The following is a 121,896-nucleotide window of genomic DNA, read 5'->3' as shown; positions in this document are numbered from 1 at the left end:
ATCCTCTATTCAGTTTTTAAAAAGTTTGTTTTGTTCTTGTTGGACTTTTGACATCCATATTCCCTTTAAGAGTTCAGTGGGGTTGGTCATTGTGAGTAGATTTGATACAGTTTCTTTTACTTTTTTTTTCTTCCTTTTGTTCAAGTAAAAGTTTTTTGTGGTCCAGAAAAGGTAGCTGTCATTCAAGCAGGGCTTTTGTGGGGAAAGAGGTGTGTATATGTGTGCAGAAGAAAAAAGGTCCTGGGGCTAACCAGGCTGGTACAAATTCTCTCTGAGTTCCAAAGTTTTAGTAGTACATCCAAAAGGAGGTGTCCTTGACTTGGTCATCGCTCTCTCTCTCTCTCCTCTGTTTCTGAAGCAGCCTCAGTGGTCCAGATGTTGAGTGTGCACTCAAGTTGGCGCGTAGCAAGTAGTCAACGTATGATTCATCTCAAGAAAACCTGGAAAGCACACAATTAAGAAGAATTAGGAATCGTTGGAGTTGTTGAGGGATCAATGAAAACAAAATGAGGTTCAATGATTTTATGCACATTAAAGTACAGGATGCAACTTCAGGGGGATAAACACTTGTATTGTACAAACATTCATGGTCACCAGAAGATGTTCCCTTAAGACCATACAGCCTGTGCCTTTAATACTTAATCAAATGTCTCACCCACATATTTGTGGTACCCAGAAGGTAATGGTAAAGCCCTGATTATTAATTTACCATTGAATCCTATTGAAACCGATCAATTTAGTTTATTTATTTAGTGGCATTCAAAACAATTGCTTTTGCAGTAAAATCCTGCAAAAGCAATTGTATCAATTGTTATTCTATACTTCCATGTCCTCCTCCTTTTTAATCTAGCACCATCATTTGTCCAATTCTCACCTTGATATTAGTAGTTATTTGTTTAAAGGTGTTTTAATTATTTACTTGAATTGTGCATCTAGGTTTTTTGGATCTCTGTTGGCTGTTTTCAAAGAGACAGCTGGTTCTCTTCTGCACTCAAATAAACATTTAGTACGGAGAGACTGAATTCCTACATTACATTAGAAGGCACAAGACTTATTATTGATTGGGGGAAATAGCTGTTTGGATGCAGACGTTTTTGTATTTGCTCCTCTTTGTTAAAAGTTGCCATATTATCATTCCTTATGTGTCCTCCTGATACTCACTGTATTTGCATGCAGATGGAGCCGTGTGGCGTGCAGCGTGCTTACAGCACACCTGCCTTTCTAGTAAGTTCTGATCTGGATAAACAAAGACGATTTTGCTGAGGCAAAACAGTGTTGATCCTGTGGTGGATTATTGTGGCCTCATTTAAAAAAAGGTCGAATTTCCTGTGTGATAAAACTATTACGTTTTTCTTTTATTAAATATATATATATATATATTAACAGTTAAATCCTATTTTTGAATCAATTAAGGGATTTTAATCATTGTACAATTTAAACCTTCTTCCCCACATAAGGCTGCAGGCTGAATACGCTCCCATCAGCCTGATAACACCTTTATGCTAACAGTGTGTTATTGTTATATCTGGATAAAGTTATAGTAAAACTTTGAATGCCAGCAGGAAATTTGCTGTATTTTTTTTATCAGTTGCAATTTCAAACACTGTTATAACTGTCAGTCTGCGGCAAGAAGAGGGGGGAAATCATGAAGATGTTTTCTCTGACATTCTGTTGAAAATGTTTTGATATATCAAAAGCAATGGAGCCACATATTTTTAATGCATTCGTCGGAGATTGCACTATTCTTCCTGCAGTGATTTGCCTCAGGACACTGTCTGGTATGGTTCAGTTAGTTTGTGTGTGGGTGATAAGTTGCCCTTGAATGAAGTCATCAGTGGTGAATGAATGACACAGGCTAAACTCTCCATCACTCAGATGAAGGGAGGAGACAAAGAGGAACGGCACAATTACCCGCCTGAGGGGTAATAAATGCCTCTCCCTTGGAAGCAATTCCTTCCCTGTGCAACACACTGAACCACTTACCAATTATCTTTTACCTACAGGGTAACATACAGGGTCACTTACTGTAAAGCTGTTCTACAAATGGAGGAGGCTACATGTAAGTAAATGCTGAGCGGTTTTGTTTGGTCGAACCAGCCATTAAAACCGACAGTAAAGCAATATATATCTGTCTCATTTTGGTACCAGATACATATAAAGGGGCAAAGATTTTTATAACACTCAACATATTTCTTGCACATAATACACTATAAGTCATTAAACTGTAGAGATTTAGTCATAGTGTTAGTATTTGGAGAGTTTCTTGCCTTGTTTTCTTCTCGTCTTGCTTCCATTGACACTACTGGTACCAGTTAGCAGCAGGATTGCCCACAGTACATCTTATACAATAATGAGCCACGGTGACATGGATCGAATTAACATTTACAAATGTGTGCTTGAAGTATCGGCGCCGAGGTAGAACTTCTGCAGATGATCAGTTAGTTTCTAGGCGGCTGCGAATGTTTTATGACATTCATAAAAGGTTACTGAAACCTCATCAGGCCTGTGCCATAAGTGAGCCTGCCATTCCAGCATTCGTCAACGTTAATATTGCATTTGTTGTGCATGCATTTGTTCAGTTAATCGCCTATCATGCCAAAGTGACAACAAACACATTTTCCACACGAGCTCTGCGCTGCTGCTGCTGCGACGCCTCACCTGTCTTTCCCGGTGTGCGTCGGCTGCCCCGGCCACCAGGATGGCGGTGGCTGGCTGGGGCGGGGGGCTAGTAGGGGCGGTTGGCGTCCTTTGGCCTCTTCAGCTGCACCTTGAGCCTTTTCATGCCGATCTGGAAGCCGTTCATTGACTGGATGGCAGCTTGGGCACTACCTGGGTTGTCGAAGCTCACAAACCCTGGGGGAAAGGCCAAAAAAAGAGCAAGAAAGTGGGATAAGGTTCGATGAAGAGGCAAGGACAGTTTGAGGTTACAAAAGGAATAGATAGTGAGGATGAGATTCAGGAAGATGAAACAGTCTTTAACACACTTTCATAAAGCTTCACAATGAGAAGGAATTCATGTGGTCTGTGTATTAAACTAAAAACAATTGACATCAAATGTTTCTCTGCAAAATAAAATGCACTACGAGTCAACAGCATTAATATAACAATACAATATAGATATTTGTCTGCATAACAACATGTCAACAACAGCAACAACAGGATTACAATAAAAACAAAGAGCAGCATGCAGCCAGAAGCACAACATGAACTTGGTAATGGGATTTGAAACCAAAACATCAACAATGGTCGTGTTGTTTTTGGGTTTCGGTTTTTGATTTCCACTCAGCAGTGGGAAAAGCATCAAATCGCAAATTAGAACCTGCATCTCAAAATTGCAACATGAATAATACAACGTTAATGCTGTGTTGTATTGATGAGCAAAAGCTACTTTGCAAATGGGTTGCACCTGACAGACTCTCCATTAAATATTCTCCACAATCCATTTATAATTTGCCACATAATTATATGTTTGGCTAAATTGTGCTGTCAGTGGCATAAAATGAGACAGCAGCTCTTTACCTCCTGTATTGTCAGCATGCATTACTGAGCTTACAGTAATATACAGAAAAAAAGGTAGAGACTAAGTTAGAAGAGTTTGTTATAAAGAGCACAATGGCAATATAGCTGTGCAAATATGACATTAAAACACATTAATTTCCGCACAACAGTTATGTTGCCGCTTTATGCTGAAATTAATTTGTTGCTTCATCAGTCCAGACTTAATAACACATGAAAACAAAGAGAAAACAGACTATTTGTGCATATTTATTAAAAAAGGGGAAAAAATGAAAAACTATTGACGAAAGTATTCAGACCATTTGCTTTGACAATTGAAATTTAGCTTTCCCATTTCTCTTCATCATCTTTGAGCTGTTTCTACGCCTTGATTGGACCTGAGTTATATAAAATTGATTTTGGAAAGGCACACTCCTGTCTGTGTAACGAAACCAAGCCTAGAGGAGGAAGGAGCTGCCTGCAGAGCTCAGAGACAGGACTGTCTCGAGGCAACAGAAGGCTACAAAAAGATTTCTGCTGCATTGAAGGTTCAAGAGCTCAGTGGCCTCAGTTATTCTTAAACGTAAGAAGTTTGGAACAACTACGACTCGTCCTCTGGCTCACTGCTCAGTCAAATGGAGTAATTCAGGAGGAAAAAAAACCTTGGTTAGAGAGGTGACCAAGAACCTGATTGTCACTCTGCTGCACTGAGCTGCAGAGATCTTGGAGGACGGGGGGAAACTTCCAGAAGGACAGCCGCCACTGCAGGAGGACTCCACTGATCTGAGCTTTAGAGCGGCCAGATGGAGGCAGATGGAAATATCATGATTGAAAACCTGGTTCAGAGCACTCAGGACCTCAGACTGGGCCAAAGCATCCTCCAGGAGTCTAACAGGGCGAAACTCACAGCCAAAACAACGCAGGAGCAGCTTGGGGACAACTTTCGAATATGCTTGAACAACTCCGGTGAGACCTGAAAGTGTCTGTTCACCGACACTCCTCATCCAGCCGGACACAACTTGAGACAATATGCATAGAAGGATGGAAAATCCCTAAATCCAGGTGTGCAGAGCTCATCACGTCGTTCCCAAAAAGACCCGAGGCTGAAAATCGCTGCCAAAGGAGCTTCATCTAAGTACTGAGAAAAGGGTCTGAATACTTTTATCAATTTGATTTTTCAGTTTTTTCCATTTCAGTGACTTGCAAAAATAAAATGCAAAATATTTCAAATGAAATTTTGTTTTCGCTTCGTTGTATTTTGTGTAACTTGATTAGAGAAATAAATGAAATGATTTTAGTATAAGGCTGCAACATAACAACGTGTGAAAGAGTGAATACTTTTTGAATGCACTGTATATCACTGAAATATTCATCAAAATAAGAAATTATTCAGAGCTTCAAAAGAAAACAGCTTTAATGATTAATAGAGAAATCCAGACACACTCATTCTCCATTCCTTCTTTTTAGTAACAACCAGCTTTTGCACAACTGTAGAGAAACTCTCCACTGTTTTGTTAGCATTTTTCTTAAGGGGGGAGGGGGGAGGAGTTGAGAGGTTAGGAAGGTAGGGTGGGGTGGGGAGGTGGGGGGTTGTCTGCAGTAAAGAAGGTGATTAGTAAAAAAAGAATAATCAGAATAAATAACCAATAATCTCTTGGTTTTGTTCATTTTTACCCACCAAAGCATTTACTTTGGTTTGTCGCCCGATCCACAAACACTTTGGAGGAGATGACATTACCGAAAGGCAGGAACATCTGCATCAGCTCTCCATCCCCAAACTCCTGAGGGAGGTGGTAGATGAACAGGTTGCAACCCTCTGGTCCTGTCGACAGAAACACAGAGACAGAGAAAGGGAGAGAGAGGCGGGGGGAGAGAGAAAACAGAGATAAAGGGCAAAGGTCAGAGAAAAAGAGACAAGGAGAAAAGGAAATGTAAAAGGTTGACTGTGGCAGGAGAGACAGGGGAATACTAAAATCATAAGAATATAAGAAAATATAGAAGTTAAGAAAAAAAACAGAGGATAGAATAGAAGAGAGGCTGTGTTTTTCCTCACTGATTTTAAGCAAATGTGATGTCATACACTTCACGGACCAATCCATATTCAACAACATTTAAACATTCACTAGAGCTGAAACAATAGTCAGTTTGTGAAGTTAATCTGCAGCTGTTTGATGACGGATTAAATGTTTTAGTCCGTTTTCACACAAAAAAGCCCCAAAAAACAAAAAAAACTCCTGAGCCCCCTGTTTCTGCTTCTCTTTGTCTCCTGTGATAGCTGTTGTTCGTATATATTTGGGTTTTGGACAAAACGAGACATTGAAAGAAAGTCACACTGGGTTTTGTGTTATAGATTACTTTCACTGTTTCCTCCTGAGGCGGGGATTTTTCTTTTCCTCCAAACATGAGATAACTTCTTATCCTGTTTCACTCCACACTCACACAACCCATGCACAACAAACAACCCAACAACCCCGGCGTTGCACTCACAACAGCATCTGCAATTAGCGTGTGTGTATGTGTGTGTGTGTGTGTCCCTCTCATCAGCGAAGTTTTGGAGAGTTAATTTTCTAATTAAAGAGTCAGAGTTGCAGACAAACAGAAAAGTTGGGAGCACAGACAGTCATTAGTGGACAGTAACTCTGTTTGACAGTTTCAGCTTTAATGGAAAACTCAGGTTTAGTATTCACAGCTTTCATGTATCACTAATCAAATGACTAAATGCTTAAATGGTTACCCCTGGGACGCCACAGCTGTTCAGCGATTTGCATTATTTTGTTTATTTTCCACAAGAGGGCAGTAAGGTCCCGAGCTTGTGCTATCCCAGGCCAGGACAGGAGGTCAGTGAGTTCACTAGTAGGTCTGCAGCTCCGTTTGAAACACTCAGCAGTGTTGGTGAAGTTAGTTTCCCTACAGCAAGCGAGGACATCCATATAACTACAATAACGTCTACAGGTTTTTTTTCTTTTTTCTTTTTTCTTTTTGGACTTGGGATGAAAAAGTGAGAGTTCAGGCGTTTTAGTGTTATCTAAGAATTCAGGAGTGAATGAACTGAATATTTTACTTGTGATAGATCTCACAGACGAGAGCAGAAATCACACCTGGAAACAAAGCGAGGGGGCTGAACTGCCTGGGTATTTTTAAACGGACCTGTTTATTCTGTGACTACATGAAAGATGAAGAGAGAAGCAGTAAATGTTTGTAGCATATATGAATATTTAAAGAATAGTGGCGTCTGTATACGTGTGTGTGTGTGTGTGTGTGTGTGTGTGTGTGTGTGTGTGTGTGTGTGTGTGTGTGTGTGTGTGTGTGTGTGTGTGTGTGTGTGTGTGTGTTACCTTCTCGTTGCTGCTGTGGGATGATGGGTGGAGGGTGGGGGAAGGCTTGGCTGATCTGTCCGTATGCAGCGGGGTAGGCTGCTGAGACACACACACACACGGTGCGGATCAGATAACAGTCATGACTGCACAAACACGTACACACACACACACACAACACACACTCGGATACATACAAACAATGTGATATATGCAGGGGCACAAGCAGGCAATCGATCAGATAACAGACAATAGAGTGTATACATGTTACACACACACACACAAACACACACACACTGAATACGGCAGGGAATAAATTGATGTAGTGAGACTGAAACACTTAATGTTACATGATCAAAATTCAAATTCAAACAAAGGCAAATCTTTATCTACTGCCTTTTCATTTCTCTCTGTCATCCCCACGCTCTCTCCATCCTTCTTTCTCTCTCCCCCACTCACACACACACACACACACACACACACATTTACGCACACACGCTCTTCCTCACGTAAACGCACACACAGATCAGTGGTGCTGTGAGAGTGACAGACAGACCTGCATACTGCTGGACTCCTGTGTAAGCCTGCTGGAGGGGATCAGCTGCAGTGGGACTTTGAGCTGCTCCAGCCGAGACACAGAGAGAGGGAGAGATGGAGGAGAAAAAGAAGGAGGACGAGGCGGAGGAGGAGGAGAAGGAGGAGGAGGGAGTAAGGATAGATGGATGGAGGTGTGAGCAGGGTGAGGGAGATGATGCAAAGAGAGATGGGGGAGAATGTAGATGGAGGAAAGTGTGAGTAATGTATAACAAGGGTGAGAGGGAGGGGAGGGGAGGGATGGAGGGAGGAAGGGGATGATGGACAGATGAACAGACAGAAGAGGAGAAGCACAGAGGTTAGAGTCAAACAGCGCAACGTCAACTCGCTTTGTGTTCAGCTCTCGATTGTCCGACTTTTTAATCGCTCTTCTTCCCAAAGCATTTGAAAAAAAAAATGAAAAAAACTTTGAGGGACCACAGTTAAAACAAAGCAAACGACGACAAAAAAAACAAAAAAAACATCAACACATGGCTCCACTATCACCACACCAAAAAAACACAAAAAAAACAAAACAAAAAAGTGCCATAAACACGAAGCTATTACACACAAACCCTATTAAGAAGAAATATATTTATATCTCTGACAATCTGCTGCAGTTAAACATGAAAAACAGGACAAGTACGATACACACTCACAGCACTGGATGCACCTGTTTCTATCACTTCACATGTAGGAGGTAAAGTTAATCATTTAAAAATGAAAGGTGAAAATTTCTCCCTGTGGTCCAAACACACTGGTTAACTACCACAGATGCTGCGCCGCACTTTATAACTGCCCATCTGTACACATAGTACATGCACATTTAGTACACCACTGAGGAAAACAAACATACACACACGCACGCACACACCAATAACACCGCTGTCACCAGAAAACCAAAGAAATAACTGAACACACCGTGGACTAACAACAACAACAACAACACTGAAAAACGGTTCAGATAGCCAAGAAAAAGAGGGGGAAAGCATGGGCTCAAATTAAACATCTACAATTTTTTTTTTAAGCTCGTGAAGTCATGTTCAGAAATTATTTTAAAGGCTGCGATTGCACTGTAGATCATTCTCTATAAATCTGCTTTTGCATGAGAGACAGTTTGTAAATGTGACAAAGGTGAATATTTGGTTTCAAAAGTGGGAGAGACACAATGAGGTAAAATAGATGAATAGGTAAATGAAGAAAAAAAAAAGTATTTTCCACATTAAAAAATGCACTTATATGCTTTTAAAATTCCTATTAGATTCCTTTCTATCAAGGACACATGTTAGATAATGTTTTTAATATCTGTTGTGTCCTCTCTTTCATTTTTTGCGTCCTTCTAGTTTGTTAACTCCTCATATAACTCATGTTTATTGTATAAAAATATCCACAAAAGATAAAGTAATCAGTGTCTGAGTATTGTCTGCAGGTTTCCCCATAAGGTTTATATAGTAGCACCGACAGCCTTCAGCAGTAAGATAAGTTAAATGTATCAACGTTTTTTATCAGCTCACATCTTCCCACGTCCAGGTTTTTTTGGCAGCTGGACAAGTAAAATCAACTCGAAAGTATTTAAGTGAAGGTGGCGCCTCCGATCCCCGGTGGAAATTACACCTTTGTGTGCAGAAAAGCTCTGAAGTTGTAGAAGGAAATTTGTGGGCAAATTATATTGAAGGTGAAGCTACACAAAGACTGAAGGAGACAGAAATGCTCTCTGTCAACATCCGACTTTTAAAGGCTCACAGCAGAAAAATCTGCACTCAGGACTTTCGGATGTAAAACCGAGGCTGAAATTTGTACTTTGTGACTTTAACGGGCATGTCTAAGTTCAATGTTACAGTATGGGAGTGTAGAGTTAGGCCCAGTTTTCTGCTTTAAACCTGAACTCTTTTTTTTCTCCTTCACATTCACAAACCAGAATTTCTCATGCAAGCATACAAAGACAGAACCACAGGCATTGAAAGTATTTCTTAACATTATCTCACGAGCTCAGAATATTTTTGACCCTTGTTTGAGCCTATAGATAAGTGGGATGACAGGCTGGAGGAGGAAGGAGAGAGAGAAAGAGGAAAGAGGAAAGAGGACGAACAGGAGGGAGAGCGCTACCTTCAGAGAGAGAGGAGAGGAAGCAGCCACCCTGAACCCCAAAACAACTTCGCGGAGCCACGCCCAAGCCGTTTTTCTCCGAGTCCTCCCTAAAAACCACCTCCTGCAACACTGGGGAGACAAGAGTGTAAAAAAAAAAAAAAAAGGAGAGATTTTTCTTCCACCTCTTCACAAACAGGACCAATGAGGTACCAGCCACGGCTCATGACACAAGCGCATACTCAGGCTCCAGCAGCCCATAAGCACCTTTGCCAAACACTCATCTCCTCGACATGCTCACTGACTGTGGGCTACTTTCGTCTGGCCTCGGCCTCCTGAACATGCTTCTAGGCTATTCACGCCTGTAAGCCAGCAGCATGCACACTTTCCTGTTACAATCAGTTGTCTGTCTACAGGGCTTCAAGCTTCATTTTCACAAAAATCACAGTTTTACATAACAAACAGCGTATTTATAATGCATATTGCATTATCTTTTTTTCTTTTTTCGGAGACTTTTCCTCCATATTTCAGAGATTTCTTTCATGTTTTTTGCGTACGTACATACGTGCCCCTGAATTTATCGGACTTACCAGGGTAATGGTGTATCCCGTTGGTGAAGACAGCCTCTGCAGGGGGCTGCCCGTTTGCCTGGGGGGGTGGCATGCCAGTAAAACCATTTACACTAATGGGGGAGGGGATGCTGGTCACTGTGGGGGCGCTGATGCCTGGAGGAGTGCTGCCACCTGCAGCCACGGGGCACACAGACACACACACACACACACACACACAGAGGAACAGTATAAGCTTTCCGCTGTGTTTTTTTTTTTTTTTTTTCCTGCGACATTATGGAGAAGTTTTACTTTGACTGGCCACCTAGTAACTCTTGGAAATGTCAGAGGGGCCGGTCCAGTGGTCCGGTGAAGACACTAAATGTCAGGGCTGATTTCTTGTCCCTGTATAGCCCTTACTGTGACACAACAGCCATTAGATGTGAATCTTAGCCGTATACTGTATGAGAAATAGTGAAAAAACTGTGTGTGCTACCTAACTTGGTATCAATCATGTATTTGTCTCAGATGATTGGATCTCATGCCACAATGCATTTTGTTCATTTGCCCTCTTAAAACACTTACAGTATAGGTTCTGTGTTTAAATAGGCCTATTTAAAGCCTCTGCTCTTTGTGGCTTGTCACTGTATTTTTCCACTGCAATGCAACAGCGGGGCCTTAAAGCAACACTCTGTTTTTTATTCACTCCTGCTGAGTAAAAAAAAAAAAAAGAAGAAGAAGCTTTTCTTCTGTCGTCTGCGATTTTGACATTTGTAAATTTGACAGGGAGGATACACAGGATAAATAGGTCTGCCACTTTAGAGATAATAGAAGTGTCACATTTTATTTGAAATTAAATTTACCGTCTGAATGTTGGGAAATAAACAACATATTATTTGACTTTTAATCATGCTCAAATGAAGAATTGTCAGAGTTTAAGCTTAGTAGACGCTGCCATGTGCTCCACTGGAGTTATTCATAAAATGTCAGTTAAGTCAGGTTATTGTTCTCTTCACTATCACAAAATGGAAAAATTCCAGCAAACTGTGCTCAACACATCATTATGACACCGTTTTGAGAGGAAATGTGAAGATGGTTTCATTGGATTTGACACTAAAAATGGTACAAAAAGCTCAGATTAAAACAAAAGGCTTTTAAGTCACATCCTTGTATGACACCAGCATGAATGTAAACTAAAGGCTGCATTGAAGGTTTGAAACATCTTCTACAGACGCGTGTTGTTCTTCAGGGAATGAAATAAGTGTGTGTACAGTGGAACAGCTGCCGTTTCCTTTGTGCAAAGGAATAAAAAACCCAGTATTATCTGCCTCCGGTCGTATTATCGTCAAGTGTTACCTGACGTGGGGGTCAGCGGTGCTCCTGGGAGGCCATTGATGGTTGCCATGTGTTGCATCTGGGCAGCTGCAAAGGCTGCCATTGGACTGAGGTAGCCTCCCTGGCCTACTGATGCCATTAATGCCGCCTGCTGCTGCACCTGCACAGTGGAGGAGAGGGGATTGTAAGGTGGGTGGAGAATAATGAAAAGAAAGAGGAGAGAGATTTAGAGGTTGCTGAGTTAAGAGAGAAGGGAAAAAAAGGACAGAGTGGAGGAATAAAGGGAAAGTGAGGCACAGCACAGAGGCAGGAAATTGAGACTATTGATAGAAAGCAGGTATTGAGCCTTAAGAAATGTGTTATTTTTCCTCTAAGCCAATATTAATAGAGACATTTACGTCACACCCTGGGGAGGTACAGGAATCCAAATTGGAGGGAGTTCATCTTTTTTCACTATTCCACATTCACGAGTGAACTATAGGCATGAGCGTTTAATCTCTGTGGTTCATTGAACGAATAAGTGTAGATGAAACAGATGCTTTGCGGGGCGTCTTGCCTGAGCGTAGGCTCCGTAGGCTCCGAACTGCAGGGCCATAGGGTTGAAGATGCCCATCTGACCGGCCATCTGCTGCATGCGGCGGATGGTGCGCTCCTTATCCGTGTCGGCGAACTTTACCACCAGACTGGATGAGGCCCCCTGTGCACCCACCCATCCATCCACCCACACACACAGAAACACGCACACACGCAGTACATGTTAGTGTGTACTGACGGACACATGACATCTGCTTGTATCTACGTTAACATCGGTATATACACACACACATCCTATAATAGATCGTGCCAAAGCGATGGCCTCAGAGCTGCAGCAGTCGGCGGCCCGATGCTCTGAAATAGTTAGGAAGGGTCACACGCAAAGGACAAATTTCCTCGCTGGGATTAATAACGTATAACTTAACTTTACTTTAAGAAGGTAATTAAGCGCTAGGTGACTCATCTCTCTATGTGACTCACCTCTCTCACATAAATCTACACGCACGCTCACACAGTTATGGTGTACTCACAGGCATTGTCTGGCTGCCGTGTAGTGCACTGATGGCTGCCTGAGCTTCAGCATGAGAGGAGTATTTTACAAATGCACAGCCTAGATAGAGAAAGAGAGAAAGAGAGAGAGAGAAGGAGGATAAAATGAGTAAAGGGTAAAAAACGAGAGAGTGAGGACAAAGGAGAAAAGTTTTCTGGAAAGTATATCATACAGAATCACAGCAAAAACAAGTGCAAGTAACAAGACAAGAAGTAAAAAAGTTTCCCTTTTTGTTGTTGTTTTTTCTCCACCCAGGTTAAGTTCCCTGCAGCATCACAGCAACAAACATTGAGTAAACAAAGCCCCTCTTTGCCGAGCACGGTTGCATCATCGGCGTGGATCGACACCCAATAAGCAGGCTGAACATGCCTCTCTGACACCATTAACAACTTTGGGATCCTCTTGATGGGGCTTAAAATGCCACAGCATTCTGGTGTCGCTTACTATTGACAAGCCCTGTTGATGAATTTGAATGATCAAGTTCCCAGTAATTATTGAGCTAAAGCCCACTTAGCCGAGTAAGCTGGCTGATGAGGCCTTGTTAATGGAGCTTCACGGAGGAATCAGAATGATCAAGCCCACTGTAATCATTAGGCTTAGTTATCATCGGGCCTCATTGATTGGCCGCTAAGCCCACTGATGAACTTCATGCAGTGAACTTGTGTAGCTCTCTAACATTTTGAAAGGACATTTTTTTTTGGCATGACATGAAGCCCGATTGGTTAATAAGGTGGTTGACTTAGGTTTTTTATTTTTTGTCACTTTATCAGAGTCTTGTAGGTTGACTCATGAGGTTAATAGGGTTCATCTGTGAAGAGTTTGCTGGTTTATATCTCTCCTCCTCCCTGTGGGGAAAAAGCTTTCTGATGGCATTCACTGTTGAAATTTACAGAATCTACAGTATTCTTATGTAAGCAGCAGTCCTCTGATGATTGTGAAACAGCCCGCTTTGACATCACTCAACATGGAGTGTTTAAGGAGAACTTTGCAAAGTCACCAACTTTGAAAGGCCAAATCATTTCTGTGCAGTAGCCTGTGAAAAAATAAAAAAAAAAGAGTCTGCTGGCTCAAAGTCATAAACAGCTATAAACTCACCTTTGCTGTTTCCGTCGGGACCTCTGAGAATGGTGCATTCCTCGATGCTGCCGAAGGACTCGAAAAGGCGCCGCACATCATCTTCTGACTGTTGCTTGTTGAGCATGCCCACAAAGAGCTTTCTGTCTTCTAAAAGGAAATGGAATAGGTCACGATCAGAGGATCAGAGATGCCTTTTGATATTCTACAAAAAAGACGAGCACCATGTTCGCTGAAATAGCAGAGATTTGCTCACTCTTTAGTTCCATGCAAAAAAAATCATCAGGGGGAAGTTTTGTGATACTACATAATGAAAGATGTCGTGTTATTCACCCGTTTATTCATGCTACAAACATCTTTGGATTCCCACAGAAGCATCTTATTCTTTTTTCTTTTTTTTTAGCTGAGAAATGTTTGGCTCTGTTGCCGCTAAAAGCTCCAGTATTTTCAGTAACATTCTCCGTTTGCTGTTGGTTGCCGGGCAGGTCGGGAGTGTAAGAGGTTTAATCAGAACTTATTTTGATGAGACTGCAACAAAAAGAATAAAACTGCAGAAGCAAAACACCTGAAAGAGGATTCTCTTTTGCAAATACAAGTTGACCCCCATCCATGTAACATGAATTACACATAATTATTTCATCCAAACAAACAGAACAAAAAAGAAAAAAAAAACAGAACTTCATCAGCTCCAACTGAAAAACTGGCAAAAAAATCTAAAAGTGATAAAATAACAATAGGAAATCACTGACAGACACTGGTACAGTAAATATTAACTGCACTAATGTTGCAGTTTTTGCTCATATTCAGAGGTACTTGCTTGAACAACATCTGTTTTTAAATGGGGGTTAAAATAATAATGTGTTTCTGATGTACTAAAAGCGCATTTGCTTAAAATAAGACAGAGCTACAGAGCAGGCTTGTTAAGTTATTCACAAACGTTTCCACCTGTTTTTCTGTGTTTCCATTACAATGCTGAAGTGGAAGATTAGTTTGTGATTAAGGCGACCGAAACGATCTTCAGCGCGATCCCTGTCCTCGGGGAGCACAGTTGGCACTACGCCCTCAGCGGGAGCTCTTGTCACAGATGCTCGTGATACGGCGTGGCAAAGTTTGCCTAATGGCAATGACACAACGCTCAGTCACATCACATTCAGTCGCTGACCGGTAAATCTATCTTCATAACCAGCTGCCCTAATCCCCCTGCTTTGTGACAAAATGAATATTGTTACTAGCTAATATTTCACTTAGAGTCAGACTGGGCCTGTTTTTGGCTTATAGCTGCAGAGAAGCTCCACGTTTAAGATAAGGTGCTCCTCCTCCTCTTATACGCTGAGTGAAAATTGTGGGTGTTCAGTTATTCCGGTGCTTCATTGTTATCGTCTTGCTCTGCACCAACTCTCAGCTCTCTGCCTGTGATATCACTGTGCCAGAGACTATACAAAACTACACAGGACCCAGAAAAATGAAAAGAGGCCACTGTTTCTGCTCATTTATTTTAGGCAGCCAGCCACACCTGTAATTTCACAATTACAGTTTTAGTGCACAATAATCTGTTTTTGCTTCTTTTTTTGTGTGAATAATCCTGGCATCTAGAATTCACGTCACACACTGTGATGCTGTATATCCACACATCTCCAGGAGAAGAACAAACACTTCTATTGAATTTTATAGGATGAATCATCAATAAGGTGAATCTTTAATTTTTCTTTGATTGTATTTTATGTATCTACATACTATAGATGAATACCTATGTGCAGAGATGATGTCCTTTAGCAGACGTGACGATGACGTGAGATGACATGACATCCTATAAGATACCAACGACATGTGACAGTCCACGGGCCCGACTCCCACTAATCAGATGTTTTGTCTCACAACATCAGTCATTTAAAGCTACTATATACCTATAGCTAAGGAACAGCACCTGTCACAGGCGGTAGACAAGACAGATGCGCTGGCGTGTCTGTCCTCAGGTCGAGACATAATTAAAATTTAAATCTAAGTGAAGTTCCACCACGGTCTTTTCCTTAAGGGCTTCGTCTAAATAGAGCAACACATTTGTTGTTATGATTATTATTATTAACACACTGTCAAACAAACAAATCAAAATAAATACAAACATCAAACAGAGGTAATAATGAAAAAGTCAGAGTTGACTCCAGCAGACAACTTTTCAAAATAAAAACGCCTAGTTTCTGCACATTAGGTAAAACATACCAATACAAATATGCCTTTTGTTCATATTAGCACTGCACCAATTGAGTGCACTCATTGGTCTATTCCTCTTTTACGAATACATAGCAACCATCTATTTTCACTTAGCAGCAGCAGCTGTTCTCTTCCACCTCAAAACTGACATTTCAGTACATTTTGTGAGAAGTCTCTCTCTCTGAAAACAGGTCACAACCTCAACCAAATGTCTTTTTCCCTTTTTATCTACCAACTTTAACTTTTATACTGCTATACTGCATTTACAGTCGCGTTTAAGTAAAAGTATAGACTATTACTGTATGAGCAAAAAATGTTTAAACAGCCCATTATTACCTATAATGATTTTGGATTTATATTGCTTCTGCATTAAAGTGTGTATTGCAAGTTATTCCTCTAAATGTTTGTGGTTGATCTAATTTTAGCAACTTTTTACACTGGTGGGTAGTTTAATCTGCAGCAATGAATCATCATCTATAACATCATCATATGTTTGCAGCACTGCCGTCCTGCAAGAACCTCGTATCTCTGAAAAGTCAACTTTTAATGAGCTCAGAAAAGTCAGTCGTGTTTTCAGCATCTTCCAGCAAATCCGAGAGGAGCTACTGTAGTTTATTTATCTTAAGAAGGGGGAGATTTTTCCTCAACCCCATGAAGCAACACTTAAACCTTTCAAAATCAACACTTTACACATTTAGAGATATACGCAGTGGAGGAAAAAATAAAATAAAATCAGCCTCTGTTGTGGAGCGAAAGAGTAAAGTTACAAATACTAGTACCTCCGATTTGGTTACATCCTACCTCTACAAAAAGAAACGGTGCAGATACAAATCCTAGATGTCAGGGCTTAAATAAAATATAGGCAGTCAGAGGTCGAGCTGGAGTTCATTAGTGTCAGCACATGACAGACAACATGAGTCACTGAGCGAGTGTCTGAGGGGAACTGTCTGTGAGGCAGACGGAGAAAGTGTGTTAGTGCACAACAGCGCCAGATGTGTCAGCGTCTGTTTTTTTTTGTTTTTTTTTACGTTACAAAGAATCTGAGCTTTGTGGAAATGGATGTATATGTTGGGAAATTAATGAGCCTCAGTGCAATTGCATTTGAATGCGCTCTGCAAATTAACGCGTGTGTGCGGCGCGTGGGTAAATGAGTGTGTGTGTGTGCGGCATGTGTGCATGCATGCATGCTTAGGGTCCGTTCCCCGCTGCCTGTGCCTGACAGGGTGTCCTTGCCGAGTCAACAAGACTAATCTGCGCTCTGGCCTTGCACTGGGAGTGGGGGGGTATGGGGGGTATGGGGGGCTGGGGGGGGTTTACAAGAGCGGAGCGCACATCAGGGTTGGAGGACACACACATATGGTCACACAAGCACACACACACACACACACACAAATCTTGAAACGTTAGCCTCCCACATATACACAGTCATGGTACACACACCACACACCTCACACCCCGGCCAAAGTCTACAGTTCCCCAGGGAAGACACTAATAAACATTACATCTTTCTTTGGGTAGGGACTGTTAACACACACACACATACACATACACATACACACACATGCATACATGTACACATACTCATTCAGCTAGAGAGAAAATCAATATACACCAGAGTCTCAACAACAATGTGCAGCTCTCTCTCTCATACACACAGACAGAATATGACAATGACTCTCCTTCATTTTCCTCGGCTGTATTTTAACAGAACTCCTCCTTTCTCCTACAGTTATCAGTAAGTGGTGGAAAGTAACTAAGTATTAGTCAGATATAGTTAGTTACTTGTCAGATTAAGTTTTTAAAAATTCAATTTAATATTAAAAACAGATGAAAATCTACTTAAATGCAATCTAAGGGGGATTCTAAAGATTAAAACCAGCGGCTCTCAGTATATTTGGGTTGTTTGTTTCAGAAAGCTGTGTCTATAGCTGTGGCCCCTCGCCGCTGTGTTTCAGATGTCTGTGCTGAGCTATAAGCTGTTCCACCCAAGAATGATTTTCCCATTAAACCTCTCAGATGGCTTCATTTAAACAGCTGTTCCAGGCCCAGAGATGTTGAATTATAAATTATTTCACAGAAAAAGAGACAAATTAAAGAAAAGCAAATATAACTTTGTTTCTTCTTCCTCCCCTTCCTCATTAATCATCATTTTTCCGGGGGCCCAACTCTTAGTTTAGGAGCCACTGGACCACATTATCTAACTTTATGTGAATTTCTTTTTTTTTTTTTACTGCTACAACAGTAAAATGCTCCTTCGCTGTTAATATAACTATATATAATAAAGCAGTAATAAGTTAGTGACAGAGGATATTTGTTCTGAGGAACTGGAACTTTTACTTTTAACACTAATAATACTGTGATTTTAGTTAGACGTAGGAATTTTGAATGTAGGACTATTACTTGGCTTTAACAGTGTTATTCTAGTACGCTCACTAATGTAAAATATCTGAATCCACTCCTACAATCAGGCATGTGTGCAATAAAATGTCCAGTTTTGCTTTAATGCTGAAGAAAATAAGAATAAAAGAGGTCAGAGAAGGACAAAGGACACAGACACTGAAGGAATCTCAGAGAAAATGAAACTGCAGAGAGAAAAAAAAAGAGGAGAGGAAGTGAAGTGTGCCCCAGACATACATGCAGAGAAAGATAGACCCAAATAACAGACAGAGGCACGGACGTCCTGCATTGCCCTCACTTTGCTTCCTCACGCTCGGTGCTCGCTTCTGTTCCCTCCCGCTCCATCAATCATACTCACAGCGCCGCACCACCAAACTAAATAGCAGAGGATGTCGCACACGCTCGCTTCCTTTTCCTTAAAGTTTTCTTTTTTTTTCTTTCTTTACAGACTAACACCTCTCTCTCTCTCACTCTCTCAGGCCTTACGCATCTCCCCGCTTATCAACCTTCACCTCCTTGCATGCTCTCCTCCTTTTTTTTTTTTTTTTTTTTTTACCCTCTTTGCTTCTTTTTCGTGTGGCTGAAGAATCGCTCTGGTGCCAATTATATTAACAACTGCAAAGTTTGAAAGACTCCAGCCAAAAACGCTCAAACTACATCAATCTTCCCTTGTACAGTCCATTGATTGATGTCAGGAGCAGGTCACTACATGTCTAGACATAGAAAATCAGCTTTCTGCTGTCTTAGCTGTCAATACAGCACGACGCGCACAAAATACCACAGCAGACGTCCGTCCGCTCGTCGTCCGCGCAGATCTGTCGTTACGATTCATTTGACCGATACGAACTCGTGACATCAGTCAAATGGGATTTGCTTTGTTGCAGTTTTTAAAGGTGTTTGACAAATGGTAGTGACCTGTTTTACCCTGGAGCATGAAAAGACGCGCATGCACATGCATCAGTGCATATGATGAAACTCTGAGAAAGGAGCCGGAGGCCGTGCCGGGCAGGAAGTGCGCTGTTTACATAACGTGTTCTGGATACTGGAGGGTCCGGCCAGGCCGCGCTGTCAGCCCGTGTTTGAGGTACAGGGCAACGTCTAATGGGACAGATAATGGTGAGGCTGATACGTGCAGGCAGCATGTTTGTAAGGCCGGGGATAAAAGGGAGGAAGGAAGGAAGAAGAGATCAGGGAAGGGAAAAGAAGGAAGAAAAAAGCATACAGTACCTCCTCGACTCTCACTGTCTGCTGGCTTCACCTGGATCGGTCTGTTCATCTGTGACAGAGATAGAAAGAGAAGGAGGACAAATAAGATAACAAGAGATAAAGAAACCAGTTAGCATCATGTACTCATGTAATGGCACATGCTTTTACCCTCCTCCTCCCCCCCCCTCTGAAATAACTTTTTTAGAATCACTCAGCCAAATTGCAGGTAAAGTGTATTGAAAATCTCCAAAGCTGTAGCACTTATAGCCATTGGGGGAGTAGCTGGTTGGGAATATGGGCTGGAAATATTATTTGATCTGAGATGAAAGGAGAGAGAAGGGTTGGAAAGGGGGGATAAGCAGAGGGATGAAGGGAGCGACAGATAGGGGGGATGGCGGAGAGGTAACTCTAGGTCAGCAGAACTACTGTGACTGTGGATCATCTCTGTGGACGCCATCGTGATTCATGATGTGGTGGTCTATGTGGACCAGATATATCGTGTGTTGTGGATCTATACTCACACACACACACACATACACACACACACAGGCATATGTGCATGCATGTACACACACACACACACACACACACACACACACACACACACACACACACACACACACACACACACACACACACACACACACACACACACACACACACACAGCAAGATCAACACATACACACAGAACAAATTCGGTATCTTCAATGAGTTTTCAAACTCCAAAGCTGCACTACAAAATGTTCTTGTGCAACCTTCTTTTAGCCTCACACACAAGGTTGTGGTTGTGCACACCAGCACACACACACACACACACACACACACACACCATTTGTCCCCCTGTGAGACCTTTCCACAGTGTGTCCGCCGAGGCCCTCCTTTCATTTCACTCCTGCCTGTCAAACCATCCCTCTCCACCTCGCCACCCTGCTAAACGTTCGCCGCCAATCAATTTTTAATAATGCCAATCGCCACGCTGCCAGGAGGAATGGTGGGAGGAGGAGGGGGGAGGAGGAGGAGGAGGAGAGGAGGAGAGGAGAGCAGGGAAGAGAGGAGAGGAGAGGAGAGCGGAAAAGCTGAGGGTGAAAGGGGAGGAGGGAAAGGTCAAGGTTCTGTGTGATGCAGCATCAGTGTTTTGCTAAATGTCATTAAATCTTTTCTTTTGACTTTGCTGATACAGTCATCATCTTAATGAATCTCTGAGCTTTCAGATGATTCGCCAAAGGCAAAAACCTTTGAGCGCGGGGGCGCAATGTCACGACATAAACACAATTAATGCTTGGACCTTCACCCTTTTTCTGGAGCTTTTTTTCCCCCCACCGCTGATATTAAATCACATCATTCTCCATAACACTTATTTAAAATGGAGATACCCATTCCTTCCTCTCCCTCGTCTCCTCCCTCTTTTGGACAGTCAAGAGAACCCTACTAATGTTTTTAATGTGCTGTGATGCATTATTTATCAGACCGGCTGTTGATATGGAAAAAGGATGAGAGGGGATAAAGAAAATGGGGAATGGAAAAAAGAGAGTTTAAAATGAGTAAAAAAAAAAAAAAGAGCAAGAGAGGGAGAAGGATGTGAATCAAAAAAAGAGAAAGGGTTGGATGGGAGAGAGAGTGATCATGGTGAAACCGAATAGGGTGAGCAAGAAGAGAAACTAATTGAAAACAGTAAAAAAAAGAAAAAAAAAGAAAAAGAGAGGGGTGTTTGAGAAGAGAGAAATGTGGTAATAAAAAAGAAAGCGGGGGGGGGGGGGGGGGGTAGAAGAGGAGAGACACGGCACAGAGGAATGAGGAAAAGAGGACATAGGGGGAGATGAGGACATAGATCAGAGTACGGGACAAGGTCAACCCAGTGCTCCCAGGGGGGCTATAAGCCTGCATACATATGAGTGCTTTTACCGTGACCCATACAAATGGTCTGGCCTCAATCTGACCTAATTGTGTTCCACCTCCACTGGTTTTATATGCAAGCGCCGGTCTTAACCTGCACGGCACACGATAGCACTGACCCTCTGAGGCTCTGTTTAATTTCCCTGCCTTTAATTTTTCTCACTCGCACTGAGATTTTAGGGAGAGTGCGAAAATTATTTGAGTGAGAAAAGCAGCGATGGATCTTTTTTTTTTAAATTTTACTTCTTCAAACCTTGAAAAAAAACTGCAAAAGCTCTCTCTTCTAACATCTGTAAAAAAAGAAATATATAAATATATATATATATAACAGTAATGACATTATCCTGCATATGCATATGACCACACATCCATCTTGTCACACACAATCATATTGATGGAACAATTTCATATACAACGCATCTTACAAAGGCAAGGGCAGAAAAAACAAGTAAAGATTATGTAAGACAAACAAAAGAGGAGTTTCCCTCGCTCTCCCTCAAACAAGCCTGGATATCCACTCATCAGCAAAAAATAATAATTACAATGCCATCCTCTCCCCTCCTCTAATCATTTCTGTACTGTCCCCTATCATTTGTTTTCAGTTATGAGGCCAATCAATAGTAGAACTGCAGTTCCTAATTTAGTTTTGATATTCATTCCTAACATCTATTATGAATTCATCAGTGTTAGGTTGAGCAGCTGCATCCGAAATGTCCACTCAGAGGTTTTTTTTCTTTGGTATAGATCAAAATAATATTAAGTGGTTAAACCATTATTTTCTTTTGTTACTGAAAGCTGAGAGCAGTTTCATGGGCTCTCTATCAGTGTTTTCCATTATCCCAGGCCCATAAACTGCTTCAAGGTCAGTTTTATCATCCTGCTCATAATGGGGTGAGTTAGCACCAGCCCACTGGACAACCGATCCCAAAACAGTTGTTAAAACCAGACGCTGACTAGCAAGGATAGCTCCCCCAGGATGTCTGAGGTGGAGACGGCCAAAGCCAGATGGCAGCATTGAGCAGCAGAAGCAATGCAATAGGCTACACAGACAATACAACAAGCTCTCCTCCTTAGCCTAATGCCAGTATGGAAATAAAATCATCCAATAAAACCATCTACATTTACACAGAAAGCTGCTGAGATGCCGACATACATACACACACATACATACATACATACATACATACATACATACATACACGTACACACACACACATAAGCACAAGTTGGTGAGCTTACATGACTGAACACGCACTATTATACACTCATATACGCTTGGCTCCTACACAAACATGCAAAATCACTATGAATAGGCCTATGCATCCGAGCATGCATGGGAACATACAATGGGATAACACACACAAACACAGACACACGCACACACACACACAAATAGATATGTAAATGTATCCTTGTGAGTCAACATGTGCAGTAAATTGGCTCATCTCTCAGCATGCACACCTAATAAATCCTATGTTGCATGCTTTTTCCTCTCAGCCTTGTAAATGCACCCGCCTATTCATCCACGCACATGCCTTTAAAAACAGTAGCGAGTACGCACGTGGATGCACACACACACACACACACACACACACACACACACACACACACACACACACACACACACACACACACACACACACACACACACACACACACACACACACACACACACACACACACACACACACACACACACACACACACACACACAGGCAAAGCTCCATTGTTGCTGAAAGTCCACCTCAGCAGCCTTGTGTTAGAGTGGCCTTGGTGTACCACATGATTGACAGCTCAAAAAGAACTGCAGCTACACACACACACACACACACACACACACACACACACACACACACACTTACACACACACATTCTTGTTACACTCCTCTGTTGATTATGTAACTCAATGACAGCGCTCTGCCTCACTGCTGCCATAGATTCCCTGCTAACTAGAAGCTGAGGGAATTCATGGTCTGCATGCAGTCTGTGCTGTACCAAACTGGTGAGTCATTCTTCTGAATCAGTCTAGTACGGCCTGAATGTCTAGTGAGGCCCACAAGATTAGCTCAAAACAGTGCTGGGACTGTAGTTTGCTTTATTGGATTCTACCTTGAAATGGGACAAAATTGAAGTCCTTGATCTGAGTTGTGCTGCTTACTGTATTGATTCCAGTGTGTGCAAAGCACAAAAAACAAAGTTACAAGAACAACGTTACGATGACAACTCTATGGGATTTCTATCCACTGAATTTCTGTATGGTACCTTGTTATGTCAAATGTGCTTCAAATACAGTTTATTACCATTTGCTCAAGATGGTGCAAGCGCCTGCATCCACACGCACAAACTGATACGTGAGCACACAGCAAACAGTAATAGACAACGCTCACAAGGACACGAGGATACACTGTCACTCATATCCCATTATTGTCTGTAAAAAAGAATATTGAAAGTATGCTTTACGAAACTCGGGAGAGGAGGCAGGATTTTCTCATTTTCACCCTCGTCTAGCAGATGTGTTTTTGAGAGAGAGAGAGTGGAGCAGTGCAGGCCAGGTCATTTCATTATCACAGTGAGAAAGCACTCCATGAAACTCTCCCAGGGAAGCAAGGAAGGCTGCCTTTATAATATTCCTCCTCTACTATTGTCAAAACTTGCTCTATTTTACATTCTGCAGCTGAAGGCCCTTTTTTCTTTTTATATTCCAGTTGCTTTCATTCTGCCTCCATCCCATTTGAATGTTGAGGTGTTTGGTTTCCCTTTTGTTTTGTTTTTTGCTTGCACGCTTCATTCATACTCATATTGCCTGCTTGCTTTCTCTTCAGTGCACTGTATTTGACATCAAGTGTCAGAAAGGGAGCTCATCCAGATGTTGAGATTCTCTACAGGAGCAACACCACTGGGTCTCTGAGTGTAACCAAATGCCTGTATTCATACCGTCAAATGAGCCACTGGCGCTCGACCCGGATCTGCTTTCCAAAGTATCTCAGCATGCAACACACAACACTCATCTTGTTGGGATGGAAACATGCCAATGGAAACATTAGCTGAACAAATATGGTTATAACCCTGAGATGCTTTTGGGAAACTGGGCACTTGTATAGAGCGAGAGAGAGAGAGAGTGAAAAAAAAAACTCACTAGTAGGCATAGTAAGCTGATAAAACTGAAAACATTTAGCAGGTACTATGTAATAGATTTTTTTTTACCAGTGGTCACAAAGAGGACAACCTATTTTCAAAGCATTGATTTTACATTAATTCACAGAAGCCATACAGTACAATCACATGGAACACCGTCCACATTTCCAGCAAAGCTCCTACAGTACATGTAAAAATGTTCATTTTATTGACTTTTGTAACCTCTTGAGTTGTTTTTTTTTTTAATTTTTTTTACAACATCTGTATAGGGCGGCTCACACACCCAATGACCCCCACTATTTCTGTACCACTGCAGAGAGAAGAGCTGTAATGTGACTAATGGAACTGGAATCAGCTTGTGTGAGGTGGGTGGCTGATGGGAAGGGGGGAAGAAGAGGTGGGGAGGGGGGTTATTTTTCCCATGGCACAAGATGTGTTCATCGGGAGTGAAATTCAGGTCAGTCAGTCAAATAGCATCGCCTCACCTCGTACTCAGTGATCCTCTGAGCAAGTGCACAGGCTAATCTTGGTAACAAATGTCTCCTCTTCTTCATTTTTCTTTTCTTTTACCGCCATCAAGTTGCAGATGGAGCTAGTGAAGCAGATATTTAAGGTGACAAATTTCTAATATTGCCCAATGCTAACAACATGCTAGCTCATGTCCTATTCAGCACCACTGAATAGGACATGAGGTGCAGTTAACAATTGTGTTTCTGCAGTTCTTAAAGCAGATATCAGCTTCACGGCCGTTTCGGCTAATGCTGCGTTCAAGGCAGGCTTTTGAAACCGTAAGTTACAGCTTCAAGTCACAACTACGACTTGGTAGCGTTCCAGGTAACCCGTAGCTCGTGTTTTTACCATCCTGTTGTCTGTGAAAGTTCCCTATAACGGCCACTCGTAACTTCCGACCCGTGAACTCGTACCAGATCGAACTGGTATGACTTCACAGGAAGGAAAAACACAAAGTACGAGTTTCTTTGAACGCACCATGAGTTAGCAGCCCCCGCCCTTGTCAGGCATCAATTGGTCCTCGTGCTACGTCACCACATTCACGCGCATCCCTTGGCTGCACACACAGCCCTTCATGCCGTTCTCTCTCCTCATTGGATAACACTTGTATCCCACAAGGAAAATTTTCTCCTCGGGTTACAGCAGAGCAGAGTGACGGAGAGACTCGTGTTTAGGCTGAAATACTTCATGTAAGTGATTGCTGACGGAAAATAGGACTATTTAGGACTTATATTAACAAAAACATTCCACTGATATCTGCTTTAATATATAGGACATAAAGTATTTTACTACCTCCTGACAACAAACTAATGGAGCAGCTTTTCTCTATTAGGATTAAGATACAGGCTACAGTATCTTATCTGTTTGTGTTGGCATGTTGTGTCCTACGCAGAGATGACTGGGGTACAAAAGACTAAATTTACTGGCAAATACTTAGCTCATGCTACAACAACGTTAAACAGTATAGTTGATTAGAGTTTGAGAATTAGGATGTCAAAAAGCTTATGTGGTGTTTAAGCTAACAGGGGGGGAAAAAAAGCCAAATCTTTGTTTGGCTGAAAAACTACATCTTCTTTCCTTGACAGTCGGTGTTGTTATCCCAAGACTACATTAGCATAACAGCTAAGCTTCCATCTGTACCTCTTGTGTTTTTTTGCCAATACTAAAATGAGCTGGAAATTAGTGAAGCCATCAAACAATCCTCAATGTGAAAGTGATTTTACCACAACTCAAACATTACATAATTTTTTTCTGTCCTTCAGTAAGGGTGACACTGACGTAGAAACAGTATCTACAGTATAATTACATTAGGATTAGGATTTGTTTGCATTCATGCTTTAGCACCCTCCTGTGGTGCCTCTAGGTTGTTTTAGCTGTTCAGCCAACTAGCTATTTGAAAGGTAGCTAGCTGTTTTGTTTCTGTTTGTGAAGCAGTGAGGAAAGCATTATTATTTGGAAATTTGAACATGCACATTGAGTATATTTCTGGGATTGTTGACGATAACTAGCTACAAACGAAGTGTGTAAAGCTTTCCTGAACTAAGAATCTCAACATTACACAAATATTTTTTGTTGAAACTAACTTAAAGCAGAAGTAAGTGATATATTTGTGTTAATATAAGTCTTAAATAGTTATATCTTCTGACAGCAATCACTTACATAGAGTGTTTGGACCGAAACACGGGTCTGTCAGTCCCTCTGCTCTGCTCTGAGCCGAGGAGAAAACATTTATCGTATCCTACAGTTTTTATCCAATGAGGAGAGAGAACGGCATGCAGGGCTGTGTGTGCAGCCAAGGGACGCCGTGAATGTGGTGACGTGGGGACGAGGACTGTTATGGTGCGTTCAAGGAAACTCGTAACTCGTGTTTTTCCGACCTGTGAAGTCATACCAGTTCGATCTGGTACGAGTTCACGGGTCGGAAGTTACGAGTGGCAGTTATAGTGACTTTCATAGGTAAAACAGGTCGGAAAAACACGAGTGGGTTGCCTGAAACGCTACAAAGTCGTAAGTTGTGACTTGAAGCTGTAATTTACGGTTTGAAAAGCCTGCCTGGAACGCAGCATTAGCCAAAACGACCGGATCGCTTACTTCTGCTTTAAAACATACTTGTGAAAGATCTGCAATCTGTTTGAGAAGCTTCTTTCAGATACAGCTCACTATGTGGCCATCAGGCCTTCATGATGACCACAGTGAATCTTTCAACTTTTTTAAAATATATAATATGTTTTTTTTTTAGTTCTCAGGTGTTTCATTAAGCGGGATACCACAGATGTTTCTCTGGTGAATGTTGTTGAGGGTTGACATCAAAGAGCGAAAGCTACGGATAAATCCACAGCAGGTGGATGTTTGCCTTGGAGCTACAACTGCCCTAAGGATAGAAACTGTGGTCAATAACATGAGCTCTGAAATGTGAAAAAGTTACCTGGACTGTTACTTGGTCATTTGAGGACTTACAACTGAGGGAAAGTTGACTATTATTACTTTTGCATATGTTGGCGATAGCTGCATGCTTTTATTTTTTAATGAAGTTTGAATTGTACGTGCATGTTTGAAGTGCACAGTTCATCTGGTGCATCTATACGGACGAGGAAAATAAGAAAAGGGGGAGAGATGAATAGAGGAATAGAAGAAGTGGTTGAAGATGAAATAGAAATAATTGGAGATTGTGTGAATGTCACAAAACGATGCAGACGTGGTGGATGCAAAAGCTGAATGCAAATTAGGCAGCACAATTGGCAAAGTCAAATACCCTTCAATAAAGATTTGAAGAAACTCAAGTCGAGTTAACTGAAACAGAAAAAGACACAGAGCAAAGTCCTGCTCATCTTTGACAGGTGTAGTCTATCTCCATTTCAATCCTATCATTACCTCCGTTATTCAGTCTTTGTCTCATTCATGCACAGACACACACCGAGAACATTCAAAGAAAAACAAGTAGAGTTAACTAAAATAGAATAAATAGAATGGCTGCATGTCTTTGACTGAATCTGACGCCTAATAACATAATACACTTCACTACAGTATGTGCTATTTTATTTGAATTTAGACACACATATGTGTACAGATAAAAAAGCACCTTCCATGCTTTTAAAACTTAGTGATCTTACCAAGTTTTAAACTTGATGTTGACCCTCCGGATAGATGTAGGAGTCAGCAGTGCATTGCGTATGTGCACTTGAGGCTATTTGTCAATACATAACTGCTACAACTCCTCAAAACCTTCCAGAAGTTCCTCTCCTGTGCCTCCATACTGAAGTCCTAACGACATCCTGGAAAGGTTAACAATATTGCGGCAGAAAAATGCAGTATTCTACATTGTCACTGGAGTCTGTCATTGTCAGTCGATGGTAAATATTTTGAAGGTTACTGTAGACGACGTGATTTTTTTTCAAAGATATTTTTTTTCCCTCTATACAGCGCATTTGATATGTTTAGAGTCAGTTCAATGGAAAAATACTAATATTTCTTCAGCGAGGAAGGTGAAGAGGCAGCGAGCATGCAAGATGGAGGAGAGAGACTTTTAGCACAGGAAGGACAGGCAGCACAAAATAATGAGACAGGACAGGCCCTGAATTTAAGAGAGATTTGCTACTGTCATGAAAAGGTATGTTGTTGTGTCGCCCAATTTTTCTTGTAGGCGTAGTGTGTGTGTGTGTGTGTGTGTGTGTGTGTGCATGTGTGTGTGGGGGGGGTGTTCTTTGTTATTTGGTTTTGTTTGCTCATCTGTGAAAGTCACCAAACGCCACTGGTGTAAAAGAACAAAACTTCCTTTGAACAACTTGCTCTGAAACTTTTTTTTTTTAATGTTTTCTAAAACATTATCTTCAGCGCTTTCTTAATTTTTAGTGTCTACAGTACTTATTAATTCTGCATTAATAAAAGAAACATCATGTTTTAGTTATTTCAAGGATTTATCCTCAAACTGGTGTCATTCACATTCACTGCCATTCGCTGCGCTTTTGATTATTTATGGGCATTAGGCAGCCACAACGCTGTGGTGCAGTGCACTCAACAACAGCACCTGTGTCATCCGCGTGATATACAAGCAAACAGATGCTATTGCCCACTCCTCCCAAAAAACAAAACAAAAACCCATTTGACTTTCAGGTGAGTCTATGAAAGTGTTGCTTAAGGCCTGAAAGTTGATGAATGGTTAAATCCCACTTGGATTCCCTTCAGGTTTAATCTCCACTAATGTCTACACACCTCAGTGGGTATTTTCTGCTCTTTCCTTCCCCTGTAGTTCTTCATCCTGACATATGGCCAAACACCAAACCTCTCTTTTGATGTTAAAGTGAAACATATTGCCAAGAGATCAATGTCTGTGTGTGAGGGTAAAGAGCACAACAAAGCAAAAACATCCTAATCTCTTTCTTTCTGTTGCATTCTCTTCTGCCTTATCCCTTCTCATCTTTACAGACAAACAGGGATGGGGAATCTGTTTCTCGTCAGATCAAGGATGAGAGGAGTCTTTTCTGACAATGGGATGTATCTGGCCCGGCTGTTTTTTTTGGGCAGGGATTGAGTGTCGTGCTGCAGCGAAGCTGAGTGGACAGGAACAAAATAAATACTAAGGGGAGAAAAAAAAGCACCTAGATGAATTATGAATTGGCACGAGCTGAGCTTTCTTTGGCTGTTAGAACAACAGCGCGGCTGCAGTGTGCATTATGGCAAATGAGACACTGGCCCTCATTAATCAGTATTTCCTCATGTTTAAAATGTTGCTGTAGATGATGACGTACTGCAGCAAACATGTTCTGACCAATAACAGCCATACAACTTGTTTAAAAGCTCTAATTTCCTGCTGAAGTGGCTCTGATGGCAGAAGTTTAAAGACACTTAATAATAGTGACTGATGAATTTGAACAGCAGAGGTCGCGTGTTCAAATTACTTCACTCCCCACACAAAATACTGTCCTAAAGCCATTCAGTATGAATTGCTTTTCAATTCATGAATTGCTATCAAATACAATATGAATTGCTCTCCCTGAATCCAACTAGGAGCGGCAGTGTGAATGAACAAAAAAAAAAGGAAAAAACGCAGTCATGGTGTTTCTCTGCCTGTTTCTATATGCTGCTGCTCGCTCTGTGGTGCTGGTGTCCCAGTAGTGTCTACGGAGATCACTACGTCTCCACAAAGGCAGGTGAAAGGGAAACACACAGAAGATCACACAAAGGAGGCGAGACTCTGCTCAACCCTCTGATCATTCCTTCATCTACATGCCTTTTTTTCTTCCCTCAAGTATCTACAAAACATGAGGACCGAGAATGATCGACAGGCACACACAGGCGTACACACACACACACACACACACACAATGGGGAACAGCATGTATTATAAAATAATCTCAACTCAAGGGCCCTTTTACTGTTTTTTTCTGACCTCTCTTTCGCAGATTCCTCTCTTTCATTGCTTCCTGATTAAAGACCGTTTCTTCAGCACACTTAACTGCTCTACAAATACTTTCTCCAACTTTCCGAAGAACCTGTTGTTGGAAAACTAGTTACAAAACACAGACATTTTAAAAAGCTGCAAGTTATCACACACCCCCACTCCTCCTCCTCCACTCCTTTTTCTCTTTTGCCTGCAGTTGGTTGAGAACAGCAACGCTTTTCTCACATCCATTGTTTGATCCATTTCACACCAGCCCACCTCTTCTTTATCTCCTCCTGTTTTCTCCTTCTTTCACTGGCACGCCGCCTGAACGCTCGCAGTAGTGGGACGGCTCTCGAGCAGTTCTGAATGAGAGGTTAAAATGCAAATGCAGTTGCCTTTTTCTGTTTTCCTTTCTATTCTTATTCCACGTCTTATTATTTTTCCCTCGTTCTTCTTCCCTCCTCTTCTCCTGTATGGATTTGTTGTCGAATTGAGTAAATGAGTGTGAGTGCGAAAGCTATTTTTTCCCACAGCGAGTTAATGCATAATACAGTGTTTTCCCCCTGTTTCCCTCCATCTTTTCCGTGCTCTACCTGGATAAGAATCACTGTGCAATGAGAGTCGACAGGGTTTACGCTTCCTGCAAACGCTTTAATAGGAATCGACGGTTGAGTATTCTGTTGTCACACAGTAACTGGATAGAAAAAGCACATCATCTGCACCTCCAAGTGATTTTACCCTGTCAAAACCTGTTATAGCTTCACACTTGCCTGTGACATGCACTTGCACATATTCTGCTGCACCCTCACACACCTAAACCTCACGTGCAAATGAAACACGTATGCAGATGAGATGTGCGCATGAAAGATATTAAATATTCCATGTTGATCATGTTGGCACAAAACATAACGTTTGAATCCGAACGCGGATCGGTTATAACACAACAGCTTGATTCATCACATAAAGAGCCACTGCTCACACAGAACACTGAGAAACAAATAGGCTGAAGAACACACACACACACACACACACACTAACAAACACACACAAACCAACACGACCCCTTGCGAGAGTTACATAATTAGACGTACAGCACCTTGGCAATCAACAACTCTGATGTTGCCATGGGGACTATAGCTTTTGACTATAAAAAGAAAGGATCTATATGTGGAGGCGGCTGAGGGCGGAGGTGCGGAGCGAGGCAGTGAGAGAAAGAAAGAAGAGAAGACACACGGAGTGAACAAGTGTGAGAAAATTGGTGTGAGAGAAGTAAAGGTGTCGCTGAGGGGCTAAGCAGCTCTCGTTTTATGTGCGAGCGTGTGTGCGTCCGTGCGCGCGGTGTGCACCTGCATGTGTTTGATTAGAAGTTGTTGTGTGCACCTAAGTGTGCGTGCGTGTGTCTGTGTGTGTAAGCTTGCAGCATAGGGGGGAAAAAACAACATGGACAAAATGTGATAGAGTTGGTTTGTAAGTGAGAGAAAGAAAAAAAAGCTAACTAGAGAAAGTGTGGAGGACAAATTTCAGCCTCTCTCTCCCTCTCTCCCTCTAAGCTTACTGCATTTCCTGGGCTTTGCAGCATATAGTAAAGATTAGACCAGACGAGAAAGCCATAAATTCTACTTTTCTCTTTCCAGAGGTGAACATAAATCATGGCTGGTACTGGTGTGCCATCACTGGGTTTTTGCTTTTCACTTATCTAATGAATAAAAAAAAAAAAAGGAAAACAACTTCAAAAGCTGTCATATTCTGAACTGGGCAGACTTTCACTTCCACCCCACCCCCACAACCTTTGTCCTCCACTCCCGCCATCACTGAGGCACAGAGAGAGAACGAGTGGGTTTCCCATAATTGCTGCGGGACTATTCATGAGCTGCATATTGCTGGACTGTGTATGTGTGTGTGCGTGTGTGTGTATTAGGAGAAGAGAGTGAGAGCTGACTTGAAAGGCCTGTACATATAAAGATACCTTACAGCATATGCAGATGTAAATATAGACACAAATAGCAGCATGGGCAAACTGACTATGAATACACTTAGTGAGGAAATGCAGCCACTCTTATGTTCAAATACGCACCACAATGTGCACAAGCATGCCCACGCAGTTTCTCGCACACACACACACACACACAAACTCACAGACAGACACACACTTTTGTTACTGTCTCATGAGGTTAGGGGCTGAGAAGATGGTGTTGTAATGAGCTGTCACTCACAATAGCCTGCCCTTGTATTGGAGAAAAGAGAAAAAAAAGGAGAGGGAGAGACGCAGTTATGAAAAACAAAAATAAAAATGTATATAGACTCTGTTCAATGATGCTCTCCAGAGAGAGGATCCATCTGAAAACGCCCGCCTCGTCTTTAAAGAGCCGGAAAGCTAAGAGAGAGTAACGTTAACAAAACAACTTTCTGTCCCCTGTTAGTAATTTGTCAGACATCAATCATAAAATGGCGATGTTCCTACCTGATACTGTGTTCACCTTGTTTACAGGTAGAACTTAATGAAATCCCTATTTTATGCTCATCCACTTGTTTGACAACAGAAAAGTATGTAAATGAGAACTAAAACAGAGTAGGGATGATTATGGAGAGAAGGAAAGGGCAGAACCGACTGAGAGGAGTAGTTTGACATTTCGACCAGTGGAGACTGGTCAGGAAGTCTCCTCTCTCTGGGTTGAAGTACTCTGACAAATAAGCCTCCATAAAACCACGTTAACTAGTGAACTTTAAAGACGCTGTAGGCTATTTCATTACCTTCAGATCAGACAGGCTGGATCTCCCCACGCGTTAACAGCTGGTATAGTATATGAAGCTAAGCTAACTGATACGTGAGTGGCAATGATCCCATTTCATTGAACTCTCAGCAGTATGTTGCACTATTTCTATAACCACAGTGGAGGGAGACAATGTTGAACTGTGCCAATCAATTGTTCCTGTTTGTTCAGGTGTTGTTGCAGCGTGGGTCTGTCTGAGAATTGTTGCACGTAGTTCTCGTTAAAATGGAGCTAACAGTACACACCACCGCACCACGCATCCAGACCCAAAACAGCACCGGTATGACCAAGCTGAGACAGCTAGGGGATTCATTGCTTTTGTGACATTCAACAGATCGTGAGTTCCTGTTGTTGGCGTTGCATTGTGTGTTGTTGTGGCGAAAGTGGAGCGAGGAGCTGGAACTTTCTTGCTGCACAACGCTGCCTATTTTCTATTTGCTGGAGCCCTCTGTGCTGGCATCGCTGCAGGTGCCTCACTGCAGCGCTCTTATTGATATAAATAAGTGGACTTGTTTCATGTAGGGCTGAACACGGCCTTAGTGTGAACGTAGCCTGACTAAAGAGAAAAAAAGGCACGAGTCAGTGACATGAAGGAATGATGCAAACGCAAAGAGAGGAAGTGCGAGGCAGGATTTGCACAGAGATGTAATGCATGTCTATAGTGTACAACCAAAACCCTGCCAGGCCTATTATGCAATTCATTAACCTCTATCCCCCCCTGCTCTCTCTAAACTCTGAAATGACAGGAGGAGATCCAGACAGATAAGTGAGAGATCAGCTCCTCTCTCTCTTTTTTTTTCTCACATACGCGCACACGCCTTCTCCTGCCTGCATATTTCCATCAAATAATCACTAATTCCACACTCCCTGACTGATTAAATATAGAAAAAGGCAGGAAGAGAGGAAGAGGAGAGAAAGGAGATGAGTGTCGGGGAACAGAGGAGCAGAGCAGATCGAGAGAGAGGAGAGGAGAGGAGTTGAGAGTGGAGGAGGAGGAGGAGGAGGAGGAGGAGGAGGAGAAGGAGGAGGAGGAGTAAGGAGGAAGTGATACAGTCAAATCTGCCTGTTAGGCTCAGCCAAAGAAACAACAGGGAGTTTTTTCAGTAAGACAGCTCTACTGGCTCCCAGCTAGAGCCCAGGTGGGCGATGTGAATGTTCTCTCACTCCCACACACTTAAGAGTCAAAAATATGCACATGCACGTGATTGAACGCAGTATACACATTCGCACACGCAAGCACTGTTATTTGCATGTGGTGTACAAGCCTGCCTACACTCACACACAGAAGGATTGCACACACACACGCACGCACACACACGCTATGTCAACAACAAAACACACACACACACACGGGGCAGAAAGAACGGATCTTTCATCTTTGTCATGCACCAAGGACGCAACAGCCAAAATGTCAATCTGTCTCTCATCTTTGTCTTTTATTACTCTATATTCATTCCCATATTCACGCTGATGGCTTCAGCTTTTCAGTCAACTGTCATAATGTCAAAGCTCGTTCCCTGCGTAATGCCACATACGAGGGGAAAAAAAGCCAAGAGGAGATTTAAAAAGGAAGACAAGACCACCGTTGAAATGAATACAGCTCTGAAAAAGAAATTTAACTTTTGTCTGTGCACATTTTTTCTTCCTTTGACGCTGTTTTACATTGTCGGTGAAAATGCACCTCTTTCTCTCTTCGCTCTTCATTTACATCTGTTTCATTTGTCATCCCCCGCCCTCCATCTTTGTCCTCTGTTTCTTTTCTTCTGAATGTTTAGCTCAGGATGAGAGGAAGAGAGTTGAGAGACTTAAGCTGCATTCAGACAGCCGTTTGCATCCCTGAACTTTTCTCGACACTGCTCAGAGGATCTGTATGCGTGAATGAAAAATCATTTGAACCAGACATTATGTGGACTTTGGCCTGCCCGCTCCCTACTATAATAACGTCCAATAATTTCCGATTGAGCCCCTGTATGAATAGAGCAGGCCATTGTCTGGAGATTTCACAGCGAGTGAGTGGGTGTGCTGATGACGTGTCTATTCTGCCTCCTGCGCTCTCTCCCCAGGCGCCACCCCTCACCTAAACCAAACAGAGTATTTCCAGTAGGTGAGAACACGTCTCACGTGGAAAATCTCCGGGTGTGTGCTGCTGTGTGTGTATGTGTGTGTGAAAGGGCAAGTTCATTTGTGAAAACCGCTTAAGTGTGAGTGAGAGAGTTTCAAGGTGCAGTAATCTAGCAGGGGGTGAGAAAGAGAGGGAGAGAGAAGGGAAGAGAGGGGAATACGATTTCATTATTGATGGAGGAAAAGTTCCTTTAAATTGAACCTCTAAAGTATCTCCAGGTGCCTTTCCTCTCCAACAGAGGGAGAATTAGACAGGAAGAGGAGGAGAGGGTGTGAATGTGGAGCAGAGGAAAACAGCAGGGTTGTATTCTGTCAAGGAGGTTTTCGTATATTCTGGTTTACCTTGGCCGTATATACCGTATATATTGCCTCACTTTCATTTATCATGCAAAGCAGGGATTTGAATTGATCTAGGTCTTGAAGGCATCATAAGTAGACGAGTAAAAAGTGCTCATTCATTCTCCTATTACCAACTGGTAGCCAACTATGTTAGCGACTGTAGCACCACCAGGCCATTGCAATAGGCAACAACTGATACTGAATTCATCCGCTAACTTTCTGGGAACATGTTGTTCCTACATACAGTTACACTACATTTAGCTGCTGTTAGCATGTTAGCATGTGATTCGATAAATCTGTGCTAACTTGTTCGACTTTTGTGATGAAGCCGTGCTAATTTGTTTGACACTAGAAAACACATGAAGCACAAGAATAAGTCGGCAAACTGGCTCATCGCCAAACCTCTGCTAACATTATCTTATATTATCCGCCGTAGCCAACTGTCATTCCAGACCAAGTTAAGACTGGAGGAGCAAAACCCCACAGTGTGTATGGAAATGAGCCACGATGTATGTTATTTGCTCAGGAATTCAACTTTTCATTTCTAAGCGGGAGATTATGCTATTTCTTCTTGCAAAAATATACAGTCTGACTTTAAAATGTCCGTAATTTAACCGTTCCCCCACTGCACAGCATCACAGTTATGTGTTTCTCAGCAGAGAAGCTGCTGCCATTCTCCCCTGGTATTAATTTGAGCCCTATGCTTTGATGTACTTTGCAGGAATGGTGCCAAAACACTGCAGTTTTTCATATTTATCTTGTCTTGTGAAACAGACCCCCTTTACATCTGGCACAAAATGACTCGAAATCAACTTGGATTTTATCCAGAGTGAGGTTCTCCACGTTTAAGGGTATGTATGTGTAAATGCACCCAAGATGCATCACAGTAGGTGGTCCAATCACCTCAGGGATGCATTTGGCCATAATCATTCAACAGGGTAAATCCAGCATGCCTTTAAGCAGCAGTGTTTAAAAAGACCATCTGTATAGTATGCCACTGGTATAATTACTTGCTATACGAGACATAAAACAATTTTGGAATTTATAAAAAATGCATTCATCATCCCGGCTTTCTACATATTTGAATAGTTTTGCATTTTCTGTGGGCTGTCAGCCTGGATATGTTTCCCTGCATTTTCCGAGGGAGAGTGCAGATCCATTAACTGAGGTGCATTTTAATGAAATGCAGGATGTCTCCATATCAACGAACCACTATACTGTGGATACTTTGGTTGTGAGCGCTGAAATCAAGAGTTACATCTTCCGACACGTTGGGGGACTACTTCCAGTTGTCAGACCTCCACCTTTAACATCCAACCACTTTGAAACTTTCCCTGGGGATATCCCATATGTCAGGGGTAATGTTTTACGTTGTATGAGCTAAAGTTAAAGTGCTTATGCAACTCTGCGGTGCAGCGGCCTTTATTTTCAATTCCTGTCAGGATAGGTATTATGTCATTCTTATGACAGCGCCGGCCAATATGTCAGCCTCTTTAGGCTGAGTGCATCCATCTGTGTTACTATATATCTGACTGTAATATCTTGCTGGCTCTTGGCCAACTGAATCTTGGTCTGCCAGAGTTGCTACTGTATCTCACTGTAGCTCCAGCTTTTTCCTCTGCCCTCACCGCTGCCACGAACCTAAAAATATTGGGCATACTGATAAGCAAGCAGATGCAGCGGCCAGCTTTTCACATCCTTTAAAATCCATAAAGAGGACTGATCAATTGTACACTCCCAAGTATTTCTGTGAGGACCAGCATCCAAATCTATCGCTAGATGCACAAGTTTGTACGTCCAGTGGTTGCAAAGACATTTAACAAGAAGAAATCTATAGATATCTGAGTGAATACGCTCACGGCGGAGTGCCTGGGAATGCTGAGGCAGAATGACTGATTTCAGGCGACAGTTTCTCCCCCTGCAGAGTTAAGAGGGCCCACTGGCCCTTGGGAGCAGCCTGTCACAACTAGAGAAACTCCTGCTGGGGCCACTCTGTTGAGGTTTTCAGCTGGCTCCCAGGGGGTCCCCACCACCACTTACCCGTTGAAACAAAAATCAATGGCTTAATGACCCAAAACAGGAAATAGAATGAGAAAAAAAGAAAGTCCCTAAAACAACAAAATGTCTTTTGGCAAGGGACATTCTGTCCTGAGCCTTCATTTGTTTGTGTGTGTGTTGAAAGAAATTTGCTGGGATGGTCGAGTGAGTGTAAGTGTGTGTGTGCGTACGTGCACACGCAGGTTTGAAAGAGTGAGCTTACCCTAGCTTAGTGGCGCAAAACATATTGATTTATTGATTGCCTGTTTCACCCCCTCGCCATCTCTCTCCCTCTCCCTCCCACTCCCTCTCCCTCTCTCTCTGCCTGTTATAAAGGCTCGGGGGACTTGAGGCTGCTGCTGCGGGGACTGAAAAAGGGACGTGAGGTGTGGAGAGATGGAAGAGGAGAGAAAGAGACGGAGAGCGAGGGAGGGGTGTCCCATCTGAGAGTTGATCCAGCAGCCTTTTAACCAAGGCCCCTACATCATTCAGATTTATGAACTGAGGTCACGACCAAATCAAAACCTTGACCTATCTGTGAGGATGCCGATTTATAAGCACCTTGTAGTGGGGAGTGGTGAGGACTTGGCAGGAGCTAGTATTCTTCTCCTTGGCCCTGGCTTCCCTGTGGAGAAGGCTGGATCAGGACTGGAGGAGAGGCAGGCTGTAATTTGTGATTAGCAAGAGAGGTTGTGTTTTATGATATACTACCCCTGGCTCCCGGTGCAACTCCCAGTTCAAAAGAATGTCACTGCCCCACACGCCATATACTACAGCCCAGCCTGCTGTCTCACTAAAGCTACATCCCTGCTGCAGTGGCTCTCTTTCAAGATCTGGCAAGACACACAGGCTACGGCTGTTAGCATGCTAGCAGGAAACCCTCTTTGACAAGCCTCTGAACATCGTCACCGACATGTAACGGCACTTAATGGGAGCTTATCTGCAAATACTTAAGATGGGAAAATAGCATCAAGTGCATCGTGTCGCTAACAGAAACATGTGTCAGCATCGATTTGTACCCCCCTCCAGTTGCTCGTGACTCATGGGGGATGCTTATAACAAGCATCCCCCCATGTTAGCCTAATGTCCCTTCCTAAACCTAGTCTCTCCATAAATTATGGACAGGATGAAATATGAGTCGCTGTTTGACAGCCCTTCATTTCCCCCTCCCAGAGAGACGCAGCACAAAGAAACATTTGCTGTTTTTTTTTTTGTCCCTCTCAGAACAAGAACAAAGGATGAACAAAAATGAATTGCCTCATGAAACAGTGAATAACAAAAAAGAAATCCAGCAGGGAAGAAAGTGCAAAGTCACAGAGAGACACGGGAGGACTATACGGCGGCGGCGGGGTCCTTCCATCCTCTCTCCTCACCAGTTGCCTCCTGGTTGTCATGACGACTTCTTATCCTGGGGCCGGTCTGCTCCCCCTGGAGGCAGCTGGGAAATCAGGTATAGGGGAGGGAGGGCCAACGGGGACCGTGGCCGTTCTATTCTTAAATACACAGCATCAGGCAAATGCAATTACGAACCCGAGGAGGGCCAGAGTCTAATCTAATAAAGTAGAGGTGGTCCACGTGGTGAAAGCCTGCCACTCGCCTGAGATGGCACGCCTGCAGGAGCGGAGCGGCGCGGCCCCCCCTGTGGCACAGACTGACCCCCCGCCTTGCGAACAGCTGGAAGAGACTAGATGTACGACGGTTATAGAGCGCACAGCAAGAACAGTCACTTTATCTTTAGCTCAGACGCACTGACTGGAACCTTTTTCTTGAATAATCTGTGGAGTGACGGGGAGTAAACTTTACTTTGAGGCTATGTAACCTTTTTAAATATAAAGAACATACAGTATAGAAAGAAAAAAAAACATTACACCGGATTGAAGTCACAAAATTGGTGAGATTCTTGGCAAATTGTTATGGTGTTGTGTTACATTTTCCTGGTTTCATGCACTTTGCATCAGGCCTGCATTGCCTGAGATTGTGAGTCGGGCAAAATCTGTCCACTCAGAGGGGTTAAAGAGTCCGATTGAGTCTTGGACGTCAGCTCGTCAACCCCGGCCAACTCACTCAGATTACAAATGAGAGGATCTGATGATGTCGACTGCGGCCAAATTCCTCTAATTAAAATCACAATGGCTGAAAACGCTGCAACACTGGCTTGTCTTTGCTGAGGGACACCCACTTTGCCCTTATTAAAGGAAACCTGGAGAGGAAAGGTTAATAGCACAGAGCTCTGTGATACAAGTACTAGTGTAATCCTTTTAAGCACAGTATATAATACAGTTGGTGGAACAGTGATTTACACATATATGTCACATGAGCCACACACGTATTACTTTTTCTCTATATTACAGCTCTGCTACCTCTCAAGAAAAACCCTGCAAATTATATTTTCTCTGCGTTAAGTGGTGCAGGAGATTTATGTCCTTCCTATTGCTCGATAAAATCAAAACGCTGGGAATACTCTCTCCAGGAGTGAGACAACTTTTCTGCAATTTCTCATCCAGGCTACAACAGTACCATGTACGTCCACATCAACTGACAGAATAATAATTAATCAGGATGAGAATAAATCATCAGGTAGACGTGAAGATTTATTCTGTTATGTGGCTTCAGTATAACACCGTGAAGACGTGATAATCGTAATATTCAAAGTATAACTAATATAACTTAAAGTGAAATAATTATATTTTACTACTGTGGTAGTTATAGTCACTATTAAATACTGTGTGACTTATTAATGTTCGACCACTCAACACTAATCATGAGAGCTTCCTATATAATGGCAATAACAGCATTCCTAGATATAAAGGACACAGAACAAAGGGAAGCTACTGATTATATTGAACCACTGAAGGACACAAGGGAGCAGAATAAAACTACCCATGAGCTCCCTTTTCCCTTTCTCTCCCTCACAATCTATTTCAACACATTAATGCAGTCAGTGTTATCTAGTTTGCCCACACACGGCCTCAGCGCCGATGTGAAACAATTATTTCCGGCCGGTTTGGGCAGCTAAAATTTAACTATCAGTCAACTCTTGGGTAGAGTTGGAGGAGTAAATGCCAGTCAGAAGTCACCATTCAGGACTGACTGTGTCTGATAAACAGACACAGAGGGACAGATTTACTGAGGCTTTTGTACCTTGTTTCAAATGTATTCTGCGCCTGGAGACATGCATGCTATTTATCAAACAAGCTCACTGGCCTGGAAGAGCAGTTTGCTTGTCATCGGAAAGCCCACCTTGCATGTAATCAGTAAATTGTACCTTTCTCCTTAATGCATATGCATTTAGGGCAGGATCACAGAAATAAAACACAGGGTTGTTGAGAGCATTTTTCTGCTGGGTTTTCAAATGTGCATGCAAAATTTGCGAGGGCATGTTTGTGCTGTTTTTTTCTTTTGATAAAGCAAAAGTGTGCATCTGGCTAAACAAACACATGATAACTGCAGCTGCGTTTAAATCCGGCACGACCAGGAGGGTGGAGGTGCATTTGGAGTCGAGTGTCTCTTATGACATTGCTCAGGGGGGGACCATTGCATATTTATGCAATGGATATTCCTGTCCAGGCCCTCTACTTCAGCCATCTCTGCAAATACATACAGTTGAGTCATCGGCATAAAAATACACCACTGTCTCAGGAACAATGCCTTGGTCCTCAAGAAGTCTGCAGAGTTTGGCTCTAGTTTGCTATGTTGCATTGCCACTAATGATGCTCCTCTCCATAAATCCACAAATTGACCTGAAAAGCCAAACCCACTTTGGTCAATAGAGTACCTTTGACCTTTGTATTGTGAGCTCCTATAAAGATTTTCAATTTATCAAATTATGCGCATATAACTGACACACACACACACACACACACAGCTTTTGGGTCCCATGGGGTTGACTGGGTACTGACTTGTATTTTGGATTTCTCACTCTGTATTGGTAGCCAATAAGTGAACACATTGATCATTCTTATAGTTACACATAAATAGAGGACATGCAATGAGCTGATACACTGGCTGATGTTGTGGTTTTGGGTTTTCCAGTCTGCAGCACAACCCATACCTGATTTATGATGTTTATATCTTTCTTTAGAATAGTTCCAGACAGTATTTTTATTCTATCTTTTTTTTTCTATCATTTTAATATTGAAGCATTTACTTTCCTGAAAAAAAGGTTTGATTTTTCAGGTGTGTAAGAACTCTGGTTTTAAAGGATAATGTGAGCTGAATTGCCAAGGTGTCACATTTTGCTAACTACTGAGGGGAAAACATATGGATAAAGGTTCTTCAAAAGCAACCCCCTGTTGCTCAAAATGTTCCCCCACATCAAAGAGGTCAACCAAAGTGTAACTTCGAGGAGTGGAAATATTGCGCACAACCAGAGGGATGAAATTAAGTCTGTTTGCCTCTGCAGAGGATTGAGAACTGACGAGAGCTGAATGTTATTTTACTTACCATTATTATGAGGCTGATTTGAACCAGAGGATTTTAATAAAGACTACAAAAACTGTATAGGGTAGAGCCGAGGGACAGAAAGGGGAGCAGAAGGGAAAGTGCTCAGGGGAGAGAGAGAGAGAGCAGAAAGTAGAGAGGGAGGTGCAGAGAGAGCTGAGGCTGACGTGAGATGATACATGCCTGGTAATAAATGAGAAAAAAAACGGGAGAAGAAAATAGGAGCAGCGTTCTTTCCCCCAGATAAAAGAGAGACACATTACAGGACTCAGCTGAGTTATGCCGAGCTTACTTTGAACACATTTTGACACATAATATTTTAAATTTCACATTGTTTTTCTGTCATTGTCCCTCAATGACAAATGAAAAATAATCGAAAGAGCAGGAGAATTTAAAGTCTCCGATCTGAAGATGCATTTAAATGATGCACTTCGCGAATAAAATTGTCCTGCTTTCGGAAATATCAAAAAGAAATCGTCGGAGAAAGGTAATCCTGTGACCTAAAATCAATTTGCACACAGGAGGCCAAACAGACAAAGAGCTCCCATCATGTGGGCCAGATGAACTTGCTCTCTTGGATCAGTGCCTGGACAAACAAGAGAGTGAGCTTGTAAGGTCTGTGCATCAACACACCTGACACCAGCCAGGACTCTGCTCTGTAACACATGTTAGCAAAGCCACGTGAAAATGACACATGATGCGAGAGAGAGAGATGTGCTGCTACTTTTCTGTGTCTCTTTCATTGCAGACACTTCTCTCGTCTCACGTCTTTTCTATTCTTACTCCCTTCTAACCGCACGTTGACAAGCAGCTGGGAGGTGAGCATTACTTCTCGCGAACTTGCATGCGTTCACTGTGTGTGGGTTTTCTGAACAACTGAAAAAAAAAGTTGCACAGAATGATATTAGAGAAGCGCTTTGATATAAACTAATAACCATCTTTATAGCCTGCTCAAATTTCCAGCTGCTGCGTTTCTAAGTAATCATTATTATTTGACTTGACACAAAATCAAATCACGAATCAACCAATTTCTAACAGGAAGTGTTAGCCAATATGGACACCATGGACTGTAAATAAAGATGGGTGTAACCGTGGTGAAATCACCCACATGTTTCTGGAGAGTGGTTTTCGAGGCTCAAACTGTTCTGCTGTCGCCATCTTGCCAAAACCCGACTGTGCCTAACTTACGGCTAATCCTAAAGCTGGCAAAGAGAAGGGGTGTGTGCATGCCACCGACTTGTGGCAAGTATACCGTCACTCAAACTGGTATGCCCTCAGTGATGTAAAACTTTTAAGCTTTAAAAAGATTTAAATGAGTGGGTTAAACTGTATAATTAATCCCCCCCCCCCCTCTCCGTACAGAGGAAATCAGGCTATAAACATGGTAATTTCTGTACTTTTGGTGGTTTATGGGGGCCGACGCATTTTTTTGTTGACAGCCTCGAGAGGCCATTAGAGGAACTGCAGTTTTTGGTACTTACATATTGGTTTCAAAGGTCTCAAAGGTATTTTTTTGGATAAACGCCCAGAACTAAGCACAATGACACTTCTGGTACATGTTGTAATATTTTAAAGACACGTATGCATTGTCTCCTGAGGATGCACATACACAATCAAAGTCCCAAAACGACACGTGACATACTGTGCAGGTCACCAATCATGCACAAAAGCACATAGTTAAAAGCATATAAGTTCTAGAAAGTATTTTTTTGTCTCTTGGATGATTGATATCTGTACATAAACAACTCACTCAACTAAAATCAAAAAAAGTTTGCATCCTCCGACTTCACTCATAAAACCCCAGTCACTCATTACTCCACACATGTATAGCCATAAAGGACAATGGTAAGTGTTCCTCCTACCTTCTCACCTGTCCTCCCCTGCTCCTTTGTTCCTCTCCTTTTGTCCTCCCTCTCTCCCATGTTGGCTCCCCCTCTCCCCCCACCTCTCCCCTCTGCTAATGAGCAGGGTAATTACGGTTGGCCGAGGCCAAAGGGAGAGGGGGAGGCAGAGGAGGAGAAGACAAAATAGGAGGAGAGGAGGAGGAGACTCTGCCTAGTCTAGCCTGGTGCTCCAGATAGCATTAGTTCTCTCCCCTTCTCTCCCTTTCTCTCTCTGACACATAGCCCTACGCTTAATTAAACATGCCTCAGAGGGACGCAGAGAGAGAGAGACCCGCACAGACCGGAGAGAGAGAGAAAGTGAGTTCGTGTTGGCAAAGAGTTAGTGGAAGGGAGAGGGAAAAGTGAGGGTGATGCAAATGCGGAGAGAGAGGCAGATAAGAAGCTGGTGATGGAGTGTAAGAGAGGGGGAGGTGGGGAGGCTGAGGGGAAAGGTGGGGAGATATGGCGAGGCGGGTGGACGGGTGCATGGTTAGTGAGCCAGAGAGGGGGAGAGAGATGGAGATAGAACGGGGAGCTGGAGGGGATTCGGAGCGAGGTAAGAGAGCTAAAGATGAGGACATCCTCAGAAGAAAAGACAAGTGAGGTCTGATGAAGAGAAAAAAAAAGAATTAAAGAGCGGTGGGGAGAGCAAGGGGAATGGGATTACTATAATATATGAAAATAATAGCAAAGAGGCTCCCGTGAGACTGTGGAGTGCCCGCTCCAGAGAAACCAAAGTAGTGAAAATGGTGCCTCGAAATAATATATCTGGATCCTCATTTCACAACAGAAAGCGACACGACAACACGACCACAATCTGAAGCTCTGCCTGCACCACAGAGGCTGATGAGTTTACAACCCCAAAGTGTGTCACGCTGGCGTCACTTAGCGCTGCATCAATTGGAGTCTGAAACATACACTTAGATGTGTCCAGCAGGTTCAACAAGTCCTCTGCTATTAAATGATGCAATATAGTATTTGTCCATGCCCCAATTGGCAGGACAGCAGGCTCCCGACCGAGGCCCTCTGAAATCACTGTTGAGGAATATATCTGTTTGATGGCATAACAATGCTACTGGACAAAATGAGAGGTTTAGGGAAACACAATGGTTTGGGGTGAAATAAATACATAGAGGAGCTCCTTCATCTTCTTTGGTAATAATAGCTGACCTATCCATTCATCCCGAGGTGTCACTCTAATAACAATAACAGTTTCTACAATGTCTCTGTTGGTCCTGTCGTCTCTTGGCCTCTGTGACTTGAACACATGTGCTGTGTGGTTTTTTGGAGCACTTTGAACAAATGATTTCATTCTCCTGGTTTTGACACATCATCCAGATCCAGAAGAGTGGGCCAGGATGTGCTAATCTCTTTGGAAGAGCTGGCGTTGTTTATCGATGCTCATTTACATAGCAACAATGATTAAAGTTGCCGCCATTGTGTATTTGGCTTCCACTGAAAGCAACAACAGGTGCAGGTGTTTTGATGTTGTGACGTTAAAGTTTAAAGTGGCTTTCGTGCACTAGTGGAGATTTTGGCCTAAAGGTGGGGGGTCAAGTGGTTGAGAAGTTTTAGGGTCCTCCTCCTGTGGACCATAAATATCCATGTTAAACAAAAATTCATACAATATAGCCATTACTACCTCTGAGCATCACTGTGTAAGTATTCTGACTGCACAAAGAGTCAAATCCGACTTTTTCCAAAGAGCGTATTCACTCTCCTCACCCACAAAGGTGTATTCCCAAAAAAGGGTAAAAAAAAAAGGTGCAAATATAAAATTCAAAAGATTCCTTTCATAAAGAGAATGAGCGACAACAAGCTGCAGACCCATGCCAATTAGTGGGCTTTGCTGTTGTGAATAATAAACTAGGCTAATAATGGCTCAATTATGAATGTGTAATCACATTAAGGGGACATGGAGACTGGTTTCAACCTGGTAATGATGACATGCAATTAGAGCGCAACTGTTATCTCCAGGATCATATCAATAATTCATCACCACACACATTTTGCGTTGCCCAAAGATGACATCCAATGATTAATAACTCGATACACGTGTCTATCTGTTCTCCAGACGCTGACAGTTGATGCCACATAATTGGACAGAACTGTTCCCGCAGTTTTTTAGGAAGGACCGAAAAAAGGAGACGGAAGAAAACACACATACACTACAGTACACACACACCTTAGCTTGAGATTTAATTAGCTGAGTATCAGTTGCCAAGCAGTTGCTAATATTAACAAACACATACTTAACCTATATGAACGTTATAGAGAGTCAAAGTAAAGCAGAGTCAGGAAACACAGTGTTATAGCCACATAGGGATTCAAACAGTCTGATATATAGATCTAAACGTCTGGCTTCCATGCAGCGAAACTGGAGACACGGTGTATGAAACTGTCTGACTCAGCTAGATCACAGGTTGTGGCCGCACGCAGCTGTCAGCTTCCACTTAAAGAGATTTATTTACCATGTTTTTTTTGTCCCACGGCCATGTTACGTAAGTTTATCTTCTAAAAAACTATAACCACAGATGATGAGTCAAGTTTTGTCGTCTGAGGGGTAAAATGATTCTTTGCTGAGGCCCAGGGTATAAAAAATAAGGAAAACAACAATCAAAGAGCCAAAGCATTTACTCCCACATACTGGAAGAAAAAAAAAAGAAAGAAGTAGAAAAAAAAGAAGAAAAAAAAACGTTGTCAGTACAGCTTCCTCAGAGGGGAATAAAAACTTTTTCAAAGTTTAATTACAGAGCAGGAGCATTGTCATCGAGAGTCAACTGCCAGCCACAACATCTGGCTCTGTTGAAAGCGCTGCAGCCTGCGCGCTGCTACGAGCGACAGCAGATTTTCTCAGTGGTCCGCCTCATTGGTGAAACAGGCAGAACAAATGAAAGAGACTAACACTTTCAGGTCCTCAGCATGGAACAGACAAAAAGAAAGCCAGCAAGAAAAGAAATGCTGTGTCATTATTGTTGACTCAGCATCCATTGTATAAACACACCAGAATCAAACTGTGCTCACGCTGTCCAGTATAAGCACATACCCAGCTTCAATTCACTGTTAAATTTACTATTGATTCACCTGAACCGCTGCCTGCACACAGCTCACGGCAAAAAAAAAAAGGATTTGTATATCAAAGTTCTGTTTGCAGGATTTTGCAATCACCAATCCTGAGTGCTTAGCTGTTTCCTGGAAAAAAAATAAAAAAATAAAAGTACAACTGTGTGTGGATACTATGCGCAGAGACAGGCAGTTACCAAGACTGAGGGGATGGAGAACACATAGTGCCATCTGCAGAAGCCCATACTTAAAGTAGAAACATTATTCGCTCAGAGGGAGGTAAGCTTAAAAAGAGAAGCAGCTGTCTTTGACTTTAAGGAAGAGTCAACATCAGCATTGCCTTTATAAGATGAACTAAATAAATAAATAAATATAAACACCATGACTGAGCGATGCAGATATTTTTTTTTCTCTCCCTCTTGAACTGGCTGAACTGTCATTTATTAGCTGCAGTCCACATTGACTTATATTATTATTTTGGACCAGTGCCTAGACCGAGATGCTGTTATTTAGATGTATTGCTAAGTACTAATGTACAGTAGCTCCAGTGGCAAACTTGCTAAACAGCAGATGCCTTTTGTTGATGTGATGTTATAATTGGTTAAGTGTCGGAGGCAGATGCGGCGCGCACGCAGTAACGACACATCACGTCATCCTGTTTGACGGATCGATGCAGAATGTGGTCACCGTGTTGATTTGTCTCCATGTGTTTGTGCATCGCTAGCGTCAGTGCTTCGTGTCGTGTTAGCTTGTTTGGGATGAACAGAGCTGCTACTGGTGACCGGGTTTCAGAGGGATCGCTGGAAAAATGCAATTGAAAAATGGAAAAGCTTCACCTTCCCGCTCGCAAAGATGTCTCCAAAATCAATAAAAAGATAAGCAGGAATCTGGGAGATTAGAATTTAAAAATGTTCAGAGGTGAAGAAGTAGACATTTTAATTATTAGTGTGCGGAGAGAGCTGTTCACAGCAGCCATTAAATGAGAAAATATACACTAGGTAGCTTACCGCTAAGTGCTCCTGCAAGAGCTGTGTCGAACTTTTAAGTCCTTTACTGCCCAGGAAGATGTGTTACTGTAACGTAAATGAATTATTGGTTGGACTGGATCCTCGCCAAAGACAACCTTGCTGTGGAACATGATTGTTAATTAGGTCTAGATGTGCTTAAGGGCTAACAAAACTGCACAAGCACCACATCTCCAACATCCAGCTGAGCATACACCGCTACTACAACTTCATCCTCGCTTCCTTGAGTAACTTTACACGCGCACGTCTCTTGACTAACCATCTCAAAATGCTCTGCCCTTTAGCATTAAAAGCTGTTCATGCACAGCCTCGGTTTTAAGCCATCTTTCACAAAACGCTGATATTCTGTTTTGCAGCCGGTGGGGAATTCATTTGTCTGTTTAATTTCACAGGTGCCCTTAACGCACCGATCAACAACAGGCGCCGTTTGTGCACCAGGCGGCACCATCTGTGTGCGGGGAGTGCCAATGGCCCCGAAGTCTTCGCTCTTTGCCACCAAGCACTAAAACTCCATTAAGAAGCCTGGGTCCATGCATCTTTGGCCATCATTTATTTGGCATAAGCAATTAAAAAGCTCCCCCCCTCTGCCCGCCCCCACCCAAAGATAGCATGTGTGGCTGAAGCTATGTCTCCTCTCTTAATCACTGGTAGTAATTAGCTACTGCAAGCAGTATGATTAGGTATCAGGGCTGGAGCAGTTGTCACAGCCAGTTCACGTCTGGGGTGACAAAAGGAGACGGAAGAAGAGGAAGAAAAAAAAGAAAAAGAGGATCATCGTTGTAACAGAGAATCTGGGCGAGTTAGAATCCTGTCCAAAAACGTTACAAGGTTGTCCCACGAGGGGCATAATCCATCAAAGTGATTTTTCTTCTCTCTCTTTCTCCCACCCCCTCCTGTTCCGCCCCCCTGTCTTCTTTGCAATGTAATCATTTTCCTCTCACGGGGTGTGACATTCATAAAGGATGCTGGTGCAGGTGCCGCGTCTTGCCAAAGTTTGGGATGAGTTTTAGAGGTGTACTTACTTACAGTGTAGGATTGCCAGAGGTGAGTTACAATGCTCCTCAGCAGACTTACCCTTCCAAGTGTCCTTCTTGACTAGTTTCTTTTTGCCCTCATGCTCTTCTTCTTTCCAAACCGTTTGTCCTGTCCACCATTGATCCATTACCTTAAAATACTTAACTCTAACAGACAGGAGCCTTGGGCTGCGCCGCCTTTAGAGGACCATGTTCTCCACACCTCCAGGATTTAAATTCACTTTGAGCAAATATAGCCTAACTTCAGAGCCACCTGATTATTTAAGTAAGAAGAACCAGGGCTAATAACAAAGGATCTGAACTAGAAGCTGAACAAAATAGTTTAAAACAATCACATCCTGATCCCAGAGTCTCTAAGTCTACTCCTAACGAGCCATGTAAATCCAGGATGCTAGACCTCAATCACATTTTGTGACATCACACATCTGTCATCCAGCCAGGCTCTAATAAAAAGCAGTAATTCAGCTTCTTCTGAGTGAGTCTGTGTTTTATTTTCTTAGGTAGAGAGTTTGTTCCTCCCAGGAGCTGCAGCTCCTCAGTCCCTTAAAAGCCTTTGGTTTTCAGCAAAATATCCTCTATGCAAAGTTCCCAGGGAGCCTCAGTGGAAAAGGTTGTTTACTTATAGTCTTCACATATATGCTAACAAGCTGTCTGAACATACAAACCTTATTATCACAGAAACCTTGTGACTCAGCCTGGCCGCTGCTCTTTTCCCGCCTTTGCAGATTCCTATTTCAGTAAATGACGTCGCAAATTCTCATTCTGTTGACGTGCGAGTGCGGCGCATGTCATAGCGCTTTGTCGAATGTGTAGACAGAGTTAAAACACACACACACACGCGCGCGTGCGTAAAAGAGCGGTACGGGAAAGGGATGGAAAACAAACATCATCTGACAAGTTTGTGGCACATTTGGTTCAGACAGTGTGATAGAGAGAAAGAGAGACAGAGAGAGAGAGAGAGAAAGAGTGAACTCTGTCAGAGCAATTGTTCTTCCATGTGGAAAGGTGACAAAAGAAAAGTGTGAAGGGGTTCACCAGAGAGAGGAGGATAGGGGAGAGAAGAATGGAGCGAGAGGAAGAGACGAGAGGGAAAAGGTTGTAAGAGAGGCTGCAAGAGAGAGAGAGAGAAGGATAGACTTTGGTTGTGAGCCAGCCGGCTGTTCAGATCCGTCTTAAAACAATACTCACATGGCACATGGTGTGTATTGAGAGCGTTCCTTCCCTATAGCATGAATAAACTGTAAATGAAACCAAAAAAAATCTCTCTCCTGGTAGTTTGTTGTCAGTGTTGGGACTAAAAAAAAAGTATTCTAAAGCCAATTGACGTCATTTGGTTCATCTATTAACTGCATTTACCAAAACTTTCTGTCTCTCTATATAAAAATATGAACATTAGGTCTGCTGGCCAGAGTCAATGTGGCAGCTCAGGCCCTAGTGAAGCCCTCTTGCACACAGACTGTGTGGACAAACACACTCTTTCTGCCTCTGCCCTCCACCAAACACTCCCCATCCACACACACACACATACACAGTGTATCACAAAGAGAAATGCCTAAGTGGGTGAGTCAGACCGATGCTCTTTCCTGTGTCTCGCACACATAAACACTCACCCAGCAGAGGCGAAGGCGAGCGGCAGAGAGCTCCCGCCAGGTTATATGGAGGGACAGAGTGTTCTGAGTTACAGCACAGTGCAGCCACTCTCCACGGCAGCACCATACAGAGTCCATAAAGCATGATGGATGGCCTATCATCATTTACCTCTTTGGTGACTTCTCAATGCTGTCACACCCCACCAAGCACATGCAAGAGAGGTGAGACACACCAAAACAGACAGGCAAGCAAAGGCAGGAGTAAAATGATGAGAAGAAGAAAAAGAAAAAGAAAAAGAAGAAGACGAAGAAAAAAAAATAGCAATGCAGACAAAATGATGCTAAAAGGAGGATTAGAGAGAGTGACAGAGGGAGGGAGGAAGTGAAGGAGAGGAAAGACAGAGAGATGGATGAGGGAGCATCTTTGATGTTTTCTAGAATTAATGCACACTCGGTCACATAGGCAAACAGTCGCTCGCTCGCGCACACACACACACACACACACACACACACACACACTTACACGCGCTCGCTATCACAAAAGAACTGAACCATCCCCTGTCCCTTCTCTCCTTTGATGACAGCACCCCACACACGTAGAGGCTGTATTTAGAGCATGCAAAATCTACTGTCTCCTCCACTCTTCTCTCCTCCTCTGCTCTCCATGCCACAGCAGAGGGAGGGAGGGAGGGAGGGAGGAAAGGAGGGAGGAGAGAGGGAGGGAGACGGAGAGAGACAGAGACAGAGAGAGAGGGACAGACGCAGCAAAAGGAAAAGAATGAGGACCAGATGCAGCGAGATGACACACTGATAGTTTACATGTCAGAGTGGGTGAGATATCAACAACGCGAGCGAGAAAAGAGTAAAGCAAGGAAAAGTGGAGTATGTATGTGTTTGTGTGTGTGTGTGTGTGTGTGTGTGTGTGTGTGTGTGAGTCTGTCAGGGGAGGGAGTCTGTGGCTGGAACAGTAAATAACTTGCATGAGAATGAGTGCAGCCGGGGAGCCAGAGGGGGCACGGGGCTGCGAGTCGGTACTACAGTGGAAAGTAAAGAACTCTCTGCATTGTGATGAGGCTGGATTTGAGGTCTTGTGCTATTTTAACCTTCTGAACCTGAGGCGGTCTTTCACTCACTTGTGTTTCAGCCACATATGCCATATACTGTAGTATTGTTTTTTTTCTCCTTTTTTTTTAAAGGAAACTCCAGTGATTTAGTGTTGCAACTTCCACGGAGAAGCAACGGAGATCGGATGCCTTGCTCTCGTCTAATCTAACAAATCAGGAGAGCCTTATAATTGTCAGACCTTCTCCAACTGGTAACCATCCGTCAATAAATGTACAAGCTTTTGTTAGTTATGTTTTTCTTGTGTTCAGACAATGAAATCAAGACTGATGTTACTATTCTCGATTTCATTGTCTGAACACAAGAAAAATATAACTAATATATACAAGAAGACAAAATGAACATAATTAATCTAGTACAAGCGTTTGATTATGAATGCGATGATGTCACTGTGGGTTATTTCCTCCGTTTTTTTTTTTTGGTGTTGTGTTGACAGCTGTTTCACTAGTTGAGACAGATTTACTCTGCATAAAAAAGGGAACAGTTAAGACACAGTTACAAAGGTTGTTGATAGTAAGCTTGTCTTGTGCTGCACTGATTTGGTAAAAAAAAAATTGGAAATTGCATAATCCCAATTTTTTTCAAGGAAAGAAAAAATTCAAGATACATAAACCTAGATAGAAGTGATGTAACTTCTACATAGTTAAAAGACACACTGAGTGAAAAATAGAGTATTTCAGCGCTGTGTCCACAGTATTGAAGGAGCTCATGCTGCTAGTAGGCGCTCACAGTGACTTCACCCTCAGATTGAATCCAGTATTTTGATCCGATTTTGAAGGAAAAACTCCCTGCAGTGACGCCGTGGTACAGAACATTGAAAGAACGATGTTTCCATACAAACAGAAAGATAGCAAGCCTGAAAGAGAGAGGGAGAGAGAGAGAGGAAGGAAGGAAGGAAGAGAAAGAGGGAAAGGGGGAAGAGAGGGAGAACGAAAGACTACATCTCTGGGCAGTGCCTATTGATCGCCGCCCGGCACACATCACCACAACTTTCACAAATTGCTATTGAGAAGTGACCTGTAATGCAATTACTGGCCAATCCGGGGCCTTGGCTGCCATCAATTATTAAAAGCTGCCTGAGTCGTGGCCCGCTATCCCGCCTCAGCTGGCGCGTTGTGTCATTATCACATCTGCCGGCCACCAGCTCGCCAGCTGCTACAGCGGAGTCTGGAATAAGATTTGCGAGCGCCACTTCCCACTCCCGTCCGACGTATCAGATGATGCGGGCGAAACAAAAAGAAATTGAAATCACCATATTATTTATTCCAAAGGCTCCAGTGAAGGTGAGGTGGCGAAGGTCACAAAATAAAATGGGTTGTGTTTTTTTTTTTTTTTCTTGGCACAAATCTATTGAGGCATGAGAAGAGTCAACCCTCTTTGTGAAAACTGTGGGTGAGTTTTTGCTTTATAGGAACTTTTAGAAGTAGAAAAACAACATTAATATTGCAGCACGGATCACCACTGGGTCCTCGCTTTAAAAACATTCATGCCAGCTACAAAATCAATGGCTACTGTTTCTACCTGCTCAGTCTCACTGTCTTCTAATCATTCCCTATACTGTATATATATATATATATATTCCCACTTTACCACACTGTTAGCTCTGCTGTAATCACTTATACATTCCTTGAATAGTTTCTGCCATCAGGGTTATGATGAAAGAAGACAGAGAAAACAGCAATGCAAGCATTGCATGATAATGGCCCTTTGCTTTGAACTGACACAATAATTTTTCTTTTAGTTGTTCTCATTATAAAAGCCCTTGTTCAAACTGGGCTCACTACTTTTTTTTCTCTGCAGCCATTGTGAAATAATTTATTTGTTATATAGCATAACACCAAAGGAGCGGAGAAGAGGCATGGCATGTAGAAAGCAACTTTAACATACATTTTAAAACACTTTATTTTACATGTTTTATTCCAAAGTTCTACAAAGCCACTTGGGAAAAATAAGCTCTACCTAATGTTCATTGCTTCAATAAAGCATCTTAAAGAGACTTCTAATAAAATCATCTGTGTTGCTAATGTGAAAAAGGGCTTAAAGTTTTCTCAGTGAACTCATTTCACACAAGCAGCTTTGCCGAGCCGAAGCTCTTTACTCGAAAAACCAAAAACATTGCATTAATAGAAAGAACTTACAAGTAATATAAAAAGATAGCTACAAGAGGCCAGTTAAGCCTCAGGAAAAAAAAAAAAATGAAACCGCTGAATGAAAATGTTCTCTGGTGTTTCAAACCCTCTGCCTTGTCCTGCGCTGACAACCAAGGGAGAGACATGGGAGTAGAGCGGCGTAGTCAAGCTGCACTAATGCATGACAGAAAGAAAAGGTATACAGTATGGGCCATAATATTCTCCAACGATCAATAAAAACAGCACTCTAATAGATAAATTATATTGTAGGTGTGACTGATTTATTACATTTTATTGTTTTCAGTTATCTGTTCTCTGTTCCTCGACGTTTAATGTGCACGGTAAATTAACTGAACAGGCTACAATAAAAAGATCAGACAACGCTGCACTTACTGTTGTGGAAAGAGCATACTGTAGCCCGTACTGTACTGTATGTGCGCAGGGGGCTCGAGCTGCACATGGGGAAGACAAGTCGATATAGCAGTGTGACACACAGCTATTCAGAAAAAAAAAAAAAAAAAACCTGGACTGGCAGGATATCTCAAAGCAGCTGGAGTCAGGCGGACTCAATACAGCGACAGCAGCAGGGGGTAAAAGTTTGACAACGGCAGAATGACTATCATATCCAGCTTATGGAGATGCTTAAATCTCTGAACTATACGCACGACCAGGGCTGAAGCCAGACACACACTGGTTGTGATGCTATTAGAGATTTTCTTACTTTTTTTTTTTTTTTTGAGAAATAGATCCAGCTGCAGCAGTCCATGCTCCTGTCCTCTCCCCTGTGACAGTCAGAGCCACTGCTGGGTTTATATCAGTAAGGAAGTGCAGGGCTTTTGGGGGTTTATGAAACAACCCCAATCATCAAGAATTGGATGGATGACTTCTCAGCACTTGAACAATAATGTGGCCATCAGAGAAAAGTTTCTGTCAAAACAGTGAAGAAACTGTGCCTGGAAATGACTTGGTTTTTTTTTTCCACTGTTCTTTTCTTCTCCTTCTTTTTTTATATCACTTTCCATGCTGGTGTATACATGGAGGACTCCTAAAGTGCCAGTAGTGACATTAACACTTTTAAAGGCTCAGTGGAGTGTGGGCCAACTGAGAATGAAGACTCATCTGCGCGATGTTCGCCTATGCTTTTGCGGATCAATACACGACTCAAGGAAAAGGACAAGTTGATTTGAGGCTGTGACAATAGCTTGAACCAGCAATGGACGCTGAAAAGAGCGATTGCACCTCTGAAATTTCTGAAGTGGGGACACGCTTTTAGAGAGAATACAAAAACATTTGGATCACCCAATAATGGCACTTACCAGAGGTGTTTTGAATTGCTCGCACAGTTCAATCCATTCCTTTAGAGAGCACATCACACTTTTTCGCTCTGCTGGCTGAGGGCTTCATCTTCTCTGTCAGCAACAAATTGTCATAGGATTATTTTTAAAAAGGGGGGAGGAGGGGTAATATGAGTTATTTCTAATGATAATAACCATAAATGCGTCACGACTTGACCAAACTCATGTCCCAATGGAGAGTGATAACTGGGCATTTTGCTAAATTATGATTATTTTTTAATACACAATGGGGAGCCTTGGCCAAAACTCCAAACTCTCCTTTTTAAAACAAAATGAGATTAACATCAAAAACAGGCTTTACAGCTCTGCAGACACCGCATGCTCTACAGTACTGCTCGGTTGTATAAAGGCATGTAATTTCACATATGGATTGTCAGAGTATTGACCCGGTGGGCTGCATGCACCACTTCTGAAATTTGTTGGATTACTGGACTAGAGGGAGCTGCTGCCTCCAAACAGATGAATCTCTCTCATTTGTACAATCTGCTCAAACTCCACTTGGCATTGGGAGGTTGTAAAATCAGGCCTCGAGCCCAATGATAATGGGAGTGTTCAGACTTTATATGACAAAAGATGGTGTGGAGGCTTGTAATGATCTTTGTTACAATTACGGCGCTGTTCATGACTCACTCCTTAAAGGGTTTTAATGAAGATAACGCTGTATGGCCGGAAGTATACGGACACCCAGACATGTCCTAAATAGAGCTGCAACAATTAATTGATTCATCAAACAATAATCGATTATTAAATGAATCATCAACTATTTTGATAATCTAATAATCGGTTTGAGTAGATTTTTAAGAAAAAAATCCAAATTCTCTGATTTCAGCTTCTTAAATGTGAATATTTCTGATTTCTTTGTCCATTTATGACAATAAACTGAGTATCTCTTTGGTTTGTGGACAAAACAAGACATTTGAGGACGTCATCTTGTGGTTTGGGAAACACTGATTGATATTTTTCACAATTTTTTAACATTTTATTGACCAAACAACTAATCGTTTACATAATCAACAGATTAATTGATAATGAAAATAATCATTAGGTGCAGCCCTGGTCCTAAAGTGTAATTTTGGGGATCTACTGTATGTTTTCAAGATTTTCCAATGTGGACGTTGTGGTTGTTATGTGAGAATTATGCTGGAAATAACCTATTTTCATATGATGTTGTCTGAACACAGTGGAAGACAAAGTGCTCATAGCTGGGGTGAAGAGGTGGCATCACAGAGTGGGACTAGACAAATGAATCATTCAAAGTTATTCATAGTGTTGCTCTTGTTTACACTCATGGAAAAAAATGACAGAGTGCTTGAGAGAGAAGCTCAAACTTTCTTCAGGATAACTTTCTTCTTTTCTTTTATCTAAGTTTTCCTTCATCTCATTCTAGAGGTTTCTTAATCATATGTGGTGCAGATGGTAAAACCGCTTCAGGCAAATTCGTGATTCATAATGAATGCCGGATTGTGAGTTTTATAGAAAGTTACAGAAATTTGCAGACACAACCACCCCCAAATTCTGACATTGGAAAAGTGTGGCAGGACAGGGCTTTCTAATGCTATTCAACTATCCAACAAGCGTTTCAGCTGGATTAAATTGACAGCTTAAGCCCATATGGCCTGGGCGCTATGTGGTGCGGGGCATAAATCAATCAATTAATCAATCAAACCAAAAACCCTGGGCGTTAATCTGCTGCTGTGACAGTCTCCCCTCTTCTCGGAAGGGCTTTCCACAAGATTTTAGACGCTGGCTGTAGGGATTTGCTCCCATTCAGCCGCAAGAGCATTAGTGAGGAAGGTCACTGATGCTGGGCGATAAAGCCTGGCTGACTGTCGCTGCAATTCATCCCAAAGGTGTTTGATGGGGTTGAGGTCGGGGATCTGTGCCGTCGAGTCGAGATCTTCCAACACCAAACTGGTAAAAAACCCTTTCAATGACTCTTTGGTACAAACAAACAGAGCCGAGTTGTAGCTGGTGAGAGGATTTCTGTTTTGTTTTTTTTGTGCCCAGATTTCTCTGACCTGCGTTTTTATTTCCCCAGATAAACCCAGTGACTCCTGTCAGGTAAAGAAAACATGGCCAAGCAGTAATGTAGTATATGGCTGGATGTTGTGTGTGAAATAGTGTTCAATGTGTTACAGTATGATGATATTCAGTCGGTCAGAGAGCAGACATTTGTGTTTCCAGAGCCGACACCCCCTCCTGTTGTGGTCCAGCGGCCAAAAATAAGAAATGGCTCTTGGAAAGCAGCAGAGCCATAAGATCCACCTCAGTCCCCTAAAAGAGCCGTAGTTCCCATCACTAGTCTGAAATATCACTGCGAGCTGTATCATTAAGACGTCCCATAACTGGAAGTGAGGGGTGAAACCCAAGACAAGAAAGGCCTCAGCCCAAAGGTTCACAAAAGTATCCGGGTGAGGCCAGATAATACTGAAATATGTGATCCGGTGTGACTGAGGCCCTTTATGGGCCGTTAGGAGGAAGAGGGGGGAAAAAAAGGCTGAAGAAAATTAATGAACTATGATGAGCTTAACAACAAACAGAGGAATCTGTGTTTAACTCTGAATTTATTACAAACACCACTTTCAGAGAGTCTTTCTGGCTGTTGTGGAGACTCATTTGAATTTTTATTGCAGACTTATGACCTGCCAGATTCAAGCTGCATACCGCCGCACTTAAAAGCTTTGCTCCTCTCTGGACACTGGATAGTGTTTATTCTTTTGTTGCACTGACTACTGTCAGTACCCGCGCTAGTCCTCCTCCTCCTCCATCCTTCCTTCCTTCCTTCCACGCACAAGACTGAAATAAGCTGCTCATTAGGCGCTCGCAAAAATCTGTATGTTTTGCTGGAGCTCATATGCGCATCGATGCTGGAGTCGTTTTGGGCTGAATGTAGCTTGTGCATCACTCCGGTATTCTGTCAATGAGTGTGGATTCATTAATTGGAGCGCAATATGTGGCAAACGGTTTTCTTTTTCAATAAGGGTGATTAGGATAGTTGATGAGGTGATGGCGTGGGGAGAAGAAGGGGATGTTTTAGCTCCTAGGCCCGCAGCATTATTCATGTGGACGTGCAGCTATTGCCTGCTGCACACTGCACCACTAATCTAAATCTACAAAGAAGGAGTGAATGACTGTACTAGTGCACGCTTAGGAGGGGGGGGGGGGGGGGAAACAAATCATAACTGAGCACCATCAAAACTCCCCCACCACCACCAAACAGCCCTTCACCCACTTCACCTGGGGAGCCTGGCAGTTATCGACCAATGAGGGCGACTTATTGAGAAAAAGCTGCCATGAAACTGGGTCGCAGGAGCCAATCAATGCCATGGATTTCTTGCCCTGGCATTATCTCAACTGAGAGGAGGGAGGGTGGGGTTGGTAGGGTGTGGAGGGATGGAGGGATGGAGGAGGGGGTGGGGGGGTGGAAAAAGAAACAGACACAAATCAGTCAGTATGGGCGCACCTCGACTGTACCTCTCCTCCCACTCCCTCCATCCACTCGCTCTCTCCTGCCTTCATCAGCCCCTTCCTCTCTCCTCCCTCCTGCTATTCATTTGCTTCCCCATCTTTTCTGGTGTTTGTTTGCCCCTGGGCTGAAAACTCTGTGTGTGTTTGTGCTCCATTATGTGTGTGTGTGTGTGTGTTTGTGTGTGTATATGTGTGTGTGAAAGCTCTCTGAAATGACGCATTGATTCACAGTGTTCTATATTTTCTCATCTGGCTCACTATTACAGTGCGAGTCAATCGACGCCGTATTTCTCTCTCGCTCTCTCGCTCCTTCTCTCTTTTACTTTCTCCCTATTCCTCTCCATCTCCATCTCCCTCTTCCTCCCCCTCCCTCTCTCTCTCTCTTTCTGACTATCAGAGTATCATGTTGTTGAATGGAAGTGTTTACGAGGAGTGTTGTATTGCTGTTACCAGAGCAGGGTTTGGAGTATGAGAGGCTGTGTGTCATGAGTATCACTGGTAGGTTTTGTACCTGTGCATGCTTGTGTTTATTTATACGCATGTTTTAAAAAAAGAAAAAAGAAAAAAAAAACTTGGAACATGGCTGCAAGTATTCAAGAGTGCATGCTCCTTTTGTGCACTGTGTGGGGGCATATGGTGCTGGCTGCTGAGGCCTATACTGTATATATCTAACAGTATGTTTGAGTGAATGCCAGATCTCTTTTATTTTTTTATTTCTTATTTTTGTGTTTTTTTGTGTGTGTGTGAAAGTATTTATATGTGTGCAGGAGGACTTGCTTGTGGGCATTTGCACCTTGCGCTAGCTCGAGCTCTGCAACTCCACCCTGTGACCCACATGAACACACATACAACCACATACACGTGCACACACACAAAAACACACATCCTCCCACTCATGAGGATTTTTTGCCAGAATCAATAGAGGCTTTTTAATGCCTCTTGCTGTAGTACGAGTCTGAAACTGGAGCGTGGGATCACAAATATGGCAGTCAGGGGCCCCGACATTTGGGACGTGCCCCATTTCAGGGCCTGTCTCACATCACCATCTCCGTACGAGCCCCCCCATTTTCACCTCAGTAACCGTGGACTTCAAAAAAAAGGAAACTTTTTTGACATCATTATTATATGGTGTTGCTTGTGCTTTTGTTTTGTGTTGTGTTTCCAGGAGGAATTATGAAACAGGCATGAGCATCCTTTTTGTAATAGTTTGCAGGTTTACTTCTGCAGGTTGAAAACTGCACTTGAGTTTTTTTTTCATAAAAGCTGGAGAGAAGAAAAAAGAAAAAAAATCTTTTCACAAGTTCTTGCCAGAACGGATCCACACTGATTCACCTTTCCAGAGATGCTATACAAAATAGGAGGCTATTGAAAAATATTACAGGAAAAGCTCTGTTTTCTATGAAAGAAAACAGAGCTGTTCTGCTGCCAAATTGCTTTACAAATGCGAGTGTAGGCTTTCTGCAGCGGCTAAATATACACTGTTGGAAAAGTACAATAATACTGGTCTGGACTTGATACTCAGAACTAGAGGTCAGAGTAAAAAAACACACACACACACATGAGACATTCATACTTTTTCCTGAACACTTTGTCTTCTCATCATCCGTACCTAACAGTGTCTCTTGGTTGATCCTGGTCCTGTGCTGCTCTGTCATCCAGTGCTCTGGTCTGTCTTTGTTTTGTGTTTGTTTATCACTCAAATGTACCTCTTGAATGTTTTCATTGTCCTCAAACAATGCGGTGACACTGCTTCCAGTGCCAGGATGGTTGATTTAATTACGTTAGCAGATACTTATTTTCTATCAGCATAATCCTGTGCACCTGTAGTTCCACTATAATGGAACGAGGGATGTGGAAACAATTCATCTATCAATGTCAGTGTCACTTTAACATCACTTGTCGCTTGTTTACCCCAAATCTCTGCTGGCTCTGCACGCGCAGACACATACACACATACACACACACACGGATGCACACATACTCTCTTGCGCGCGCACACACACACACACACACACATACGGCAGCCCTGTTAGTACTTTGTCTGAGCTACACCAACAGCCTACAGCCATGCTTACAGGGCATTTCCACTAGGAAGCCAAATCCCCTCTTCTCTCGGCTCACCTGGCAGCGAAAGAAAAAAAAAGACAGCAGAAAACTTTTAAATGTAAGGGTTTCGGGAACAACTTTGATGATAAAAAGCGCATCAGGACGCAAAGTGAAGGGGAAAGAGGCTTTAAGGGGAGAAAAAAAAAGGGATTTCATTTGCAGGGTTTTGGTTGTGTTGGTCGGTGAGAGGGGGGATTGATAGAGGATGGAGGAAGGAGGGAGAGAAGAAGGTGGGTGAAAAAGAAAAAAAAACATAGGAAAGAGGGTGTAGTCGTGCACCATAAAACGTCCCGCTGCCTTTCCCAGGGCCAAGTCCTCGCTCTGTTTCTAATGAACTCATTTATTCTGTTTTGCTGGCTTTACCTCCACCAGCAACAAAAGACAGCCTCCTGGTCTGCCTCTGTGAATGCACTGCTTCAGGGTTTGTTGAGCATCTAGGTCTGTCCTATGGCATTACCTTTGTTTACTTAACGCTCACCATCGATCAAATGCAAACCTGAGACTGTCCTCCACTGGCAAAGGCATTGCTAATTAGCATTTCCTTCTAAAACAACGTTGATTGCAAGTGACTGATTAAATTTATTTGCCGTTGATGCATTACTATGTAGTGTGTGAAGCCAAATACAGTCTCTTCCCCTTAAAGATTTAAAGACAGAGTCCTTAAAAAAAAAAAAAAGGCTGTTTTTTTGCCCGTATATTCTGGTCCATGTCAAACAATAGCAACAAAGGCAAAAACATCAATCGGCAGCACATTTTGTGTGAACACAAAATCGCATTCTGGTTTTGGCCAAATATTTAATCTCTCCTCTCTCCCCCTCTCTCGTATCTCTGTGCGTCTCTGCCCCCCCCCCCCTTCTTTCTTTCTAAATAATATGCCACTGGGAAGTGGAAAAAAAAAATGGAGAGCACGGATCCCCACTCCTCCGCTCTTCTCGGCTGCACGTCTGTGATGTCATAATCACTCACATCAAAGGCTGTGCGCTCAACACGGCGACTGTCAGCTTCCCTGGAGGCGTCATTAAAAACGAACAGAGCAAACTGAGCCAGGCCTGACAGAGACGCATCAAAACTTCCTCACGCGCACATACGCACACACACGGTGCAGGCGGCGGCGCGTGCACGAGTACGCTTCCTGTGCACGCTGGATGCATGTGCATTCAGGTGCATGCTCACTTTAAGCACATGCATACTCACCGACATGCATCACGGGAACACACACGTGCACACACACACAAATATGTAATCATTAAATCATATTCACACAAAGAAAATGCTCACGATTCATATAATCCTTTGTGTGCACGCGCACGCACAGAAATACTGACAATTGAATATATTCCTCTTCTCTGTGACAATGTCACAACTCCCTCGTTCTAGCATGCATGAATAGGAGCTGAGCATTAAGAACAAGACACTCGTTGCTTCCAGCTGCATGTGAGAGGCAACATCCACAGCAGCATCTGTCGTGAAGATGTGCCGTCGTGATGTACATCCATGATGCACACTCATGTTGTTGCCAGTCCGGGGCATAATGCAGAGCGTGCACATAAATGTACAAATAGCCTACATCCACCCGCCCACCCGCTTTTCATCCCTCCCTGTCTATCTCTCACACAACTTGCCCACACACATGCACACGCGCGCACACAGAGAGGCACACACTCATTTACACAAACTGGAGGAAGGACTATAAATAGTAAGCCTATGATGCGATGCTGTGTGTGGTTTCTCCCTATGGGTTTGTGTGTGTGACAGTCAAAGTGAGGAGCGCGGGAGGGAATGAAAGGGGGTTGGGGGTGGGGTGGTGTCAGTTGGGGAGGGGGGTTGGCGGAGGAAGAGTAGGGATATTTAAGAGGAAGACGGGCTGTGCTGTGCTCATGTGTGGTGTACAGCTGGTGACAAACAGCACATGACAGGCATGGCGAAGACGGTGGGTCCCCTTTGATTTAAAATAAATATACATCATTATGCGTTTAAAGAGGATATCTGGGCTTGTGAGTGTGTGTATATATGTGTGTGTGTGTGTGTGTGACTCCAAGATGTATGTGTATAAGAGTTCTGCTTGTGGGTCGACATGTATGACTTACCCCTGGAAGGGTCTTCTGCTCGTGCAATGCATTCTGGGCTTTCAGGGCCGACTCTCTGGCACAGTAGGTGAGGAAGGCACAACCTGAAATACAGAGAGAGATAGAGAGAGAAAGAGAAAAAGAGAAAATTATGTTACGTGAACTGGGGACGGAGAAGGAGATATAGTCATGGGAGGGGGCTGCAACAACAATCATCAGCAAAAAGGCAAAAAAACAAACCACCACGCACATGTACGCACACACATACACACAGAAACACACAGAGTGAGCCTGCAGCCATAGCTCTGAAACTCTGTCTACATGGCCGCACTGGGAATTCGCTCGTGTTTGTGTGTGTGCCTGCGAGTGTTTGTGCACAACGAACAGCATTTCAGCAACTGAACAAACTGAACATTCCTGTGTACACAAACGCAGTCCATCCATACGCATGCAGAAAAAAAGGGGGGGAGTTGAGTGAAAGTGGGACCGAAATCTGTGGCTTTGGAGATTTGTGCATTCTGTTACGGGGGGGGGGGGGGGGGGGGGGGGGAGAGACGGGAGATCCACACTCAACCCGCAGAAGACATCGAATGTGACGGCGTTTTCTCCCTGGCAGTCTGAAATAGCAGTTATCCATTCGTCCATCGCACTCCTCTGGCTGCTGTGACAGGGATAGACATTTCCCTGACAGCTTCTCTCTCTCTCTTGCACTCTCGCACTCACCCTCTCTCTCTCTTACCCCTCCCCTCCACCCTTCATTTCTCCGTCTCTCGGCTCCATATGTTCCAAGACTACCCACAATCCTCGGTTTTGTTAGCACCTGGGCTGACATGTGGGGGTGGAAAGAAGATGGAGACGCAGGAGGCAAGGCAGGAGAAGAGGAAGAAGAAGAAGCCGCGGGGAACGTGTAAGCTGTTCCCTCGCCACCCCCTGTTGACAGCGAGGCACACGCCACTGTCAGAGAGCTGACAAACTGTCAATCTGCAGATCAAGGCTAATGATTCATGTGCTTGACAGTTTAATAAAACACTTACAAAGACAATTGCACAATAGGCTGCGGTGACATGGTTCAATTTCAGGAGAATCTTTTTTTTTTTTTTTTTTTCCTTATGCTAAATACGCAGGTGTTTCGCTTGTTTGCTCTGCTGCAGAGTCTAGGAAAGGTTAACGAAATGAAAACTATTCATTTAAACTGAATTCAATTAAATCCAGTGGAAGAAAAAAAAAGAAAACGCACACAAAGAACAATTAGTCTCTGGGTTTGTACAAAGATAAAATTATTAGGCGACATTTGAAGCATTTGAAAAAGAGGTCTTTTAGTGAACAGCGAGGAAGCCATAAACATCACAGCAGCAAGAAAAAAAAAACCTCCTAAAGCTCTGGCTTTTGACTCTTTCTTTCTTTTTTTTTGAATTACAGACATGCAGACAGTGACAAACTGTCCCCTGCTGCCATGCAACTAACACAAGCACAAAGAGACAAAAGAACCACAGTTTGTTCTGAAAACATCAAGGACTCGTATTAGATGATTATCATAGACCCCTCCCCCGGAAAAAAAAAAAAAAAAAAAAAACAGAAACCCAGTGCAGTTTATAAAAAGCCCCCCTACCCTCCCCCAGTTGTGCTTCACTTTGTTCTTTTTGCATACTGGGGGCTATTTACTGTGGAGGGCAGCACCATGTACTGTATGTAGAAGCAGCATGCCTCCCGTCCTCTCGGCTCTGTGTCTTTAACCCTGGGTCGTCCTGATGGCGGGACGCTGGGGAGCTCCGCCTGTTGGTGTTTTTAATTAACGGGCCTCTCTCTCATTAGGCGAAGTGGGAGCTGGCCGCTGACAGCTTGGCTACCTCCTCATCCTCTCCGGGCCTGTCGTGTTAACGCTACATGCAGGCGCCGTCCCACAGGAAGCACACGCAAGCCTCTGATTCACACGCCTGACACTCACTCGGAGACACCCACTGCACCCAGTATATCCAGGGCTGGTGGAAGGATCCAGATCCAGCAATAACACAATGCAGAAATACTCTACAAGTATCGTGCTCACTATGCAGGCAAATGTCAATGCTATATAATCATTTGTTAGATAGTATTTGCACTGACGTATTAGTGTGCACAGCATTTTAATGGCAAGACACAGGTGATGTCGTACAAATTCTAACTAATAGATATCATGAAATTTCCCTGGCGGATTGCTTATTTGTATTACATGTTGTTTTTTTAAACGTTTAAATATGCAAGAGTCACACCTGATTAAATATTTACTCATTTGCATGGATTTCAGAAACAGAAATCTAAAATTCTTATTTCATTTTGTTAGAGCCAAAGATTTTTAGCCACACACAAAAAAAACTATTGTTGTGTGATTTTTTATTTTTAGGAATAATATACTATGCAAATCAGGCAGTGAAAACCATGAACAAACCCTTCATAAGAAACTTCATGATGTAAGGTTTGGTGTATGTAGGTGTTAGTAAAGTCGGTTGGTTTCTGGCTCAGAGTATAAGAAAAATCTTTATGATTGATGAAACTACTATTATAGAAAAAAAGCCCATAAAGGGGAAGTGGTCACATTTGTGCAGGAGGAACAGAGCTCCACATTGACACCTGTAATAACATGGTGCGGATAATGACTGCAGTGCTGCAGCCTGCATGCTGCACGTTGTATTAGATAGAGGTGAAATCTATAGACACAAATGCGTGTATCTTGGATGTTTACCGTCCACTTGTCTGGAAGAAAGTACAGAGGCAGAGCTGCCCCAAGATCTCAACACTGACCAGTGAACAGACTTTTGTTGCAAAATGCTGACACTGACTGAACATTATCAGGAAATGTCGACTGACTGAAGTTCATTTATTTTTCTATAATATCCATTCAAGCCAGACAATATTTGCTCACGAGTTAAAGGGACAACGAGGAGTTTCTATTCGGTTATAAAAAAGTCTCACGTTAATGTGGATGAATCTCCGCTACCCACACTTGTTAATGGGCCCATTTTCGATAAATATATCATTCTGTCTCTATCGTTATTTTGTTATTATTAGTGGTGGCGGAGATGCTGGTCGAGGCGACCAGCGTTTTTTACTTTCGGTTTCGCAACGAGTCATGAGAATAACGCAGCTGAATCGCCGTTTATGGTCGGAACTACGACGGTATGTGAACCTCCTTGAACCTCTGACTTTAATTATTGATGAATGAAAACGAGTCTGTCTTGCGCCGGTCAAAGAATTATACGGTGCGCGCGGAGGCTCATAAATGTAGTGTGAAAACGCTTCGCTTTTCCAAAACTCCTCGTTGTCCCTTTAACAAATGTGTTCAGGAGCTTAAGGGGTTAAGTCTAACTATCAAAATTGACTTAAAGCATGAGACACAGCATGTTTACTGTGTTGACACTTAACAAGAGCACAACCCTTTGAATGGCCTCAACCAGCTCCTCCTCCTCTCCCTGAAACCAAAACACAGTGTGCCACACACCCCGATCACTTCCTACATACGTCTATTCAATTTCTTTTTTGATACAAGACACAGTGATTCTGGAGTACGACCTCTTGGAGTGACAGAGGATGTACTTCTTTTTTTTTTTTTTTTAACTGTGTGGCCTCACTGCTCATTTACTCACTAATTTCCATGCATTCGCGTTTGCAGCACATGAAGATAAGCTATTACAGCTGGGGTCATCCCCTGTTGACTTCCATCCCTTCCATTTAAAATGCTGACAGTGCACTCGAGTTCAGCCTGGGACCTTTGTCACATGTCATTCCCCATCTTTCTCTGCCCTCGTTTCAATTCAGCTCAGTGCTGCTGCACACCATCTAATGAAGGCACAAAGAAAAAAAAAAAAAAGAAAAAAAATCATATATATGGTTATATTTTTCTCAGATGAGCTGTGCTACAGTCTTTCAATACAATTTCTCTATTGATTAAAATCTATGTAATATTAAAAAAAATCTGAAATTTAACATCTAATTCTAGCTGTCAAATAAATGCAGAGGTGTAAAAAAAAAAAGGCGCATACTTGTGTCTGAGCATATGTGACGTAAAGCGCAAGAGCTTGAAAAATGTGTTTAATTTCAGCACTTCTGTACGTTCCACCACTTTACAGCATGTTCACACATGTATGGAGAGGGAAAGCACACAGATGCTAACACATACGACCTCACACACACACACACACACATAAATACACACTCTCACATACACACACACATGGAAAGTGACAGTCAACAAACGTTCAATTTATCATCATTGTCACAAGTCAGATGCTGGCAGCAGCTCTAGTATCTGACGAAGACCCATATTGGCCCAGGAGAGAGAGATAAGCTGTTTGTTTCTGCTGTCAATGCTGCCAATTTGGTTTCCCATCACTTCAAATTCAAATCAACAGCAGCGCAGAGGGGATCTGAGAGAATGTGCGTGTGTGTGCAAGAGAGAGAGAGAGGGAGAGGACGGCAGAGAGAAAGAAGGGCAAGGGAGCAAAAAGAAAGGGGGAGGAGAACAGCAGAGAGGAAAAGCAGAGCAGCGAGGGATGCTCGGTAAGACAGGGAGAGAGAGAGAGAGTAGATAAGATCACCTAGCTTCTGTGAACACCATCCCCCTGTGTCCTACACTCGCTTCTTATCTCAACCGCTGCAGACACCCTAAAGGGACACACACCCACCGAGAGAGAGAGAGAGAGAGAGAAAAAGAGAAAGAGTGAGAGACAGAGAGACGGAGAGAGAGGAATATGGGGAAGTAAAAGAGAAGATGAAAGAAAGCGGCGAGGGAATGGTGGAGAGACTGTGAATACTCACTAGTGAGGGAAGAAGAAAAGACACAAGCTTCAGTGGTGAAATCCACCAACTGTCACTAGTCCTGGTTGAAATGACAGCTGTGTTGGACCACATAGAGCTTTGACCTTGTTAACTATGGGAAACCTTGACTTGATGATCTGTCTCAGATGTAGTTTCCCCTCCCGACAAGCCGGCTGCTAGAATGGAATATACTCTCTATCTATACAGCGTTCACATTTTTGATATCTACACAGCCTGCAGCTGGAAACAATGCTGATGAGCACAGTGAGAGAGCAAAAAAACACCAAACAGCTCATTTGTCTCGACTGGAAAGATGCAAAAAAAATACTACACAGTGCAGAGGATTTAATGTGGAGTCTGAGCCTCTGTGACATACATAAAGTCGTGTTGTGAACCACTGTTATTATAGAAATACCAGTTATAGCTGTCTTTTTGTTACCATATGTAGCTAAGCAGTCAATCAAATACTAAAACCTCTTATCATATTTAATTAAATTCAAGATTATTCTTCCGCCTAAAGACAGTTAAATTTAAAGATTTTTAATCCCAACATGCATTTGTAATTTGTGTGTAATCACTCAATGTGAGTTCTTCTGCAGGTCATTAAAACTCTCTAATTCCCAGAAACAATCCAGAGACCAGGACCTCTGTGACCTCGGCTGCGGCTACGGCCCCTCGATGCAGACACTCCCATCTTCAAATTCTCCTCTGAAACTCATTATGATTCCACTAAAAGTAAAACTACTAATGCATTCCTCAATTGGCGCTTTGCAGCATTGCTGGACATATGAATTACTTTTTTTACTAGCGTGCGTTGCCTGACGCCACCCAAGACTAGAAAGCTCGGGGACAATGTTATTGCACAGAATTCTCTAATTATCTTGTGCCATTAATTCAGGGATTGTAAAAGGCTGACATAAAAAGTTCCCTCCTCTCTCTCTATCCTTTTTATTCCCAGCCACAGATGGGGAGAAACTCCCAGTGATCATTTAAATATTTCAGAACATCTTGGTAAGAGCCTAAAAAGAGTCAATAGCATTAAAAAGCTTTATCCACAGCACAGCTGAAATTCCACGCTGCAGAGCCCTGGAACTCTGCCTCGAAAAACTTTGGCATGTAACTTTGTTTGAGGCTGTCCAATTTCAGTCAGTCAATAGAAATCTCCACGTCTCTCCCTTACCTTAGTTCTGTTAACACTTATCTCCGCCTGAAAGGGTTTACCAAGGACAGCCTTTGCTCAATAAACAGAGGAATGTTTTTTTTCTCCTTTTTAAAAGATTGACCTTAAGACAAGAACGTTTCTAACTGGATTTTTGTGAGTGCTAAGGCTTAGATAACGCTTTTCCATTCACTCTTGAAACGGGTCAGAGTAAAGACGAAAATTTTTGACCCATTGTGTTCAGAGAAATAGCCCATAAAGCCTCGGTCTTTTTAGTCGTATGGCGAGAATGAGTACCACTGAGTGCCAAAGAGGAATACTAATCAGTGCTGTATTAACAGAGTTTCTGATTCGAGAGTGATACTGTTGCCCTTGTGCTTCTGTAACTGGGACACTCAATACTAGACACGTGATTGTTACTCTTCAGCTTCTGATTTGAAACACCATAAAAGTTGCATTGCAGAAAAACTCCTCTTGAGAAAAATCAGGCATTCACATTCACTGCAGCCATGATCCTTCAAGGCTTTGAATCTACATAATCTACTGAATGTCTGACCACCGTTTTGATTATAGTGCTAATACTTATATTTATATTGAAATATCCTGGATGAATTCAAATTATGGATTGCTTTAAGTTACTATATATATTCCCCACTGCATTTGGTGTCAATGTAAAAAAAAAAAAAAAAAAAATGTAGACAAGCCCCCCAGTAATTCAATGAAGTGAGCAGCAGTCGCTCATATCCCCTTCACCTTTGCTGACCTTTCAGATCATTACTCACCATGGAGAAAAGAGACAGAGGATAGAGGCTATTTTAGGGGACACGGCCAAGGTCTCCGGGAACTCTCCAACTTTCTCCCCGTATCATCTTAAAATCTTTAATTGGCAGCTGTAACCCCTGATTAAATAAAAAAGCACTTTGAAGCTAGGAGAACAGTACTGTACTCTGTGTGAACACAGAGAGAGAGAGAGGAGAGAGGAGAGAGAGAAAAAACTTCAATTACTGTTCAGAGTCCACATCAAGCTTTTTTTCATTGTGTAAAACAGGCCTTAAAAATTCAGGAGCTGTTTCAGGGACTAATGAATGCTGGTCTTGAGTATGATATTATTTCAGCGGAGTGAGGCAGAACTAAGGGGCAGTATTATGAAAGAGGAGGTGAATTCATTTATAATGGAGCGTAATAGCAGTCCCAGCTCTCCTATAGGCGACTCTATGCAGATCCCTTAGTCCTTCTGTTCAGGGGAACAAGACAGATCTGTAATATAGAAACATGCACTACGACGGCCACCGAGGAAAAGACAGAGCAAAAGTTAATAATCAGGTGACGAATGAAACTCAAAGGGACAGCACTGCCTTTTTTTTTTTATCCCAGTCTTAAAAGCACAGGGCATAGCAATTTAGAACAACGGCGGCTGCAGTTGTAACTAAATTATGCTCTGAGACGAGGATATGAAGATCATCAAATAAAAGTTATTATAATGTATCCTGGGTGAAAACTGAGTTCTGACTGACTGGGAGGTGTCAAATAAATTTTAATAACTGGGCATTTCCTGCAGAATTGCTATATCATCTTTCCATATTAATGTGCTCTGAGGGTTTGAATGGTACTGCTCAGCAACACAATGAAAAATAACCTGGATAAATTGCTTGAAAATTGCCCAAAAATGTGTGGGCAACTATTGCGGGAATGAAAATCACCTTATTTATGAGCATAAAACTTTGAAAATCACTGATTACCTACATGCATATTAAACTGAAACTCCTATATCTAACAGACAACAGCACCTTCAGGAGGCTGGGAAGAAGAAAACAAAGTCAAAGACTGAAAAATAAGAAGAGAACGAGTGAAGACCAGAAGAGTTGGATGTGGGTAACCTCCAACATTAAAATGCATGCACTAATCCCGAGATTACAGGTATTAATAGCAAATGCATGCATGCTAAAATTTTCTCACACACTTTGATGCACTCTCACATTACATCCATTGATAGACTATGACTAAAATTATATCATTTTATTGAAAAGAAAGAATGAAAACCTCCAAATGGTGTTCATGTGTATGTATGTGCTTTGTCCGTGTGTGTGTGTGTGTGTGTGTGTGTGAGCGAGAGAGAGAGTCCCCGAAGATAACAAGTCCCATCTCTCGTCCTGCTTCCCAGAGTGGCCGTCTCTAAGCTGTGCTAATCGATTGGCGAAGGAGGAAAAAGGGCCAGCTTTAATGTGTTGCATGTGAAGGATTTACTGGAGAGCAGAGCCACTGAATCAATGGAGTAGAAAATGCATCATTAGGACAGTGTCGCTCCCGGTACCCCCCCCACCCCCCAAACACACACTCACACACCACGCCATGCTGCCCCCTCACTCACACACACACACACACAGACACACGGACATCACCCCCCTCCATGGTCCTTCGAAGGTCGGGACAGAAACCCCGTGCAAACAGACACACTGCCACTGGACCTTACATGCGATGCTTCAGCTCTCGTGCAACAAAGTGAAATACCTCAACACTCGCACCGAGTCCATCACACCTAATAGAAATTGTGCTTGAAAACACACTCGGAGCTACACACTCTTGTCAAAAGCTCCCCTGACACACACCGACATACACACGGACACAGACACACACGGTGTCTAGGTCTGTACCCAATATCCCAGACAAGACCAATGATCTCACTCTTGTCCTACCTCAGCCATTTTGTCAGGAAATGTTTGGGAGACCCAAATTTAGCTTTTCAAGATATGAATTATTAAACGTGGAACGATTCCTAAGATGAACCAAAAGTCTGCACCATTATGTATGAGGTCGGACACGCTGGGAAATGTATTGATGCTGACTAATATAATAATGTATGACAGATAACAGATGGGAGGGTTTTTTTTTGGGGGGAGGATTTTCATGCCCAAATTACAACAGTTCAGTGTTTCATTTGGGAACTTTCTACCCGTCAGAGTGGAAAAACCTCTGAAACAGTGTTTATACTATCATGGGACACTAAAGCTCTCCCCTGAAAACCAAACTACACAGCACTTTAATTCTGAATGCCTTGCTTCATCCCTTAAGTGATTTGGAGCGGCTCTCATGTACATCAAGCCTCTAAAGGACAGAATATACCCGGCGTCCAGTATCTCTAAGACGTTCATATATGTTTGACAAGTCTGGATCCGTGGGTTTATGTCAATGTCAGCGTTTCACACCGACGCTGAAAGTCGTGTGGCTTGTGTGTAGTGGGCTGGAAAGTTAGGGCGCTGAGGTGGGGGGTTGTGAGTGGACATGTGGCGTGTTTGACTTTCATGCATGAGGCTGGAATTCACCTCTGGTCACTGACCCGAGTTAAAAACGTTGGCACTGGACATAAAAAGTGTTTTCGAGGAGGCGCGTTTTTCATTAGAAACAAGGAAATTGCAGAGGTGGAAAAAAAAATACAAAATGCAACAGAGTGCAATGAAAACAGACATTGCAATTAAATCATGATATAAACTACGAGAGCTGAACATTCACTGAGGCTTCAGAGTCACTGGAGGGAGATGAAAACTTCAGATCTAATTGAACCAGGAAATTAATACATAAAACGAGCACACATGCTGAAGTTCTGCTAAAGACGGACGGATGGATGGATGGATGGAAGAAGGATGGATGGATGTTAGGAACATAGTGTCAACAGTCAGGCAAAGCCGATTAATCAGAAATCTGTCTGCAGATGAATCATGTATCACTAAGGAGACAAAGTGCTTTACTTCTGTCATGGGAGTGGTCCCATGTCTCGTCCCCCTGGTAAAACACTTACAGGATAAACACTCCCATTAATATTCCTCTGTGCACCTCTCCTCCTCTCCGCTCTCCACTCTCCTCTCTTCTCCTTTCCTCTCCCCGTCCTATTATCCGGCCTCGGCGGACATCCTGTCCTGTCCCGTCCGCCTTGCCAACCTGCAAGATGGAGATGAGAGGACGATCCAAACGCAGAAGGGGGAACATGAATCATTACACTTCCTGTTGTTGCACGCCGTCCGGGGAAGGAAGAGAGAGGACGCCCCCGGGGCTCCGATTGATTCCGGAGACTTAATTGGGTTTATTAGCCAAGATGTTGGGCCCCGCGAGGGGGCTCCCAGAGGCGGCCGAGCCCCCCCCCCCACACCCCCACCATCTCCATTCCCACTCTTCTGAAGGAGAAAGCCTGCGTAATTGTTTTCCCTCCATCTTCTGTGTCATTGTCAGATGGGTCCTGCGGGATTATTAGCAACCCCAGGTCCCTCAATAATTCATCCAGAGCTATTTATACACAGATGGAGAGTCCTCTAAAGTCTCCCCCAGTGAGCTTATCTGACGCTTAGACAGACAGACAGAGGGAGAGAAAGCGATAGAGAGGAACAGTGCTACAAAGGGAAAAGCGAGAGAGAGAGAGAGAGAGATAGACAGAGAGAAAATAGGAGGGACATACAAGAAGAGTGAGACGGATGGAGAGAGGCGATCACAGAGAGAAATGGAAAGACGAGCAACGTAAGACTGACAGTGTATGAAGCGGCGAGAGTGAGGAGGGAGAGCGGCGCTTTTACGTAGACACAATGACAGTGTTTCTGGTGTGCATTGAGTTTCAAGGTGAAACTCTCTCATCTGCTTTGCCAAAGTGAACAAAAGCACCGTCCCGGGAATAGCATACCCTCACACAACACACATTAATGGCTTTTAATCTTCCCCCCTTTTTCCTCCATTTAACACAATTAAGATGTTTGCAAAGCTAACATGGACCACTAGTCGCTATAGGAAGGACAGATGAAAGACATCCACGGATTTCCATATGCAAAGTAAACACAGTTATCCGTCCTTTCTAACGTGTCAATGCGTAAGACCAACAAAACAGCAGCCAGCCATTTCTTAAATCACCTAATCATTCACTAACATAACATTAACACATTAGCATATTAACATTAGCGTGTTAAGTAGCTTCTAATCCCAAACAGATAGTGTTTGGGCTACAGAGGGCTGCGTGACTGCATGCTTTTAATAGCTTTGGAGATACCTGTGTCTTTCTCCCTGCCTCCGAATCGAGGGGACATTTTGTTGTCGTCAGACTAATGAAGCCTTTGGCGCACAAAGTTGATTTTCAAAGTCCCTTTGTTGGCTCTCCAGCCACAGATAATTATATATATTCATCCCCTTTGGCAGTCACTTTTATCCAGCTCATTTAGAAAGCTTGGCTTCCTCTTGGACAAATTGGGACATTGAAAGGAAGATTGGAGTGATAGTTTTTACATTTTGCATCGATGGCACATTAATCAGGGCAACTATAGCTATGGGAAAAGATTCACTTAAACACCCTGTGAGAAGCGGGCCATTTGTCTGTTGCAAGTAGTATCACAAAAGTTATGTCATTATCTAAAATGCATTCTTTCTGCCTGCATAAAAGAGGCTTGTACTGTAAATCCATAAAGCTTTGCTCTGAAACTTAACTGCAGATTCATTTGCAGAATGCACAATAAATCACAAGCAAAAATGTTTATTTACAAGTTAAAGTGAAGTGAAGTTTGTTTTTTACAGTTGCACATTTTAACAGATCAGTCCACTGAAGGACACCGAGGACAGAATCACCTGGACTAAAACTGACATTTCTAATAGCTTAGTTTTAAATGGAAACCTTCTTATTATCTGAATCGTTTTTAGTTTCAAAGTTGAATATTCAATATTAAAATTTTACAACTCTTTGTATATTCAGTTTTGACTTTAAACTCCATTTTAATTGAAGTATTTTGTGATGTTGGAAACTAGTTTCCTATTTTTCTACAACTTGTGGTTTGTGAAATGAACTTTTGTTTCTGTGGTTAAAGCCCATGCCAAATTAATTGCTACTGCCCACTGTGTCCTGATGGTATTGATGAACGATCCATAGAGGAGCGCGTTGTTTTCTCTCTCTCTGCCCTACACACACACGCACCAAACACACACACACTGCTGTTGCTCCGGGGAAAGCTAAGCTTATCAACTAGCCAATGCTCACACTCTCACGCATGCGCGCACACACAGACTTCTCTGTCTCTATCTATAAACCCCATGAAATCATTCCACACCAAGTGAGGCGGGGTATGTATAGGTTTGGCCAGGATTCCCATCTCCTGTTCTGTGATTAAAGGACCAAACTAATAGGCTCTGTCTCGTTGGGAACCTGCATGGGGCTGGGAGAGACCTCAGAAGCCATTAAATTGCAAATCTGTAATAATTTGCTGAAGGCTTTCTGTCCAGATCATTCCCTGGGCTGATTTGTGCATTGAGGTAGCGCTCTGAATGGCCAAGCACAAACCCAGCTGAGCCCACCGGCTGGCCAGCCAAGTTAGTCTACTGGAGGGCACACTCCAGATTCACTCAGAGCCATATTTACTTTACAAGAAACCACAGTGCAAACTTGTGCTGTGCCCTTTTCATTTAATTTGTGCCCACAATCTGCAAAAAATTAGAGCCTGATTTATGAAGGCAGCAGCTAATCATGAGGCTGGTCCTCTGAGTGAAGCAGAGCTTCAAAGGCACAAAAAGGTGCAGACAGTCTGCAGGGTATTTTATCAGCTCAGAAAAGAAATAAAAAAAAATGTTGTAATGTTGAAATAAATACAATATTTATCAAAATGGACATTCTAAAGCAGTTCATTAATCTGCAATAATCTAATAATAACTTATTTATTTAGTTACTTTATTGTTTATACTGCCTGAATGTAAAGGTGTTATATAAACCTCAGAGGAAATTAAACAATCAAGTACGAGGAAATGTATAAAAGAAGAAAGTGCTGATATAAAAAATGAAGGTGCTGCAATCTACGTGTGGTATCAAAAGAGCACAGTCAGCACAGAGCATCAGCAGCTCAGTCAGTGCCAGTCAAGTGAAGTTTAATAACCACAGCACAACTCCCTTTTGTGCCTTTATTTTGGAGTAAATAAAATAAATATATGATTAGAAATTGAAATTTGTCTGAAACTTGTTGGCTTCTGATCTTGTTTTGGTGACATGTTGTTTTGAGTGTTTATTATACACCTGTGAGAGTTTGAACCTGTTGTTGGAGGAGGCAGAGAAGATTATCTTCACACGCCGCACAAATCCAGCAGGATGTCAACGGTTCACACTTATATTTTAAGTCATGTGTGCGAACGCCTCAGCAAAGCAACATAAAACCTTATCTTCTCAATCAGCCTTTCACTACGAGCAGTGGGATCCTACTACACCCACTGCCCGAGTTGGGACGGTTTTGATGATTTCTCATGAGAGATTTCTGTGTTTGTACCTTTATCTGCTTTCTTCGTACCGATTTGAAGATGGAAAAAGAAAAGTGATCATATATTTCTGTGCACACAAACTCAACATTCATTGCTTTCCTATGTTTCCAGTTCAATGAAATCACATCAAACACGACCACAGTCCTGAGAAAGTAGATAAGCTTTTGACCGTTACTCAAAATAGCTAAAGGATGTTTTTCAATCTCAAGAAACTTTTCATTTAGTTGTGAATATTTGATTTATATAAAACTACAATGTTTGATATCAAGTTTTCTGGGGTCCATGTTGGGCATCACATGACAAAACACTGCTGGTTTATAAGTGTATGAAATAAGGGACAAATGTCTTTGTAAATCTGGCTCTCGGTGACACTGATGCAAACACACACACACACACACACACACACACACATGAAGAAACAAACACACCTTCTGCACACTGCACTCTAGTGTTAAGGTGATTGCCTGATTGAACTTGACTTCAGAAGGACAATGGTTTGTTAAGACCACAACCTGAAGCTTCAGTATCACCCAGAATGCATCACAGGTTTTCAGCCTCCCAGCAGCAGCCTGTGTCTGTAACACTGTACAAACTGCAGGAGCTACTGTAACATGAAGAAAAAAAACACACACACAGGCGTGCACACACACACACACCAAACTGACAAATATACAGTACAGTAAGACCTGTCCCATTAACATGTTGTCAGGGATCCTGCTAATATGGAGGGCACTTGCTTATTTACCCCCGGGGTGGCTGGGAGCTGCAGGGGTCTAATTCTGCTACCATCCCAGGAAGGTCATTGTCCCTTCTCCAGCCATGATGGCCACAGAGTAGTGCTTAAATCTGGCAAAACGCAGCCTATAAATTACAGCAGAGGACAGAGGGGTCAGAGCCTGGCATGGAACTGGGCCAGAAGCTATCAATCTGCCGGGGCCAGCGAGGGCGACATCTGTCTCTGGGACTCCCTCACTCTTTCTACTCCTTCTCGCTCTGTCTGTCTGTCGTTTTCCTTTCCTTGCTTTTCAGTCTTCTCCTTTCAGCCCTTTTTCCCTTTTTCCTTTTGCTCACACTCTTTGCCTGTCATTGAACAATCTCTCTGTGCCTCCATTTTTAGTCTGCACCTGTCTGAACAATCTCTGCTCTCTTTCTTTATATTGCTCTGCCTCTTGATATTCTCTCTCTGTCTTTGTGTGAAACCCCCCCACCCGAACTCTCCTCCATGGATCTCCCTCGCCTCTTTTCACGCATTCTCTTACATCATCCGTGTTTCAACATCTCTCTAATTCTCCTTCTCTCTCTCTCTCTCTCTCTCTCTGTCTTGCTCCCCCCCCTCTCTCTCTCTGTCTTGAGCTCCTTGTCGTTTTACGCACTCTTGCACCATCTCCCTCTGCAGCGATATGTTTTGGTCTATGTGCTCTCCAACCAGCAGTAGTATGGGATAAAACCTTGATGTACTTTCTCTCAATGTGATGCCAATATGTTTTGAATGGTAAAATCACGAGCAAAATACACAAATCTACACAGTTTGGGGAATTGAAAACGGAACACATACAGACTAATGGGAGGTCAAAGACAAATACAAGCTGATTAGTTGCCTTAAGTCATTCCATACGAATTAAAACAATTATAACATCTCTCTGAACTGAATTGCTAACGTCAGATTTCCTCTCATATCACAAGAGGAAAAAGTCGTAGTTTAAATATAGGATGCTGACTCTGTCAAGTCAAAACTTGTCAAACTTAATCTACAACAAACATTTCTTTTTGGTTGACGCTGCTGCTAGAACATCTTGCACTACATTTGCCAACCCAAACCCTCGAAAACTTCTGCATGACTTATTAATCTTCCTTCATTTTCTGAATCAAACTTGGCCTTGAATAATTGAGAGGGATCTTTGAAAAGCCCTAACCTCCATTCCCACCTTCCTTTTACAAGTCAACGTGGTGCATTTTTAATTGGGGGACATGAAATAGGCATGAAGGGAGATGGGAAGAAAGTGAATTGAATCAGGGACACTCAAACCTGGCAGTCACTGCACAGCTTAGGAGTATGTGTGCATATATACAGAAGGCTAAATATGCGTCTGGCCTTGACAAGTCACACATGCTCAACAGTCTTTGACGTGCTTTCTGTCTGGGACAAATAGTACACGACTCATGTAATCCCTGCTTTAGAGTATCCCAGCAGGCAGACCCAGATACGCCACTTCGAGTTATGTTTAGCAATTTGGTTGAGAATAAACATCAATTCAACTTTCTATGAACCATAAATCTCCAAAGCCGAACGATTTGTTTAGTGTATATGAGGCAATTTTGTCTGGGCTAAAAAGGTAATTGAAAGCACATGTATTATTTGTTGGAAAAATCGTGAATTATTGGTGCAATATCTATCTGCAATGTAATAATGATGTACTTTCTCGGTAACATTAATACAAAACTTGACCTTGAGAGAAATACCAGAAAGAAGATAATATATATTGTATTAATATATATTTGTATATTATTATATTAGATGCTGTTTGAAATGAATACAAAACATTTCTAGTAGAAAATGTGAGGAGACTTGAAGCTTGCTGGATGTGCATTAACGAGCCACTGCCACGATCAGCTGTGACAAAGTTTGGTGCTATTTTTCATATTGCTGCTGTGTCATGCTGCTATTTCCTCGTGGGAAGCCTCTGCAGTCGGGCTGCAACTGGACCTGAGTTCATGTGCATACTGAGGGCTTGAGGCAGGTTTGGACCTTATATAAATATTACTATTAAACACTAAAAAAAAGCTGTCGTGAAGTAGGCAGCTCAGGCTGATATTTATATGATATGAACATGCAGCACAACATGCACGAAAAAAAAACAAAACATAAGTATGAACACACATGACAAATATACAGAGAAGATGTATACACATCCCTTCAAACGCGCACATACACTGTACACACACAGATACTGGACATGGATATTATAATGTTCCCTATCATAATGCCTCCTGACTGTGCAAAGCTTGATAAAAGGAGCCAGTAGCTCTAATCCAAAAGGCAAAACACCAATTTTCAAGTTCACACAGAGGAGAGTCATAACCTTTTGACTGTTGAACAAAGGAAATAACGTTTAAGCCTTTTTATGCGAATAATTACATATAGAGCGTGGTGCCTAAATGCGCAGATAAGAAAATCCTAGAAATAGAGCAAAATATAACATATGGAGAGTTAAAGAGGAAAAGAGACAGAAATCATATCTAGTTCACTGTAGCAGATGTTGTTATGGAAGTATAGTACTACTGTATAAGTAAAACCACATTAACATAAATATATTTATTATCCTCCATGCTCACTTAAAAAATAAATAAATAAATAAAAACCCACATCAAGCTAAAAAAGGAAGAAAAAAAAAAGGGCTGTTCAGTACGGGAAGGACCATTATTAGAAATCCAGCCTTAAATAATGGCAACCATCAGTAGAACAAAAGTAAGACCGAAAAACAACATGTAAGACTTTCCAACATTTCAAAGCTATTGCATTCCCCCATCTCTACAACCAGCCACCGGTATACTTGAAGCAGGGGGGCGTGGAAGTGGTATTAAGGGTAGCTAAAAGATTGAAGAGGCCCAAAGCGTCAAGTTTTTAAAAATTTAACAGAAAGCACAATAATACTTAGCTGATGCAAGAGCCTTGAAAACAGAAAATATTTACCTCTCCAAGGAGCATTTGTCAAAAAAGGATTTTTTTTTTTCATCCTCTCAAAGAATACTACGGCAAGGGCAACGGGCACGGCAACTGAAAAGCAAGACCAAGGAAAAAAAGAAAGAAAAAGAAAAAAGGCAGGGGGGGACCCAGTGCAAGTCGTTTAGCCTCTCTTTATGGAAAACAAAAGGCCAAATGTTGATGAAACATTTAAGGCAGACTTTCTTTTAACCCAGCTCTGGGCTATCAGCCGAGGAGTTTCAAAACAGTGTCAAAACACAAGAGAGCTTTTTCACTGTACATATATATTTTTTCTTTTTTTTTTTAATTGTTGAAAAGATCATGATCACCTTTGTATTTAGTGCATCAGACTCTTAATATCCATGTTTGTTCCTGGGCCAGCAGAGAGAAAACAACACACACCTAGAGTGAGTCATAGAAAAATCTACCTATCTAAGTATCTATCTAAGTATCTATCTAAGTATCTATCTATCTATCTATCTATCTATCTATCTATCTATCTATCTATCTATCTATCTATCTATCTATCTATCTATGTGTGAAACTAGTTGACATCAGCAGCCTCTCTGACCGACAGCCACAAATCTTCAGTGTTGTGCTTATCCACAGGTCAGCACTGCCATCCACAGTGAGCCATGACATTGCCATGTGGAACCATTATCTACACACTAACACATATAGGACAGATGCTGACTAGACTGTTTTACTGTATGGAGCGAGACGTGTGTGTGTGTGTGTGTGTGTGTGTGTGTGTGTGTGTGTGTGTGTGTGTGTGTGTGTGTGTGTGTGTGTGTGTGTGTGTGTGTGTGTGTGTGTGTGTGTGTGTATGTGCGCGTGTGTGTGTGTGCTTCTGAACTATACCAGTACAAAAAGTTTTCTGTCAAGTGAACACAAACGACAACGTAGAGTATTTGGAGATACACACTGTGCACTTTTGACTGTGTGCACTAAACTTGCGATGACTGAGAGGTTGTGGCGTGAGTGTCAGCTACTTTTAGTCGGTCTGTATAGGAGGCGAGTTGAGATGAATGGGTAGGTACAGCCATCCCTTTACATTATCTCTGGCTCTCTCTATGTATGTAAAGGTCAGTGGTTTTAACGAGAGCAGCGCCGAGGTCAGAGGAGCCAGAGGACTCCACCTCCCTGACAGCCATCATGACTCCCAACCTGCTGTTAGCATGCTAATCCTTGCAAGACTTCCACGAGCAGCACTCCCTCCTTTTGGCTCGTAGCGGTCATCTCTCACTGTGACTAACTGGCTCCCTGCTCGGCCATCAGCCGGCCCCCATCTGACAGTCCCCTCCAATAATAATGGACAACAGAAGCAGTGCTGCCTTGACAACGGTCCTCCTGACAAATTAGGCTCACTGTACTCCCCTGCTCTGGCTCCGCCTCTTGTTTCCCTCTTGTTGCTTGGCAGTTCTGGGCTGTGCCAGGACATGGGGGGGGGGGGGGGGGGGGGGGGGGGGGGGGGGGTGGCGGTGGCGGTGGGTGCGGGTACGACGGCGGCGGTGGTGGGTGCGGTGTGGCGCCGGTGGTCGAGTGTATACTTTAAGAAGCGACCTCCTCGATGCGACCCGTGTTGCCTTTCTCCCTGACAAAACCCTCAAAATCGATTGCGATGTGCGTCTTCATACAAACGGGGCACAATGTGGGGCCTGAGCGTGCATTTAGAGCCGAGCTGAGTGGAGGATTCTGGGCCAGGGAGGAGAGGAGGAGCACATAAAAACACACACACACTGACACACACACACACACACACTCATAGAAGCACACACACTCATCCCAAACTGAATGCGAGAGGAGGAGAGAGAAGGATCCCACGGTGAGGATGATGCAACTGGAGTGAAATTTTTCGGCCGGAACGCATGCTGCATTAACGCAGACCTGCAGGACGAAAAAAACACACCCTCCCTTCTTTCTTTCTTTGTTCAAAGCCAAATTTGGTTTTATCATTCCCCTCTCTTAATTTCCCTTTTTTTTTTTTTTTTTCCCGCAGACGGTACTTCTCTAATGGCAACCTGTAACACCTAATTGCCTGCAATAAAACACAGCAGGAGTGTTTCATGTTTTTGGCATCATGACTTCCTGGACTCACCAAACACGATAAGCCCAATGATCTGTTCTGAACCAGCTTCCCTCTGACATATTCAGTTTAAAGGGGCTGAAATATCAAAACCATAGGCATTCAGTGGAAACCATAACTCCCTTTATGACCCACACAGATTATAGCCCCCATCTGTAGCATAAGCCATCTGCAGTTTGGGGAAATTTAAACAAGATTGCTGTTGGTCATTACGCCGTTTCCACTTGTTTGATTCGTAACATATTGAACCTTATATGATCATATAACCCTCTTCTCAAGTATCGTTATGAAATGATAAACATTTTTAACAGCGAATGTTTCATCATTAATCACCACAGCTCTTCTCATGCAGTGGACCGGTGGTGTCCACTGTCAGTGAGGAAAGCAGATGATCTGAACTGAGGACCTGTGACATTTTGCTTAGATCACTTGCCAGGTCAAAATGGACCACTTGGCCCAAATCTAAACAAAGTTTCAACACCTGCTTTGACTTTGAGTAACTCTCTGGCTTTTGCAGCTACTTCAACTCACTGAGAGAGCTGTTGCTAATGTATTTAGTTTGGCCAAGGACAAACATATTACTCACATTAAATTACCACCAAATGAAACAACAGCAGTAAAACAAACTTGGTGACACTCGCATTTGCATTTGCTTGCGAAAAAACGAAGATGTAAGACAATAAAGGTTTGGCTACGAAACACAAATACTGCCTGAAGATGTGACAGCAATAAACAATAGATAACACCTTCGGTTATTAAATGTCTTCCCCGTATCATCACAGCTCAATTGCAACAGTGATCATTACATGGAATCAGGCTGATGAATAGCACTAGTAATCATATCTACACGTTCTCTTCTTGAATAGATCCCCCACCTCCCATGCTGCATTGCCAGGGAGAGGAGAAAGAGAAAGGGCTGGCTCTTTGTGCTAGCCGTGCCTCTCAGCCCCGTTGTGCTTGGTAGAAGCAGCAGCAGCAGCAGCAGCAGCCGGTGACCATTATAAATGGCCTCTATTAGCATGACTCGGTCGCAGAGGGGAGAGAAATAAAATCATTGGGAGAATGTAGGCCTGCACTGGTGTCCCTGCGCCCACTCCCAGCCTCTGCAGACCCCCAGTCCCATGCTCCCCTCCTCCCCTTCATTCCAAGGGGACAGAATCCTAAAGACTAGATTACTAGTGATACATGGAGTCATTATGGGGAGGGTTATGGCAATAGTATCACAGGCACAGCTGACAATGGCTATAATAGGGGTCTCTTTCTTCAGGGGTAGCATTACCATAGCAAAGGCTGTTTCTTTGGGCTTGTTGATGTACAGCAGGACACGATGAGGGCCTTTTATTACCTGCCGCAGAGAAAGAGCTCTGTATTATCTAGCAGAAAACCACGCTTATTTCTTTGTAAAAGTGCCATGTCTCGTTGGGTAAAGTTAAACGAACACAATGGTGTCCCAGATAAGGTATTACGACGTGAGCGATGGCAATTACCAACAATGTGCAATTTGAAAGAACACAGGTAGAACAAAATTGTAAAGGAAATGGCAGTCAATCATTTACAATCTCCGGCTCGAGCTGAAGCGTCGTTGTTCTACCCCAGCCGCTCACACAGAACATGACGCACTGTCACCGCAAAGGCAAAAAAATATCAATGTAAGAACAAGAGCAAGCAAGTGAAATGTGTTTGATCACAAGATTGTCATCAACATTAATGGTTAAGATGCATTTAATTGGCTTTAATTTTACAAGAGAGATAAATAGACCGAGGCTAAATTACTTTTCTTCCAGATATTTGTATATTTCTTTTGTGACTGTGTGTTTACTCGTCTCCAACTCCGTGCCGTGATAGGGTGCTCTACCTGTTTCATGTAATGCTGTGTGCAGTCTTCAATAAAACCAGTGTGACGGCAGTGTACACAGTCACTCACTTTGCCCGTTATTTGTGGAACGTGTTGTCTTTTACTGCTAATTTGGGAATCTTCTATACGGAAACCTCAGGAAGGTGTTGGGAGTCTGTGGAGGGAACGCGGCCTTCAAACAGCTTGCAGTGAGCCAATGAGCTGGTGAGCCAGGGAGTAGCTAGTGCCTCCAGCTAGTTAAAATATGAGCGCAGCGGGGGCTTGCTAATGAAAGCGGGGGCCCAGCCCGGGAAGCAGGGCCGTATATTGCGGTGAGGAGACAGTTCTTAGAATCAGCTGGCGAGCCGTGCCTATATAGTTCTGGGCCCACTGGTGATTAACCGTCCAACAGGGAGTCGCTACTACAGCTGGGCTATTAATAAGAGATAACCCCCCCCTCTTCTTTCCTTCTTCCCCTCTTTGGTTTTCCCCCATGCCTGCAGACAGTCTCCACCCTCTGGAATTATTTGTATAGCATAATCATTTCCTGACACATGGTGCATGTCACACATTGTTTACATGGGGCGGACGGGGGGGCTTTAAAGGGAGAGAGGGTTGGGGGATGGGAGTGGGTTGTGGTCCCCAAAAAGTGATAGCTCATTCTTAATGTACTTTGCTCCCCTGGGAGATGCCCTGCAGGTACAGCAGATCAATTAGTGACCTCTCATTAGATGGTGATTTGCTGAAAATGACCCGTCCCTTGAGAGTAGAAAATAAAATAGAAGGTTAAAGCACCATCATTCCTGTTGCACCAAAAGTGCAAGGCTGGTCGTTAATATTACACCAGAAGGCCACGTGACATGATCACAGCAGAAGTTTATGATAATTTGCTGGCAGCAGCAGCCCTGTAACAAAGAGATCAACTCTGTCAGTCAGCGCTACTCTAGGAAGAAGTGGGGGGAAAAAAATAATAAACCAGCACAATAAATAAACTGCACAGGGTTATAAAGTTAAAGACATATTAGAATATTTCCCTGTGCTTTATAGTCAATCTTTCATTTTCAACGAGGAATAAATGTGATGACCAACAACTGAAGACCTTAAAAAGCTTAAAGGCTGTGCAGAAGTACAATACATTCATAGGCCTACTCCCTCTGTGTTGCACACGTGCGTACACACGTGCACGCGCGGCACCCCCTCACCAACGCCCCCCACCCCCTCACTCCCCCTCTCCCTCTCTCTTTTACACACACACACACACACACACACACACACACACACACACACTGAGAGAGTTACGGGCAACAGAGTGTACTGTGCTGCGGGCAATCAAACACAGCCTCCCCGCTATTGCAACGTGAAAATGCGAGGTTAATGGCCTGGATTTAGCTCTGTAGTGAATGAAAGCACGTTTACAACCGCCGGACTAGATGTGTGAATACTCCCGTGCACACTGCCCAAACAGGAACATTGCTCGCTCTAATATCAGCCTACATATATTCATGCCGTCGTGACTGCCGATTCGTGACATTCTCATGCTTGGATGTTTGCTCAATAAGGTACAAAAAAAAAAGAAAAAAAAAAAGATGAAAATTTCAGAGCCAATGACAAGACTGAGAAAAAATAAAAATCCTTTTTGGTGTCACAAATGCGACAACAACATCCTACATAAAGTCATTCAGGCTTCAGCTCTACAGAAAATGACACAATTTGCCAACAATCGTGCAGTTCTACCAGTCATCATGCATGATTTAGGATCCTCGCTCTCAACAATGTGTGTGACAGATTTCACACTGACAAAAACAAGTAGAGCCATAGTTGTCTCAGGGAACATGGGCATCACCCACCTTTGTGCATGCCCGTGAATCGGTCCTTGAGCACTGTGAGCTCGTAGATCTTGCCGAACTCCTCGAAGAGGGGCCGGAGGTCCTTCTCGTCCAGGTTGCGGGGGATCTGACCGATGAAGAGTTTGATGGCATCGTGGTCCTTCATGGGGATGGTGGCCGGGCAGCCCGCCGGGCTGTGGCTGTGGCTTAATCCGTTCACGAGCCCGTTCGTGCTGGCGGAGACCACACCGACACCGTGCACCGAGCCGTCCACCTGCCCGTTGGTTAAAGTTGCCATCTTCGGACCGGCCAGTGAGTTGGGATGGGTACAACAGCAGCAGATGGTGATGGTGGAGAATCGTTTACGTTGAAGAAAGAAAAAAAAAAAGCTGGTGGAAGTCTTGGTCAAAATTTGGTTCCGAGACCAAGCCGTGCCAGAGCTGATTCCGCTCTCGTCCTATCAAAGCCAATATTTACATTGATGTGAAAACACATGTAGCATTTGGCGAAGACGCATATCAAAAGCGCACAATGCCGTTGGTCCCGATGGAGGCTTTGATTCCTTATATTTATGTCCTACCCAATAACTCGTTCATTGATTTCATAAAAGAGAGACAGAGAGAAAGAGAGAGATAGAGAAGGGGGAGGGAGAAAGAGAGAGAAGAGAGAGAGTGAGAGAGAGAGACCAAGAGCGTTCACTGTCTATTTACACCCACGTTCCCTCGTCCCAGCTTCTTGGCACCCTTTTATTTTTTTGCATTGAGGAGTCGGTATGGGTGTCTTCTCGGTTTAAACGGACAGGACCGGTTCAATCTCTGCCCGAGCAGTGGGGAGGTTTGAAGGAAGGGGGCCGTTATAAACCGAGCATATGTCAAAGACAGCGTTTTCTTTTCCCCCTTTTCTTACGCGAGGAGCGAGTGGTACATTCCACCGAGGGGAGAGGGTCTATAAATAGAGAAATATAGAGAATACGGTCCTTTGTGCTCCTATACTCAGAGCAAATAACCACACATTGACGAAGTCAAGAATTTATTACTTCGTGACTGACATGCACACTATTCTTATTAATTGTAATAAGCTGTAATACTGTCTCTACGACAATTTACACCTGACATGTTTCGATTCATGTAAAAAATAAGCATTGTGCCGCAGTTAGGATGCGATTGAAAATGTGGCAGTCGCTCTCTGGAGCTTTGATTTTGTGCTTAAACCACATTTCATGTCATCTTCTAGTTCCTCATCCTCGACGGCAGCAGCAGCAGCAGCAGCAGCAGAGTCGCAGCATCCTCAGCTCGCGCCTGGACGGTGGACAGCTCCGTGGTGCTGAAATGCGGGTCCCACAGGCGAAACTAAAACACACTGATGGGGCGATTCCCTCTGACGGCTCCACCGCTCCTTATTGTTAAGAACAAACACACGTTTTTGCAACGGTGAGGTGATATATTATTAGCTTCCTCTGCCATTTCTAAAGGCATGTGGGATTAGACGATTTGATTTTCAGCAAAAGGGGAAGTCTGTGAGCACCGCCGAGTGGCGTAGAGAGGGGGCACACGGAGCGGGAAAAAAATCACACAAGAGTGGGACAAACTGTCAAGATGCACCGAAATCCACATTCAAGCGATGTCGGTAGACCTTTAGGTTTCTCCAGGTGATGCGGTTGTCACAAAGGCAAACAGAAAGAGGAAAAACCTCAACGTCGAAAGAAACAGCGTCATGGGGATAAAAAGAAATAACTCAGGGCCTTACAAAAAATACAGATATGCACTGCAAAAGTATACAAAAAACTATTTCTACTTCATTTGGAAGGACATCCATACTCAGTTTCCTGATTCAGCTTGTTATAGGCCTGTAGGCATCAACCAAATGTTTCTGAATCAATTAGAGAGTGGCCAGTCTGATTAATTTAGCAGCACTTGATTTATGAAAATCTGAGTTTGAGTGAGTTGGGTATTGATATTAAATAGCACTCAGAGTGGAAGGTCTAAAGCACTTATACATAAATTAAAAGCACGTTTGCATCTGTGACTGACCCACATGGTGACAGATAAAAAGAAACTAACTAAGCATTCCCTTATAGGGTAGGGAAAAAAAGAAAGTCATTTCTGCTTTCTTAGGCTCATCATATCATATTGTTAGCATCACAGCCTGGGGCAGATAAGACTCCCAAAGGCAACAGGGGTTTGTCTTAACCCAAATCTCTGAGTACACCGACCTGAGGGTGGAGATGGAGTGACAGTAGGTTTCAACATTTCCTGTCAAACTGGGTATAATTTATATTGACAGAAACATCTTCTGGTATAAGATCAACACTAGAATACGAGCTGCACAGATCATTGGCTATTGCCATTGACTATTGGCTATACTGGTGTATTCATTTGGGAGTAAACCAACGTTTATCCCCCAATCCCCAAAGGAAAACAGTTACTGCAATCCCCGAAGTCATGGCAATTTGTAAATGATAACAGTGGTGATATTCCTACTGACTTTGATGAATGCCATTTAAACAGCAACAAAGTAGCCTGTGGAAATTGAATCAGTGACTTGGCAATGCTGGCAGTCCTTTTTAATAGCTAATGTGGAAAACATAAATGAATAGTTGTATTGCACTTTCTCATGCAGGTTAACTTAACTTATGATCTCTCATAGAAATCACACAAATTGACGGTAAATAAATATCTATATTGATCCAGAGTGTGTGGAATAGAGGAACACAACGCGCACACACACAAATGTGTAAGACTATGCTGAGAAGCAGCAATACAATCCCTATGATAATATAATATTATATTCATAATAGACCGAAGGATAAAGTGTAAGGTATATGGGCCACGAGACACTGAACTATGTTCAAGTGATGAGCAAAATGAAATGGTATAGCCCACTCCAGTTATGCTTCAGTGTCTCCAGTTAAACCATGCACCCTGAAGGCCTCATAGTATAGCACAGACATCCAAGGCTCATAATGTTGACCTATTTGTTTTCATTTTTGGCTATGAGGCACACCCCCCCTCTGCCGAGACATTAGCCAACCATTAAATAACAAAAGCGACACACTCGGCGCCTCTCTCACCTCTTTCTGCTCTTCCGCCAGCTAAATGGCCCGGTAATGTCATCCCGTTCTCACGGCATGACCGGGCCCCAGCGGGGCGGGGTGTTTGGGGGTGGTGGGGCTTGGCTTTCTTTGGCATGACACCGTGCTCTGCTCTCCAAGCTTTCCCTCGGGGCCACACTCCATTCACCACAGCAGCCTTGCCTGTGCTCACGCCTGACTTACCTCCAGCAATATTTTTTAATACAAGGGTGAAATGGGAGGGCACAAATCATAGTAATTATGTTCAGTGGGTACTGCCGTGATGATTATGTAAGGTATGGCGCCAGGATGGTTCCCTCACGGTCTGTCTCGTCACACAACCTACCTGTGAGCCACTTTGAAATGTTTTCAGTGTCGCCCAGAGTGAAATGGCTTCGGTGACTGAGCCCATCGGGCTGATAATAATAATAACACGCAAATTAACGAGCAAGACGTGTAACAGTGTGTCTCTTCGCTCCCAAAATGCTACTTATTTCAATCCGTTTGGGTATACTCAAATATGACGGTGCAGCTCTTGCAAATCATTTGTGCCCACTGCACAAGTGTGCTGAGAGCAATACTCAAGGCTCCCAGTCAGTCAAACTACTTTCATATTTATCCTCTCTTTCTATAAACTCCAATACATTCCCCCAAAAAACATCAGTTTGATGCAATCAAATGATTTCATTTCTGCAAATATAAATAATTATCTAGTTTCCAAAGCTCATCTGTGAAATAAATCAAGGCTGGACTTTATTAATATTTACAACCATATTAGTGACTAGACTGCAATTGTAAGACAGCAGCATCAAAAGGTTTTTATAAAGCAGAAGTGCTGTGAGAGAGATGTGCCTCTGTCCTTGGTGCTGAAACTAACATACAGCCATGATAACACATGCATGCCTCTGTCCATGGTGCTGAATTCAATACAGGGCAATATTAACAAGCATTTCTTTCAAAGGCAAGTAGGCAGCCTGTGTGGATTCCCAATAACACTTTAGAAAATCTCAAGTCCCTATGGACAAAGTGTAAATGACCACACATGGACACCCTGCTTCCCTCTAAATATTCCACAGAGCCTATCAAAAAGAGGTCACTTCACCCACCTCCTTATCCACCCCACCCCAAATGATCCTTTGCAATCACACAGCAAAGGAGGCCTATTTTGCCCTTGGAATATTGCTCCCTTGCTTGTCATGGCTTCAATTTTCAGTTTCGGCACTGTAAACGGTTGCAGCAAGGCAAATAAATGAAAAGGGAAATGAAATTCTGGGTGGCCAAGTTACACAAATAGATTGATAATCTGCATGGGGCACCATAAAGAGCTCTGACGTTTTCAATATTACCTATTCTGCATAGTAATGTCTTTTCTCACCTCTCCTTCATATGGGACAAAGTTCTAAATCTCCTGTAGCCTTGGGACACCCAGGCCGTATATCACCTTCCAGTAATTTAGTGGGAAGAGCACAAAGGAATGAGGAAATGGCAGGTGCATGACTAAATGCTGAGAAAGTTTAGAGGGACGAGGAGGGCAGGAAGGCTCCCTTTAACTTGATTAGCACCAATTTGTTAGAGATTTGAGGGGATGTGCCAAGAAGAAGAAAATACTGCAGTAATTTAAAGTGTGTGCATGCTGCCTTATAAAAGGCACACATCATTCTCGACATATACTGCGTAGCATAATGATTGTAACTGTATCGCATGTGAAATTATCATATCCATTATATGCAAAGATGTTTGTTCATGAAAGCATTAATAAGTAGGGACATGTGAATATAGAGAAACCAAAACAAACATCGCTAGTAATGGGGAAATGAAATATTTCTTGATTTCCTGAGGAAAAAAAAACATTTTATTGGGTCATGTGTGGAATGAACAGTTTTACAATGGAAGTTTGTTGACACTGGGATGAAAAGCAGTGTATTATCTCCCCTTTGGCAAAAACAAACAAAGCCACAAATGCATTCAGCAACGCATTAGAACCATTAAAATAATTTGTAAAATATCCTTCCAGCAGATCTGTGGACTAAACATGTCTTATAGCCTTTGTTCAGTTTAATACACGCAGAAGATGATAGTGGAGGAAATTATAGGCTTGGTAAAATTAGCATGCATGTATAGGTCCATAAAGTATTCCTCAACACATTTAACATACTGTGTAATTTTATGCGAGGCATCACACTTGAGTGGACAGAGGAGGAAATACAAATAACTTCCTGCAGTTGTACAAACCAAATTTTTTTCCACCAAATTTAAATGGTGCTGCAGTGCAGGAAATTAACAGGCATACAATCCCTATTTCTCTGTAAGAATTGGAAATTTGCTGCATTACACGTGCTGCCAAAAAATTCCTGAAACGAGCACACAGCTGAGCCCAAGTTGCTATGGATTTCATTGAAATAAAAGCCTGTTGATTTGTGAATTGCAGAGTCTCCTGGGAATCTCATTCTGTGGAGCAATGAGGTGTGTCTCTCTCTTGCCCCTGCGGTTATACCTGGGCTGCATTGGAAAGAGATTAGTGCTGTGACATTTGACATGGGTGGGCGTTTCTGCTTGTGCCGAATGCCGGCTGCACAGATCAGCCATGCTGACAGCTCCTCTCCTTGACTGACTCTCTGCCCGGAAAACACAAGCCTCTTGACAAACACCAGCTTCTTGACAACATCACACATACACTCACGTGCGCTGTGCACATATGAATACAGCTCCAGGCGCACAGATGCATCCACACACACTCTGCACTTTCACACTCTGAAACATGACATGAAAATTAACCTAATTCTGTTACTATTCCACTGTGACTATAAAAGTGTATAGTTGTGTCTGATGTCGTGAGTCATCTAGTCAATCATTCAAGACAGAAAATCTCCTCGATGTCTGGCCGCTGTCTGAATCATGTAGCACCAAAAATCCTATTTCCACTACAACAGATCAATTCCGCAGAGAGGTCACGAGGTGAGGTGAACCCTGACCCCTGGCTTTGTTGGCGCACACTGATGATACTCTGAGGGCTTGACCTGGTTGTCAGGGTGATGTGACACCTTCATTCTAGATAGGCAGCCATTTTGGGGCCTGGGTTTTTGACTCCACGGTGTCATTAATTGCTCGGGGGAGGAAAGTGGGACTCGCAGGGGAGTGGGATAACACCTGGCTCTCTGGTATACCCCCGGGCCAAAAAATGTCTAGAGTATGGCTGAGGTGTAGCCTAGTGAATCTGTGTGTGTCTCTCTCTCTCTCTGTGTGTGACCACTGGAAGCATGTGTTCATTCATGTGTATGTGTATATTACATTTTTGAGCACTGGAATTCACATGTCTGATGGTTGCCAGACAAGTGGAGCCCACATGCAAAAGCAAATATGAGCTTGTCTTTGTTCATGTGACCCAGAAATTCCATCAGCTTTGTCAAGCTGACATTTTATTTACTAACGCCCTTCTACACACACACACACACACACACACACACACACTTACACAGACATGCATCTGAAGCTGTGGTGCAGTGACAGGTTTACCGATACGTTATATGCTGAAGGCTGGTAGCCTCTCTGCTGATCCACATGTCCAGGACATTAATGGATAACCACCACTGATTTATAGGTAACATTTTAACAGAAGTACCCCTTTAAGCAGCATCAAATATTAAAGAAATGCTTAAAAACACATTATGCTGTAGTTATATGCAGTAAGTAGATATAAGTGTTTATTAATGTATTTGTGAACAACTATATCTCCCCCTTTGGGCACCAGTGGAGCCCGGTGTCTACTCAGATAATTACTGACATTACAGTTGTTATACTACAAAATATGTCCTTATAGGAGAGGCTGTAATGGTTGACAAACACTACACACTATTAAACATGTTAGGGGCCTATCATTATTAACTATCTTATACTAGGTATAATCCTATATTTTTTCATTATAACAACATTTTTTCCTATTAATTGTGAACAGCCAGTGTTTACTTTAAGTCCTTTACTCTACTGGCTTTCAAATTGCCCACCAAAGCCCACCCCCACAACCCCATTATATTATTATTAGTTTTTTTTTAGTTACACTCTAGAAAGAAAGTGCTAAATAACTATTAGCTAGTTTCAGACTGGTGATTTACTCCATCAGCTGGTTGCTCAAACTTCCACCTGCAAATCAGACAGAGCTGAACTCTTCCAGATTATCACATTAAGCTAAAATGCTACCACTGTCTTTATAATGGGTTAGGGTATGAATGAATATGTTTCATTAATGAACTGTTATGCTTTCTGAGCGTCCTCAGCCACATCCCACTCCATGGAGCTCCTTAAACATGCATTTTGTAATGGAAACAACCTGAAAATGAACCACTGAATATCAATGAACCACGGGGTCTGGCAAGTTTTCAGCCCCATGCTATACTTGATGACAGCAAAACAAGATCTTTTAATTGTTTTCCTCAAAGCCCTCTCCTCACAGAAGGCTGGGAGACTTTGGTTTGGCTGAAGTTCTTCACAATACCGTCCCAGTGAGCAGTCTAATTATAGCTGCTAAGGGGGAGTGATAGCGAATATTGACGGTGCAGTTAAATCCCTGGCACAGAGAAGAGCCTGTGATTGCAATATAATAATTTGGCATTTGGCGAGACAAAAGAGGCCCGCATAGAGATATGTTTCAAGTCTTAGACAGAAAAATGACAACAAAAGAAATAATGGTGTAATTGAGGTGAGTTCTTGCAGAGTTTGGTGTGTGTGTGTGTGTGTGTGTGTTTCCGGGGCCTCCGTGGTTTGCTCCTGAGTGATGTGTGGAGTCTTATCGGCTTGGGAGAGGAAGTATGTGTTACATTTTTTGTCTGATAATGACAGATGAATGGAGGCAGACAGACAAAAGGATGACAGAATGATGGAAGGGATTGCTAGATAAACAGACAGGTGGAGCGATAGATAGATAGATCAGTTTTACTGTACTGCCTGGCAGCGAAGTTTGAATGTGCTTAGGAGTATGTCTTTCACAGTGTAGGAATGATTGTCAGTGTGTAGGCACTGTGAATAGAATATCGAGCCTGGATGAGCACATTTGTGGTGATTGTTCAAGCTCACAAACACACACACACACACAGAGGCATGCACATCCACAGGCGCACACTCACACTGCGCTGTACGCATGGTTGCTCCTTAAGTTCAATTAGCATGAGAATGCTTTTTGATGAGATAGAAAGCAGTAAATGTGCGAAGAGTGAGTGGAATGGAGGAAAGACTTGTCTGTCTTCCCTTCTGCCTGTATCCTGCTCTGCTTGTCATCTTTCCTGCCAGGTACAGACAGACATTAAAGCGCTTCGACGTCCGGCTGGCCCCTAATTTGTGTTTAGCATGCCTCTCTGAACTTCAACATCTTGCCCACTCTGTTCGTACTACTCTTTGCTCAGCAGCACGTGGACTCGCGGGGACAAATTAAACAGTATTTGTGCAAAAGAGCCATACGCAGCATCGAAATCCATCAGCCAACAAGTCTGAACAAGGCCGTAGCGTCTGCCCCCAGCTTCTGGCAGACACAAACATGAAGGGGCTTCCTGGCAACAGCTTTGCTCAGGTAGGGAAAGGTCATTAATAATGAATACAAAATCAGCATCTGAAAAAGGTTACCGTTTTCAAACGCTGCACTCTCTTCCTTGTACCTCTCCCGTAGCATTTATTATAGCCTTTTCACTTTCCTTTCACTGTCACCTCTTTTGTCAGTGAAAATATGAGCTATGGCTTTGCTCTGGTTCTGTAGGGGGCAGGAAGGGAGATGAGAGGAAAATGGTAGCATAGTGTGATTCATTCATACACGGATCAAGTGTGATGGCTCTGGGAGTGGTGCTGGGTTACTTGGTTTTCTAGGGCCCAATGTCATTGTGTGAGGTTTTTCATAAAATGTAATGCAGTCCTAAAATCATGGAAAGGTGTGTATGTATATGTACGTACACACACACACATACACACACACACACACACATAGATATATACAGGGAGAAAGAGAGGAGCTGTAGTGGATACATTTCATAATGGAGTTGAGAAAGGAAGAGAATGAAAAAGAGAAAGCTGCTCCTCTCTATCTTTGTCAGGGAGGAGATGTACATTATACAGTTTGTCTCCCCTTTTGATAGAGGAAATATGACTCATTCTACAGCTGGTGATGCCGAACACACGTGGCCCACATAGAGCACTTCTACAAAGACACACACATGCATATATACATTGCAAAGCGGAGAGACGTTGTGGATACGGCTCCCACATTGTGTTGTTGGATAAAGGCAATGGAAAAGAAGTAAGGAGTGTAACAAACAGACAGTCAGAGAGGCTTTTGAGGAGAGGGGAAGGAGAGCCTTGAAGTATGTGAACGTTCAAAAAAAGGCAGACAAGAGCGTGAGTACGCTTGCTCCCTCCTCCCCTTGTCTCCGTACTTGTACTCATGCTGAAGCGAGGGTGCATGATGAAAACCGTGACATATTTTGCCATTTTGTTCGTAAATTCACTGCCTAATCTTCAAATACATCACCCACTGTTCAGTGGAAATGTTGCACTCTCGTTCACAGCTTCCCATGATCCTCGTGGAGGACTCCTGGAGGACACTGTGGTGTCATGCTGTGAGGCTGTGGCCACATATGTGTGCACCACATGGTTCCCCTGAGGGAACCGTCTGATTGGATATGGGTGCTGGAGCCTGTCGCCTATCTGTGAACTCTCCTTTAATCTGGATATAGTAAGCCCACAGGGAAAGACACATCACAGGGGCTAGGTTCAGTGTTGCCTTCACACTATCTTTCTTTCCAACTCACTCATGCAGCTGACAAGAAAAAAATGTATTGGGAGCACTGTGTTATAAACTGTAACACTTATATACTGACTGTATTGACTTTTAAAGTGGTGTGCATGAACAGACAAAGTTCGATCAGCTCTATGGGAGCTGCCAACATACGGGAGGTGCATCTACAGAAACATAGTTGGTGCTTTCTCAGTTTACATTTCTACAGATCTGATACACTTGGCGTGATTACAAGGAATACATCATTCCAGTAAAATATTGCGTGAGAAATCAGATTTTCTCCTTATTTATGTCCTACTGCTAAAAGAGAGAAATATATGACGAGGTGCTGTTGTTAATTATCCACCTAGACCTCATTACTGAAGTGTTGAATCATTGGGAGGTAGGAAAGTTAACAGAGGTGATGCTGCCAGGAGATGTTTCCAAGGCAACTTCAATCCTACAAAAATGCACATCCAAAGGAGAATGTTATTGTTAGGACAAAAAAGGAAAGAAAATGAAGCTATTTTTAAATGAAGTTTGCTGAGCCAAGGTTGAGAGACAATATTAATATAAAATGTTTAAAATTATAGAATTCCTGAAGTTTTAATTTACACTAGATTATGAGTGCGGATGATATGCGTGAATTTGCATGCATGTGTGCACACATACACTCATACACACACACACACGCCTGCCTAATGGACACAGGTGCATCGGCCTGACTCTCGCTGGGTGACCTCTCCCTTTATGTTAGAACCTCATGTCATGCAGAGGCACAGACAACACTTCCCTGGGTGGATCGATCTCCTCTACACCGCAGTACTCTGCTCTCCTGTCTCAAACACAAAGGGAATGCACCTGCCTGGAAGTGTGGCTCTGACACAAAGCCTGCAGGGAACCAGATGTCTCTGAGGCGTGTTGTGGAATTGATGCCTCCACTCCCATTCATTTATATCCAACAAGAACAGAAACATGATCCAAATGGATCTGAGAATGATGCTTATATGAGTCTTCACAATAATATCTACCAGGCTGATGCTGAATGCTTCCATGACTAAATTTGTTTTAGCGTCTTTTCATAGCACAACATCAAGTTCAACATTATTGTCAGCTTTTAGTGCAACCATGCTACGATGATGTGGTCATATCGTGTTTCATTTTCGTCCATCATTACAAAAAAGTAAATAAATAAATCCAAATTATTGACTGCAAGCTAACGTTTAAGCTTTAAACTGAATGAAATGCATTTGCATCAGTAATTTCTAAACCAATTATATCCTACTTAAAGGGCCTGGTGGTCTGAAATGTATCCCAGCATGCACTGGACAAGAGACAGGGCTCACTCTAGGAAGGATCGTATTATTTCAAGGGTAGAAAGTAGGGCTGTGAAAAACATAAGAACAATTTTAGTTGACGATTAATCACCCACGACGTGGGGAATAGTGATGAAAATATGACATTTCTGTTAGTTTCATCCAGCTGTTTTTATACAGATGAATGGAAACAATTTTGACGATTATGCAAAATAATTGCGGTCACCTCAAATAATTGCGATCAGGCAATTATGTAATAATTGTGACAGGCCTAGTAGAAAGAAAGACAAATTTAGTCACGTCTTCATTATAAATGGGCAATTTAATTTTAGGTTTTAGTTTACAATCCTCTTAACCTGCATGTGTCTGTACTGTGGGAGGGAAGTGAGAGCACCCAAAGGAAACCCTCTCTGCAGAAACAGCAGTAAAACTGTCCCTTACGCATTATCAGAATAATGTAGTAAGTATTGAATGAGAACAATGTAGTAAGTGTTGTTACCACTGATGAATCAGTGCTTTAACAGCATTTTATTGTTGTAACTGATCGTACTTACTTTAGGCTTATTTTAATTACTTTAAAGACTGTTAAATAGTTATAAAAGCTATAAAATACAGCGCATTAACTCATCTTAAGTTTTTAAATTCTTAATCTGTGACATTAAAGGTGTGTAATTAAAATGAAATAATATGATAGTATAAAAACAGCAATACTTAAGTAAAGTGCAAGTACCGTAGCACTTGAGTAAATATGCTGAGCTACTGTCCACCACATGAACACACGAACAGTGCAAGACCTTTCCGGTGTGTGGTGATAATGTTAACCACTAAGCCTCTGTGCCACCCAGCTGCGATACCTTAGCACTGTATAATTACCATAACAAATGAGGACACTGTCGATATGATAATTGAGTTTCTACAACAAAGACCATGCACATTCCCCATAAGCCTTATCCCATCCTGTCACTGGCTGCCGCTATTGTTAAACACGCTGGAAGTTTTCTTCTGTCAAACTTTCACTCGTTCGGGTGCATCAATAGCTCTGACAGCTTTAACCATAGAGGCCTGCCAGTTTTCTCTCTGTGATGGACTTGCTTGTTTGTGGTGATTTATGGTGATCAAAATTAACACGGCGATGATTTATCGATGTTACATTTTCTTTGACTTTAGAACGAGCTGCCTCATTTTCGTCGCGGCGAGGACGGTTCGGTGAGCAGGGCTGACCTGAAGAAGCTACAGATTGTCATTAGACATTGAACATTAACATCATGTTTGTTGTAATTCCTCATGTGAAGGTAGAATTAGGCAAGCTAATGTGGTAATCAACAAAACATCATTAGCTGAATGATGATATGTCATATGGAATATTTACATCAATCTCTATTACCCATGTTAAATGAAGCAAAACTAAGAAAGCACGGGGATAACGGCTCACTATTTTGATTGAGAAATAATACGATTGACCTCCATCGTAGAGGCAAACAGACCAAAAGAGACAGGTAAAGACAAAGAGACGAGGACGAGGTAAAGACACGTGCGCGCGCAGACATACACACACACAGACACACACACACACAGTGGTGTCTTTAATCCTCCTCCTTCCCTCCCATTTCCTGTTTTTAGGGAACACACAGTCACAGCCGCTCTATCCTCCAGCAGGAATACAGACAAGACAAAGAAGCTGATGTGAGGGGCTCATCACGTCAGCGAGGCAGAGAAAAGACACTAAAGAGAGACTAAAGGAAACTAAAAAACTACTCCTCTCCTGGTATGAACAACAAATCCTTGAAACCCACCACCAAAAAATTGCTCCATTGCCGGCTGTCTGGTCTCAGGCCGAGGAAGGATTAATGTTCTCCCCATTAATAAAATTACAAAGGAAGCGAATGAACATAATATCCGAGACTACAGCCTGTGAAATGGCCCCCTCACTGCCCTCCTAGGGTAGAGCTGTTTTATGTCCAAACTAATCCCCCACCACCACCACCACGGCCCCCACGCCAGCCCCCGCCGCCACCGCCACCGCCGTCCTCTGTTCCAACACATTTCAAATCCAAACCCAAACGTCAATAGTCATTTCAGCCACAGACAGGGAAGAATGAGAAGTGTATGCGTGTGCGTGCCTGTGTGTGTGTTTAGAGGTGGGTGGATGTGGCGTGTGTGTGTGGGGGTGTATAGGGAGCGAGGGAGGGAGGGGGGCTAGTTGTACCATGACGGACGTGTGGAACAACAAATGAACAATGCCTGGAGCAATATCAAAGATGTCGATGGGAGGAGATTTGAATGGCGTGTCGGTAGAGACGTTGATTATTACTCATGTCAATTGTTGAGACGATGAGTAGTGCTCTGGGGCATCTGTCTCTCTCTCCTTCCTTCATTCTCTCTCTCTCTCTCTCTCGCTGTTTTTCTTGTCATATCCAGGAGTTTTCAAGGTAATGAACGCCTTTCGTTCTGTTGTCTGATGTAATTGAATAATGGGTGATGTATACATGTCGTGTAGCGTGAAAGTGACACAAAGAAAATCAAAACCGCAACGGCCTGGGTTCACTTTGTCACAGGCAGAGAGAGAAACACACCAGATCCGATTTGTCCCGGGAAACCTGTTAAAAAGCCGGTGCTGCTGTGTTCTTCTTGTCAACAAACTCAGCGAAAGAAACAAAACCAACAATGAAGTTATCCTACTAACAATTATTATCTGTGCTGAATTCATATAGCATCTATTGATGCACACAACTATAAAAACACACCTGAGAGTAACACTGACATAATGATATACAGTACTGCAATACAAACAAGTATTATCATTATCATTTATATTATTTATTATGGTGCCTTACATTCTCACCAAAGTATAGAAGTCCTGGAAAATGTAACTGCCCCCAGTGCAGGTTCCAGTTGTTGAAGGATACCTCTTTTTTTTAGGAATCAATGTGTTTTGATGTGTTGATTTATGTCTTTAATAGGAACAAATGGGCTTGCGGGCTGACTGCCACTGATATAGTAAGATATCATAAAGTCTTGAAATCGACTAAACCATTGCTGGTTTTGGTCTTTTCATGGCATTAAAAAAAAAAAAAAAATAGCACCAGACTTATCCTTGATTTAAACTTGAATGAGATTTTTTTTTGTCCTCTTGCAGACAGCACTACACAGCAAGCTGGAAAAACAATATGTTGGGGAACATGCTTATTGCCTCAACATGCCTTTACCTGCCTTCCCCTGTTCAATATCCCTTCCTTTTTTTGCTTTGTTTTGTTCTCCACCAATGCCTAGGAAATACACCCAGTGTCGCACCACTGTTCACCAGCTACTCATTAACTTTGTCTGTCACTTGGGACGGAGCAGGTCACACACAGCTGGCTTATCAGAGCCTCTTTTTTTTCTGCAGAAAGCAGCTGCGGCTGAACACTATGCTAATGAGACTGGTGAGAGTGAATCAAACCAGTAAAGCTGAGAGATGTAAAACCAAACCAGTGAGTTAGAGGATCATAAAATGGTCCGTAGAGCTTAGGTGAACAATAGAGTCTGGGGATTATTCTTTGTGGGTTTGTCTCGACCGGTGACTCCTTTCAAATCACAGTAATCATTTGATCAATTATTAATATAAAAATATTGATAGTAGCAGATTACCCGTGCACATTTACTGTATTATACCTGTCTTCTATAGGGGCCGTATCTTGTTAATATAATACTAAGACAGGCATACAGAAAAAAATGTCATCAAAAAATAAATGGGCATATTGAGACAAAGATGAGAACATAAGCTGACAGGCAGCAAAAGGAAAACAGACACTTCGACAGACAGAGAAGACAACAGACAGACAGATGGACAGTGATGTGGCTGGTAGAACGAGTGATACACAAGCTGGTAGATGTGGACAGGAAAACAGACTGGCGGATAAAGAGACAGCCAAGCATACAGTAAGATGACAGGTAGGAAAACATGCGAGAAAGACACAGGGGCAGATATACAGTGATCGAGGAATACACACATGTGGGTAGACAAGCATAAAGACAGAGAGACAGAGAGAAAGACAGACAGACAGATAGTTGTGGGATCCAGGCAAGGCATGTTTAAAAAAAAAAAAAAAGAAACTGGCTGTCTGACAGGCTCACATTAAGACACACTGAGAGAGCTGTGCATGACCAGGTCAGGACCCCAGTGGCACGTGATGAGGAAGACGGTCAGCAGTGCTGCGAAGACTGTGAAGTTCCAGATGGCGAGACTATAGCAGACAAACAGAAAGGGGAGCGCGAGACAGACATTGTTGTAAATGGGCAGGTGGAGAGCACACACACACACACACACACACACTCAGAGGGCACACATAGCAGCAGGCAGACAGGCAGGACCAGGAATGAGCCTGGGCAGGAGATAAGATTCCTGGGTGGCTTTGCCATGGGCACCGGTCTGCAGAGCACAGCAGCCTGGGGCAGAGGGAGGAGCAGGGGGAGGTGGCGGGCGCGGGGGCAGAAGGGGGGAAGCGTGGATGGCGTTATCAAGCTGGTGCAGGGGCTGGGCTGGGCAAATGGGCAGTTTGGGAATCCCACTTCTACCACTCTCCTCCCTCCCTCTGTGACCCAGTCGCACGGTGCTAAGACAGAAAGAAAGAAAGAAAACGTAAGAAAGAAACGGTGTTTACGTGTGAGTTCATGGGCATATATATGCGTTTCTGGGTGATATTGTCTACAGGTGAGTGAGGGACATAATGTTCCTTTATCACTTTATTCAAAATAGCTGCTTTTGTGTGCGCCGTGCGTGTGTGTGTCAGCCTGACAAGCACAGAGAGAAAAGCAAGCGACTACACACAAAGAGGTGCAGGCTGTGTGAACACACTGTATCTTTGATAATGATGGCACTCCGTGGGTGGGGATGTTTACAAAATAATATCCATGAAGTTAGAGGCTGATCTATTTGAATCTGAAAGGAGCCCCGTGAAACTAAATATACACATACATTCGTATACGTTCTGCTCTTTCCTCGTACCGCGTGTGAGCTACTGTGAGCAATCATGTGTCTTTGCGGTCTGAGTAAGTATCTCCCAGCATGCAGGCGGTGCATGTGTATGTATGTGTCTGTGTTCACAGCAGGTTCTGATCTACTCACTATATGTGAAGGTCTAAATAACATGCAGCACGCCGCCTCACACCAACAGCTCTGCACAGGCAGCGCTGCAGCAACAACACATCGTCTGAACCTGTACACAAGAGCGTCAGACAACATAACGAGGAAAGTTGGAATGAAAGTCACAACTAACTCTGACATCCAAACCTACATTATGTTTTCATTCTTCTGTGTTTTTTGTTTGCAGAATATCTGGAAAATGATTTGCCCAAATTTAATTGAAAATTTGGGAAATTGAGGTCACAGCTGAAGAAAAATTGGATATGCTATTGGTGCAGATAGTGCCACCATGTGGAAATTCACTGGATGAGGCACATTCATTTGCAATACAAATGCATTTTGTTTTTACCCATAACTGCTGAACTGTGGGGGGATACGGTGAGGTGAAGAGGTAAAACAAATTAAAGTTTGTCCAAATTTGAGTCTTACACAATGAGGCCGAGGGAGTTTGGTGCACAGCCAGGCTGACAAAGCGCGAGCAAATGAAGTAAACAACGTCACATGAGAAGAATTTGAACAAAACAATGAGATAAATAACAAACAATAGATAAGTAGAATAGAAAAAATACATTTGCCAGTTTTAAAGCTTCTAGTTTAAGCTGCAGTGCATTAAAACCAGCGACACACGGTCTGTGTTGCATGTGCGTGTTCCCTCTCGCTCGCTGCTGCTACTGCTGCTACTGCTGCTAGCTCCTTCTCTTAGCCACTCGATTGTTGGATTTCTATCTACCCTCTTAAAAAATAGACAGAGACAATTCCCTTGATCTCGCAATGCACCTGCGAGGCGTGAGATCACACGATGCATTTGCACAGTGTGTCCACTCTGACGTGCACCGACATGAAAACCGACCACAGCTGCCATGTTCATGCTATGCATCCAGTATGTTGGATATGGATAGTAAATGTGTAAAATATGGATTGTAAATGTGTAAAATATCCAGCTTTTTTATTCACCACTGCTCCATAAACTAAACTCAATTCACCTCTATGTGTTGGAGTCTAATGACCATTTGAATAAATTTAGGCAGAAAAAAGATGATACAACATCCAAAATGTACAGAGCCAGTGGTTCCTCTCGGCATTTTAATTACATTTAATTTTGTGTCCACATGTAAAAATAGGAACCACTGCCCCACGGCAAGATCTACAATAACCTTTTCTCATTATTAGACCTATGACTTAATGCATTAATTATTTCAATTCAGTGATTAGATTTTGAGCAATAATGCTACCACTGCAAAAAATACTGAAACTCACTTTCATCATCAACGTGACATGCAACACAGAAATGCAGTGTGGTGCTCCAGAGAAAATGAGATTCAGACTTTTGTTGAAAATAAAAATGTTACAGCGGCTTTGATGGCGATGAACTCATCCTGAGCACATTCACTTTGTTCCCAATAATTTCCCTGTGTAAACGTGGAATCTGTGGGCAGCAGATAACCTGTTTGCTGTGCAGAAACGCATTTCGCTGTGTGAGCTGGCCACAGATATTTTAATGAAGTCAAAGAAGAAGGAGCCAAATTTCTACTTTTGTTTGGTCAGCGTGAGACAGCATCTGAAAGCCGATGTTAGGGCCAAAAGTGTGAGAGTTGACAATGCCGCGCTCGGACATGGTGCCATTTGGACATCAGGTGGAAGAGCTGAGCTCCGGCGGGCTCCAGCTCAATTACAACTCTGCCTGGGGACACGGAGATAAATGGGCTGAAGGCAACACATAGACTTCATCAATTTTCGCTGTGATTATCTCGGTTTGCATACATCCAAACTATTAGATAGATGCTAACAGAAAAACTCACAGATATGGAAAAACAATCTAGCAAACTAACACCGACCTTCTGTTAAGCTTGTATCTTTGTATTGAGATATGTTCAATTAAATTTGAATAGTTAATGTAATATATGTATGAAAATAATTTGGGGTTTCAGACAGGAGTGGGTAGGGGTCCTTCCCCCATCTATCTCCTTTTTTCCCCCCATGTCTCAATCTAGCAGTGATAAAAGAGAGCCTCCTGTGCCAGACACATGGCCAATTACAAATTAGCCAGTTTGTCGGGGGGAAAATCGTAATCAGGCTTCAAGAGGTGGAGGCCCTTGAAGATTAATTGGAAATGGGCCCCCGGTAAATGTCAATGGCAATCAAGGGTTTGTACAGCTCTGATTGACTCTATACACAGACCCCTCTACCCAGGATAAGCTTTCTCTAGCCGTGACATTGCTGGCACCACTCCCTCACCCTCTCCATCTCCGCTGAAAGGGAGAGAGGACAGGCACAAAAGAGGCAAGGAAAAATGGAGTTGTGAGACAGCGATGGAATACCAAGGGAGGTAAGAAAAGAGGAACGTTTGACATTTCCAACCTCCCGGTGTGTTCATGTTTAGGAGCTTTGGTTTTGATTTGAAAGGGGGCCGTGCAGACGCACAAACACCAAAGAAGCAATTTTCCATGGTGGGACCAGAGCCCGTGCGAAAGTCATCATGAAGGCGTCTTTCTCTACTTTCAAATATAAGCTTGCAAGTTTTTTTTTGCTCTGTATTTCCATATCATTCTTCTGTCTGTGATTCAATTTCATGCGATTCACAATCCACATTTTCCTCTTTGATCGTACATGATGTCAGTGAACTTATTTAATGTCTCACTAGTCACATATATACAAATGAAACCCCGACACCTCCGTTGTGCCACTGCTGTGCCGCTCTATCGTCTCAGGAGATTAAAGTTTGTTGCAAACTAATTTGTTTAACTTGCCTGTTTGCGTAGAAGTCAGAACCTCATCTTCTCAGTGACACATGCGCATTATTCTGAATTATTCTCAATCAGGAGATGTGACTCTGAGCTCAAAGGCTAAACAACTGTTGGGAAGCTGGGGATTGCAGAGATGCACATGTATAATCAATATTACAGGTGCCTACTAATTTTAACACACAACACTTAGGCTATAGAATGGAAGTTTTTACATTTCTAATTAAAAGAAGCTGCTTGATGAGGGTTTTTCATGGCAAGCTGATGACTGTTTTGCCGTCTGTTAACTGTCTGCAGCTATAGCTAGTTGTAACCACATGAGGTTGACTTTTATTGATTCCTACTGATTGCATAGCCCACTTAACCCTATTATATATATATTCAGCGAAGGGCCCTGAGTTCTATTAATCACTTGTGTTAATAACCATTCATAATATAGGATGACAAATGTCTTGGGTCTCCTGTGTTAGCTACATGACAACTCAGATCCAGTTTGAAACTTTTGAATATGCTATTCATAAATTACATTTCAGATCTCAAATAGTAGCCTATAACCCACACACACTAACTCAAATTCAAGTGACCTTCAAATCAAATGAAACTTAGGAGTCAATGCTTCAAACTCAATTTACACACTATAGGAATCAAAACAAGTCTACATTGCAGGTTGGATGCGTTGCAGCCCAAAACTTCTGGTTCCCCTCAAATGAGCAAAAATAAAACAGCAGTAGCCTACCTGATTCAGAAGAAGAGCAGGATGCAGACAGGTATCCAGGATGCAGCCGTGGTTTCTGCAGCCAGGTGAACCAGGTGAGGAGCAAAGATGCAAGATGGCGGACCACAGAGCAGATTTCCAGTATAGTCCAGGAAAACGAAAACACATTGTCTCATAACAGTCTGTGCTTTAGATTCAAGGTTTCCGCGTCAGAAACAATAACCTAAACCTGAGTCTCAGGCGTCAGCTCCGTTAACTGGCATGTGGCTAATGTGAATGCTAACGAGGCATGTTTGCCATGCTAATGAGCTGGCATAAAGTATGAGCAACTCTGCAACACACTTTGAATAAAATTATCTTCGGTTGCTGACAAAAGTAGCCTATGTGTTGCGTACCTGTTACAGACTGACAAATACGCTTGTTTACATTTTTCACACACGTTTTCCCTCCTCGCAATTTTACGGTCCGTCAAGCTAACGTAACTAACACAAACATCAGGCGCTCACTTCCTGTTTTTCGCCCACTTTCCCTCCACTTCCTTTTTACGACTCTTCAAAATAAAACAATTTTTATAACACCACTTCTGTAAAAAAACAAAAAACAAAACATGGAATAACACATCATTAATATCATTTTTGGATTATTAGGCTATTATTATTATTTTTAACCTGGTTACATTTGTATTCAAACATGAAGCTGCTGGGGGGGGGGGGGGGGGGGGGGGGGGGGGTAGCATTGTTATTGAATCACAATTGCTCCCATTTTTAAAATAGCTAGTAAGCTCAGATCATTCTCAAAATCCAACACTAACCAGAACACAGTCCTTAGCCTACACCCACCATCCACCACCCTTTGTCACAAAATGCTAATCATGCTGTTCTTATTATATCACAACACTGTCATGCCAAACCAATGCAGCGACCATCGTCAGCATGAGTCTCAGGGATGTCACCCTCTCATGTGTTGGACCATTACACCAAACCTGGGGGTGTCACCCTCACAGAGCTTAAATAGGCTACCTGAGTCATCCACCATTTTTCAGACTAGCCAGCCTGGTCTACGTGAACTGATGAAGCCACTTGGATAAGGGGTGAAACATCTTCAAAGACAAAAACTAAGTCCAGTTCCCTTGATTCTATGACAAACCAATGCAGTTATTTAATGACATATTAACCCTTGGCTTGTTGTTAGGTTAGCTGATACTCCAACAACTGATGCTTATATTAAGGCAGATAAATAGGCTACTGTAGGCTATGTCAATCTCCATAAACCTTTTTGGTTTTCAGAAAACATTTCCCTCTTAACTCTTTTCACATCTAAGTATGATAAAAAATAAATGTATAAATCTTACAGGAAAAAAATCTACAGGTGGGGGGAGGAAGCCAAAGATTGACCTGCTGTTTGCTAAGATGTGACTGGACTGTAATTGCTCAGCAGTTGCATATGTGGTGATGGTTAATTTCCTTCTGTCAGATGCTTCTGGAAAAGAAAAAAATTCTCTTAGCATGTAAAAAAAAAAACATCCTTCAATTAATTTTGCGTAAGCTGTAATAATGTAATGTCACTGATTTTGAGCCAAGTGTTTTCATTCCCCATTGAGTATGAATAAACTTCCTTTTTAATTGGCCTGAAAAGCAGTTATAACTCCCCCATCTCTCTTATAAATGTCACAGTGGTGACATTATTGCACATTAGTCATCCACAAGCTTCCAAAATGTTTTTAAAAAAACTTTTTCACAGAGATGTTTTTGATGTCTGAAGAGACGGTTGTCAGTATGGGATGCTGGGGGAGAATTGTCCTCACTGTCAGAGCAACCTGTCTTCCATGCTTTGGGATTTTCACCTGCAAAGAGCCAAAGAGCCGGAGCGACAGCGAATCGAAACATGACAGGTCAGCCTGGGTTGGATGGCATCTCGCTTCTCCCGCCAAAGCCGTACTGTAGTGACAAACGCTATCAATATATTGACTGAATGTCAAAAAGTTGGAAAACAGGATTTTCTTACACAACCCACTCTTGTCACACGCGATCTCTCCACAGTACATTTAATTCCACCGCTAACCCCCCCCCCCTCGTCTCCTCACACCCTTGCAAATTTCTGTTACTGAGGCAGAAAACACCCGCTTTAGTCGATTAGATGCCTCCACTGACAGGAAGAGCAAAGTCAACTGAGCGTTGAGGCAAGATGACTAATGAGGAGGGAGTGACAGAGGAGGAGACTGAGTGTTACGTCAATTATTTCATCGATACTGGCAGTTCATCAACCCGAACAAACATTAGTTGTTACTAAACAAGATTTTCAGCTTTAGCATTGGGAGGGGGCAGCGCTCACTAAAACAGTATCAGGAGTAGAGCGAGATACCTTAACCAGTCTGTGACCCTTTAGATGAGATGAAAAGACGATCATATGTTTGCCATAGTTTGAGGCTGTTTACATGTATTTTTAACCATGCCATGGTATCTATGTTCAGATCACAGCATAGTCATGTCCCTAGAGGAGCACACACAGTTTTCTTTCATGACTGCAGCTTGACAGGGAAATGGAGGGGGGGAAAGCAGCAGAAACAAAACAAAAAATAAAAAAAATGGGGTTCCAGTTTTTTCCAGTGAGAAACTCAAAATACCCCAGGTACTAATGAGGACAGACATTGTTCCTGCTTCCTCCTTCTTTGAAACATACTGAATATTTTTGGGATGTTTGAACTGAGCTTAGGTCAGAGAGTTCGGCAGTCTGGATATTTTACTATCACACACAAACTATGTACACAAACCATGTGGTATAAGGAGCAAGATGCTGTGAAAACCAAGAGCAAAATCATGTTTTTATTTTTATGTTTTTAGATACAAAGTGCGGAAAAATACAAAGGAAGTAGCTTTAGAAAATGAGCCAGGATGAGGATGTAAACATGCGGCATGAGCTGCACCGAGCTGCATTTTATTGGCTCCGCAGAGGGACGACAGTGTATGAAACACACAGACACAGAGGTGGTTAGGTCAGTTATCACAATGACATCTGCGCAGAGGAACTACAAAGCACTAAGTAGCAGAAGCCTCAGACTGACATAGCATTCACAATATAATTCATGCAGAAGTGACACACAGATGGATCCCACCTCTGCCACCAATTTAGAGGACAGACATTTCTCTGAATGCGAGGGCAGGGGAGCTTGTAAGAGAATGTTGATTTGCTGTGCTGACAAAAGTAAAGAGCTGTGTGCTTCCCTGTCAACAACAGCAGCATTTTGTTCTTGGTTTAATACCTTTGGCGAGGATGACACAAAAAATAAAAAAAAATAAAATCCTGGACTTGTACACCACATACACACACACATACAAAAAAAACAAGAGTCAATCTCATCATGTTGATTTGGGCAGGACATAGTCCAAAAGCAGATGGCAAACGAATATTTTGAGACTGTGTTTCCTTTCATATTCTGGATGGGCTTCACTGTCTGATTTGTAAGCCAGTGCCAGCGACAACTGCATTTTAGAAGCGCTGCCAGATATATTACAAGGAGGAACTGGAGCAGAACAGCTCTCTGGCAATGCACCATGGACATTATGCAAAAACCATAAGAGAACATATTAGCTAGTCTATCGGTTCCCCTCAGAGATGCCTCCACCAAATTGTCTCAGAAGTCGCAGTGAGCTCCCACTGAGCCGAGGAATGGGTGAATTTAAATCAGGGTGACAGAGCAGCCTTTCTGACATTTCATATTACTCTTCCCGCTTTCCAAATGTATAGGTCTTGTGTTCCAAACAAAATACTGTATAAGGACCAACGTGGTAGGCTATATCTCTTAATTCGCGATCACAAGTAGATACCATGCACTTGATCATCACAAATATGCCTTGATGAAGATGCATTCAATCTGAAAAACCCATAGTGGTTCATTGCAACACATTCGGTGTAATGTCCCATAACACTTGACGTGCACATCTCCAACAGAGCATTTGAGCACAAGTCAGAATGGTTGGAGCAGCAGCATTGACGATGGCATATATTCCCAGTAATAGCCTTGATGTTTGTTTTTAAAGAGGCTGTGGCACTGCATGCCATTATAGGGCTAATGATGTACGATTGTCATCTCACACATTGCAGAGTTAATTGGGCCTCTGTGATCATGCCTAATGGCTTTACCAGGGAATTATTGACACAATGATGTGGGCCGACGTGCTACAGGTAGGTGAATAAATAAATAAGCAAGCCCCCACAACCCCCACCGCTTTCTCCCCAGACGCGAAGCTCGTCAATCTTGGCAACTGCCTCTGGAGCACCCCAGTCAGTTAACATTTTAGAAAATGGCTGCCCATTAATAATAAAGGCATATTAACATAAGTGAATTCTGCTGCGGTGTGGGATTCAGTGGAACAGTTATTAAAGTCCAATTTGGCCCCATTAATAATGCATCCACCTTTGACTTTCTGATATCCAGATTATGTGGTATTACTGTGGCTATACATTATTTATTAACCACTTTCAATTGGGGACCTTGATGACTTCTAATTGGTAGGTGGTGGTGCCATTAAGTTATCCCTGATGAGACTTGTCAATCAAGATGCATTGTCTCGACCCCAGTGTCCAACAGACTACACATACACACATGCGTACACACACAGACACACACGCACAGTCAGAGCCAGGTGCCAACAGTGCCAACAGTGCCACAGTGCGGGACGGGGGCATAGAGCTCCACCTCACAACCCTGCCGAGACTCAGAGGTCTGACTCCTGTCCATCACGGCCATTTGAAGTGTTGCAGAGGGGCGGCTAAACAGCATGGGGCCTGCTGTTAGAGAGGCCTGGCTTTAAAAGTTAATGGCTCCTGTACTATGCTGAATGACACTGGAAGGGTGAGCGATTGTCATGCCACTGCTCTCTGGGGGCCTTTTGTCAGTCAGTCACTCAGAAAGACAGACAGTGGCACATGCACAGCCGTATACAGAAACACCCAGGGACATAATGCATGTACTCTATACTCTCTATATACAAAAGGACAAGCACGTATATGCAAGCAGAAACATACAGAAATGCATAATAGATATTTGTGCATATGCAAACACATCACACTGAAGAAACAACACGGTTGTCAGCTTGCAAAGCCAGCATGCCGTAACTTTTCTGATGACACATAATGTGCTGTACAAACGCCAAGACAATGACAGCACATCCCGCTCAACTTCAGGCTATTACAGTCATGCTGAATAGCATGTCATTCTGTCCAGCATGTTGAGATTTTATTGCATGGTAGATCAGCCCAAACTAATTTGAAACTGAATGACAATCACTTGCTGAGGAACGTTTCCCGCTGCACAGAAATGGCTGAGTAACAATTTGTGCACAGCAGAGTAAAGAGAAAAAGGAAAAACGAGTGTGAATGAATTCTGCTCCCCTGAGTGCTGGCAAGAAATGGAATCAAGATAAAAAAAAAAGAGGGAGGAAGTGAGATATCTCGTTAAATACACTGGAATTGGATACACACAGCAGCCCCACACAAAAGCAACCCCCCACCGCATGCACACACCCACCCACATATACCCACGAATAAACACACACCTACACCCCACTCGTCCATATACAGAACTAGCTGAGCACACGATTTCAGGCTGCACACACACCCGACCAAAAAACTCAAGTGATGCCCACGTTTCGGTGCAAATAAACACAATCTTTAGGAAGCTACCTGGGTTTTATTAATTGATATTTAATCAGAGCTCCATGGGGGGAGATTTTCTGGCAAATAGAAGGGACCTCATGTTGAATCTGGCAAGCGCTACATCCCAAGAGCTGCAGTAGCACCAGCTGTGCGTGACTCAGAGATATTCAGCGGCTCTGTTAACAAGGATGGATACGGTGCAAAGTGTACATGAACTGGGGTTTTAAGGCCACGTGGATCACACTATATCAGGTAACTCTGTGCTTGTGACCACTAGACATGATGGTCACCTGTATCCTGAGTGATACATCTAATCAATGCAGAAATCAACCTGCTTTAATAGTGGAAGTGGACACACTGATTATTCTAAAGGTAATGAATCAGTAAATTAATATTCTGGGCAGGTTAACTGAACCTTAGACTTTCTCTGCTGTTATTACTTTGTTAACTGAGCTTTAACACTCAGTTTATGAGGGACACCTGTTTTTTTGGAAATGGTTGCTTGTTTCATGTTAGTATCTGCGACATGTCTGTATGAAAAGTATGAATGAATGCGTGAATACCGCGCATGTTCTCGTTTACAAGGCAGGTGTTTAAGTCTTGTCAAATTAATGATGCACTTAACATTTTCATATATTTATAGTATGATTAATGACTGTTTTTCATGTTGAATTAATTATTAACTAATAGTTTGTTAAGGTCTTATGAGTGACATTATTATAAAATGTTAGCATTAATATTCATGTCCACTGAATATTCATGTCCATCCATGTCCATCAGTATGCCTGCTAGGCGCCAGTAGAAGGCCAGCACTTATAATTGGCAATCTTTTCCTCTTGGTTGACAGTACAGAAGAGTCATTTCCTTGCATTCGAATCTGTGAGTCGCACAAAGCCGGCTTGTCAACTTTCCACTTCATTACAGGTCAAGCAATAGACTCATTTCTCTCAGGCGCGTCGCTCCCATAATTGTTTTCTACCTCTCCTTTCGTAGCCAATTTACATGTGCTTCCTTGCTGAGTGTAAAAGAGACAGAGAATGGAAAGATGAAAATGCTCCTGCTTTTCACTTCCACTCACCGTCCATTAACGGCTTGACACATGGAACGCAAAAAGTAATATGAATTTTGTTCCCCTTTCTGTAGCATTTGCTTTGAGGCATATGATACAGTATGCTGAACTGAGCTGAGAATTCGATAGGAAATTATGGTGTAGAACAGAGAGGAATGGGATGAAAGCAAAGTGGGGAGAAGGTATAGGGTGTGTACTGCAATATGTCGAGAAATAGGTGGCTGTGTGCCTCAGTACCTATCACAAGTATTCCTACACAAAGAGGACTCTATATACTGCAAAATACAGATGCACTACAATAAACAGAAATAAGACATAATTGGAAAAAATGGAAAAGACATGAAACTGAACTGAAGAAACCACCAAACAGGCAGCCAAGGAAAAGTTAGGATACATAAACAATTACAAAAATACAGCAAATAGTTCCAGTTATGACTCACAATCACAAGGTCTCATACATGTAAAAAAGTATACAGCTAAATACAAATATTAAAGCAATACTTACCGATCTGGCATTTCACTCAGCAGAGCACAAACATTTGAAAATCAACAGCTCCACCTCCCTCACAAGTCCCACCCACCTCTCCCTCCTGCCGCATCTCCACGAGCCCCCTCCCTCCCTGCTGCATGCGTTGGCATGGCAACGGTAAACAGAACAGGAACGCGAGTGAAACGGGAACAACCAGAGCCAGTCTATATTAGAAATTCTCTGGAACAACACAAACAAACACAACACCGGAGTTTTAAACCGTATAAACGGACTCAGTGATGATGACTGATGAGTTTTATAATAAACTGTTGTTAGCCTACTGCTACTGGAGACGCAGGGGAAGTGATTGTTACAGATTACAGTTTTCAACGAGCCGGGCTGGCGGCCGGACCAGCGCCACCTGATGCGCTGGTTCAGGCCGAAAATAAATCCAGACCGAGCCGAGTCGAGCCGCGCCGGTCCGGAGTTCCACCGGGTCCGGACCGCTGAGAACTCACAGAGCTAAGGGAGCTAACAGTAGCCTAGCCCCCTAGCCGTTAGCACTGGATCTTTTATACACATGATGTGACTTGTGTTTACGTATCACTCGGGGCTGATCACGTTACAATATCAGACATGAAACTCCGCAAACAGCTGCGGCTGCAGTTATTGGTCTTTTAAAAAACTATTTATTTCCAAAAACCTTCTTTCTAGTGTGTGTTGTGACTCTAGTCTCCTCTGCTCATGTCCTGCTACTGCTCTGTCAATAAGCGTTCTTCCTGGTCGGGAGGGGGGAGAGGAGGAGAGGGGTGCACAAAGTGATTACATATTAAGTAGGTTCGGTCGCTCGTCAAATCTTATTAATCGGACCGAATAATATTATTGGTCAGACTTTTCTCAGAATTATATGAGAATGAAAAAATTATGAGTTTTTAACCCTGTTGGGTTTCTCTTATATTTTAATGTATCATCAGATTATTAATAGCATTTTAACTTAGACAAAGAAATGTGCAAAAGTTCCAGAAAGGTAAGTATTGCTTTAATCATGCTTCTATAGCTTTGTATGCCCTTGGCCTGCTTATTATCAACACATTCTTTCACTTTTAAAAGAATACCACAGTCGAATGACAAATTGAAGTGATTTAATAAAAAAAGGAATAATTCCATCTGCTGGTTTTGTGATATAAAATAAAGCCTAAAAAGACTGTAAAAGGGGAGATTGAGGCAACACAGTGTGATTCAAGTTAGATGTGATATATTGCAACTATAAACCAAAACACACCACTCACCTGCAAAATGGAAACGGCCCCCAATGCACCCATATGGGCTGCCACTGGGCAACCCTACACAGAGGCAGAGGATCCACTTTTATTAAAGCATTATTAAAATATTCCAAACCAGCCGTGCTAACAAACACTAATGAAATCTAATTATTTGGAGCTTCACAGAAAATAAGACAAATTGTGGCAGTTAAATTGGAGCACAGCATAAAAGTAAAATTACAAGTTCACCAGCCCCCCGGCTTATACACACATTTCAAAATAACAACCATATTTAGGCTTGCACAACCAAGGCAGCAACAGATCTGCGTGTCCTCAAGGCTCTGCTGCAAACTTCAAATCACTGTGGAAAAAAAAATACAACTATCAGCAACCCGATGCTTAATGTCGACCAAAATTTAATACTATATTCCCATGCCCTTTAAATCACAATACCTTGTTTTGTTTTGTTGTTGTTTTTGGCTGCTCTGGGACCGATGCACTCTCTGTTCCACACTCATGATCAGTTTTAAGATATTTTGGAAAAGTAAAAATGTTACTGAGCTTTGAATATGAATTACAAACACTAAACCACCTTAAATATGAGAAATAGTATCAGCTTCACTGTTTGAACAATATGAAAACCCCACAGGTTGTTTAAAAGCAGGATCACATCACTGTATTCATGTAAGCGGAATAATAGACCTCATGATTGATTATAGGTTCGGATTTCACCTGTTGGTCTTTGCACAGAATCATACACTATGTACTTGTTTTTATTTCTTAGAGGGAGACGGCACAGACTCACTTCTATTCTCTGGTGACCTGTCTGAAAACTCAACCATAACTGCACACCTAACCCTGAGCCTTACAGCATCAGTATTCAAAAGTGCAAGTGCTTGTCAGCTTCAGCTGCTTCTTCATTCTTCACACGATCACTTTTTGCATGTGCAAATGAGTGCAGCTCCATGAATGCCTTTGAGTATGCCAAGCGGACGGGCTCTATTATCAGTTTCTCTTCAAAACTACTGTTGTGGTGATCCGGACCTGCTGCTGACCTTACTTTCTGATACTGCCCCCACAGAGACGCAGCATTCATTCCTGAGGATGTGTGCAGCCACACTACCCAGTGAATAGCCCTGATGAGCATATAATCACACAGACAAAAGCAGTATCAGTGGTCCGGGCCGGCATCATTTGTTTTTGAGCATAAGCTGGCCTTGAATTCAACTTCACCCCAAACTAAACCCAAAACTTTCTTCACCTTTGGTTGGTAGGTCAGCAGCAGAGTTTTGTCTTCGAGTTGTGATAATTCAACAGCACACACACTGGCTTAATTTATCCGTTATGTCACATCAGTGATGTATGTTTCTTTTCTTCGTCAGAATCTTTTCTTGCTCTGAATTTTCTCTCACCATTTTGAAATAATGTTCTCGACGCTTATACAGCCTTGTACCATTCCCTGCGTCTCGCTCTCTCTCTCCTGCGTCTGCCTTTATGAATCCTCATCCATCTAAAGGCGTAGTGCTGCGATAATCGTGCCCCCTCTCTCCTGTAAATCTCTCTCATCCTCTTTCCATCCCACACTCCTTTTCTGTGTCTCAGAAACCCCATTTCTTGACGCCAACTGGCAGCGGCAAGCGAAGACAAGTTTCTCTTATGTCACCCTACGCACAGACTGCACGATAATGCAAATTCACCACGACAACAATTTAGCATCGTTACCGTAAATGTTCGACATGTTCCCAAACAGTCCCCGTCGTGAGTGGCGCCGCAATTACACAAAGAAAGGAGCTGACAAACCGAAATGCGAGCAAGCCTTCCCTCTGGATTGCATCAGACCTGCATCGGGGCCTCTTAAACAAAATTTGGCAAAGCATCTAATCAACATTCGACGTAGTAGCACATGTGTGCATTTAGGAACACTTTGACCAAATGATTGCTGGAAGGTGTGAAAGGATTAAAAAACCTTTGCCGCTTGCTATTGCTGGTTCATTCTTCCTGTCTGCAAAAGGCAGACTGATACTTGCGGTATCAAAGCTATTTTTTCAGCCTTTTTGAAGTCTGACTTTTGCATGTTTCCTGAATGCATTTCAACGGTGTTTTATGCATTTTATCATTGACAAGCATGTGCAAGTCTCTTTTATTGCACATGCCTGCTGTTTTGGTAAAGTTGTAACAAACTAGTGTTATCAAACAAGTGATGGAAGCTTTTCATTTTCCATTTCACCCGACGACGAGACTGTTTTTCTGGCTGCACTGCGGAGAGACCTTCACAAGGCCGAGCTTTTAATTGCTTCTTTGCAGGGGGCTCGTCTTTACAGTGCCTCACATCCTTTCTTCTGGAGAAAAAAAAGGAGAGAAATCTTAGAAACAGCAGCAAAAAGGATTTCTGCCTACGCTTGATCTCCCCTGTGGAGTTTGTCAAACAAAAGAAGATCCTTTAATTTGGTCACAACAGGGGCCTTCTGCATGCAGAAATACTGGCAAGAAAAGTCAGTGCTCCCCCTAATGTCCCAGATGAGTTTTCTGACCCCATAAAGTTCATGAACATGACTATGAATATCTTGTAGTCAACAGTGTCTTTTGTAACAATGTCACCTGTTCTTCTTTATTTTAATGATCTGATACAAGAAAGGGAAACCTGAAGAATATTTCTTCTGTGTATTTCACCAGGCCTACCGTATCATAAGAGCATTGCTGGGTTTCTTCTTCTCCGCGCTGCAAGACTCACATCTGCACCATGGTCTTCAGTAAGTCTCCATGGGAACTGGCACACAGGAAATTGTTTCTCATAACCAGAGCACCTAAGGTGAGAGGGGCTCAAGAGATGTAAAAAAAAAGAAAAAGAAAAAAAAGAAGAAGCTCAAAATAGTGCTTTGTGATGCAGGAGCTACTGACAATCTGTGTGGTCTCCGTGATGCAATGCACCGTGTAATGTGACAGTTTTACCCTTAAACTGATGAGTTATAAATCTATCATGTTCCTCACATGTGGCCCTGTGCCATCTGCTGCAGCAGTATTTCCTCGTTGTGTGAAATAGTGAGTCTTTAAACTTTTAGGGAAAATTGCTTTTTAAGAGAGTCTGAGTTTAAATTTCAGTGGGAATGAGAACAGAGTGACAGGTAATTAAATGCTGCACATATGCACCACAATACAATGAACTGAATCTGAGGAACTTCAATGAATAAACGACACATACAGAACAGCTATAATTTGACGTTGCTTAACTGAATGTATGTGGCTTCCTGTTCAGTACAAAGTGTTAACAGCTCAATACGCCAGTGGAAAATAAAGGTTTTTTCAATCAAATCATTTTTTCTACATCACATCAATGCTCATAGGACTTCTGCACTATTCATATGCACACTTTATATATATATACGGTGTGAACAGGGACTGTGTGATTTTGCTATAGTTGGTGTGTGGGTGTATGCAGGAGCATTTTCTTAGCGCTCTTTATTTAAGAGAGCAGAGTGTCATCTCTACCTGTCTCCATGTGCGTATAAATCTTCAGTAAAGGAGATTTATCACGCTCCCACGTGCCCTTTTCTCTTTTTAAAGTGGTCTGAGGTGTTTTGAGAGAACCAGAGGGCTGAGTGATCTGTTTGCCCGGCCGGGGCTGCAGCTCTGTGGGGAGCTGGAGATCTCACTGTCCCTGGAGAATCTTGATCCCCCCCCCGCACCTCCCCACCTCCTCTCATCCATCTCCAGGTGCACTCGTGTGCTCGCTTGTTCAAAGCTCCTCTCTTGCTGCGCTGAAAGCCAAGTGGATCTCTGGATAGCCCAACTCTGGGGCATGCCTTTGCCATATGAGGCTTAAAGGTTTGATGTGGTGTTGAGAGACGGTAATTCAAGGGGTTACCTAACTGAAATAATAAGCAATAAGAACCTGTGTGAGATACCTTCAAAATGTGATGAGTAAATCACCTACCTATCTCAACCCACCTGACAATATAGTGCAGTACAATCCCTGTAGTTCTGTTGTATGAACTGAAGTAGACACCATATGCTCCAAATCAGTGGTTTTCACATAATGTAAATTATTTATTATCTATTTAGCATCATCCATGACTCTCATGAAAAGTTTGTGTAATATCAGTTACTGTAAGTAACTTACAGTAACTACTGTATAGTCTGGTTATATTGCTATATGCATAACAGCGATTTGCAATTCTCTCTGTGTGTTTGTTTGCGACCTCACAATCTTTCTACAAACCACCCAGCAAGTAGAAGTGCCTGTGGGGTGTGAGTTTACAACCTGGAAATCTCTGGTGTAGAGTGCACTTCAAGCCCCTTACATAATGCTATATAGTACATGCATACTGTATATTGTGTTGGGAAGATAACAAATACCAGGAGTATAGCCACAACAGCAGCATTAATCATAACATTAAAAAAAACAAAAAGCATTTCATGCATTTGGTCTTTGTACAATACTTTTCAGCTAATAGTCATTTGAGAGCCTAATCTACAACAAGAGTCTTAGCCGGCTGGTGGTATCTTTCAGAAACAGCTGGGGGGATTTAGATCTTTATGACAATGAAAATGTATGAGGACAGGAGGTGCAATATAAATTCTGGTATGATGCTCGCCGTACTTGATGGACAATTTGTGGCGCTTCGGAGACAAACGGAGACAAATGACGGTTGCCTGTTGATTTTTGTAGGCTGGACTGCCCGAGGAATCCGCCTGAGCACTGCTCATTCTGTCATCTCTGGCAATGAGAATGAATGTCAGACATTATGCTTGATCAGCTATGACCACTATATTTGCCCCCAGGAAGTGTTGACGAATACTTATATCACACGCTTTGACTGAGTCTGCATCTCTGCTCCTCAAAAATCTCTCTTTTCTCCTCATCCCCGTCGCTCTCGTTTCTCATTTCTCCTCTCTCCCCCCCCCTCTTTTCTCTCTGCCGTCTCTCTCTTCATCTGAGAATATGATTTGTCATGGTGACTGAGAGAGGAGATAGAAAAAAATGTTTACTTCAGGAAAAAAAATGTCTCTAACGTGTCTTAATGTATTCTTTTAAAAGAATTGACGCAGTGGCACGGAAAAAGATTAATTTATCACGCCATCAAGCACAGGAACAGCTGCAGAGAAAGATGGGTGTAAATTGCGAGTCGCTGACAATGCCTGCGTTACAGATGGATTTCTCTGTCTGCGTTTCATATTGAGATGCGGGGTGTGTGAGGGGAGGGGAAGGGAGGGATGGAAGAGAAAAGGGGTTAGGGAAGAAAAAAAAAAGCAATTTTGTCAGCTCTCGTCCAAACTTTGTGACGGGGGTAATTTTGATCCATTAGCTCTCAGCTGCTCGCCTTGGCCAATTTTCCATCTTTCTCACTTTCACAAGATCTGCCCCAGGGAGAAATACCTTTGGCCCTAATGGAATCTGTTTTCAATGCAAAATGTGCATGGATACATATCTGTCGGATGCTCTCCTCTCCCACTAACCCATTCTGTTGTTTAAGTCAGTGTGAAATTGTATGCAGGTGTGTGGATTGTTAACAGAAAATCAGTCTGCTCATTCTTCCACCCGAGTTAAAAGTTTTTATGGCGAATTCAGGGGAAGTTGGAGCACACGCCGCTCCTACAGTGAATCTCCATAGAAAAGCCTGAAAGATGGGCAAGAGGCCAAAGAGAGCCACCCCCACAAAAACCGGGATTGCGAGATGACAGATCAAAGGGAAGTGGGGGAGAGAAGAGGGTGAAATGCTGGAGAGCCACCTTCACAATCGCATCACTGGCTCAGGGAGCGTAGCAGCGTTTAAGGTGCTATTTGTAATATCTTTGTCCCTCGGCCCACACGATGGAAAACAGATGCAAATGCAGCTACAATTCAATACACTGTTTTTTTTAAAGCAATTAATTCATCTGTTTCTATTTTGATGAATATGTCTTTTTTGCCAGATGAGATTGTGTGAGCGCAAAGCTCACAATGCAAATATTGTGACCACAAAATGCACATTATTAATGCTTGAAATTATCAGGATTATAAAGCATGACCAGAACGCTCTCTGTTTGAAGAGAGTCACCATTGCGGTAACCAGATTTGTTTTAAATGCTACGAGGGCTCCATTTAAATGGTAATTTGACTGCTCTTATACACATTCACCCATTCAAACACTGCACATTCTACCACAAGCGTACATTCACACGCCGATGTTACATCAGGGCCAATGCAGAGATCAAGGACACTTTTAGCACATAGGCTAGAAAGAACTGGGAATCAAACTGGCGACCTTCCCATTAGTGGATATCATATTCTCAGAGTCACTGCCCCTTTATTTCTTGCCTTCGACAGTTATCACAGAATCATTCTTGCCTTCTAGCATTGTTCTTGCAGCAGCTTCTTCAGGCCAAACCTCTTCAGCGGCGCAAGATTATATGGCCCCAATCACAGAGGCAGAGTGCTCTCTCAGACCACAGCTCAGGGCTGACTTCCTGTCGCACCTTCCAGGAGGGAGCAGGGCCTCTGTTAACAGAAGAATGTTTTCTGAAAGAGGGATTACTCTACTGTATATTGCTCCATCTCTCCCTCCACACAGCCTCCTCCAGCTCCACGGACTGACCACCCGCGCGGCTGCGGACCTGTGGACCTGTTCCCGAGATTTCTTCGCCTCAGATTAGAAATGCCAATTATGTCTTATCAAGACCGAAGGTCAATAAAATATTGAAGCAACAGTGTTTACTCCGATTAAGCCTCCAAGTGCCAGATAGAGATTATGGGACAGTTCAAATTCTAGTTTGGCCAGAAATAGGGGCACTGTTGAATTATGGATCACACAGCGAGCCTCTGGGAATGCAAAGAATAGATAGGAAGGTAATCCCAGAATGCTGAGGGCCCTGAGAGGGAAGAGAGAGACAAGAGCTGATAGGAGAAGAAGTAGGAAAAAAAAAAAAAAAAATCTGTGGCCGGACGAGAGTTAGGCATCTTCATGTACTTCCAGCTCTAAACTTACTGTCTGTGAACTAACTGCTTCTCTAGAAAGCCTGTATTAATTTGCACTCTGCAATATACAGTGTGCTCAGTTTCAGGTCGCTGAAGCTCAATTTCATTTACATTGGAGACAACAAATATTGCATATACATATTTAACATCACACAATCGCACGTCACTGCACCCGGGCGTCAGGGATGAGTTTGCATTGGGATTATTTCCATGTAGCTATAAAAAGTAAGTAAAAGGTAAAGAAGCTGATTCAATAAAGAAAATATATTGTCAGCTGGCAATCTTTCCTACTTCAAACATAATTCAATTTCTCCTATGAAAGGAGATACCACTTTTAATTAAATTTGTTTTAGCTTTCTTTGAAGGTGCAATAGGTGACAGACCTCAATTATAATGTACTAATTAAAAAAAAACATAAATAAATAAATATATGAACATGGTGGGGAGAAGGGAGAAAGTGTGTAACTCATAAAGCTTGTGAAGTTCCTGCTATCTCATCATTCCCATTAAAAGAAGGGAGAGCAGCTAAAATTGAAAGTGACGGTAGAGTCTTTAGGAGGTGGCCTGTGATTTCCAAATTATCATATTTTCCGAGTCAATAATAAAAAGCTTATGATAGTGCTAGCTATGCTGACAGGCTTTAATAAGATAGGGTCGCTGGAGCGCAGCAGACTGAGGGCCAAGCAGTTCTGTGTGTTTGTGTATATATCTGAATGTGTGTGTGTGTGTGTGTGTGTGTGTGTGTGTGTGTGTGTGTGTGTGTGTGTGTGTGTGTGTGTGTGTGTGTGTGTGTGGTGCACCTGAGAGAGAGAGACTGTGCAAGAATGTGTGTTTCTGTCCAAGCATACTGTGTCTTATTTTGTGCACATAATGTAAGTGTATGTGTGTGTGCGTGTGCATCATGTACAGTATGTGTGAGTCATGTGTCAGAGGGAGCACTGCCGTCTACAAACAGGCTGTCAGTTCAAACTAAGAAAATGTAAAAAAAACCCGACAGAAAATATAAATCACGACTGTGACTCAGACCCAATCCAGGGATTCCTGTGGCTGTATTTCTGTACCATCTTTGTTTACGAGATGTTTATCATGCACAACGCTGCGAAAAACCTCACAAATTCTTCAGAGTTTACAAGAGCTTGTGTTCGGTGACGTAGTGTCATAGTTTACTGGGTTATTTCAGCAGCAATCATTTGAACAAATGCAACTCTCACGACCATAAAACACTCATATTATTCCCTAATAACATTGTCAGACTTGTATTATTTTTTTATTGGCACGCTATATAGTTATTCTAGAGCACAAATGTAACCTAGCCCACTCAGCTCGTGGAAA

General features: G+C 42.7%; 1 protein-coding gene across 7 annotated transcripts; it reads right to left on the bottom strand.

Annotated features, from left to right (window-relative positions):
• Positions 1–2,725: 2,725 nt before the first annotated feature.
• Positions 2,726–85,740, bottom strand: celf4 (CUGBP, Elav-like family member 4; the record flags this gene model as incomplete). 7 transcript variants are annotated; one of them, XM_083972712.1, is made up of 13 exons in its annotated part: positions 2,726–2,853; positions 5,174–5,317; positions 6,831–6,908; positions 7,366–7,428; positions 9,489–9,599; positions 10,058–10,210; positions 11,372–11,510; positions 11,907–12,047; positions 12,415–12,494; positions 13,530–13,658; positions 19,341–19,389; positions 62,808–62,890; positions 85,464–85,740. In XM_083972712.1, 13 exons carry the CDS (start codon positions 85,738–85,740, stop codon positions 2,726–2,728), a joined length of 1,575 nt encoding a protein of 524 aa, XP_083828838.1. The 7 variants fall into 7 exon arrangements, with proteins under 7 accessions (XP_083828838.1, XP_083828839.1, XP_083828840.1 ...); XM_083972713.1 differs by lacking the exon at positions 9,489–9,599 and having other exon boundaries at positions 5,234–5,317; positions 6,831–6,911; positions 7,333–7,428; positions 11,904–12,047; XM_083972714.1 differs by lacking the exon at positions 9,489–9,599 and having other exon boundaries at positions 5,234–5,317; positions 6,831–6,911; positions 11,904–12,047.
• Between the last annotated feature and the right edge of the window lie 36,156 nt (positions 85,741–121,896).

Source organism: Trachurus trachurus, assembly GCF_905171665.1.
Source record: "Trachurus trachurus genome assembly, chromosome: 5".
Taxonomy (NCBI): Eukaryota; Metazoa; Chordata; class Actinopteri; order Carangiformes; family Carangidae; genus Trachurus; species Trachurus trachurus.
This window is presented reverse-complemented; position numbering and strand designations above follow the sequence as displayed.